The sequence below is a fragment of the Phascolarctos cinereus genome, unplaced genomic scaffold (assembly GCF_003287225.1).
Source record: "Phascolarctos cinereus isolate Bilbo 61053 unplaced genomic scaffold, phaCin_HiC Scaffold_1;HRSCAF=81, whole genome shotgun sequence".
Taxonomy (NCBI): domain Eukaryota; kingdom Metazoa; phylum Chordata; class Mammalia; order Diprotodontia; family Phascolarctidae; genus Phascolarctos; species Phascolarctos cinereus.
The window spans coordinates 52,549,056-52,693,234 of NW_027555514.1; the positions used below are offsets into that span (position 1 = coordinate 52,549,056).

The window sequence follows — 144,179 nt, forward strand, 5'->3', positions numbered from 1 at the left end:
TCTAAGACATCTCCAAAAGTCTCATGATGGAAAATGCTATCCATATCCAGAGAAAGAATTACGGAGTTACAATGCAGATTGAAGCATACTATTTGCTCTTTTTTTCTCTTCTGTATTGTTCTGTTTCCTCTTTCTTGTGGTTCCTTCTATTGGTTCTAATTCTTTCTTACAACATGACTAATGTAAAAATATGTTTAATAGATGTATGTGTAGAGCCTATATCAGATTGCACACTGTCTTGGGGAGGGGGAGAAAAATTTAAAACTCAAAAGAATATGGAAGTGATTGTTGAAACTAAAAATAAATTAATTAAAATAAAATGAGGAGGTTGGACTAAAAAAAAAATGGAGAGCTCATTACTTATTACAGCCCAGTCCACTATGCCTATTCCAGTCTCACTGGAAAACAAGTAAGGTATAAAAAGATCAGGAAAATAGGAAGGAGACAGGTTAGAAAGAACTTTAAATGCTAAACAAAAATTGTATATTTGATCCTGGATATAATAGGATACCACTGGTATCTATTGAACAGATAGATGATATGGTTAGACTGTGTTTTAAGAAGATGACTTTGATTGATGAGTGGAGGATTTGGCTAGAGCAGGGGAAAGACTTTGGAAAGGGAAATTGGTTAGCAGGCTGTTGCCATATTCCAGATGTGAAGTGATAAGGGTCTACAACAGGGTGAGGGCAGGAGCAGAGGAAAGAAGGGGGCATATGTGCATTTTTGTAAATGTTGCTACTCCTTTTAATATTCCTTGTATGACATCATTTCCAGATACTTCAATAGCCTAGTTACCAATCTCTAGATACCTTCTGCCATTTATTTTGTTAGGAAATATAATCTTAAATTTAAAAGGACATAGGAAGTAATTTTGTATCTGCCTCACAAATGTATAAGAAAAAATGAGAAACATTTTTATGTCAACTTTGCAAAAAGTTCTCAAAAATGACTAGGTCTACAAAGATTCTGACCTTGTCATCAAAACTTGCTTTCCACTACTCGTATCTCAGGAAGATGAAAGAAAACATTTAGAAGATGATACCAAAAAAATAAAGAATTAAGCAAAAATGACACATAAAATATGCAGGAGAAGAAACTTCAGAAGACAGCATGGCCTGTGTGTCCATGTACAATATAAGTTCACTGTTTTGTATATCAGCTGTTTTTTATTATTCTTACTTGAATTAATGAGAAATGAATTAATGAAAAAGCATATGTTAAGTGCTTACTATGTGCAAAGCACTGGGGGTGCAAGTGTAAGCAAGCACTATCAGTTCCTGCCTGGAAGGAACTTAAATTATAAGGTGGAAGATAGCATATAAAAAGCGAGCTAAAAAGGAGCTGGGGAATGCACTTGGTTGCATATGGAAGTGGCTGGGAACCATAGCCTGATTGTGAGCAAGAAGAGGCAAAAGGTCACCTATCAAGGCCTTGGCAGAGTCCAGTCTCCGATCCTCCAATGGAAGGATCGTCGTTGTTTATGCTTTTGGGAGAAGGAGCAAGAAGAGGAGGAGGAGGAGAAGGAAAAGAACGAAGAGGAGGAGAAGGAGAAGGAGAAGAAGGAGGAGAAGGAGAAGAAGGAGGAGAAGAAGGAGGAGAAGAAGGAGGAGGAGGAGCAGGAGGAGAAGAAGAAGAGGAAGAAAGAAGAAGAAGAGAAGGAGGAGGAGAAGGAGAAGGAGAAGTTCAGAAAGCATTTGCAAATACACTGGGAATTTCTTCATAATATGAAGAAAAAAAGAAAAGGGAAGAAGTTTAAGACACTACTGCTCAGTCCATTTCCTGGACCCAGGAATATTCCTGGAAACTCAGCATACTTAGTAACCAATTGATATTATTTATGATTCTGTCTAATTAGAATATGAAAATCCTGAAATCCTCTTCTCTTGCTTCCTCATGGAATGAAGGTGACTTAGAATTCATGAAGGCTATGACCAGCTCCAACAAGTCCTAGTAAACTGAAAGGGCCCAGCAATGGACCATGCCTGCATCTGGAGACCAGGCCAACTAAGTGAAGAGAGGCTCCTCTCAAACATTAGCTTCCAGAAATGGACTTAATTTACAATATGGGCTTATGAAGATTGCTGCTCCCTCACAGAGGGGCTCTGATCTGCATCAAGGGAAGCCCACGAAAATGAACTTATTGATCTTTGAAGTTAGAAGTCAGTATGAAACAATTCAGCCATATGAGTTCAGCCTTGCCCTCATTAATTGGTGTCGCTCTTTCTCCTCTTCTCTGTGTAATTTGTAACCTTCTGCCTAAAGACACAATATAAAGGGCTATCTGCCAGTGGCTAATTCCAGTGCCTAGTTTTGGGTGCATCTCCTTAGAATAAAATCTAACTTCCGTTTCCCTTAGGTGATTCCCAAATGCCAAATGTAGCTTTTAGCCACTTTTAGTTTAGGTCTTACTTAGCCTCTTAGTGATCTGATTTAATTTTTATTATATATAATATAATTATATCACATAAAATATAAATATAATAAAACATACATCTTTTAAATTAAATTTAAATTACATTAAAAATGCAAATAAAATAAGACTCTGGAATCTTGGAACTTTGTAGGCTTCAGTATCATCTATTTACAAGAGACAAGAGATGCTCTTTCAACGTTAATGTCTTCCCTCTGTGATTTTCTCCAACATATCCTATCCATATCTTGTTTGTACTTTTTCATTTGAACCCTGTCACCACCATTAGACTGTGAGCTCCTTGAGAGCAGGGCCTGTTCTTGGCTTTCGTTGAATCCCCAGTACTTAGCACCATTCCTGGAACATGGTAGGTACATAACATATGCATATCGGCTTGACTTGTGACCTGGTTTTAGAAAAGGATTCCTTCCATGTCCTAGGGCTAAAGACATTTTTACAAAAATTGATCATGGCTTAGGATATAAAAAGCCCTCAAATAAATGCAGAAAAGCAGAAATATTGTATATCACTGAGCAATATGTGATAAAAATTAAATTAATGACTTCTGAAAAAAAGTATTAAAAATCTTTTGGAAATTAAATAACCTTTTCCTAATGAATCAGTGGGTCAAAGGAAAAACCTTAGAACTGATAATTGTATTAAAGATAATGACAGCAATGAGACAACATACCAAAATTCTGGGGATGCAGCCAAAGCAATCCTTATGGGAAAATTCATATCTCTAAACACTTTCATTGACAAAAAGAGATGGAAGAGATCAATGAATTGGGAACATCACAAAAAATACTAGAAAGCCAAAAATTAAAAGAACAAAATTTTGCCTTTGTTTGTATCCCCAGCATTTAACAAGGTACCTGGTACATAGTGAATGCTTAATAAATACTTACAGACTGACTGACCTACTCTAACCCCTCCGATTCATTCTGACCCCTGAGATTAATTTTAGTAAACATTGACAGAACTGGAAACCATCCTGATAAGCTATACATTCACCCACAGGAAATACAGAATGTGAACATCACAGCATGATGGATCACTACTTCATGGTTAGGCACCTAAGTAAAAAACTACTTTAGCCAAAGGTTCAGCTAAGCCTGAAGCCAGGGGTGACACACAATACAGCTGATGTTGCAGCTCAGCAAAGGAATAGCTCGGACATGGAGCACAGGGGAGAAGCCCAGGGGATCAAACGTGCTTCAGCTGAAATGTTCACCTGCTTTAAAACGTATGATCAAGTAGTAAAGATGGAAAAGTGTCCTGGGGATTTCTTGCTGTCAGACTTTATTTTTTAGATCAGGTGCTCGATGGCGGGCCAATTCTTACTCCAACTCAGGGTTGGGGAGCATAGGCCCTTGAGGCCACATTTGGCCCTCGAGGTCCCCACCTGCAGCCCTTTGACTGGATCCAAACTTGTTCTGCGCATTAGAGGGCCACATGTGATCTTGAGGCCACAGGTTCCCCACCCTTGCTCTAATGAATTCTCCAGGTCTAGCTTCTTTCCACAGGACGAATTCAAACTGTTGACTTGTCTATCTTCACAAAGCAAAACTCTCAGTCATTCTGGTTTAGCCTGTTGGAAATCCCTCAAACACAACTTGCTTTTTTTCTCCAACAAATTGCGGGATTGAAAAAAGGAGCAAGCAGGTCTTAGGTACAACTCTCACCACTGACTATTTCGTTTCATTGAAAAAACAGGTAAAGTATAAGACTTTTGGTAATGGTCACCAGCTTCTCATTCACTTTGAAATCCATGCATAGGAGCTGTTCATAAACCAAGCAGTATCACTTCCCCATAAACCCCAGGTTGGATCCTAATTTGGGGGGAGGGCGAGTCTAATCTATAATTTCTTCAGAACAGAGAATTCTGTGTAAGAAAACTTCCTCAACTAACGCAAATCAGCAACTGCTTTCCATTTTACAGTCTTAGAGAATTTCCCTAAGAATATTGCCTGAGTTGCCCCAGAGTCAAGACCCAGATATTTGCTGAAGGCTGGATTTGAATCCAAGTCTTCCATATTCCAAGACCATTCCCTATCCACTATGCTGTGCAGCCTCTCCTGAATAATAATATAGCTGTTACTATCACAATGATTAGGAATAATCTTATGATAAATCTCAATTCCAAATAGTATGTAAGAGTTGGCTATGTCCTAGGCAACCCCACCTGTCTTTTGAAATTTGTATGTAACCAATGTTATGTCCCAATGGCATTTACAGTTATCACATACCCATTTTTCTCCTGATGGAGTCCATAAATCACCATTCTTAACAGCACATAAAAATAATTGCTGTTATTATTCTATTAAAGGTTTAGTTCCATGACTCACTGAGGTGTGGAGGTGATACTGGGTTCTTACAACCTATGCCCAGAAGAATTCAAACTCTAACAGGTCCTACCAAACTGGAAAGGCAGCAAGGACAGGCCTGGTAATAGATCATATGTGTGTTGTCACAGAATCACAGAATTTTAGAGTTGACTGGACACTTGGGCCAACCCATACTTACATAGGAATCTTCTTTACAACCTATTCCAACAAATGGTCATCTGGCTTTTGCTTGAATTTCTCTAGTGAGGAAGAACCAACTATTAAATGAGTCAACCAGTTTTACTTTTGAATAGCACCTGCAGAAAGTCCTTCCTTATAAGACACCTAAATTGACCTATCTGCAACTTTTACCCATCATTCCAACTGTGCCTTCTGGAGTCAAGAAAAATACGTTTGATGATTATAACCAGATTAATAATAGCACGTATATGGCACTTAAAGTTTGCAAAATGCTTTCAATGAATGATGAAAAACCATTTATTAAGTATTTATCATATACAAAGCACAACTGTGGGAGATAGGTATATTATTATCTCCAGTTAGCAAGTGGGGAAACTAAGGCAGCTGGGGCTTAAATGATGTACCCAGGGTCTAACAGCTAGTAAGTATTTGAGGTAAGATTTGAACGCTGGGCCTCTGGGGCCACTTCTATCCTCAAATTTTTTTCTTCTTCAAGCTAAGCTTTCCTATTTCCTTCAAGCTATCCTTACATAGCATGGTAAAAAGTGAGCAAAGTCACATGGGATTTAAACACAGGACCACACATACCAAAGCTAGAATCAGTCCCTTATACTATCATGGCTTCTATTCATTTCCAAGGACCAGCCTAGCCCAAATTTGAGGGGCTATGTTAGGGACTATTCTAACCTGCACTAATGACCTGCTGGTCCATCCCCAAAATGCTGAAGACCCCAATATATGCAGTACTAACAAAAAGCCCTTAATGAATATTAGACTGCTTACTGAACCTTTAGCCTGCCCTTGAGTCTGCTGACTGCCTCAGGAGAAATGAGTTAAATGAGAAACATAATCTGAGAGCAAATTAATGACATCTTTATTCTTTGTTTCGCCATGAAGCCTCTTATGAGCTAATAAATGTTCACCCTCTCTGGGAAGAACCCCTAGAATCCAGACAAAGCCATGAGAATGGATCCAAGAAATTTACAAAATCAGCATGGAATGAGTCAGACTTCTTCCCCATTTCTTATCTCCCTCCTTTGCTCACTCAGTGCATTGTAATGCTCAAGAGTGCTACAGCAAAGACCTAGCAAAGGAATTAACAGTTAACAATTTGCTGCCTCACCAGTTACTTGCCTCAAAGCCCAGGGAATCCCCAATTGATAAATGGTCAAAGGATATGAACAGGTAGTTTTCAGAGGAAGAAATCAAAGCTATCTATAGTCATATGAAAAAATGCTCTAAATCACTATTGATTAGAGAAATGAAAATCAAAACAACTCTGAGGTACCACACCACATTTATCAGATTGGCTAACATGACAAAACAAGAAAATGATAAACGTTGGAGAAGATGTGGGAAAATTGGAACACTAATGCACTGTTGGTGGAGTTGTGAATTGATCCAACCATTTCGGAGAGCAATTTGGAACTATGCCCAAAGGTCTATAAAACTGTGCATACCCTTTGACCCAGCAATAGTAGTTCTAGGGCTATATCCCAAAGAGATCATAAAAATGGGAAAAGGACTCACATGTACAAAAATATTTAAAGCAGCTCTTTCTGTGGTGGCAAAGAACTGGAATTTGAGGGGATCCCCATCAATTGTGGAATGGTTGAACAAGTTGTGGTATATGAATGTAACGAAATACTATTGTGCTATAAGAAATGGTGAGCAGGCAGACTTCAGAAAAACCTGGAAAGACTTGTATGGACTGATGCTGAGTGAAATGAGCAGAACCAGGAGAAATTTGTACACAGTAACAACCACATTGTGTGATGACTGACTTTGATAGACTTAGCTATTCTCAACAATGCAAGAATCTAAGACAACTCCAAAAGACTCACAATGGAAAAAGCTATTCACATCTGAATGCAGATAGAAGCATACTATTTGCTCTCCTTTTCTTTTGTTGTTTTGTTTTGTTTCTTCTTTCTCATGGTTCCTCCCGTTGGTTCTAATTCTTCTTTACATCATGACTAAGATGAAAATATGCTTAATACGAATGTATAAGTAGAGCATAAGATTGCATGCCAGCTTGGGGAAGGGGGAGGAGAGGGAGGGAAATTTAAAACTCAAAATCTTATGGAAGTGAATGTTGAAAACTAAAAAAAAATAAATAAATTGTTTTTAAAAGTAAAATAATAATAAAAAGAAACTAAAACCCCAGGGAAATAGGGGAAATTGTTTAAACATTACTGATACATGTCAGAGATAGATCTTTCTTTATATAAAAAAGGAAGAAGCTGGGAAGCCACATGTATTGCTATCTCCCCACCTCCCAACTAAAACATCAATTAAATGAAAACTAAAATCATATTAGGAAGGCAATCCCCAGCATTCAAATGGGTAAATGATTCCATTAAGCAACTAAATGCATTCAACTACTATGGGATACATTTTGTAGCTAGCTTATTCTAACAAGCCCATCAAGTTACAGCTCAACTCTGAACCTGTTTGCCTCAATTTCCTCATTTATAAAATGAGGATAATAACCTCCCATGGCTGATGTGAGGGTAAAATGAGATAATATGTATAACACTGCTTTGTAAGCCATAAAGTGCTACATAAATGCTATTATTATAATTATTATTGTTACTCAAAATCAGATGTTCTACAGGGCCTTACTAAGATTCTTTTATGACCAACAGAGTTAATTGCCTATGATACTTGCCCTTAGAATTTGTCAGACCAAAACTGCATTTTGCTGTTCCACAATGCAGAACTCAGGGGTTTTATCCAAGTATGTATCCAAATGCATAGGCATAAAGTCATAAGATCATTGAGTTACAGCTAGAAAAGGTGTTGGAAGAGGGTGTTGATGACATATTTATAAAGAGCGTTAAGGCTTACAAAGCTCTTTACAAGCATTCTCTCATTTTATTCTCATAACAACCCTGGGAGGTGGGTGCTAAGATTATCTTCATTTGACAGTTGAGGAAACTGAGGCAGACAAAGGTAAAATGACTTGGCCAGGGTAACAAAGCTAGTAAATGTCTGAGGACAGATTTGAACTCATGTCTTCCTAACTCAAGGTCCAGCTCTTTATACACTGTGCCACCTACCTTGGAGAACACTGAACTCAACCCCCTCATTTTACACATGAGGAAGTTGAAGCACAGAAGGTAAGTGATTTACCTAGGGTCACACGGCTAGTAAGCGTTTAAGGCAGGATTTGAATTCAGGTCATTCCTACTCCAAGTCCAGCACCTTACCTATTGTTTTACCTCACCACAAGCTCCTTTTTAAGGAAAAAGCTGACTCTGTCCACAAGCACCTTCTGTGGCCTGGCTCTGAGGTAGCCCTTGTCTGAGCAAAAATTGCAAGTCAACTTTTTGATCCATCACAATCAGAACTGTCAGTTTTGTCCCCCAATGCATTTAGGATCAGAAGTATAAGGGATGCCTTTTTAATTAATAACTCAATATCTGGTCTCTTTAAGGCACTTTTTTTAAAAGACTATATCTCTCTCTCCCAGACTGGAATTTCAGGGGCCACTCACAGCCTGATCTCAAACTGATTGGGGGGCAGCAAGGTGACACAGTGAATACAGCACCGACCCTGAACTTAGGAGGATCTGAGTTCAAACCTGGCCTCAGAGCAAATACTTGACACTAGCTGTGTGACCCTGGGCAAGTCACTTAACCCCAGTTGCCTAAAAATTTAAAAAAAAACTGATCAGTCCACATCTGTTTTATTGACCTAGATGGGACAATTCATCCCTCTTCAAGCAGTCTGAGGGCCTACTTTTAATTCTATTACAGCCAGAATTCTCTATCTCAAGTGACCAATCAACTCCAGCCTCCCTCATTTGCAGAGAATACAGATATGTGTCACCACACTTGGGCAAGAGGGCACTTCTCAGATAATTCAGCTGTGAATGGGTTAGTGGCAATCTAATCATTGCCAAAGGCTTAAACGAGAAATTTAATATTTGAAAGAGCCTGTCTAATAAACCCATCATTCATTTCTTTAAATTCCTAGACCTTTATCCTCAACATCATCAGAAATCAAGGTTATTTTAGTGCCCAATAGAAATTACTTCACTGATATTCTGGGTTAAGCTCCATAAAAGGTGAAGTGCTTCTTCAGAATATTGATACAAGAATATGTAAGCAATATTTTTGTACCTTCTATAGAACTGTGCTTGGAGGTGATTGTCTATTATATTATCTAAGGCCCCTGTATAAGAGTATTCTTCTTTGAATCCAGTTCCAAGAAAAGGTTTATCTCTGATAAAAGAAAACATGCAAGTTTGTCTGTAATCAAGAATGGTAACATACAAGTTCCTATCTTCAAATTCAATGCCAGGAAATTCAAGGCTAAATTCAGCATTCAGCTGTAGTAGTTAATTAATTTTAACAAGTAAAAACTGCCCTTTTTGACTGTTTATTTTTTTCTATATTAATATTTAAATCTTTTTGTGAAGCATATAATATACAATGTCAACAAGTAAATAATTTTTTAAAAATACCACACAGTGAATATGATTACTCAGTTCATGGATTGTTCCTTTCTTTTCTTTCCCTCCCCTCCATCTCTTCTAACACCTGATTTTTGTCTCCAGATCTCTTTCAATTAATGGGAAAGAGGCACTTTAAAACTGCAGACCAGTTCACAATTTGCCAACAGCTTATCTTCAGAAAGTTGGCAAATGACTTGTTTGGGACCCCAGCCTCATTTCCCAGGTGAACTACATTGTAAATGGGCCTTATCTTTGCCCATTCAATGTGTAACATAACTGAAAATGTCAAGGAACATTTACTGAGCTCTACAAGGGTTGCCACCTAAATTAATGGGGAGAATACATGTTGGGACAAAATCACAGATCCTTGAAATGCTGAAACATGAACTGAAATAATACTGAGTTATGAGTTTTACTATCTTGTGAGGGATAGGCTAGGAAATTGACTTCCAATTGTTTCTAAGGGACTCAGTACACAAGAAACATATCCCTCCAAGCAGTACTATAGTCAAGGGAGAGCTTGGCTGCCTGCAAGAAAGGAATCTCCCTTCCTAACCACTGTAATAACCATCAGCTACCTGTGGAGAAGATACTTCTGTGTTGTGGTGGGAGGAGAATCTCTTGCCACATGGTGTAAGGTAGGAAATACTTGGATATTTCAAAGAGCCATGATTTTGTTGGCATAATTATTCCTGGCACCAATGCCAGTTTCAAGCCCTGATCTTCAAAATTGCTGTGACCAAAAATTCATCTTTAAAAAGTCTGGGAAATAAAGTTAGGAGGGATAGTCATAATGTTAGATGACAGAGTCAGGGTCCAAAAAGACCCTGACAGGTTCGACTAGTAGGCTGGATACGAGATGAAATGTAGGGATAAATGTAGTCTTACATCTGAGTTAATGAAAATTAACTTCAGGCACTATGGTATAGTAGAGTGATTCTGGATTTGGAGTTGGAGGACCTGTATTTAAATTCCAGCTTTGCCACTTACTACCATTGTGACCTTAGGCAAGTGATCTCTCTGGGCCTCAGTTTCCTTATATCAAAATATGGAAGGAGGAAAGGCTGAGCTACATGGCTTCTGAGGTTACTTCCATGAATTTCATATGTACAAGATGGCAGGGGTATGATTAGAGAGTATTTACATGATAATTTTGTTGTATATTTGAAAGGAGTAGCAAGTTGTGCATAGCAGATTTGCAGTTTCATGTGCAATCATCTTTTTTATTATACTATGTTATGTAAATGCTTCTTTTGTTCCATAAATTAAAAATAAAAAAATTAAAAGTTAAAGAAAAACCGATTAAGTTTAAAAAATAAAAGAATGCTGAGAGTCTTAAAGGACTGCAATCTCAGTACTAGCTGACAGTGGCAATGATTGGCTGCATTAGGTTGAAAGTAAAAAGTCCAGGAGGGAGGCCAGGATTCTGCTCTACTCTACCCTACTTGGAACATATATGTAGGATATTGTGTTCAATTCTGGGCACCATGTTTTAAGAATCTGCAGAAATGTCCAGAGGAGGGGGACAGAGTGATGAAAGGTTTTGAGATCTTTTTTTTTTTTATTAAACTACATTGAAGGAAATGGGGATGTTTAGCTAGAAGAAGAGAAGATTTAGGAAGAATATGGTAGCTAACTTCAAGTACAATATTTGAACGGTTACCATGTGAAAAAAGTATCTGACTTAACATTGCTGGCTACAGAAGGAACTAGGAGTAATGCATAAATGTTGCAAAAAAAAGCAAATTTAGGCTTTCCATAAAGAAAACTGCCTAACACTTTGAGCTATCCAAAAGTGGGGGTAGTAAGCTCCATCTCCTTGGAGGCTTTCAAAGGAATTTCTTGTCAGGTGTATTGTACAGAGGAGTCGTTCAGATATGGTTCATAATAGATGGCCTTTAAATGCTCTTCCAACTGGGCATCTCTGATGGGTGATGTCACCTGCTCCAAGGCAGTTCTATCCATTTGTGGACAGCTTAAAGAAAGGAGAGGAAGAGAAGCTTCCCCAGTTTCTGCTGGAGCATACCAATGAGCAAATTATGTTTATGCCGCCAGTTCTGTTTTCAGCCTTACAATCTGTTACTGTTTTCCTGAGTTCCTATGTCCCCTGAGATGTTTGCTGTCATTTCCTATGTTGGCGTTTGCAGCTATATTGTTACTGTCAGGAAGAGGTTTAAAAAATTCATCTCTCCCCACCAATCTTGGTAAAAATCAAGGGTTGCTTTTACAGGTTGTGTGTGATAATTCAGGGTTTTTGGAATTCTCTTTATGTCAAACAAAGAGATATCTTTTTTTTTTTGCCCTGTTCATTAGCAATTTACATAAAGGACGGGCAGAAGGAAACATAGACGGACCTAAAGTTTATCTCACCAGCTTTATACTCAAAAAAGCAATCATCCAGGATGGCATCATCTCCAACAGGGAAGTCAGTAATTCATCCAATTTTGCCACCTCATTAGTAGAGCTTATAAAAGACTTGGTAAGAGAGAAGACAGAAATTACCATTTGAACCTGTTGAAATTTGGGTCATGACTCTCTTAACTTATTCCTTCAAATCTCCACACATGGGTCATTCTAAAGAGCAAATTATAGAAAGAAACTATCTGGAGGAATAATTCAAATCATCTTCAATTCTCACTACGTGATCATATTCACCTTGGCATTAACTAGCACAAAACCAACAAATTAATTACCCTGCAATTATGTTGATGAGAAGGTAAAAGGGGAGGTAAGGTTTTAATGGAAATTGCTTGGCTAAAATCAACTTTGTAAAGACTATTTCTGAATGTTATATTCATAGACATTCCAAACACTTAAATGGCTCATTAAAGGTGAAAAACAAATTAACAGAGGTACCTGAGGATAAAGGAAAGATAACTGAATTTAGAATCAGTGGAGCAAGCCTTAATCTTGGCTGCTACTGTCTATACTATTGCTTTCTCTCTCACGCTCAATTTGCAAAGTAGCTTGTTGGTTCAAATGATCTCTAACGCACCTTCTTTCTAGCTCCAAATCCTATAAGCCCAGTTACCAGTTTGTGTGTGTATCTTTCTTTTCTGTAGTGCTAAAGGTCTTTGATATTCTATTGTAAAAATCATCTAAATAAATAGAACTATGATCAGTTTTCAAACAGAATCCAAGCAAATTGGCCTCCCAAAAAAGTAGAGATTGTAGTAAAAGACACTTGTTTGAATATTGAAAAGGGGGGCACTTTCTGCAGGGCTTGGGTTTTTTGGGTGGGAATTTGTTGGAGTGGGGAAGGGGTAAATGTATGCAGCTTGGGTTTTTTGGGTGGGAATTTGTTGGAGTGGGGAAGGGGTAAATGTATGCAGACCAGGCAATGAATGATGAAGACAATTACATAAATCTCAGAGGAAAATTCATTCACTTGGCATCGCTTTGTTTGGAAAACACTTATTCCCTTGTTTTCCTGCTGGCACTGGTCGCACCATAATGGGGGAGGGGGAAGTGGGAGTAAGTTCAATGGCCAACTGAAGGCACCCAGTCAGAATAAGAGCAAATTGGAAGGCATCTCTCTTCGAGGCCTAGGACACTCTCTCTTTCTCTCTCTCTCTTCTCTCTCTCTCTCTCTCTCTCTCTCTCTCTCTCTCTCTCTCTCTCTCTCTCTCTCTCTCTCACTCCCCCTCCAAGCTCAGCCTGAGCAGAGAGGAATTAAAGCCCTCCTCATTCCTCTTGCACTCCCTTGGGAAAACTGCACGTAAATGTCTTACATTGTCCCTTACATTAATTGAAACGGGAGGCGGGGATTAAAGACTCTTCCTCCCCTCCTCTCCCCTCCCCAAAGCACCCAGCCGGCAGCACAGAACATAGGAGAACTCCGAGCTGCAGCCCATCCCCTTTAAGAGTTGTGGGCTTTGGTTGGCCCAGCTCCTGAAACCTGCGCTGTCCTAGATGTCTGAAGCCGATGGACTCCTGCTAGCGGGCCTGATAAAGTATTCCGGGCATCCTGGGCATTCCGGGCTGCGCTCTGGGCCAGGATAGGGCTGGGCTTCTGAAGCTCCAGAGCCCACGGTCCTGACTGACTATCGCAACCTGGGAGGGGCTAGATCCCGCCAACCCCCTTCCCCCCCACACACACTTCCTTCCCCATGGGTTGTAGCAGATGCACATCCGAAGAGGGCACTGGCGGCATCCCGGGCGGTCTGAGTTTTACCTGCAGAGACATGACTGCGGCGCTACTCTTCTAAGCACCAGGCTTGGGCTCCGGAGGCAGCTGCTGCTTACGCGGTCCTGGATGGACAGCTCTCCCCCATCCCCTCTGGCTTCCCAGCCTCTTCTTAAAGCCCCGAGGCCACCCTGAGAGGCACGGCCCCTGAGTCTCCCATTGGCCCGGAGGCTTGTGACTCGGTGCCCGAGGGAGCTGAGTGACATCAGCACCCGCCTCCCCCACCTGCTAAGACCACTAGGCACTGCCGTTACCTCAGCTATCCGCGCGTCTCTTGGGGTTGGGGGTGAGAGGGGAAGGAACCTCAGGCTGCCAGTTGTGCCAGTGGCAACAACAGAAAAGTTGTAGGGACCGCAAGAGAGAAGCTCAGCGAGGCTGTGAATGCCTCTCTATCCTTGGCTTCTGTCCTCCAACTTCTCCGGGGTTTGCGGGTTGGAAGACCAGGGGGACCATTCAAAGGGCACTGACCTCACTTGGGCTTTCTCCTTTTTTAAATTATCTTTTCACCCTAGGGGTTCCTCAAAATAGACGAAGAGTCAAGAGACCTGGGTTTAAACCCCAGTTCTGCCGCTTGCCACCCTGTGACCTTACACACAATAATTTCACTACTTTAAGCTTCAATTGCCTTATCTCCAAAATGAAGGAGTGGAGTGGGTCTAGGTGAGTGGTTCTCAACCTATTTGTGTCATGGACTCTTAGCAGTCTTGTGAAGCTTGAAGACCTTTTTCAGAATAATGTTTTTCCATAATTGAAGGGATTGCTAAATTTCAGTTAGAGACTGGGGGGGGGGAGATGCATTCTCCCCTCCCCCCATCCACAGACACCCTGAAGTCTGCTGGCAGACTTCTGACCCCACATTATGAACTTAGCACTAAATGGTCTCTGACTGGGCCCTCCCAACTCCAAACCTAAGACTTCAACTAGCTTTTGGAGGAGTCTAGTTAGAGTTGTTAGAAGAACCAAGCAGGTCAAACACCACCTCAAATTTTAAAACTGAAAGGTGAAGAAATATCTATGAAATACATCTGGATAATCTCAAACTTGCCAAGCCATTACATTAAACAAACCAGGACCAGAGTTGCTCATCACAAAAAGGCACATCATCAGTAGCCTGGCCCTTTGGTGATGAAACTTTTTTGGCCATGGCTACCATGAATCATGGGGAGATGCTTTTTAAATGGCCCTCAATCCAATATAGCTCCTTTCTGTTTCTGAAGTGAAGGTCAAAAAGTGGGAGGGAAGGACACAGAAGGTACTAAGAATCAGTTTTTAGATTACCAACAAATTTTAATTTGGCTATTTGTACTTTAAATGTGATATCCACTGTGGCCAATGAATGGACATATTGCTTGAGGGGCTTTTGACCAGCAAACCTGTCCCATGCTAAGGGACTTTTGAAAGAGGAATGAGAGAGTAAGAGAATTGGAAAGCCAAAGGAAGACCTTGGAATAAGAAAGAGAAAGTGATGAGGTGCAAAGTGGCCCTTCACCTTTCAGCTTTAAAATTTGAGGTGGTGTTTGATCTGCCTAGTTCTTGTTACAACTCTAGCTAGACTCCCCCAAAAGCTAGTTGAAGTCTCAGGTTCAGAGTTGGGAGGCCCCATTCAGAGACCATCTAGTCCTAAGTTCATAATGTGGGGTCAGAAGTCTGCCAGTAGCAAAGACTTTCTGAGGCTGAGATGGTGTGACAAAATTGTGGAGGAGACACAAGCAGGCACTGTGTTGCTACAACCAGTCAGGACTCCTCACACTGGAGCCAGTGATCCATCATCCCTCTAATCTATTCTTTTCTCTCTCCCCTAGCCTGATGCCCCCCCCCTTCTCTCTCTCTCTTTCTCTCTTTCTCTCTCTCTCTCTCTCTCTCTCTCTCTCTCTCTCTCTCTCTCTCTCTCTCTCTCTCTCTCTCTCTCTCTCTGTCTCTCGATGGAAGGCTAATCTTTGTTTCTGAGGTTTATTTATCTTATTGTTTTGTCTTTTATACCAGCAACTGTGATAAAAGCTGCTAACTACTGCACTGCTGATCTATATATGTTATTACTTGGAAAGCAATGGAAAGGGGAATTGTGGCTTTGTAAGGAAGGGAGAGAGATTTAAAGCTGTAAGCACTTTTTGCCAGGATTCCACTGACTGGGGGGATCAGAGCTGTAGAAGAAAATTGTTATTCATGGTTACGATTTCCCAGGTCAGAGACAGTTTTTTAAAAAGGTAGTATGAAATGGGCAGTATAAAAGCTTGATTTCTTCCTGAGTGTTTGAGTAACTTTGAATAAATATTCTTATGTGAGAAATCCTTTAAGCAATGAACCAACTAATCAATAAACGTGTCTTAAGCACCTACATGGCCAGGCATTGTGATAAGCACTGAGGATACAAAAGGAGACCAAAGACAGTCCCTGTACTCAAGGGGTTCACAATGAAATGAAGGAGACAATAAACAAACGAATATATACAAACAAGCTATATACAAGATAAAGAGGAAATAGTAAGAGAGGGAGGGCACTAGAATTGAGCTTCCCATGGAATATGGAATCTTGATAGGGACTTAAAGGAAGTCAGTAGGCGGAGATGAGGAGGAAGAGCATTCTTGGCATGCAGGACAGCCAGAGAATGCTGGAAACTGAAAGATGGTGTGTCTCAATCAAAGAATAGCAAAGAGGTCAGTGTCACTAGACCAAATATGATGTGTTGGGAAGTAAAGTGTAAGAAGACTGGAAAGATAAGAGGCGGATATTTATAAAGGATTTTGAACATCAAGCAGAGGATTTTATATTTGATCCTAGAGGGAATAGGGGGCCAATGAAATTTATTGAATGGGGAAGGGTGTCGTGGTCAGACCTATGCTTTAGGAATACAGAGACACTAGCTTGAAGGAGTGGGAGGATGGTGTTATACAGTAATAGGGAAAGTAGGGGAGGAATTTAGGAGGGGAAGGATAAACAATGATTTGGATGGTCTAACTGTCTGGCCATCACTGAGATAGGAACTCCACCATCTTTATTACCTGGGCTTGGTTCAAGAGAAAAACCATTCCTAGAGGGAAGGAGTTAAGTGAGTAGCTGAAGGAAGTCAAGCCCAAGGGAAGGAATAGCTCATCCAGTGGAAGGTTAGGGAGTGATCAGAGTAAATGGCAAACTCCTGTTCACCAGAACATCACCACTCCACTGCTAGATATGAGAAGTATTATGTAAACCTAAATAACTGCCATTTATTAATGTTAGCATGGGAGTACACTCTGGTATTATAAAAGTCTGACTTTTGTCCTGAGTGTTTGAATCATCTTCAATACATTAGGCTCCCAGCAAAGGGTTCTTTGCTTCTGCACTATAGCAAGAAAATCCTTGGCACAGATGTCTCTTTTTAATCAGCTGTTGTATACTGGGAAAGAATTGGGACTGAAGATTGAGTTCAGCTGAGGGTTCCTTTTTTCCACGCCAATTCCTTCCCATTTCCTTTCTCATTTAAAGATGGCATCCATTATATCTGTATTGTTCTTTCTCATTTGGAAAGACATGGAGATTGGCATGTCTTGATTCTGGACAAACCTGGAAATTTAACCACCATCAATTTGGAAGACTATTGGCCTGGAGGAGGGGACATTGTAAATAAAGAAATTGGTTGGAGAGGAGAGAGTGAAGGGAATCTTTTCCTGAGAGGCAGAGAGACTTCAAGACACCTTCCTGGTCTAAGGAAGGCAGTGAGGTAAATTCCAGCTTCGTCTAATCTTGGATTAGTACTGACTCCTGCAGGGAACTGAATTTGGGAATAGAAATTCCTGTAACACTTGAGAGAAGATGAACTTTTATGAGAGTCACTCCTTTTGAGTAGTTAAAGACTCTCATAGTTCAAAGACATCATCTAAGCCAGCTCATTTCTAGACAAGAATTCCTTCTCCAAGATTTTCAACAAGTTAGCATCTGGGATCAGCTGTCTGGACTTTTGATACTCAAGGCAGAACACCTACCTCTTGCTTATCTACTCCTACAATCCCTGAAGTCCTCTCTACACTGAAATCTAGTGAGAAACTAGAACTCAGTGATTTCTTCCACCTAAGAACTGAGAAAAAAAAATCCAGGCAATACAAAACAGGAGCCTCCAAACAAAACTAGGTTCTACATCTCCCAGTCTAACCAAGGGGTTCACATAGACTGTAGCCTGCAAGAGCACTTTTTTCCCATTGCAAAATCTCTAGGGTGGAGAGCCTGGAAGTGCTAGAGTGCTGAGGTAGTAGACATCCACAGCCATCATACCAGTACAGGCTCAAGGACTCTGAGCTTCTTGACAATTGTCTTTGAGACAACAGTTAGCCCTAAGGATTCAGCTCTAAACCTCAAAGATCTAAAGAGGCCTAATCTCAGGATGTGGAAGTCAGTTCAAGAACCCAGGGAATGGAGGGTAAGAGGTTCCCTGGTCAGTCAGCCCACCCAGAAGCTTATTAGGGGACATAACCTGGCCCTAGCACAAAGCCTTAATTCAGAAACTAAACCTGCAGAGATAAATACATTTAAGATGAAAACATCAACCAGTATGAAATCTAGAGATCCTCCAAAAGAAGAAAGCAGCTCCATAATAACTCTAACCATAGATTCAAAGGAAAAAATGGATTTTCCACAAGGACTCCGTGAATTCCCAGAAAAAATAAAAAGTAAAATAAAAGACCTCGAGGAAAGAATTGGAAGTAGAATAGATAACTTGGAAGAGAAAATGGTGGACCTTAGGCAAGATATGGAGTCCTTGAAAACAAGAACAGAAATCAATGACTCAGTAAGACAGCAAGAAATATTAGAACAAAATGAAAAGACTGAAAAACTTGAAGAAGAAAATGTTAGATATTTGGTAACAAAAACAACTGACTTGGAAAACTGGTCAAGAAGAGATAATACAAAAATTATTGGGCTCCCTGAAAACATTGATATAGTAAAAAGCTTGGACACTATATTTCAAGGAATCATAAAAGAGAATTGCACAGATTTATTAGAACCAGGAGGCAGAATAAATATAGAAAGAATCCATAGGTCACCTCCTCTAATAAATCCCCAAATAAAAACTCCCAGGAATGTCATAGTCAAAATTCAGAACTCCCATGTCAAAGAGAAAATATTACAAGAATCCAGAATGAAGCAGTTCAAGTACCACGGAATTACAGTGAGGATCACACAAGACCTGGCAGCTTCAAGTACAAATGAGAGGAAATCTTGGAATTCAGTATTTAGAAAGGTAAAAGACATGGGCTTACAACCAAGAATAAGCTAGCCTGCAAAACTTGGTATAATCCTACATGGGAAAAAATTGACATTTAACACAATAGAAGATTTTGAAGAATTTTTGATGGAAAGACCTGAGCTGAGTAGGAAGTTTGGAATACAAACACATGAGTTCAGAGAAATCTAGAAAGGAAATGATGAGAGGTGATTTCATGGAATCTTAGGTAGTATGACCTGATATAAAGTGAAATAAACAGAATCAGAAGAATTTAAGGCGTGACAACAAGGCAAAGAGAAACAACTTTTGAAACTCTAATTAAAGTCTCCACAAAAACCTGAAAATACTCTAGAGGTGTTACCCTCCTTTAGACAGAAGGAATAGACACAAGTTGGAAAACGCATATTTTTTTAGATGTGGCCATTTAGTGGATTTAATTGTTACAACCCTCCACCCTATTCCACTCCCCATACTACCCCACCTTTTTGTGTTCTTAATTGGGAGGAAGAAAGGGAGGTTAATGAAAGGTGAAGTTAGTAATATAATAATAATGTGATAATAGTAAAAATGATGTCTTTAAAGGGCCGCTGTAATATATTGTGTAAATTCACACAAGGTAAGTTCAACTACTATCAAGATAAGCAGAACCGCTTTGAAATGAAAATACAGAATTATATACTTAAAGAAAATGGTATTGAGTAGTTTCATATACCATTCTGTTATTTTTGCATGTTTTAAAATATGTATGGCAATTTCTCTATGGTTTTAAAACAGTAATAAAAGCAGTTATAATTTTTTAAAAAATGAAATTTAACCACCGTCACCTACCCTTCTCCCTTTCATAGTCAAACTCCTTGAAAAGATTGTCTGTACTCATTGCTTTTTTTTGCCTCACCTCCCACTTCTCTATCTCTAACAGTTCAGTTTCTGATCCCATCACTTCAGTGAAGTTTCTTTTGACAAGTTTAGCAATGCTATCCACCACCAATTATGATGCCCTTTTCTCAATCCTCTTTCTACTTGTCTTTGATTTTTTTTTACACTATTAGCTATCTCCTCCTTTAGACTCTCTTTTCATTTGACATTGCTCCATTGTTTCTCCTCCTACCTGTTTAACCACTGCTATTTAATTTGCTAATTATTACTTTACTCCAGCCTATCAAGTCTGACTGTTCTCTGAGGCTCTGCCCTGAGCCCTCCTCTCTCTATACACTCTCCCTGAGTAATTTCGTCAACTCCTGTGAGTAGTAATTATCCCTATACAGATTACTTCCATATCTACATATCCAGCTCTCATCTTTCTTCTGACTTCCACTCCCATATTACCCACTCTGTTACATATTCCCACCTGGATACCCCATGGCATCTTAAATTAAAAATACTGCTGAATCTCCTTCCTTTACATTTCTTTTCCCTTGGTTTCTTTGTGAACAGCTTTTTCTAGGAGTTAGCCAAAAAGGAGAAGAGACATAGGCTTATATCTTGAGGGGGCAGGGTCAAGGGAAGGCTAAAGGCCACCTAAACATGTTTGATGGCAGCAGTGAGGCAGTCAGTAGATAAGAAGCCATGAAAAATTGGGAGGGGGATGATCAATCAATGTGTCAAGATCCCAAAAGAGACAAAAGTGGTTTGGATTGAGGGTACAAGAAGAGAGGATTGGCCTCAGCAAAGAAAGTGTCCACCTCTTCACCATGGACTGGATAAAAGGAGAAGAGAACAGGGGAGTGATACTGAGGAGTCTGAGGTACAAAATCAAGCAGATAATATGGGGGGGGGGGTAGGTGAGCTCTAATTTTTCTAAAATAAGAAGTGAGCTACTCTCCTGGAGTAGGTGGGTGCAAAGCAATTGGTAGTGGTATAGGTGACTTAAGGAGAGAAGAGATTTGGAATAGGTGTGAGGGACATGATATCAAGTCAATCAGGAACCTAGGTGTGACCTAGGTGTACGTCTGAGGTGGAATGAAGAGGAAGGTCTGGAAAATTCAGAAGGCTGATGAACTGGGAGGCTATGGTATTTAAGAGGACATAGACATGTATATTAAAGCCTCTAAGTATAAGGTTGGAATGGAGATAAAGACTGATAGATAGCTAGTGGATAGAGTACCCTTACAGAGCAGTTGTAAGAACTGAGATAACCATAAAGTGCGATAGAAATGGAAGTGATCATTGTTTGAACACAAGTTATTTTTGCACAGATGGAGTTAGACCACTAGCCAAATGCCACCCACATATTGTGCAGTAATGCAGACAAAAATCTAAGATAAAGGGTAGTGCTCCTTTTCCACCACCACAACTATGAGAAGTACATGATCCTGTTCATGTTGTGCTGAAACTTCTCCAGAGGAACTGAGCACAGCTGGGAGGCAGGCTGGAGTTCTCACATGCAGAACTTCAGTCCTGCTGCTCTGCTTCCATCTGCTGGTAAAAGGACTCAGGAAAATGTGAGAAAATGATGCTGGTAAACATTTTCTCTTTCCTAGAGCCCAAAGGAAAACTGCTTCCCCTTACCCCACCCCCCCAGGACAATTTCTGCCTGGCCAATTAACCAACTCAGTGAACAGGAAGAGCAAAGATAAATGAAATCCACAGAGAGCTGTCACCCTCTCCCCAAATCTCAAGTCTGAATCATTCTCCTTCCCAACTGAATCATTTACCAAACTGGAGAAGCGGAATCCTGTAATTTAAAGAACTTGGGATTGGGAGAGTCGGGAAAATGTGGTTTTAGTGGAGTTTATGCTACTAATTTGTTTTATGACCTTGGAAAAGTCATTTCCCTTCCCTTGGCCTCCATTTTCTCATCAATAAAATGGGAGTGTTGAACTATATAGACTCTTTAGGGATCTTTTAAGGGCCCACATTCTAGAAGTCCATAAATAAATGAACTTGAATTAGATCTCCTTCTCTTTCCCCTGCTCCCTTGTATCCTCTTGTAGAGTATTCATGAGTAGTAACTTGGCCAAATATCCAGGAGGAACAGGAGAGCCAGACAGTTTGTAAAGCCTTTCAAATCCTATCCCCCTCCTGCTTTCCCACTCTTCTTATGCTTCACTCCCTTCCAAGAAATCTACCGTCCAGTGACAGGGGCCTTCTAGCAGTTCCTCAAACATGACCCTCCCATCTCCTGAGTCCTTGTCTTCTCACTGGCTGTCATCCTGGTCTGGAATGCTGTCCCTCCTCATGTTTGCCTCCTGGCTTCCCTGACTTCAAGACCCAGCTTATTGACTGATGGACTGAGGTCAGCCCCATGATGGAAAGTTGGCTGTTGTGTATATTGAATATCCACTTGTTATATTATGCAAGTTAAACACAATTAACATGTCTGCTGTATAGAAGAGTTGGCTTGTCTATGCCTTCTGTCATAAATCCTTCTAGCCAGGGAGCCTGCTCTGTTTATGGAGGCCATGTATTTATGTGCTGTATGTAATAACAATAGCTAGCATTTATATAGCACATTAAGGTTTACCAAGTATATATATGTTATCTCATTTCACAGTGACAACTCTGGGAGGTCCTATTATTATCCTCATTTTTCAGATGAAGAAACTTAGGCTGAGAGTGGGTAAGTGACTTGTCCAAGGTCACACAGTTGGTAATTTTCTGAGGCAAGATTCAAACTCAGATCCTCCCAATTCTATCCACTGTGCCACCTAACTACCATATTGGGAGCACCTTACATGCATATCAAGAAAAATGTCCAGAAATGACTTTAGCACTTTCCTGATCACTGCCCTTCCTTGAGGAAAGGTTATCACAGTGAAAGGAATGATTCAGGTATAGTACTCAGAGCCTCCTTGCATGTGGGCCCCAGAAAACTACTCCTAGTTTCAGGTACTTTGTAGATCAGCATTTACACAAAGCTATAGCTTTACTTTTATTAGCTATCCTCTTCCTCTTCCTTGCCTCCCTCCTCCTCCTACTAAACAATATTTGTAAAGTACCTTAATGGAGTGCTTTTATAGAGTATTTTGCATATATTATCTCATTTGAGCTTCACAACACTGTGAAGACAGGACTGAAAATTTGTTAATTCCAAAAGAAATACAATTTAACCAAATGGCATAGCAAAACAAGGGACAAGAAAGATTTCCTCTTTGCCCACAGGGGTATACCATCCACAAGTTCCTGTTACTAGTTGGGAAAGGACAAGGACAGAGAACTTAAGAGACCAGAAGACATATGTAGAGGGCTACACCCATAGGGAACAAAAGTGGCCACAGACTATGCATGAAAGGTTATGGGCACAGAACACACATGGGTGGGGCAACTCATGACATTTTCAAGACACCAATGCCCTCTTGCCTTATTAGGGGAGTATTTGTAGGATCACAGTTTGATGAGAATTTAGAGGTTATTGAAGGAAACAATTTAATGGTAACTGGCAAAATGCTAGATACATTCTAGCATTGCAACTTGAAAAGTAACAATTAACTGGGCAAAAATATTTATATCAAATATCTCTGATAGATATATCACACCAATAAGCATTTAATAAGCACCTACTCTGTGCCAGCTACTGTGCTAAATGCTTGACGGCAGCTAAGTGGCACAGTGGATAGAGCTCTGGCCCTGGAGTCAGGAGGACCTGAGCTCAAATCTGGTCTCAGACCAGACGCTTGACACTTACTGGCTGTGTGACCCGGGGCAAGTCACTTAACCCCAATTATCTCGACATTAAAAGAAAAAAAAAAGAGGGTACCTCCGTTGTAAATGGGAGGTAATCTCAAGGGGAAGGCAATAATAGCATTTTAAGGCTTTTTTAAAGTCCCAGCTAAACCTCTAAAACTCCACTTTCTACAGGAAGTCTTCCCTAACGCCTCTAAATTCCAGTGCCTTCTGCCTTTTAATCAGTTCTTATTTATCCTTGTATATATTTGTTTGCACGTAGTCTCTCTCCCCCATTAGGTAGTAAGCTTCTTGAGGGCAGAGGCTGTCGCCTCTTTTTGCGTCCCCAGCGCTTAGCCCAGTGCCCGGCACATAGTAGGGCGTCTTACAAATGTTTACTGAATTGAATATCTGATACCCAGACAACTAACCTAAATAGGTGTCAAAAGATGTCTAACAGCTCCCCAAAGAATTGCAAACCAATCTACGGGGTCAGAGACGGCCCCTGCCTTTAAGGGGCTAGAGCTGGCATCGCTAATTAACCCCTGGGCCCTTCAAATTCGGAGCCCCCGAGGCTTAGGCTGCAGCACAACCAAGTTGAGAATCACAGAACACATGAGAGGATGGCGGTCTCCTTGGTGATTGGCGCAGGTTTTCGTTACCATGGCAACCTACACTTCAGCACCCGGAAGGAAATTCCCCCGCCCATTCCTGTCTTTCGCTCTTTAGCCGTAAAATCCTTAAGACGGAGCACATCCGGCGCACACTTGGGTTTCTTATTGGCTGGAGGCCGGGAAGGGCGGGTCTTCATTCTCGCGCGAGAGCTTCGGTCTTGAGCTTTGCGAGTTCCTATCTCCTCTCCCTTCTCTTTCCGGAAGGGGCGGGCCGTGCGCATGCTCACTCTAAGGCGACCTGGAAGCTGACGCTAGTTTTGTGGGGAAACCTCCGGAGCTGGAAGAACCCTGGACTGATGTGAGGTGCGTGCCATGCCCCGTGAGAGGGAGGGGACTCTCGTTGTCTTTGAGGGCCGCGTGACTCAGGCCCGGGGTTCGTTCTCACCCGGCCCGGGGGCGGCATCGTGACCGAGGGCAGCAGCCCAGCGTAGGGCGAGCCCCCTGGCTGGCGGGCCTACCTGGCCCACCCGCGCTTCTCACGCCGACTAGGCATGCTGACCCGAACGGGCTTCTTCCCGGTAGGCCTTCATTTATTCGTTCAGCAAGCACTTACAAAGCTCCTTTTGCATGCGGGAGGGGGGAGAGGGACGAATCAGCGAGCATTTATTAAACACCTGTTGTGTGCTGGGCACAGTACCAAGCTAGAGGCATGGAAAGAAATGCAAAAGCAGTCACTGCCCTTACGAGAACTCGTATTCTAATAGAGGACGCAACATGGGAAAAACCTAATGTACAAACTATATAGCTTCATTATCGCTTTATATATAAACAAGATATATATGTGGCTTACATCTGTTACTTATCTATATACATGTACGTATATAGTTTGTATGGCTTTTTTCCATGTCTCTAGAGTGTGTGTGCGTGTATTTTGTGTATTTGTATCGACGGTAAGCCAAGAGGGAAGCTATTTGGATTAAGGAAGCTCGATCTCAGTCTTGTAGAAGGTGGGGTTTTGGTGGGCAGTGCACAAGAGGTCGCGACTCACAGTTTTAAGAAGTGCTGAAGGGGTCGCGAGTAGAAAAATTTTAAGCTACCCTGCACTAGAGAAAGACCAGTTATTCCTGGGGGAGAAGTGTCAAGGAAATAATCCAGGCAAATGGTTAACTATAAATTGGAGGAAGAGATTACTTTCACCTGGAGTGAGTTACGGTCAACTAAGGTTTCCAGAATTTTTGTTGTATCAGATTTAACCCCGGCCCTCCCAGGGTTCAGTTTTTCCCTAGAGCTATTCCCTACTTTGACTTGGCACGTGTTTGCCTTAATCTGACCAGTGGACGGAGGGTAGGTGCTGTGTACCATTTTATAGTTATTTTCCCAAAGTACAAAACTAAGGTAAGAAAAAGAAAGGGGGATGTGTGTGGCCCAAAAGGAAATAGAACGCAGATTTTTTGACTCCAGTCCTCTGCTCTTTCAGATATGCGGGTTATCTCTTAATATCTTGTTGGAAATCAGGGGGCCTGTGATAGACTTTACTTTGTGAAGAACACACACATATACATGTGTATATATGCATATACAGACTCACATATAAGTAGTAGAGCTGACCAGAATGTGGAACTTGTGGAAGAAATAAGGCACACAGGTGTCAGATGTCTTCCTCAGTCTAGAATAGTTTTTGATACAGTCTAATATCTTTCTGGTAGTCAGCAAGTAGTTATTAATCATCTTCTTTGTATCCAGTGCTAGGCTTTGGCAATACAAAGAGGCAAAAACAATCCCCTTCTCTCAGGAAATTAGTAGAAAGAAAAAGAAGAGGAGGAGTTAAATGTCTACTGCTTTTATTATAAGTACTTGGAGTAGTGTTAGATATTTATGCAGAGAAGCAAACATTTTTACTTTTGCTCATAAATTTGTAGTACGCTGCAGTTTATAATTTAGATTTCAAATGACATTTTCTGTGACTGATGATATTGATTGCAGTTTTTGTCACTGAAAGAATGATGATAGGTTTCAATGAAAGTAATACCATATTGCTTTAGAGGAGTCTTAAATTAGTGGAATGGCTATAAAAATAGGACTTTTAAAAATTTAGTAATTCCAGAATAAGACAACAAACAAGATGTATTTGCTGAAAACATTTATTTTAAATAAGGGCTCCCAATTAATGTTAACTTTCTTTAATAGTTTTGGTGTCAAAGAACATTCGAGATGGCTGCAGCATCAGGGAAGGGATCTATACGAAAAGCAAAATCATTTACTGTAAAGACATCGCTGAATAACCCATATGCTATTAACTGGAGTACTCTGGAAAGAGAAGATATGCACTTCATATTACAGACACTGGAAGACAGATTTAAACATGTTGGACTTCAAAAGATTGAGAATCCAAAGAAGAAAAAACGGCCTTTTTCAAAAAGACAAACCAAAGACAAAGGTACTGTTGATAATGAAGAAGTTCCAAAGAAAAAAGAAACGGAAATTAGCCAGAAAGTACCAGGATGGACTCCTGTACATATCAGGAAACAACTTGCTATTGGGATTAATGAAGTAACCAGAGCTTTAGAGAAAAATGAACTTCTTTTAGTCCTAGTGTGCAAATCTGTCAGACCCGCTATAATGACCTCCCACCTGATTCAATTGAGTGTCAGCAGAGCTGTACCAGCTTGCCAAGTTCCTCGCCTTAGTGAAAGCATTGCACCTGTTATTGGTTTAAAGTGTGTTCTAGCTCTGGGTTTCAAAAAAAACACCGAAGCCTTTGTTGATGAACTAAAAGCTATAATTCCCAGGGTACCTGGTTTACATGTGCCATGGCTTCAAGACAACACTAAAGATTCCCTGGAAGATACAGAAGGTGAAACTTTGGAAATGCAAGATCCAAGTGTTTTAGAAACCTCCTTTGAAGAGCTTACTACAAATAAGCGAAAACTTGTTGAATGTCAGCAAAATACTTCTGCTGTAACTTTACAGCCCCTAAAAATAAAGAAACTGATTCCAAATCCCAGTAAGATAAGGAAACCACCAAAAAATAAAAAAACTACTTTAAAATAATGTGTGAAACATAATTTGTAAAGCATTTTTCCATAATTAAAACAAATTTCAAAAAATGAATTACTTTTACATGTGTCCTTGCTATATTACTTGTTAAATGTTCCTTGTAAAAAAATGTAACTTTAGGGCACAAACATGTCTAGGTTTAAACCAATATTTAAATGCATCAGTTATTAAAAAACCTGAGTATAAAAACAAAAATTTATTAAAATAAATGTTCAAACTGATATAAATCCATTTAAGAGGCCAGTAAGATGCTGGTTTGTGAGAACATCTGTATTTCATCATACCTATCTTCCTATCAAAATCATTCTGCCACAGCAGACATTGTTCTTAATCATAGTGCAGATGAAATTGGATTACAGCTGCTTTCTTATCTAATGTATTCAGCTAAAGAAAACTGGACTACAAATGGTCTTCTAGAAACAATCCACTTAATCTTGAAATTTGGGGTATTAATTTATATTGAGTTTAGCTGATAAAGGGAATCAGTTGTCATAATTCATACTTCGTACATGAATGTCTTAAAGCGGTTGCCCATTTTCTCCATTACATTTCTTGAGGTGGATTCATTTTTGCTGACTTAGGCTTACATTTCATCAAGGACTTGTGGAAAAAAGAACATATACTCTACTCAGTGACAATTCTCTGGGAGACAATGGGTTCATATCACAACTCAGAGAAGGATGGGAAAGCTAGACTTCACATTGCCAGAGCTACTTTCTTGGCCTAATTCTAGTGATTTTACACAAAGTATGGCACCTTTGTATATTCTAGATGGGAGAAGGATTAATACTTTTAAATAGGAATTTTAGTTTAAAAATAAAGTGAAAGATTCCCAATGCCACAATCTTAAATACATTAAAAAAACATACTCCCCATGGTGTTAAGGAGATAATTTTTTTTTTAAAAGTTCCAAGAATGTTTTTGTTGCTGCAACTGTATCTCTGGAGCAGGGGTTCATAACCGTGGGCCTATACACTTACTTAAAAATGTTGCTAACTTTCAATGTAATTTATTTCCTTTGTAATCCTATACATTTTATTCTATATATTTAAAAATTCCAAGAAGGGGTCCCATAAGCTTTGTCACACTCCCAGAGGGGTCCATGACACAAAGGTTAAGAACACCCTGCTTTAAGGATTTTAAGAAGGGAGCTGATATGTATTTTCTTACTGTTGGTTTCTTTTCACTAGTGGAAAAAGTGAAATGTCCAATGACATTTGGATAAATGATGGCTGAATAAATTATGATATTAATGTAATGAAATACTATGCCAAAGAAATGACAAGTACAGAAAGAAATGAGGCAAATATTGGTGGCAGACTAATGTTCTGCAATTGTATTGGGAAAAAAGGACCACAAAACTAATTACACAGGTGAATGCAGAAGGGGACATATAAGTTGTTTATTTTTACAACTAAGACATAAATTTGAATTTTGATGTTCTACTTGGAGTTCTACTCTTCTTATCTGTATTTGTTGAGAGGGTTTATTAATAAATCTCAAAGGTGCTTTTTAGCTAGAAATAAGTTTTGGTTTTAATACAGCAGAGCATTTTGGAATGATGTGTTTTTAGGATAGTTTCTTAAATTTTATAAAATACATGGTAAGAACTATTTTTAGGCCTGGCTCTCATTGATTAACTGTGTAGCCATAGTAGGTCACTTAACCTCTTAGTCTCTGCATTAGTTGAAGGAATTGCATTAGATGCTGACTCTAGGTAGGTCCAAAGTTCCATGATTTCCAATCTAAATTTTTTTTAACTCAACATATGGGTAGTTTTACACAAAGTTTGTTTTGGCATGTTTACTGATAACATACTTAAATTGTACACAGGGATGGGATAGGCATGAATGTCCTACTGAAAAGAGTCAAGCAAGTGCTTTATTTTGAAATAGCATAAAGTTAAAAGAGGGTCAAAATATTGTAATTGAAATCAGTAAAAGTGGGATAGTTTCACCTTAAAACAAGTTAATGCCAAAATTTCAGAAAGTCAAATAGATTTTTTTAAAAGTCCTCAAAAAGAACATTTTTTTAGCTTATATTTTTAGGATCTCCAATAAAATCCTTTCCCTAAATTAAAATATTTTAAAGTCAAAGTGGTTGTTGGTCAAAACATTTTTTTTTTGTTGGTTGATTCTCTGGCTTTTTGAAGCCTTCTCTCCACCATGAATGAAGAGAACACCTTTCTCCCTGTTGTGAAAAGGTTTTACTGTAACTGTATATACCCTTGGAGGTAGTGTTTGAGAGAAATGCAATTCCAATGATACAAACTGTCCCAAAAAATTTTAGTGCAGAAATAATCTAATAGTTTTAAACTGCACTGAGACTTTTGGGACACCCTTTCTAATGACTTTAATAGTTTAAAATAGCACTAAAACTTTTGGGAACCCCCTGGCGGCTACTAAACTGTATATAAGCATCCCTGTGGGCCTGACTTAGAAAACCTCATTAACATTATGTATGCACTACTGTATTTTTATTTATTTTGTTAAATGTTTCCTAATTACATTTTAATCCAGTTCTGGCCACAGACAGGAGTGTTGCAGGTGTTTGACACCTCTACCTATACAGACCCAATAGTCCAATAAACCCCTCTAGTGGTAGGTTTAGAAATCACATGTTCTTGTCAGTTCTCAACTAGGATAAGAGCTGCAGGCCCCTTAGCTTGTTTTCATACTGTATTGGTACCAAGTGGAAAAGTTATTTATCACACAGTTGTAAATAATTGTGAAATGAAGAGTAGAAACTACACTTACTGTAAAGAAAGGTGAAAGAATGTAATTCTGTGGCATTTAAATCAAGGCCAATTTACAAGGCCTCATTTAGCAGCTCCCTCTCTTCTGAGTATTGGCAATATATATTATTATATACACATATATATTATACAGTGAAACCTTGCTTCAAACTCTGGATAAAAACACCATCAGTAACAAAATTATGAATACTTATTTACAAATAAGATATTTTCATTAGAATGAAAGATGTCATGATAAAGTTGGTATAAAGGAACTTGTGCAATTTTGCATAAGCAATGGAAACATTCAAACTATCAATGTCCTGATAGCATTAATAAATTCCACTGGGGTTTCTTTTAGTTTGGCATCCTTCCCTCACATTGCCTTGAGGAAAAACAAATCTAAAGCTGGACAGCAGCTGTAACATAGAGTAATGAGTGTATAATCTTTCAGACAGCACATGTAATGATTGTTCCAAACAGTTCAGTGCTACTGATTCAACCCACTGATCCTTCGAAGAGTAAAGTACAAATCTGTGTTTTTATTGACTTGGCAGCATTGCTTATTGGATAAAAAAAATGTACCAGAAAACCCAGTACATTTTTATACTGCTCCACACTTAACAATTACCAAGACTTCTCACTTGAGCTACAAAAGTATTGGCCTCCATAAATCTGCCCAAATAATATCCATGTGAAATGAATAAGCAAAAATATTCAGAATGAATCTGTCATTCTGTGACACTGACAAACATTACCACTTAATAAATAGAAATGCAGCAGTTTATCTGTGTATTAGCAAAGATTTTCTGACATTAATCCATCGCTGCAGATCAGTTTGTATAAAAACAGTTCATTTTCTACAGTGGAAAAATACCTTCTCTTTGTCAAGAGGCAGTCAAAGGTCTGAAAATAAGAGGAATGTGCTCTTTGTACCTTTCTTCCCCTACTCTCTCCCAGCAATGGACTGTAAAAGTTGGATGAATTTTTCGTTTGAAAATAGCCCAAAAAAAGTAAAATTGGTCAGGTATGGATTTTCTTCAGATTTTCAGATTTTATAGATCACTTTGATTTCACTTAAGTTGTGCTTTTATTCTTTGGAACAGTGGTTCCGGGATTTGTTAAATAGAAACATCAACTCAAATGATGACTGCAGAGTTCTAGAAATGAAAATGTCCTCCTACTGTAAAACAAGACCAACCTAAAGGAAGGGGAGAAATGGAGTAGTCAGAACAGAGAGTAACAGTAATAACATTCATACAGCACTTAACTATTCACTGGCTCTGTGCTAAGCATTTGCAATTATTATCTCAGCTATCCTCTCAACACCCTTGTTATCCCTGAGGCAGACAGAAGTTAAGTGACTTGCCCAGGGTCACAATGTTAGTAAACGTCTATTTGAACTTGGGTCTTCCTGACTCTAGGCTCAGCACACTATCTACTAGCCTACCCAAGCTGTACAAGTGTATGCAAGCAAACCAACATTTATAGCAGAAGGTGAAAGTATTTCATTTGTAAAGGTATGTAAAACTCAGTATTTAAAATATCTTCTAAAAAGAAGCCAAGAGAGCTTATTAACTTAAACTAATTGAAATGTATTCTAGTTTCCACTTACCTTTTCAGATTCTGTTCCTGGACATCGCCAGTTGTACAAATAATATTGCAAATTACCATCTCCTATACCAAACTTGAGTTTTTCTAGGAATGTTTTATTTTCCATCAAATCTAGTGCATTGAACACATCAAATCCTTTCTGCCAATTAAAAAAAAACATTTTTAAATTAACATTTTCAAAGTATTAGGGCTTAGTGTATCAAGATACAATATTGTAATAAGTTCCTTACTTGATACTGCCTGCAAATTTGGATTTGCATTTACAATTCTAAATACACAGTGATGTCCATAATAAGTGGATTTTCAAGTCTGAATTTTAAAAATGTTTTATTCAGAACTGTCAGTCTAGTTGAGTCATCATCGCTAATGCCTTAAATTATATTTGCTAAGAGGATACAGCAAGAATATCTAAGCCTAATGAGCCAGGAAAATTAGACCAGCAGACTGCTTTTTAGATCAAAATTGACATGGTAACATCATTTTTGAAAGCATGTGTTTTTAGGAGAATGTTGTCTAAATACTGCATTGGTCCCAATGTAGGTTGCCTTTCCCCTCCAAATCTGGTCTTTAGGAAAACCTTACTTTGGATTTTTTCAATGCACATCTACACGTACATACTTTTCTCTTTCAAGGACATCTCATTTTAGAGAGACAATCAAAGTGGCTCATATTTGGACCAATGTAGTTGCTCATTCTCGGGATTTCTAACTACTGAACTCTGGGTTCCGACCATCTGAAAAGGAATACAAAATTCCAACAATTTCATGTAGATTGGTGTATTGAACATAAATGTTAACGAGTTATACAACTCCTACCTTGGCCTGATAGAAGTCAAATTCTAGTTTTAAAAATTAAGTTTTAGGACATTAACCACTTGTAAATGGACTAAAAAATCGGTGACTTAGGGCTTGAATGAAATATTTAATTTTCCAGTTCAGTGTTGCTACGGGAATGACTTTCTGACACTGCAGCAACTGAAATCAGAACACAGCATGAGTGATGTTGATTGACTGGGCTCTTTTTAGCTCAATTTTTGTTTGGTTCAAGAAAGACAAAACTTTATTACCAAAGCTCAGAAAAACTCATGGAATTCTGTTTCAACACACTATCACCATAAACTTTTGCCACATTTACTTGTTCTATTACAATGCTTTGGACTTCTTGGTGGTTTTGTTTAGAAGACTATGTCTCCATATCTCACCTTGGCTGAAAGTGAACAATCACTGTCAGACCTGAGCATCCTACTTATCAGTACAGGAGACTGGATCTGCTCTGTTTCAGATGACTGGCCAGCCTGCCCCCCTACTCCTGGAGGATCATGACATTGGTGCCAGATTTAGTGAGGACACCCAATTGGCTTTTGTTCAGTTGCAGCTCAGAACTCTTAATTCAAGTTTTCCTTCAGCCTGAGGCTCCCCCAGTGGCAGAGATGAGGGGCATGTGCCTATTGTTTGAAGCAAGTTCCCAACAGTTATCCTAACTTCTGGCTTGAGAAGCTTAGAATGTTAACACAGAATATATCATCAGGTAAAGTTAGATTTTCCTTATTTGATCAGATATCTAACTGACACAAGGAGCTTCTTTTTACAAATCCTCTTAGTTTTCCAGCCTTGTTAATATCCCACTGCTTTCACTCTGTTGTGCTATTTCATAAGTCAGAGATAAATACTAATTATCCTGAGATTTTTCTTTCGAGGTAATTGTGATGTTTAGAAAGATACTGACCACTAGAGGTTCTGGGGAAACTCTTGTCAAAATATCGAGATGTTTTTAGTTTTACCATCTATGTAAGAAAGTTTTTGGCAAATACATTTTGAAGAAAAAGTTGCTTACCAATTTAGCTATAATGAGTGCATCATTCATTAGGTCCAGCAGTGGAGTCTCAGTATGAATGTTGTAGAAGGAATAAGCGGCTTTTAGGCTTTTGTGAACAGGGTGATGCATGACAGTGGAAGGTAGTGTGTAGAAGCTCAGGAAGTCAGTTAACACACCACTTGAGCACTAAAAAACAAAACAGATGTGAGCTGTGAACTGTGAACCCCCCCCATTCTCCCACTAATCTAACCATTTGAATTTGACCAGTGGTTTTGTCACATAAACCTGAGATATGAACCCCCATCATAGCCTCCTTCTACCTTGCCAGTCTGGCCTGGCTATGCCTTACAAGTAATCTTCCTCCTGCTGCCTCACCAGACTGGCCTGGCTATGCCTTACGAGTGATCTTCCTCCTGCTGCCTCTGATTACTTGGCGCTGGCTGTTTTCCACATTTGGAATGGCCATTCTTTCTCCCTTCTGTATCATAGAATTCCTTAATTCCTTCAAGACTCAGCTCCACGATGAAGTTCTTCACAAAATCTTTCCTGCTCTTTGAGGCAGGAACTGTTTTTGCTGTGTTGACTACACATTCCCATCCTCAGTAGAATAGCTAATAATAATAATCATTTACATAGCGCCTTAAGCTTTACAAAATGCTTAATGCATGTTAACTTATTTGATCCTTACAACAGTCCTGTGAGGTAGGTGCTATTATCCCTATTTTATGGATGAGGAAACTAAATCAGAGGTTAAGTGACTTACCCTGGGCCACACAGCTAGTAAGTGTTGAGGCTGTATTTGAGTTCAGGTTTTCCTGACTCCAGGTCCAGCACACTCTACTATGCTGCTTGACTGCCTATATAAGCAGGCAGGGACAGCTTTTTTTCTTTATATTTCCAGCATCTGGCACTTAAATATTTTATTGATTGTCCATGATCACACAGACATTAAGTACCTGAGGTAGCATTTGAACCCAGGTCTTTTGACTCCCAAGTCCTTGGGGATTGCCCCAGGCCGCCCTACCTGTGTGAAGTGGACTTATTTTGTTACCTGTTTTTTTCATGAATGTCCAGGTTTAATTTGCATTACATCTTTAGGATGAGACACTGGTAAAGGTCAGATTCATACAACACTACTTGCCAACTGGGATTAGGAGGGTCCACTGCACGTTTGGTAGGATGTGGGCTCGAATTCATTGCCAACTTAAACCTGCAATTTATATAGATTTCAGGGAGGTAAAGCTTTTGAAGTGAAAACTTCCTGGGAATGATTTCTGGAAGCAGTAACCAGGACTCCAAAGCAACACTGATGAAAGCAGCACACTAGCTACCAATGAGAACCGTCATTATATAGTTTAGCATGAGAACTATTTGGGGCAGCTAGGTGACACAGTGGATAGAGCACCGGCCCTGAAGTCAGGAGGACCTGAGTTCAAATCTGGCCTCAGACCAAACACTTGACACTTACTAGCTGTGTAACCTTGGGCAAGTCACTTAACCCCAATTGCCTAAAAAAGAAAAAAAAATGTACAAAAAAAAGAATAAGAGCTATTTAAGAGAGAACTTTTTATTTCCCCAGGTGTGTTAGGCAATGTAACACTGATCCATGCCTCTCCCTTGACCTTCCCTAATTTGTTTTGTTAGAGATTTTCCTTCGCTTTTTGTTAAATAAGCCTAAACATCAAGCTCAAGGAAAGCAAAATTCATAATTCTTCTTGTTTAACAGAGATATTTTACTGTTGTTCAGTGGTTTCAGTCATGTCGGCTTCTTTGTGATGCCATTTGGGGTTTTCTTGGCAAAGATATTGCAGTGGTTTGCCATTTCCTTCTCCAGCTCATTTTACAGATGAGGAAACTAAGGCAAACAGGGTGAGGTGACTTGCCCAGGCTCACACAGCTAGGAAGTCTCTGAGGCTGTGGATTTGAACTCTGGTTTTCCTGACTCCAGGCCTCGAACCCTATCTACTGCACCACCTATCTGCCCCATATTTTACTAGCAATTATTAAAAGATTCTTTGGTGTTAAGTATTATACCAGTGAATTTCTTGTATACCCTTAACATGTTTTATCATTATATGATTTTAGTCAGAAAAACATTCTATTAGGATTGGGAAACAGGTTTTTTTAAAAAAAAATGTTCCCAGAGGTTTCTTGTTTATATTTTGACTTAGAATTCCTAAGAATGACAAAAGCTATGAACTCATAAGTAAAAGTGCACATCTGAAAAATCCCTCCTTCCTGTTTTGTGCTTAATAGCAGATAAACATGCTATAAAATTACATTTTGAGTTTTCTCTTTGGTATAGATCTTGGAAGTGGAGAAAATATCAGTCTTAGGAAGTGAATCTCTTCTGTAAATAAGGAAAGAACAAATTCCTCCACCACCCAAACAAAACTACCTGCCCTACACTAAGAAGTGCTTGAGACGCCCATCCTCAAAAACATTGTTTTTGCCCTTTTAAGACCAAGAACCCAGCCATCTTCATGAATTCTAAGGACCAGTTCCACTAAATTTGGCTTCAGATTCTTAAGTTCTGTACATAGGTGATTACTGTTATTATTATTTTGGTTGTTGTTCTGGTATGGTTATAACTACTACCACAAAAGGAATTCATTTAGAGAGTATTTCCTAAGTGGTGGGGAAATAAATGCCCCAAACCCCAATTCAAAGATACATCATTTTCCTTCTATCTCTTGACTTGCCAATAAAATTCCAATAAAAAGATAAAACAGCAAGGAATTCATAAACCCTAGAAATATCTGGACATATTTACATTTTTTTTTGATGATTGGGAAATCTGAAGAATGAGGAAAAAACTTTGCTAATATTTTATACAGGAAACAGAATTAGGATCTCATTAACCCAGTTTAGAGAGCATTCTTTTTTCTTCTTCTTTACCATCTTTCAGCCTCTTTGGCTTACTAAACACTTCCCTGAAGTTTGGAAAGGAAAGCTATTAAATTCAAAGTATCCTGTCCTTTGATCTGATGAGGAAACTTCAGATTTAGAGAATATTAGAGGTGCAAAGAATCATCATGTACTTCATTTCCGTTGTTTTATAGGTAGAAAAAGGAGGTCAGAGAGGCGAAGTCACTTGCCTAAGATCACACTAATTAATGGCAGAACTAGGACTAGAAGTCAGATCTTTTAACTTCAAAGTCCAAGAAAGACTACTGGAAAGGGAAAGTTATTTTCCTTCATGCAGCCTACGTTTCAGCCCAACTCTTAAGTTCTTCCTTGCGTTCCTCAAGCCATTCTCATATCTTCCAAGTGTTTGCAAAAGCTGTCTTCCATGCTTGTCTTTATCTTGACTTTTCAGATTCATTACTGGAGCCCATTCAAGACTTAGTTCAGATGCAACTTCCTCGGTGAAGGCTTTTCCCTAATGACTCCAGTTATTAGTGAACTCACTGTTTCTAAACACCACTAAAAAATTTTGTCTAATCTCTCCTATCCCCTCTTCATTTCCTACCTTGTATTATATTTATATGTGTACTCTAATGCCCAGGTACAGTGTAATCTCACTGACAGCTCTACCAACCTTTGCTTATCCTACTATTCCTAGTGCCTTGCACTGGCAAGCCATCCTTATTAAATGAAATGGACAGGACTAGGAAATGCAGATTTAATGTAATTCTAGACCTAGAGTTATCTGGGAGCACTGATTACTTGAAAGACTTGCCCAGAAGACAGTACAAGCCAAAGTGATACTTGAATCCAGGTCTTCCTGCCTCTGAGGCTGGCTTTCTATCCACCACACCATACTATCTGTGACCAAATCTTTTAAAAATGCAGTGAGATTCAAGGAAGAAGAGAAAAAATGTGGAAGGCATGGGATCTTCCAAGAAATATGTTTCAAATATTTTGAAGTATGTGAAATTGGGGGAAATTGCTTAATCATTGATAGGACAACAGCTATAGATCCAAAAGGCAGTCAGCAGGAGAAAACAACAGGCTAGAATTAGCAAAGTTAAATTTAGTTAAAGTCCTTCATTTTCATTTTTAAAAAATTAACTGCAAAAGTAAAAGATTTGGAAGATGGCTAGAAAGCAGCAGCTCACACGAAAGATACCTAGCTTGCCTTGATGGATTAAAGTCACCAGATCCAAATCTGGTGGTGAATGTGATCACTGAGCCACTGCCATGGATCTCTGAAAGATGCTGGGGAACAGAGGAGGTGCTGAAGGGCTGCAGAAAGGCAAACATCTTGCTTTTCACAAGAGGGAAGAGAGTGGAGTCTACACATTATAATTGAAGCTTGACTTCAGTTCTTGGTTAAATTTTATAACATAACAGTGAATATCTAGAAAAGAAAGCATTGATCACAAAATACCACTGTAAAAAAAATACCACTGTAGAACAGGCCAGGCCACATTAACTTCCTTTCTTTTTTTTTTTTTTTTTTGACAGGAGTACTTGTCTAGTAAATCAGGAGGAGTTCTTAACCTGGAGTCCCTAGATGGGATCCACAGATTGATTTTCATGGGGTTCTTGAGCAAGGGGGAAAAATAACACCTCTATTTTCATTAGTCTCTGACTTCAACTTAGCATTTTCAATTGTTTAAAAATGTTATTCTAAGAATATGTCCACTGGTTTCACCAGACAGGCAAAAGGGTCTATGACATGAGAAAGGTTAAGAACTACTATAGATAAGTTTACCTGGATTTTAGCCAAGCTGTTCTTATGGACAGAATAGAGTGATATAGTCCATATAATAGTAATAATATTTAATAATAATAGTATTTAATAATATTAAATAATAATAATAGTAATAGCTAACATAGCACCTACTAGGTGCCAGGCACTGTGCTAAGTGCTTTATAAATATTTCATTTGGCCCTTCAACAATCCTGCAAGGTAGCTGCTATTATCCCTATTTTATAGATGAGGAAATGATGCAAAGTGAAATGAAATGACTTGCCCAAGGTCACAGAGCTAGTAAGTGTCTGAGGCCATGTTTGAACTCAGCACTCTATCCACTGTGTTGCCTAGCTGAGGCCAGGAACCACTTTTCATCTTCAGTCCCCAGTACCCTGCATATAGTAAGCACTTACTAAAAGCTTGTTCAAGTAATAGTCTAAAGAATTTACAAAAGATGTTCTTTTCATACAAATTTATATACAGTATAGGTATTTTGTATGTTCATACAAAGTCTTTAAAGTGATAAAAATGTATAGATGAATATTAGCAATTTCATGCTGAGGCAAACAGAGGTTAAGTGATTTGCTCAGGGTCACACAGATAATAAGTACTGGAGTACCTGCTATGTACTAGGTATCATGCTGTATGTTTTTATAAACATTTCATTTGATCTTGACAAGTACAAGATGAAGAGGTGTGTCTAGATAAGCTCATCTCAGAAAGATCTAGGGTTTTTAGTGACTTGCATTCCCAATCTATAGCAACCTGTGTGTGTATGTATATATGTATTTTTTCCCCAGCTGTATTTAACAGGCATGGTGTCCAATAGTATGGAGATAATGGTCTTGTTCAGTTCTCTGTACTATATTTTAAGAAGGGCACTGATGTGCAGTGGAACGTAACCAAGATGGTAAAGGACCTTGAGATGATGCTATATAAAATCAGGAAAAGGGGATGTTTAGCCTGGAGATGAATGCTGACATGAAAGCTGTCCTCCAGGACTTCAGGGCTGTCGTGTGGGAGGGCAGAATTAGAGAAGTAGTGGTTATAAGAACAATAGGGCACCTTTAGGCTTGATAAACTTCCTAACAATTAGAGCAATCCAAAAATGCAGTGGGTTCCTGAAAAGATAGTATGGGTTTCCTCTCCATGGAGGGCTCTTTTTTTTAGATTTGCATTGGACTAGATGTCCTCTGAGGTCCTGTTCCAACCCTGGGATTCTGAGACTTCAAGCCCCAGGAGTCTGTGATGTGGCAGCCAAAAATACTGATGGGATCTGAGGCTTCAATAACAGAATTATGACAGTAATGGTTTTATTGTCCTCAGCTCAGGTCGGACTCTGTATATCTTAACAAGGATGTTGACTGTATTGAGAGGAAGTTAACCAGGATCTAGAGGTGACGCAGACCTTAGGCAAGTCACTTAACCTCTGGCTTCAGTTTCTTCATTTGTAAACTAAGGGGATTGGATTGGATAACCTCTAAGCTTCCTTCTAGCTGAGGATAAGAGATTTAAAGTCATACAGGGATTGATTTAAAAGAACAGGGAAGTTCAGCCTGAAGAAGTCTTCATACTTATGGGGAACATGATACTTACCTTCAGATATCTGAAGGACAATTATAAGGAAGAGGTACTGACCAACATGTGGACCAAGTTCCAAGGAGGCAGATTTTACCTCAAGATAAGAAAAAACTTCCTCCCAATTGGAGCTGTCCAGTAATAGAATTGGCACAGAGGCATTGGGTTTCCCTATACCAGGAAGTCTTCACTGCAGATGTTGTGGAGGGTATTCTTGCTTTGGATGGGGGTTAGCTTACACAGTGCCCTTAAAGGTCCCTTCTAGCTCTGAGGCTTTAGGATGTTCAAACTTCTGCTAATCACCTTATCTTTACCTCTACTACAAATGTGTCGATAATATGATCCTGAGGCAGAAACCAATGGGCCACTTCCTCTTCATTCATCACTGGGGCAAGATGAAACTGCTTCAGATAGTTGTTAATTAATTCTTTCACAGCTTTGATATCTTTCCGCTCCATTGGTCTCAAACCCGAAGTCTTTGTGACCTTGTTATTGTGACAACAAAAAAGAAATGATCAAATGTTAAATTCAAGAGGGATAAAAGTAGGCGAGAGCACACACGGGGTAATCTGTTACATTCTAGGGCAGGATACACACAAAGCTGCCTTATTTATTATCTCCCTGTGGATAGCCTCTAGTCAGTAATCCCTATGACCCAGTTACTCAAATGTTAACACATATCCAAAGGGGATATTCCAAGCTGAATGAAACCAGATGCCAAGCATGTTAATAGTAGATTGGAAAAAGCCATATATCTAGCCATTAATTCAATTCTAGGACATCCCTCTAAATGTTCCTGTACTGCTACTCTGCTTTTGGGAGAAATTCACAGGCACTGACGGCTGAGCATTGTTCGAAGCAGAATGCCTCATAAGAGGCAGGACTGTGAGTCGTATAAAGAATCTAGAGGAAGGAAGAAAAATACATGATTTATTTTGGTTTCTTGGAAAATCCAAACTCACCCAACAGAAACAGAGGCACGGAATTTAGCCCATCTGCCCCTTAGGTCTATTGGTAGCCAATTATTTGAACAAGCTTCTGGGCCTACAGACTTTTATAGGGAGGAAAAGGGCTGAGAATGGCTGTCAGAGTAGGAATCACATTCCACAATGTCTGAGTTTCTAAGTAAGATACAAATAAGTCTCTCCACCTACCCCTCAACAGTTCCAATACCGTCTCTCCCTCTTCTCTTGAAAAATTCCAAAGACTTAGAATCTGAATTATTTTGGAATATCAAATAATATATTCAGGGTATTGTGTTGCAATCCAACCTTAACTCAATGGCATCTGAACTAGATAATAGCTTTGTTTGTATGTAAAACTAGATATAATAGTGATCAGCATAATTGTCATAAAAAGAATTTAATTCAGTAAGCATTAAGTGACTACTATGTGTCTGGCACAGAAGTTACACAGCACAATATGGCATGGCATATAGGTACTGAAATGGAGGGGGTGGTTGTGGTGGTATGTGATGTGGTCAGACCTGAGCTTAAGGAAAATCAGTTTGACAGCTGAGTAGAGGATGGGCTGGATTATAGAGAGGCTTGAGGCAGAGTGACCAGTCAAATATATCTTGCCAAAAGTTTTTAAAAAGCTTTCATTTCATAGGTAGAAAAAATCCATGTTAAGATTGTGCAAGCAGCTTGAACATCTTTATTCAAGATATTCTTTTCCTATCAGATCAATATCATCACAAAATCTACCCGTCGACATTCTTGAATAACCAGACTTCTACCAACTGCATTCGAAATGTGATGAGTTCTGTTGTAGAGAAAGTGATACTTGAACATCAGGGAAAATTGATTTGTCCTGGCAAGGGCAAATATTTTTCTAGAATACTCCCATCAGTAACTTTAAATGTATAGTGCTAGAAAGGTTTTTAATTAATAAGGCCATCATACTGTTTGCATAGTAGACATTTTTTGAGAACCTCCTAGGAGAATATGATGGGGTAACATCATCTAAGTATGATTCACTGTGCTTGTTTACTATAGAATATGAAGAGCAGGAGTTCAAACTCCCAAATATGGGATGAGTGAGGGAAGACTTAGCCTAGACAACAATTCCTAGGGGAAGGAGTGGGGGTTTTAGCACAGGAGCTGAAGAAAACTACACTGCATTAAGAAAAACCCAAAGTCCAGAATATAGTTTCCATGTATTCTTTCTTGATTAGGCCAAATCAGGAGTGCCAGATACCACGTTTTTTGAAAAGACGGAGAAACTGGAGCATGTCCAAAAGATAGAGGGTAAGAGGTCTTAGAGATCATGGTGCCAAGTAAGGGGATGTTTAGCCTAGAGAAAAGAACAAGACCTGAGTAGGGGGGTAGTGGGGGGGGAGGCATGGAGTGTGGAGGGATGGGGTAGTTGTTTTCAGCTGCCTTGGAGAAAAGGGATCAGACTTGTGCTGACTTTTTATTTTTGTTTTGTATCAGCAGTGTCTGACACATAACAGACACTTGGGCCTGCCTTCCACTCACTAGAGGTCTCCAAAGCTGGATGGCCACTTGTCAGGTATGTTATTGGGTGAACTCTTGTTCAGATACACATTAGTTCAGGTGGCTCTGAGGTCTCTTCCAACTCTGAGACCCAGTCTGTGGATGTGAAAACACTAGAAGATCATAATGGATAAGTATCTCCCTAGTGATGTGATAGCCGTAGGCATCTCGTGGCCTAAACTTCCTCCTTAATGACATCATGAAGTTGGACAGCCTCTGAAAGATCTCTAGACAAGTAAATTGTAAAGCATATCCAAGTTCAAAGAAGACACTTAGCTTAGTGGTAGAACTTTGTTCTGTAAAACACGATGTTCTACTATGGACTCTACCACTTAGCTTTTGTTCCTTCCACTCTCTCCAGTAGCTTCATTTCTTTTAAGAAAGTGCAGTGGTATGGAAAGAACACTAGACTTAACATCAGTTAGACAACCAATTCTGCTTTGAGCCCCCCTCAGGCCTGTCTCTTACGAGCTAGCTGTGTGACCTTTGCCAAGTTAATTGTTCTGAATTTGTTTCCCCCACCTGTAAAATGGGGGAGAACAAGACATATCTGATGGGATCAAATGAAATAATATTCTTGTGAATATAAGTTATTACATCTTCTGGTTACCACCATTGAATTTTTCCATTTCTTTAGCAGTCACCACATTTAAAATAAGAGTGCAGTCTTATCAACATTCCTTATCAAATGACAAGGCAAAAATCATTCTTAAAAAAATCTGTGTATATTTTTATTACAATTACAGAATTAAATAAAGTTTTAAAAAAGCTGCTGACAAATAGGAAGAATATTGTCATTGGCCAAATTATACTTCTTGAAATTTAGATGCCAGAACAAAAGGCAGAAATGTAAATAATGATAAAGCTGCTACTACGTTTGACTAGATAGAAAATGAATTGAACCCTTAGGATAGAGACTTTAAAATTCTGCCGAATACAGAATGTATAAAGGAGGTTAGTCCAGAGATGGAGGGTGTGATTCTGCCCGGCACATGCCTCCTGCCCTGGGGAGGGGGGAGGGCCAAAGCTTTGGGATGACACTTCTGTCTCCTGCTCATCACCTACTTCAGATTCCTATCTACTGTCTGTGAAGGAAACTACTCTGTGCTCTCATCCAATCAATAAGTCCAGATGATATTTCAGTTTTCAGAAGTCTGTGAAGATAAAAATGAAGCACAAGAAAAAGAATCTCCTAATGTAGATAGCTCAGAAAATGAGACCAATCAGACCAAGTTCCTTGAGGCAGTGTTGACATTCTGTTGGCTTTTCTTCTGCAGCTTTTCTTCTGAAAGCAAGTACTTTTTGTGTCTCACCATAGAGGATACTGACACCAGAAAACAATGTAGTGAAAGGATTGAACTGGATGGTGTCTAAGGTCTACAAGAGCTTGATCAATTCTATTTATATATATAGTTTTTATATTTATGAAAACTGTGATCTAGAGAGGTTAAGGGACTGTCACATGGGTGGGAATATAACCCACATCCTCTGACTCAAAAGCCAATGTCCATTGTACCATGCTGCCTTATGAGTCAATCCATATATAATTAAATCCTTACTATGTGCAGGACACTGTGGCTCTGGGGATAGAGACACAAAAATAAAACACTTCCTGTTCCAAAGGGGTTCCTATTCATTAGAAGAGATAAAATATACATGTAGATACACACACACACACACACACACACACACACACACACAATACCTAGAATGAAGACAAGATAGTTGCAGGGGAGAGGTACTAGTAGCTGAGGGGATCAGGAAAGCAAATATGAAGGACAACAAAGGTGAAAAATGAAGATCTACCAGGATTTCTGTAACTCAGCATCAGTGACATCAACATTATCTTTCAGGCTATTGTGTTAACCTTTTATTACCCTTAGTATATACCACACATAGAGATGGCACTAAAGAAGTCAACATTGGGAAGAACAGCTGGATTAGATCAAGTATGCCCAGAAGTGGTATGTGCTAGAGAAGACACCTTTCTTAGGGTATGGAGGGATGTCAAAGGCCTGATAAAGAGGGAAGGATATCCACTGTTTGGGAAAAATCATGGACCTTACTTATAAAAAGAGGCAATTGAAAAATGATAATCACCAACTCACATGCCTATTTTCCAATCTTTATAAAATCTTAAGAATTTATGTACACAAAGCATTAGAAATAATCAAGTTTTATAAATAATATTCTATAGTACACGATAATATTGGCTACACAATTGTCTGAATGACATAGCTGACCTAAGATGAAACAAAAGAATCTTGTCCCTCCATGTTTCTACTTCCAATCTCTCTCTCCCAACCATCCTCTTCTTTGCAGTCACATACTGCTCTAAACAAGGTCCTTGTTACCTCTTGTTTGTTCTACCAAAAAAGGCTCCTCATTGGTCTTTCTGCTTCACATCTTTCCTCCTCCTCTCCAATCCCTCTTCCATACCATACCATACCAAAATGATACCCCTAAAGCAGAAGTGTGACCCTATAACTCCCCTGCTCAAAAAGCTCAAGTTTCAGGGCAGCTAGGTGGCACAGTGGATAGAACACCAGCCCTGGATTCAGGAGGACCTGAGTTCAAATCCGGCCTCAGACATATAATACTAGCTGTGTGACTGTGGGCAAGTCACTTAACCCCACTGCCTAGCACCCCCAAAAAAAAACAACAACAAGAAAAAGCTCAAGTTTCTCCCTGTTGCTTCTACACTAAAATCTAAATAACTTGGCTCCAATGTGTCTTATTAATCTTATCACACGTTATTTCGTGTACTCTTCACTCCAACCATACATGACATTCTGTCTTTATACACAGGTTGTCCCCCATGCCTGGAATGCACTTCCTCTTCCCTTCCACTTTTTAGAATCCTTAGTTTCCAGCTAGAACACCATCTCCTATTTTTGGTGCCTCTCCTGATCTTTCTAGCTATTAACACCTCCCTTTTCCCACTCAATTCCCTTGTATTTTTCTGCATATACTTACATAGGTACATATCTCCCTCTTGAGGGATGTAAACTCCTTTAAGGACTATTTCATTTTCATCTTTTTATCTTCTTCATACTGTGGAGTGTTTCCTTCAATAGAGACTCAACACACCTGCACTGAAGTAATTCCGCCATTCTCTCCTTATTGTCTGTTTAGTCATTTGCAATTGTCATAATTGATCTTGTATTATTTCTGTACCTATTATTGTATTTTGTCCTGTACCCCAAGGAGAACGCAACCTCTTTGAGGGCAAATATTGTGCCATTTTCATCGTTATACCCCAGTTTCTATAGCAGAGAGTTTCCACATAGTAGGTACTTCTTTTGCTGAACTGAATTTGACCCAGGAGGGGCCAGCCAAGACAAGCTTTTAGAGCTTGGAACACAGATTTAGAGCTGAAAAAGACCTTACATGCTTTCTAGTCCAACACCTTTATTTAACAGGTGAGGAAACTGAGGCTCAGAGAGATTAAGTGACACAAAAACTGTCTTCTGATTCTACAGTCAGTGTTCTTCCCATAATAAGTGCCCAGAGATTCAATGGCTTATTTTTGAAGGCTGTTTCAGGTTCTAGTGGACAGCCTTCTCTAAGAATTAAAAAACACACTGGATCTGAAAAAGCTAGAAATGTAACTTGATGGTTATCTTCTTGGCAAGAATAAAGCAATGTTGGATCAATACCTATTAACAATAGCTGACACTTTAAACACATCTCATTTGATCCTTACAATCACCCTCAAAAGCAAATATTCTAAGTTTTATTATCACCATTTTGCAGATGAGAAAATTGAGTATTAAAGGACTGGCTTATAGTCATACATTTACTGTCAGAGTCGGGACTGGAACCTGCTGGACCTTTCACAACTCCAAGCCCAGTACTTTTCCTACTACCCCATACTGCTGTATTTTGATTCTAAAAGAATGGCCAAATGAAAAAGTATTTTAATGTGGACTCTTTATAACTTGCAAATAATGGCTTGAGGTGCTTTATTTAGTACATCAAGCATCATTTTATCTGCTCAGTTCTTATGAAATCCAAGTGTGTGTGACAGTCCTTCTCCTAGTTCTGGAGCACATACCAGGTGGAATTTACTTCCCTCCCGCTGAGATTCACTTTCATCTTTCTTCCTTGTTTTACCTCATGTAAGCCACTCTGTGCAACTGGTTAGTTCTGCTGGCGGCAGTGAAGAGATTAAGAGGTTGCTCCTACCTGTCTTAGCTCATCCTACTGTGCATATTACCAGTATGTGATAGGGACTTACTGTCTATTGAGTGTTACTGAATTAAGGTACAGCAAAAAGTCTGTCCAGGGTTGGGCTGCATTGGGGGAGGTGAGACTAGAGTTCAGTGATGTGTAGGTGAAGGGTTGTCTTGGAAGAGGCCATGTACACCAAGCCCCAGATCCAACTTAATATGGTGCTATTTTACCTGATAATATACAAATGCAAACATATAAGAAATAGCTCTCATAAATAGTATCCCTCAACAATGGTTAATCAAGTTCAGACTGGTCAAGATGAGAGAGTGAAAGAATTGAATAGGGCCAAACAAAAACAAGCAAAAAAACAAACAAACAAACAAACAAAAACAACCCACCATATGGAGAAAAACAGTTTTAAAGCCATTCAAGAAAATAAAAGCCAACCAAAAAAAATTAACAGTAAAGCAGAGTGCCAGTACAATTAAAAGCAAAACAAAACATGGAGTGACTGAACCAGCTAAAAGGCCTGAAACAACACTGATAGGAAAGCCAACTACACAGGATATTCCAAGAGACCTCCTCAAATGGACAAAGGACACAGTCAGAGAAATTAAGCCAGGATCAGCACTGCTAGGGAAGTCACAAGATCAAAGAAGAGAAGAGTTTGAAGACAGTAAAAGATCCTAAGAGTAGATCCCAAGAACGAAGATGCTAAGAATATGAGAAAATATCATAGAAAACCTGAAGAATCCACAGAAATAATTACATTCTTGTAGACTTACTACTTTAGAAAAAATAAATTGTTATTGATGCTAAACACCTCGAGCTACAGAGAATGAAAGGTTTAGTTGGATAAGACCTTAGAAGCCTTCTAGTCCACCTTCATTTTACAGATGAGGAAAGTGAGATCCACGAAGGTTAAGTGACTTGCGCAAGGTCAGAGAGGCAGTATTTGAACCTAGGTCCCCTGACCTAGAACCAACATCTTTTCCACTGTACCACACCCCAAATACAAATCTGACAACTTTGACACTAAGAATATAAATGGAGTAAACTCTCTAATGAGATGTAACGACCACAGAATGGATTAGAAAGCGTAACTCAACCATTTGTTGCTTTATTTCATTCTTTACCTTTATATCACTAGTGGCTGCCACATAGTAAGTATTTAAAAATGCTTATTGAGTATAGGAAAGACAATTAATTGAGAAAGATCTGAATGAAAGGGTGGTGAGAATTTTACCTTGCTACTGCCAAATCATGAAAAGCAGAAGTGGCACTAATGATAATGGACAAAATTGAGTCCAAACCGGAAAAGTTATTAGAAGGGATATATGAAGGTATTATTTCATGCTAAAAGATTCTTTAAAAGAAAAAAAAAGAGTTCGGGCAGCTAGGTGACGCAGTGGATAGAGTGCTGGCCCTGAAGTCAGGAGGACCTGAGTTCAAATTTGGCCTCAGAACAAACACCTGACACTTACTAGCTGTGTGACCCTGGGCAAATCACTTAACCCCAACTGCCTAAAAAAAAAAAGTCTCTCAACTTTTAAATTTTGTACCTGATAATAATAATGCTGAAGCTAAATAAAGTAAAACTTCATAGTCTTATACCAATAGCTAACTAAAAAATAATGAAAAATTTTAACAACCCACTATCAGACTGTGATCAATATGGAGGGAAATTATAGTCAGTAAGACAACAAGCATTTATTAGGCATTTATTACTTGCCAGGTACTACGCTAAATTCTGGGGATACTCAGAAAGGCAGATTGTATGTGTTTGTGTCCTCAAATGTAGATAGTCTCTTAATTAGTATACTTCCTAATAAGGGGAGAAAATACGCAAATATTTAGACATATACAATAAGAGCATATGAAGGTAATCTCCAAGGGGAAAGCATTAAGATTTGGTGGGGGAGGGAAAGATCAGAAAAGGCCACCTGTAGACAAATGAGATTTGAATTGAGTCTTGAAGGAAACTAGGGAAATGATGGTGTGGAGATGAGGGGGCAGAGCATTCCAGACATGGGGGCCCTTAATAGTGTTTCTTCCAGAATTCACAGAGTTTACACAAAAATGAATGTGCAGGACCCTAAGGAAGATATAGAAAGCAGATATTTCATATGCTACATTTGCTAAGCATGTAGTGAATCAAGTGTAGGCCCATGAGGATATTAAAAAAAGTTACTCATCCAACAATGATTCGGTGAAAAAGAAAATTAGCAGATTACATCAAAAGTAATAACAATAAAAATTCTACTTATGAAAATCTATGGGACACAGCTGAAGTATTCTCAGAGGTAAATTTTTAGCAGGGAATGCTTATATCAACAGGGGTACATCCTTAGAAAAACTCAGCAAATATAAAAGCAACAAGCCAACAGAAAACAGATATAACCAAGACTAGCAGGGCAAAACAACTGTAAATTAGAAAAAAATTTGTGTAGATAAATAAAGCCCAGAACTATTTAAAAAAAAAAAGACAAGTAAAAAGAATAAACAGTTAACAAGGCTAGTTTCTTAAGAAGCAAAGTCAAGTGTCCAAAATTTAAAAATGAGAAGAGATGACAGTGCAGGGGGGGAATCAAGAAAAATATCAGATTACTATATATAGTTGTGTGCTAATAATATAAAAATTAAAAACTAAACAATTCTATAAAAATATACAAAATATCAAAACAACTAGTAGATAACCTGAATGGACTAGTCTCAGAAAGAGAAATAAGATGGGCCATTAAAGAACTTCTTGGCCAAAAATACCAGACCCAGAACTTTTAACAAGTAGGTTTACAGCATACAGTCAGCCTAGACAGAAAAAGCATTTAAACTATCCAGTTCCTTCAGTCAGCAAGCATTTATTACATTTATTTACTCTCTGCCAGGCACTATGCTAAGTGCTGAGGATACAAAGAAAGGAAAAAACAAATACAAAAACAAAACCAACTAGTCTCCCCCCTCAAAGAATTCACATTTCTAATGGGGGAGATGAGGTAAATATAATTTTCATCCTTGTATTTTGGCTATACTTATGTGGACATGTTGATTTCCTCTACTCTGGACTTTCATTTCTGACTTTGTATCCTCTCTTCTTTGTAGGTTTTCAGGACCTCATTCTCTCCTGATTTTCCTCCTATCTTTCTGACTTCTCCTTCTCTGTTACCTCTGCTGTGATCTCCTCCAGGTCAGTATATACCCTCTAACCATAGATGTCTCTCAGGGTTCTGTTCTAGGCCCTCTTCTCTTCCATAATACTTCATTTGGTGATCTCACCAGCTCCCACAGATTTAACTGCCATCTTTATGCTGATGGTTGTCAAATCTACTTCCTACCTATCTCTGCCCACCTCCAGCCTTGACTCTCTAACTGCCTTTCAGACATCTCAAACTGAATGTCCAAAAGAGAACTTATTATCTTTCCTCCTAACCTTTCCCACCACCCCTACCTTCCTTATTACTATACAGGACAACTCTGCCCTCCCAGTCACTCAAACTTGTAAGCTATAGAAGTCAACCTGAATGCCTCACAATCTGTTACCTCCTCCCTAACCCCCATCCCAGCTGTTACCAAGGCCTCTCAATTTTACCTCTCCTGAATGTGCTCCTTTCCTTCTCTGGCACTGCCACTTTCTAGTGCAGGCCCTCAACACCTCACACCTGAATTATCACAATAACTTGCTGGTAGATCTTCCTGCCTTAAGTCTCTCTCCTCTCCATTCCATCCTCCATTCAGTCACTAAAGTGATTTTCCTAAAGATCATCTCCCTCTCTCTTTCTGCCTCCCACTTCCTCCAGAAGCAAATACACAATGTTTTGTTTGGCATTCAAAGCACTTTATAACCTGCCCCTCCTCCCTTCCTACTTTTCCTATCGTCTTACACCTTATTTCATGCCACATAGTCTTTGATCCAGCAACACTGACCTCTTGGTTATTTTATAAACAAGATACTCCATCTCTTGGCTCTGGGCGTTCTTTTCTGGCTGTCCTCTATGCCTGGAATGCTTTCCTCTTCTGCTCCAACTACTGACCTCCCAGGCTTCCTTTAAGTCCCCACTAAAATCCTACCTTCTACAGGAAGCCTTTCCCAACTCCTCTTAATTCCACTGCCTTACCTCTTAATTATTTCCTATTTATCCTGTACATATCTGTTTTACTGTTGTCTCCCTCATTAGATAGTAAGCTCCTTGAGGGCAGAGACTCTCCCTCTTTTGCTATCCCAAGCACTTAATGCCTTGCCTGGTACATAGAGTGCACAAAATAAATATTTGTAGATTGTACCCAAACTGAACAAAGACAAACCTGTAAAAGAAGACTGTTGACCAATATTATTAAAGAATGTTCACGCAAAAAATGCTAAAAATAAAAAAAAAACTGCTCACAGGCAGAATATATTAACATACTAAAAAGTTAAATGGAAGCAAGGATGGTTTACTACCAGAAAAACATAAACCATTCAAACAAGATGAAAACAAATGCTACATGAACATATTATCAGATACATAAAAAAGCTTTTGGGAAACCCTCAATAAAATATCATCATTTATATTAATTTTTTTAAATAAGCAAATAAATGTAGGATTACAAGGATATTGCCATCATTAGATAAAAATAATTTATTTGAAACCACCAAATAATATTTTGTACAATAGAGAAACACTAGAAATAGTCCCTTTAAAGGCAGATGTTTTATCACTAGTGCTGTTAAACACAACTTTAGAATTAGGAAATAGCATTAAGATATAAAATAGAAATTAAAAGAATAAGCATCAGCAAAGAGCTTAAATTATTTATTACAGATAAAGACTAGCTATTTAAAAAAAAACTTCAGTCAATAAATGACTTCTTATAGAAGATATGAAATAATCCCACCAAAATTATTTTCATTTCCTATACCTAACCAAAAAGAAAGGCAAATTGATAGAGAAATATATGATAACATAATGCACCCAAGATTTATGCATTAATTTATCAAGGCCTACAAAAGACCTATATAAAGAAAACTGATTTTGACAGAAATCAAATAACTAAAGAAACGTAAAGGGATATTCCTTGCTCAAGTTCACTGGGGCATAGTAGAAATGTCAGTACATCCCAAATTATCTTAGAATTTAAATGCATTATTAATAAAAATACTAAAAGCTTATCTCACCAGTTGTGATAGTCATAATAAAATTCATGTGGAAAAATAGGCAGGTAAAAATATACCAAAAAATTGTGAAAAAGAAAGCAGGAAAAGAGCATTCTAGCATTACCAGATCATAAAATGTCCTAATAAGGAAGTTATAATTATAAAAGAGTTACATACTAGATAAAAGATTAGAGAAATAAACACACACAACCCAAGAAGTGAACTGTTTGTGTCAGTCTATCAAGATTAGTATTTGATAAATCCACATTTTTAAAAATGGGGAATAAAATGAATTCAATAAAATCTGCTAGCTAGCTATGTTATTTTATAAGGAGTGTTTTGAGATCCACGTTAAACTAAATTCTACTAAATTCTAAACTGGATCAATGATTCACATACACATAGGAAAGCCATAAAAAACAAAAACGGAGCAGCTAGGTGGCGCAGTGTATCCCATTAAGAACTCGCAGGCATGAAACAAGTCCACCTTCTGGTTCAAAGATGATGAGAGTCTCACATTAGTGAGAGGGCTGAATCCCTCTGAACTACAAATCCCAGCATGCTGTACAGTCCTCAAACCCTCCTTACATAAATATTATTTTCCTCTTTTTAAAGAGTAGCAATCTCAGGGCAGCTAGGTGGTGCAGTGGATAGGACATCAGCCCTGAAGTCAGGAGGACCTGAGTTCAAATCCGACCTCAGACCAAACAGTTGACACTTACTAGCTGTGTGATCCTGGGCAAGTCACTTAACCCCAACTGCCTAAAAACAAACAAACAAACAAAAAACAGACAAAAAGTATTTGTCTCAACTCTATATGGAAAGGACAGATATTTTAATCAAACAAATATAATTATCAGAGACAAAATTGACAAGTTGGATTATGCAAAAATAAAAGCACAACCCTCACCAGCAGATTGGAAAAAAAAGAATTTTCTTTAAATGTATCAAAAGTCTGACATACAGAGGCTATACAAAAAAATTGATACATATTCATGACTACTAATACACATCCCCTAATGGAGCAATGATCAAGGGGCAAGAATAGACAATTTTAGAAGGACAAAATACAAACTTTTACTATGAGATGTTCAAATTCCTTAATGATTTGATAAATTCAAGCCCTTAAATATCACCCACCAAAAGGACAAAAATGTTGACAAGACTATGTAGAAACAGGCATTTTAAATAAAACATTGTGGGTGGGGATGTATGTATCAGACAAACTATTAGGAGAACGGCATAGCAATACGCAATATAAGTGAAATCAAAGACCGTGTATTTTGACCCACTGTTTTCATTACTAGGAAAAGACTACCTATCCATACAAAAATACTTAGAGTGGCACTATTTGAAAAAAATTTAAAAATTGGAATCAATCTATATGTCTGACAACTGAAGCTTGGCTGTATAAATTATTGTGCAGTAAGAAGATAAACAGTAAGCATACAAGGAAGTATGGAAAGGTCTATATGATGTCATGCAAAATTAGAGGATGATACATGGTTGCAAATAGACAGACTTGGAAGTGACCTATGACAAAATATTTGGGGCTTCCTTTGAATTTATCTGGTTCTACTTTACTAAATGCTAAGAGTTCTATGTAAGATTTTTATTCTTTATTTTGTAAGTTTTTTATTATCTATTTTAAAGGTTTTTAAGTTCATTAAAAACAGACCAAAGGCTGAGTTATATGATGGAGAGCAGGCTTGTCTGCCTGTAAGTAGTGCTGGAAACTGGAAGCTTACAGACAAAACTGACCAAGAACTGCTCTTGGGGGGGTTTGCTTCCTGCGGCTTTTTCCCTCTGCCTTGTCTATTCTCCTGTCCAATAGGATTTTGATGTTTTCTAAGCTTGTGTTATTCAAGTCACTTTGATCTCGGGGTGACTGTTCAAGAGAGTGATGAATGGCAATTAGGTCAAGGAAGAGGAAGGAAAATGGGGTGATCATAGGACTCTGAACTGTAACAGACCTTATCTAGTCCAACCCTCCTATCTGAGGCATGAGAAAAGGGAAGTAACCTGCCTCTGGACCGCTGTAAATAGCAAGGGCAGGGTGCATATCCAAGCAATTCCTATGGATCATCTAGTTCAACTTCCTTATTTTAGAGATGAACAAAGTAGAACCCTGAGAGATTTAGGGACTTTACCCAAAGTCACAGTGAGTGGTCAAGGTGAGAAAGAGCCCAAGAGTACTAACTCACAATCATGATACAAATGATACCATAATACAAACGGAAGTTATAGTTATCATTATTATTCATTAAAATCCTTTAACTTACTTATGTGAACAAAGGCAAGAGAAACTTTGTATGCATGATACTCTGCATTCTTTTCAGATCATGTTACGGTGGCTCTGGTTCTGGGTGCAGGAATAGAAATACCAAGCTGAGAGTTAAAATGGGCAAAAAAGGAGCAGCTAGGTGGCACAGTAGATAGAGTACCAGCCTTGAAGTCAGGAGGACCTGAGTTTGAATGTGGCCTCAGATCAAACACTTGACACTTACTAGCTATGTGACCATGGGCAAGTCACTTAAGGCCAATTGCCTAAAAAACAAACCAAAAAAAAAAAACCAAACTAAAATGGGCAAAAAGGCTGACTTAGTGGAAGGCAGGGATGGGTAAGACTTGGGCAGGAGTTACCTCCCATGCAAATATGTGAACTATAAGGCCCACTCAGTGATACTGATACTGGCAATAATTTTGTTAGCTTTATCTTTAAGAAGCAGCTTTATTTTAAGAATTTAATACCACAAGATGTTATCTCAAGGACAGAAGACTCAAAAGATGAAATGGATGGCCTCTGAAAGCTATTATACATTAATAGAAGGAAGAGACAGCCACAAGAAGACCACACAAATGCAGAAGCAGGCTAGACTGTCAGAATGACTAGAGGAAGAACCGAGAACAAATAAGCCAGGGCAGTTCGAACTGCTACAAGGTTATGGTGGTAACAACCGACTAGACACTTCTCACTCCCAAACCCAAACTGGCACATGAAGTACAAACCCCAGTGAAGAACAAGAGAAGTGGGACTTCCAGTTCGGATGTTACAGTGCTGAGTCGGGGGGGAAGGGGGGAGGAAAAGTGAGTCATCTTTCAGGATCACAGAAATGGGAGGAAAAGAGTTACTGAACAGGAGTTGCTAAACAGAACAGAAGTGGGGCGGATCAGCCCCACTGCCCCAGAACTAGGTAGTATCAATAAAGTACTTAGAAAATTCCAGGAATCCCTGTGTGTTACTTCTAAGACCTTGGTGGTCACAATGGAACTGAAGGTCTGGGACCACAACTGGTCACAAGAGTAACTGAGAACAAATGATACATTATGAGGGGGTTTTCCCTTTTTGCTTCCTGTAAAATGCCTTTATACCTTGTAGGATTAGGGTTTCCTTGTGACTCTCTTAGTAGACTAAAAATACCTAGTAAAATCACATCTTTACCCTCCTGGAGCTTACAGCCTAGTAGGGTACATAAGTAGCTACAAAGAAAAACAATGAAAAAATTATTAGATTAGTAATGAAGGTATGGCCTTTGTTAGTGGGTCCATCTGTTCACTTTGCTTGTGTCTTTCTCTTTCTGCTTCAAAGTCCCTTTGTCTCTACCTCAATTTTTGTCCTTTCAAGCCTCCATGTTTTTGCCCCGTCTCCCTTCCCTGGCCTTAGAGACTTTTTCCTTATCCCTGGCCTGGTTTCTTTTCCTCCTCAGTTCCTCTTTTGTCCTTCAACTCACTCAGAGACAGTGAATCATCATTTTTCATTCTACTACTTCCACTAATAGAATTAACTGAACTGAAAAGAAAGTATCCTTTCCCTTTGATATGCTAAGTGACAGACTTTCTATATCCTCCAACTACTTGGGTCTCGTCTCCTCTATTTAGTCATTCCCCCCCCTGAAGCTGGGGGTTCTGTTATCAGACAAACAAGATACTACCTGGTGTAGTGCAACGATTTGGGCTGGGTCTAAGATCTAGCTTTGTAACCTTAGGCCAGTCACTTCTTGCCTCCCTTGGGCCTCTGTTTCCAAGTCTATAAAATGGATATATAATATAATGGATATACAATAGAACTGTTGTAAGGAAAGGGCTCTATAAACTGTTAAAAAAAAAAAAAGGGCTACATGTGTGTGAATCACTGCCTCCCCAAAACCAAAGAAACTACAAAGAACAAAGATTCCTCACCATTTTCAAGGTGAAAATGGCTGCATTCTACACTTATTATCCAATAAAATCACAGTACTCAGTTACTTTGTAACAACCTAAAGCAAAGAACAGTTGTGTAAGAAACATAGTCAAGGACCAAAAACCAAAACAAAATGCCAGAACACAAAGCTGGGGCTAGCAACTCCTGGCTATAAAAGTGATTGTCAGTAGAGTAATTCTGAACAGTTTAATCCTAAGAACATTGCTATTTGATTTATGAGTGATATGGGTGACAAAATATCTCTTCCTACAGGCCTCTTATAAAAAAGGTTTATTTTTTATTCCAAGAAGTTAAAATAGCAAGAGCCTGGACTTGTCCACCCTTTTCCTTTTCCAATAGACAAATTCATACCCTGAAAGACTTGTATTTCCTGAGTTTGGTCCTGTCCAACCACAAACTGAATAATCAAGCCATTAAAAATCTCTGGTATTTCAAAATAAACTTGCCAACCTCTGCTAGCATGTGTGTCCTCTGTGGTCCTGTCGCTATGTCACCTTCACAAACATTCAGTATGTTTTTACACCCCTATAAATATTCCTTTTTCTAAGCTCAAAGCTTCATCGGTTTGAGCTCAGAAGAATTGCAAATTGTTCTTACTTACATCAGGAAGTCTGTATAGCTTCATTGTTCTCTGTAAAGTCATATTTCTACTCAAGTGAGAAAATTTCACTTCTACCAATTTTCTGGGATTTAGTGATCGATGCCAGTATCTGGAAACACAGTGCAATAAAGACTTTTAAATCTGATTTCTCATATCATTATAACATTATTCTTGTTGTCCAATGCTTCCTCTAAAGCTTTCGCTATGGTTTATTTAAGACCTAGTTCAGTTGCTCAACAGTATACCACTAAAATCTATAGACATAAGAAAGTTATTTTTCATTCACTTTTTACCTCTAAATTATTCCTAGTATCCATGAAGATACAGATATTGACTTTCCTTCCTTTCTTTCTTTTGTAAAAGTAAATCTTGAAGTTATTTATAGAAGGAATATCAATATTACCCCAGCTCAGTAAGATCTTTAACCCCAACACTGATCCTGTGAAAAGCAAAGGCAGTAATTATCAAAATGATTTGGGGGTGGATAAACACTAAGTCAATGGAACAGAATGGAGAAAACATTTAGAAACAAAGGTATGCAACAGTTTAGTGTTTGAAAAACCCATGACTATCATGCTGAAGAAAGCAATCAATACTGGAGAAAATTGCACAGCAGTTTTTTAGACTCACAACCCATACCACATAATTAGGTATTTCAAGGCTTTAGGGTTTCCAAGGTGTGAGTTTTCCCTTCACCCATTCAGACAGCAAATGCCTTCATAACCAGTTTCAGTTGCTATGCCTGAAAAGCCAATTCCCTCATGGCTAAGCTGATGATGAACCTCTGAACTTGGCTACATATGTCTTTAGATGAGAAATGCCTGGCCCTGTGCTCAAAGCCTTGATAGCATAATAGCAACTGCCAGTGGCTTATACTCCAATGACTCAGCCTTCAGGAACCCAGAGTCACCTCCCTCGTATGATGAGAGCTCAGAATAGGTCTTTATTTTGTCAGTGGTATATAACAATTGGATAAATTATAAAAACTCCAATGTGCTCAATGTAAAGACAACATTAAAACATCTGAAGAAAAAGGAAAGGCATATTGATGTCAAATTTGAAAGAAAAAGTCTTATTTACTGACTCAAGGAAGAAATTCTGGGAGATAAAGATGGATCTGGCTTGTAGAAATATAAGCAATATGTTCAAAATAAAAAGAAAAAACACTGAAAAAAATCCTCGTCAATTTTTTTTTGGTTTCTTTCAATCCTTTGATTTTGTGGTCGTAGGGAACTTCCTCTGCTGGTATAAATTTGAATCTGTTCTGCATCTTTAAGTCTTAAAGAATTGCTTGGGGGTAAATGCAAAGTTAAGTGACTTGCCCATGGTCTCACAGCCAGCATATTTCAGTAGTAGGACTGGAACACAGGTTACTCCGCTTCTAAGACTGACCCTCTTATAGACTATTCCATGCTACCTCTCTGTAATAGATATATCTGAGAAAAATCAGACACCTAGCACACAAATTTATAAGACTACTACCCATTCCCCAAGGCATTAATGAGTGGTTAAAGAGCCATTGTATGTTAAAGGAACAAAAATGCCTACTTGAAAGTAAGAGAATTGTTAACCAAAAAAAAGGTAGTTATCTTATACCCATCAAAATTGGTAAAAGCTGTTAAAAATACCATGCTGATGAGATTTTAAAGGAAGAGGTAACTGTGAACCTTTTAGGGAAGCAATCTGGCAGCCTGCAGTAAGAGCTGCTACTACTAAACCTATATTTTAAGGATGTTACTAAAAAGTAAAAATTATCTTCATAAAAATATCCATAGTAGCTTTACTTTAATTGAAAATCTCTAATCAGCCTCTATGTTCAATGATTAGGGAATATCTGAATGTAGTATGGCGTGTATGTGTATGTTAATGTACCACAACATACAATAACAACTATGAAGACTTCAAAGTGAACAAAACCATTAAGAATAAAATATGTTCTATATTTTAAAAAGCAACAGCCTGGTAAGTACACAAAGGGAAAAGAAAATTGACACAAGAGTTTATCTGTGTACATGTATTTTCTACTTAGCAATATTTTGGAGCTTATGGTTTCATGACTTATTTTTACTATTTATTTTGTTCATCTGATTGAGATTATTAAGTTTCCAACAGACTTTTTTTTACGGGGCATTTCTTTCCCAATGGAAGAACCTTACACTAGAAAATTTTTAAATATTTTCCCCAAGTTACATCTTTAAACAATAGTTACCCAAGAAAATAGGTACTGAAAATCAAGGTTTATTTTGGCTAGACATTATAAAGTCTAAACAGGTGAATTGTTTGTATTTTAAAATGTGCTCTCAAAATATTTTATTATTTTAAACTTTTTACTTTTCCTATTTTCTTGGTGACCCTCTGCAATCACTTTTCCATTTATGTACTTAGATTTTATTACTGGTTTTTAAAACATAGTTGTGAAATTAATGTGGCTTTGCTCTTATTTTATGTAAATGGAAACTGAATCCGTTAATGTCATAGTTTTAGCTCAACTACCTCCTCTTATTATAGGTGTAAATATGAGGTGAACCTAGGCACAACTTAATATGCCAGTAACTCATAGAGCCAACTTAGGATGGTGGCACTTTCCCCAAATTGCTGTAGCTACCATGGATGCTACTCCTACTGCTTCCTGTATTTTCCTTCTTTCACTCCTGCAAATCTCTGTATGGGATGAGAGGAAGAAGGATCTATGACTCATAAGTTGGTCACCTGGTGGTCCATGGCCAACTCTCTTTCAGACTCTCTCCAATTTGGCTTCTCCTGCCTAGGGGCACTTTTCCTTGAGGGGGCCTAGGGTCCTCTCTTCTCATCCTTCTACATAAAGTAAGTAGTAGTACTTGGGAATCTCTTCAGCTCCCATGGACTGAATTATTCTCTCTTTGCTGATGACTCTCAAATCTACCTATCCTGCCCTAACTTTTCTGCTAATTTCCATTTGCTGGTGGAAACAAGTTAGCTGTTTTCCATCCTTGTTTCCCTTAAGAGACCCCAAGTCTTGGTCAGGCACTTCAATCAGTTAGAGTCAAGCCAAGGAGCAATTATATACATGTCTCCCCCAACTTTGACTCCTCTGGCCTTTTTGTTTTCTCTGTTGTAACCCACAGAAAATAGGTCTGGGGTTCTGACTGGCAAAGGAGAAAAGTTAAAATTTTGAATTTTAAAAGCATGTGCCTTTTGATGCCAGTTCTTAAAACTCCCCATTACTAGTGTATCATGGTAAAATGTGGAGGTAGGGGTTCAGGGTCCAGTCAGAGAGACACCTTTTTAGCTAAGAACATAAGGCTCATAAGGTTGATCTATATTTTTAGGATGGGGGAAAAGGATTTGATTAAAAGGAGCCTTTTGTAATATATTTAAGTAGAGTTTAATTTTTAAAATTTCATTGTTTTAGTTTCTTTGATGAATAAAAATATTGTCCTTCATGATTGAGCAGTCAGTAAACATCTGCCTTAAAAAAGAAATGTCCCTTGATACTAATGGAATGTGCACCATACACCTGAGTCTTACTTGTTTATATATTTTAAGAGAGAGAGAGAGAAATTGAAGAGACAAATGTGGGGTGCAGCAAGGGAAGATGACTAGATAGGATCTTCCTGAAAGAATATCTTAAGGCTTCAGTAACAGCATATCTCACATCATATGCTTTCAGCACTATTTCCTCCTTCACTCTTGTTCTCACACAAACCCCTTTAACCACACAAGTGATCCCATTCCACCCCATTTCTTCCAACAGCCTTCTCCCTCTGTTATCTCCACTCTCTTACTTATCTTCAGTCTCTCACAGTCTGCTGGCTGCTCCCCTAGGGCCTACAAATATGCCCATGTCTCCCCCATCCTCAAAAAAACCACTTAATCTTTTGATCCCTGCTGTTTCCTACTTCTGTCCTTTGTGGCTAAACTCCTTAAGAAGCCATTGCCTTCTAGACAGGAGCCTCCACTTTCTCTCCTCTCACTTTCTTTTAACTCCTTTCTTTAAGTCAGATTTTGACTTTATTTCACCAAAACTGCCCTCTTCAAAGTTACTGATGATAAAGAGATCATTACCAATTTCCAAATCCCAGGACCTTTTCTCAATTCTCTTGCTTCTTGACCTCTCTAGTCCTTTAACACTGCTGATCACCCTCTTTCTCCTTGATATTCTCTCTAGGTTTTCTGGACACCATTCTTTGGGTTCTCCTCTTACCTTTCACACTACTGCTCGGTTTCCTATGCTGGATCCTCATCAAGTCACACTTTCTAACTGTTGTCCCATAGGGTTCTCTCCTGGGCCCTCTCCTCTTATGCTTTCATATTAAGTAGTAGTAGTTGGGAATCTCAGCACCTCTTATATTTTTAATTATCATTTCTCTAATTCTTAAATTTGCCTATCCTGCCCCAACCCTTCTGCTGACCTCCAGTCTTACATCTCCAGCTGTCTTTCAGATCTCTTGAACTAGATGTCTAGTAGACATCTTAAACTCAAAATGTCCAAAACTGAGCTCACCCTCTCTTCCCCTAAAGCCTTCCCTTCTCCTATCTTTCCTATTACTATAGAAGACACCATCCTCCCAGTCCATCAGGCTCCCAACCTAGAAGTCACCCTAAATTCCTCACAATCTCTCACCTCTCATATCCAATCTGTTGCCAAGGCCTGTAGATTTCACCTTTGCAGCTTCTCTTAAATACACCCTACTCTCTCCTCTGACACAGCCACTACCTTGATGGCCCCTCATCACCTCATGACTGGACTACTGCAATATCCACTGGTGGGTCTGCCTGCCTCACATCTCTCCCCACTCCAATCCATCCTACATTTGGCCACCAAGGTGGTTTTTCTCAAAGCACAGGTCTGATCATGTCACCTTCCTACTTAATAAACTCCAGTGGCTCTCTATCACCTTCAGGATCAAATGTACAATCCTCTGTTTGGTACTGAAAGGCCTTCATAACCTAGCTTCATGCTACCTTTCCAGTCTTCTTTCGTGTAATTAATTCTCTGCCATGTATTCTTTGATCCAGTGACACTGGCCTTTTTGCTGTTCCATGAACAAGATACTCAATTTCTCAGCTCTGGGCATTTTCTCTGGCTGTTCCCCATATTTGGAATGCTCACCTTCCTCATCTGTATCACCTGCTTTCCCTACTTCCTTCAGGTGCCAACTAAAATCACATCTTGTAAAGGAAACCAAACTGCTCTAAATTCTGTGCTTTCCCTCTTTTAGTTATTTCCTGATTATCCTGTACACAGATTGTAGGTTCCTTGAGGGTAGGGACTGTCTTTTACTTCTTTTTGTATCCCTAGTACTTAGCACAGTGCCTGGCACATAACAGGCACTTAATAAATGCTTACTAACTGACTAAGGTGTGAATAATGCTTATGTACTTTTCCTTTTTGGTAAATAAAGTTGTTAATGCCTCTTTTATCCACTGTTACCATGTATTCAGTATGGCTCTTGGAACTGCTTGCCAAACACAATAGAAAGGAGAAAATAGTAAAAGAAAAACACATCCCACATACATTTGCTTCTGAAAAATGGATGGGGACAAAGGAATGGCATGCTAATAAATATAATACTAAGTATGATGGCTTTAAAATGCCTAGACACTGCTTTTCCTGAGCACAGCAGACGTGTTCAGTTTGGAAATGGGAATGGAAACAGAGTGGTGGCTTAAATGACAAAAAAATGTTCTCCTTACCTGCAAGTAGCCACTGGCTTGGGAAGGACTACTCCTGCTGTATAAACAGCTTGAAAAATCCCCTCCAAGTTGACTCTTCTAGTTATTTCTCTAATCAGCACTGGTGCTACCCGTTTGGATCTCAACTTCTTATGAACACAGAGAAAATTTATTTCTACCATCTTCTTCACACTAAGAAACAAATTGTCAAAAGTTATGGACAACACAAGAAATTTTTTTTCCATAAACTTTTGTATTCTTTGGGGTTTTTTAAAGGGGATCAGGTGTATTAACTAAGGTTCTATCAATCTGGAATTTGTGACAATTCGGAAAACTTACCTTTTATGTGAAAGTAGCTTTGCCAAAACAGCACAAGACTGTTATGGGAAACCACTTTTCATTAATTTCAGTAGTAGCACCAAACTGTAACATATGATGGTAATTATAAACAAGCTCTTATTAGCAACACTACTAACTCTTTTTACTCAATGTACATAAAAATAAGGGGCAGCTAGGTGGCACAGTGGATAGAGCACTGGCCCTGGATTCAGGAGGACCTGAGTTCAAATGCATCCTCAGACACATAATACTTACTAGCTGTGTGACCCTGGGCGAGTCACTTAACCCCATTGCCTAGCCCCCCCCCAAAAAAAAATTTTTTAAAAATCAACGTACATAAAAATGATAAAGTTGAATTTCATTTTAAAAAACATTCTATAATTAATATACTTCTCTAACTTAGGATAGCAAATCACTTCTTTTTTAATAAGTATGGATTCATTAAGTTTTATAATACATTTGCATAAATTTGATTGCAAAGTATTTACAATTTAATAATGCTAATTTTACAAAATCTTAAAATTATTACAAACCCTTTACTACATATTCTTTTTGCCTGAATATAGTGTAATAAATGCCTTCAAGGCAAAGTCTTTAGGAAATCCTAAAATTTGTGATGGTGATATGGCCCAATTTGAATCATTTAAAGAATTTCAAAGACGCCAAGCTTTGGCAATTGAGAATCTTGGGTAACCCATTTCTCTTCAAGTTAAAGAAGATATCAGATAATAGTCTGAACCCTACCTGGTGCCCTAATTCTCAGGAAACTCGTCCCTGATTTGATGAAAACAATGGCTGGACTGTGTTTCCTTTCCACTTGGCTCAAAGACATTGTAGAATTAACCCTACTTTTACAGCCTAGCCTAGGACCTAGGGCAGGGGTGGGGAACCTTCAGCATTGAGGCTGTATTTGGCCTTCTATGTCCCTGGGTAGGGCTTTTTGACTGAGTCCAAGTTTTACAGAACAGATCCTTTTATTAAGGGGATTTGTTCTATGAAGTTTGGATTTAGTCACAGGACCTAGAGGGCCACATGATCTAGATTATCCTTCTAATGTTAATCAACATGTGACTGATAAAGCATGAAGACTTATTTAATAAGCATATCCTAAATGAAAGTTATCCTGCATGGCCATCCTCATGAGAAGCTAAACACTTAAGATACTAACCACCCAAGACATGTCCCAGAGTTTATCTTTGGGAATTGCTATCAGAACCTTACAAGAAAAATCATGGTTCTAATTTTACCCAGCTCAGTCACCCACCTCATCTATAAAATTTGTCTCTAAATAACTCTTGGCTACTTCTAAAAATCAAATCTATAATTATATGCCAGCATGAGGATATTTAAAAGAATAATTACAGCTAACATATAGCTCTTCAAATATTGGAAAACATGTTACATATAATAATTTCATCTGAACTTCACAGTTACTCTGGGATATAGGAACTATAGGTATTATAGGCTAGGGGCTATTTTTGTCTTTGAATCCTCAGTTCTTAGCTCACAGTATGTACTTAGTAAATACTTTTTGAAATGTACTGTATTATCACTATTTTAATAGCTCAGGAACTTGAGGCTCAGAAAAGCTCTAAGATTTGCAGGGCAAATTTTTTCTATCTCCTCAGTTTTATATTGTATACATCTTTGTTGTTTTGGGTTTTTTTTTGTTTTGGGGGGGTTTTTTTTGGGGGGGGGGCTGGGCAATGGGGTTAAGTGACTTGCCCTGGGTCACACAGCTAGTAAGTGGGAAGTGTCTGAGGCCGGATTTGACTCCAGGGCCGGCCCTCTATCCCCTGGGCCACCTAGCTGCCCCTACATCTTTGCTTTTTAAAATATGTTTCTTATAGCCAGTGGATTGTGGGGTTATTTTCCTATCCAATCTGTCACTCTTTTTCATTTTATTGTATTATTTAATCCATTCACATTTGAAGTTATGCAAGGTTTATATTTTCCTCCATCTGTCTATAAAATTATTTTTTCCAAGTTATGATTTTTTCCCATTCTTCTGCTATAAACACAATATTATGTTTCTTCAGTTAATTTACTTTAATCTTTTTTTTAAGGTCTAGTCTCTAAGACTTGCCCACAGTTGCACAGAGGCAGTATTTAAGTCCAGGTCTCTCCTGATTCCAAGTCTTTCCAAGAATGTGCCAAAATCCCTGAAACTAATTCCTCAAGAGGAGCTTTGAGCATTTTAAACAATGGCAGTGACAATGGAACACAGACCTTCCCCGGTGACTGCTCTGAACAGGACAACACTCATTTGGAAGCATGTTAACATTTTAGTCACCTTATTGTATAGGCAAGCCCTGTATGTTTAGTGGACTGGAAAACCTCACTCATAATGACAACAGTCAAGTTTTCCTGCCAATAGGGAGCAATGGAGCCCCTAGAATATAGTAAACTGGGACACCTACACTGGGCTCCCCCACATTGCTGATGGCTTGGGTGGCAATTCAGGAAGACAGCCAGCAGGGAAGAAGAAGAAACTATCAGTGGGTGTTTTAAAGAAAAGAAAAAAGACCTAAACATGGACACACATATTCCCTTAACTGAATAATGAAAATGCTTGAACACTACAAAACATCCAGGATTTCATCAATGCAGGTTTTCCTACTAGTACAGATCACAAACCCCCCCCCCCACCTTATTTTCTGAACTGCTGTGGCAAAAAAATCCATCATAAAAAAAACCCACAAAAAAACAAAGGAAACATTTAAATATCAAGAACCATCAGGGGTTCTGACCAACCTTTTGTGATAAGCACCTCTAAATTTAACTATTGGTCTTTGGATGAGAGTTTATCTCCAGGCTTGAGAGCCTACAATGAGGCAATGAAGTAGGAATTTAGTAAAGGACAAAGATACACGTATTTGGGGGTGGGAAGAAAAGGGAGAGCCCAAACCTACAATTTCATTGGTCTGGGGAACTCCAGGTCTGGAGATCCACTTCTCTACCAATACAGATCTGCAACTGTTCTCTTTACACCAAACTTGTGATTTCATCAATTTGCTCCTGGTAAGGAAACTCCCTCTTCAACTATGCAACTGATAGTCTTAGCTGCCCAGGGCACTAAGAGTTAAGTGACTTGCCCAGGGTCAGTTACAAAGCCAGTATGGATAAGAGGCAAGAATCCAGGTCTTGCTGATTTCAGACCAGTCTTCTATGCATTATTTCATGCCGCCTCTCAAAAGACTGGCTATATAAATACACACACACACACACACACACAAATATATACCTGTTTATATTTACACACGCTAAAATATTAAATTTCCACTATCTTCCTTCTAAGGCAAATTAAGTAGAACTGCTCTTCCTATTTCTACTCATATACCTGTGCAACATGTTGCCTTTCAGTACTTACAAGGCTATCCATAACACTCATTTTTACCTAATTTCATCTGCATAAAAATGCTTGGAGGAAGTGGGTAGGATACAGTAGATCCCGTACTTCCTAGCCCTTGATGTCAAAATTATCACAGTAAAGAGATCATTTTTGTGCAAGTACAAAAATACATATTTAAGATTTGATATATACCTGTCATAAATCCGAATGCTAGCCGGAATGGCACTTATGAACCCCACTAGTTTTTTGTTTGAAGAAACCCTAACTCCACAGTGCCACTGAGGCAGCCAGCCTGGAGGACGAAGAGCCCTAAAATCAGTTCAGAGACAAAGGAAAAGCAAATTAAGGTCTATGGATAGATTTAAAGGAAAAAAAAAAGAGGGGCCTTCCCTCTCAAAATGACAACTCATGTGCACAGCTCCCTGGAATAGCAAATGCAACTTGTTACTCACCATAAGAGGAACTCAGGGGAGTAATCAAACCTGAACATATTGTCATCATCTTCTACATAATTTTCATTTAACAATGTATACAGTTCCTTGAGCTGTGAGCGGAAGACAAAAGATGTGTTACATCTCTACCTTTCAAAGTCAGCTCACAACTGCTTTACTCAGGTAAATTGTTCAAAGTAATAACTGTTTTACTCACTACTTCAGGATTGCTCAAGTCTAAGGTGTCCCATGTGAAACCCTGGGGTAAAGAATATGGTTCTTGACGGATGTTGTCCTTATCTGGTTCAATTGCACCATGCGATGTAACTACTTCATCTGTTTAAAAAAGAGAGAGAAAGAAAAGTTTTCTTTACGGACCATTTTAGCCATTTAAAATTTTGGCCTAACTCTACTTAAAATATTTAATATTCTCCCCCATTAGATTTTAAGCTCCTTCTGAGTAGGGATTGTTTCATTCTTTAGATCTATATCTCCAGTGCCTGGCATGTAGTAAGTACTTAATAAATAATCTGTTGATGAATTGTTTGACCAACTAGTTATGTCTAGCCTGGAGAAGAAAAGATGTGTATATAGGAGTGAAGGAGGATGACAGCAGACACAACATCTATATCCAGATATTTGAAGGACTATCATATGTAAGAGGGATCAGACTTGCTTGTCTCCAAAGGGCACAAAGAATAACGTATAGGATTTTGTAGAAGCAGATTTAGGGTTGCTTTAACTAAAACATCAACAACAAAATTCCAACAATTAGAACTTTACTCAAGTGTTTACTAGAGGGTTGACTCCTTGAAGACAGGGCCTACCTTTTGTTGTTTTTTTGTATCCCCTGCACTTAGCACAGTACCTGGCACATAGCAGGCACTTAATAAATGTTTACTGATCATATGAACTGGTGGTATAATAGAGAAGATTCCTGTTCATATATGGTTTACTCTAGATGACCTCTGAGGCCCCTTACAACTATGTGATTTTATGATTAAGTGAACTCATAGTCTATTGAAATGTCAAAACCTACCATTAGGGAGCAGGTTTAGTAGCTCCTCAAATTTCATCCCAGGAAAATGCTCTGAAGCACTGTAACTGGTAATGCATGCCTGATATGAGATACCCAAAAAAGATTCTGACTTCCCATACTGCACTTTGGAAATGTGTCTTAAGAGATATAGCTCTATCCTCCATTAACTTAAAATGCCAAACATTACAACTATTATGAAGATTATCTCCCTTGTCATAACAAGGAAACATCAGATTGAGCACACCAGCTATACTTTCAGGCTCAAAACACACTGTCACCTGGCTATCAGATAAGAGAAGGCAAAGCTTATTTGTATGGCTTGTGCTCAGCAGTGGAGAAGGAGCAATACAAAAGTGATGTCTCCAAATCATCATGGCATACATTGTCTGCACACAGTGCCAGACTGAGTCTGGGTCTCTTGGCATCATCAGAGAATATGAGTCTGGGTCTCTCAGCAGCAGAGAATATCTTTCCCTAGGTAAAGTTATACATGTGTAATTCACAGGATTTAGAGCCAGAAGGGACCCGTGGAATTAAAATTTTTCCCGCCTCTCCACTTGATCTCCTCATGTAATGCTGGTGAGGAGGGGCTGGAGAGGTCAGCTCTTGTTGCTTCTACCTTTCTCATTCTCATCATCACAGCTTGATTTGAACTCTTACTGAACCTTTACCTTTGTTATTCCCCATCAACACAATACCCAGGCTCCAGAAGTGATTGCAATTGGATGATAAAGCTTTGACTGGCTGCTGGGCATCTCCAGCCCATACCCCTGAGCTCTGGTATTAAAAATTCCTCATTATCGTGTGTGTGTGTGTGTGTGTGTGTGTGTTAGGGATATACCTGTGGATTGCTATCGTAAGTCATCTCCTTTGGGACACAGCAGCCAGAGGCAACCCCACTCCTGTGTTACAAAAGTTTGAATCATACTTGACAGCCATGAATTAAACTGGCTACCTTTCCCTCCTGCCACCCTTATTCCCATCCCCAAAAAGCAGACCACATGCCAAATGAGGGACTCTGTTGACTTGAGCCAGCTGAGCCTAAAGCCATTATATTTCTATCCCCCAGAATGGCTTCAAATAGCCTAGTTGGTCCAATCTCTTGGGTTAGTCTCAGTGGTTCTAGAGGCTCCAGTACCACCTTAGGATTAGTGCCAAGTAGTGAGTGACCTAAATTTATACAAGAAGTTCCAAGGGAGCTAGGTATCTTCTGGGCAATACTGTCTTCACTATTAAGCAGAACCTTGGTGACTGACATGGTACCAAATGCAGCAAGCCAAATAGTGGTCAGCTAAAACCAACAGATTTAGACCAGAAAGGATGCCAGAACAAGAAAAAAAAGCTATCCTAATAAAGACTCAACTTTAGGTCAGTGTAATTTAATACTACCTGGAGAGGTGAAGGAGGGGGTTACCTTCTAGAATCTTCAAGAAAAAATGCAAGCAGATGGACCAATTCAAGCTGTTTAAAAATATTTTTGAAATCAGTCAGTTATCTTGGAATTATTTCCCATCATAGAATTACAGAGTTGGAAGGGACCTCAGTGACTACTGCCCAAGTCATACCTGAAAAATGCCCCCTGACAAAAGGTAGTCTTCCTGTCTCTGCTTGAAGACCTCTCCCCCAGTGCTGGGGAGCCCACTATGTCTGATAGAAACCCACTCTACTTCTATGCAGTTCCAATTGTAGAAAATTTTTCCTGACCTCAGGCCTAAATGTGCCTCTTTGGGACTTCTACCTGTTGCTCCAGTTCTGCTTTCTGGTGAAAAGGGAACAGTTTTGATCCTCCTTCTGTCCTTTCAAAGACTTAAAGGCAACTGGTAGATATGTCCATTCTGAGTCTTCTCTTCTCCAAGCTAAAGCTCCCCAGTTCTTTCACCAGGTCTTCATAAGGCATGGATTTTTTTTTTTACTATTTTAAATGCCCCCCAAGTTTTCAGTGTCCTTTTTAAAATGCGGCACTTAGAACTTAACACAGTACTCAAGGTGTGGTCTGATCTGGGTGGAGTACAGCAGGACCATCACTTCGCTATTCCTGGAAGTTAATATATTTTTTAATGCAATCAAAGATTACATTAGCTGTGGGGACTGTCATATCGCACACTGCTGACATACTGAGCTTGCAACCCACTAAACCCCACAGATCTTTTTCACATAAGTTGCCTTCCCTTCTAGGATGCCAACCAGACTAAGCATTTCATTCATCCCCAAACCTCTGCAACTCCCATAGTGACAACTAAAACAAAAGCAGCTCATTTATATTGTTGAAAAAACTCTTGCCTCACAAGGAGCTTATGAGGTGCCAAGAATGCACAAGCGCACACAGAACAAGCATCTAATGAACTCTACCAAATGAATCAGAGAGAGGCAGTTTTTCTTTTTTCATTTACACCATGATATTTCAGGACTATGGACACTTCTTCCTGACTGTATCACGATAAATTCTCTGAGGCTAAGTTACTATTACTGTAGCTCTCTTCTTTCCTCTTAAATCCTATGTCTCAACTCTAATGAACTCCCTTTCCACCTGGTTCAGCCACACACCAGCAGTGTCATACTTTAGACTTCAGTGTTCTCAACTTTTGGGCAACGAGGTGACACAGTGGATAGAGCTCCAGGCCTGGAGTCAAGGAAGACTCATCTTCCTGAGTTCAAATCCAGCCTCTGACACTTCCTAGCTATGTGATCCTGAGCAAAGTCATTTTAACCCTCTTTGCCTCAGTTTTCTCATCTGTCAAATGAGCTGGAGAAGGAAATGGCAAACCACTCCAGTATCTTTGCCAAGAAAACTCCAAATGGAGTCATGGAGAGTTAGACATGACTGAAAAATGGCTTAACAGAAATCCTGAATTTCAAAATTATCTCTAGTCACAACTTCCCATCATTTCACCTCTCCCACTTAGACTAAACTTATTCCACCTCTATTTAAAAAAAAAAACAAACCCCAAACCAAAAACAACACACAGCTTTGATGCTATTGTATTTTTAAAACCATCACCATTTCCCTTACCTCCAAATCCCCCTCATAAAAATTTGCAACACCCTCAAAAGATTTAGCGCTACTAGGGCTACACTGGTAGTCATCTAGTTCAATCTCTCATTTTCCAGTTGAGGAAACTAAGGCCCAGAGAAACGAAGTGACTGCCCAAAGTCTTTGCTAACCTTAAAAACATCACCTACAGCAAATGCTTTCCCTTCCTCATCAGTAGCTTTTCAACCCTTTGCACACTGTCTTCTGCCTTCACTACTCATTCTAAATATCTCCCTCAAAATCTGACCAGTCACCTAATCAGTAGCCACCTTTTTTCACTCCTACAACTGTCTATCCACTCTGTGGAACAGAATATTTTTGACCACACTCTCCCTTGGCTACCTTCTGACTACTCTTTTATTGCATTCTCATCTTCTTCCTGCCTCCTAAGGAGAGGTGTTCTCCAAGGCCTTGTTCTTGACAGTCTTCTTTCTCCCTCTGCTCTCTCCCTTGGTAATTTAATCAACCTTGATTTCAGTGACTACCACTATATAGATAACGCCTCATTTTCTATCATTGGTGCTGAGTTCATGTTTGAATTTCACACCCACATCTGTAGCTGATACATCTCTACAGACACCTCTAGCTGATATTTTATAAGAACCTCAAATTCAACCTGGCCACACTCTTTGGACTGTTCTGCCAGTAACACCATTCACCCAAGCTTCCATGTTTGAAATCTTCCATACTTGCCTCTCTATTACTTTATATGTTCACAAGTTACCAAGTTTCAACAATGTACTTTGCTTCACTACCTTTCCTTTCTAAATATCCTAACAAATAGTCACCTCCACTCTCCCCTTTCTCCAACCTATCATTTCCTCTGATTTGAAACTAATCTTTGAGCACAGATCTGGATCTCTGCTGCAGAGAGCACAACTCTGATGAGCTGGCTACACTGTTCGAATGCCAAATGTATGCTTGCCAAAAAGACTTTTATGGAGAGCTCACACAGGACAAGCACTCACGTGGTGGTCAGAAAAAGTGATACAATGATACTCTCAAGGTCTCTCTTATGAACTCTGCAATTTTGCAACATGGAACAGGACTGCCCAGCATAGTGTGCCCTCAGGGAAGGTGCTGTGCTCTATGAGCAAAGCAGAATTCAAGTAGTTCAAAAGAAACATGAGATGGGCGAATTTCAAGAATCCACTTCCGATGTTCACATGGACTATTTGTGTCTGACCTGTAGTAGAGCCTTCCAAACTTGTATTGGTCTGATCAGCCACAGTTAGACACACTGAAACTTGACTTTAACATAGTGATCTCATTTTGGTCCTCTTTGAGAATGAAAGACAACCACCAACCAGACTAATGTTTAAGATCAGATCTGGATCCTAGATTTGGAGCTTGAAGGGACCTTAGAGGTCATCATCATATCACTGTTCAAAAATCTGAATTGGCTCCTTATTACTCATTAAATGAAATTCAAACTCCTTTGCCTAGCATTCAAGTCTCTCTACAATATAACATCAGGCTGTATTTCCAGCCTCTCATATTACTCCCTTCCATGTACTCTTCCAGCCAAAGTGAACTACTCAGTCCCCCAAACATAACCAGTGCTTTCCCATCTGCATAGCTGTTACCTGTGATGTGCTATCCCCTCTTTGTGATGTGCTATCCCCTCTTTGCCTTTAGAATTTCTATCAAATTCAGATGCTACTTTTGTCATGAGGCCTTCCTTAATTCTTGTGGCTAACATCTTTCTTATTGGATCTCACATGGCATTATATTTTGTATCTCTCTGATGAACTTATCATGCAACACTATGTAATATAGGTATCTATGTAGTATCTTACCCCCCACCAGACTTATGAGCTCCACAAAGGCAGAGACTTTGTCGTAGCTAAATTTTGTCTCTCCTCTAGTGCCTAGCCCAATGGACTGCACATAGTTGGCATTTAATAAATGCTGGTTTAAAAAAACAAATGAAACAGTTGTACATTTGGATAAAAAGTATTACAGTACAAAAATGAATGTCTGTTACAAGAAATTTCGCAAGTCACATGGCTGAAATAAATGCTAACTATCTTAGCTTTACTTTTATTTAAGAAGAAAAACAACTTACGAAGCTTGGGTACAGGTTGTGTATCCCAAAACTGATATTTCCGTTTGTTAGCATCATCAATACTCTTGGCGGGGCCCTGACATGCAGAGAGAAGTTCCATCGCCCTTTGAATATCCTGAAGCTTCTGCATTGGAATGGCCGGATTCTGTGTAGACAAAAACACAGAGAAGCAATGAGTTCAGTGTGACAGGCACAAATGTATCCATTTATACTTCTAAAGATGGCATCTACCAGATGAAATGTACCTTACCTTTTAAGAGCACAAATCTACTGAGTGAATTCTGTATTTTAATGTGTTAGTTTTATTTACAATTGGCATATAAGCTGACATTAGCAGTTCCAGAATTTTGAATTCAACAATGACAATAAGCTATTTAATAAGCCTATGCAAATCAGCCTACTTTCTATTTCAGTTTGCTACTCATTTGCAAATTGGAAATATATATTGGGAGAAGTAAAAAAGGATTACTGTGGGAAAAGATACCATAACATTACAGTCTGTCAACCACTCCTGGTTCAGCAACTTGCAAAAGCAGTGTATCGGGGGTGAGAGATGAGGAGAGTGTGTATTCTGTTGAAAGCAACAGAAAGTATAAATCAACCAGCATTTCTTCTTTTTAAAAATATTTATTTATTTTTAGGTTTCAGCATTCACTTCCATAAGACTTTGGATTCCAAATTTCCTCCCCCTCCTTTCCCTCCCCCCATCCCAAGATGGTAAATATATATATACATATATTTTTTTTAACATATTTTCATATTAGTCATGTTGTAAAGAAGAATTAGAATCAATGGGAGGAATCACAAAAAAGAAGAAACAAAAAAAAAAGAGAGAGAGAGCGCAAATAGTATGCTTCAATCTGCAATCAGACTCCATAGTTCTTTCTCTGGATGTGGACTGTATTTTCCATCATGAGTCTTTTGGAGTTGTCTTACATCCTTGCATTGCCAAGGTCTATCAAAGTTAGTCACAGCACAATTCAAACAGCATTTCTTAAGAGCTTACCAGCTATCAGACATTGTGTTAGGAACTGGGGATATAAAGACAAAAAAGAAATAGTACCTGCCCTCAGGAAGCTTACATTCTATAGGGCAAAACACCACATACCCACATAAGGTTAGGGAGGAAAGATACTGGCAGTTGAGGGTATCAGGAATAGTTTCCTGTAGAAAGTGTTCCCAATACTTCAGTCTTGAAGAAAATAAAGGTTTCGTATTAGGCACAGAGAGGAGGAAATGTATTCTAGGCATAGAGAAATGGCTGTAAGCAACTGATGGCCATGATTCTCTTGTTTTCATCTTTATGTCCTTGGCATATGTGCTATATTTTAGCATTGTGTGTTGCTTAGTAAATTAATTATACTGAAACATGGCAGCTGGGTTAAAGTTTTGTTCAACTTGAAAGTGGAAGAAAAATATGAATAATTCTAAACTGATCGGGGGACTTTTTTTGTTTTTGTTTTTGTACCATGGGACTCTTTTGAGAGTCTGGGGAAGCCCAGGGAGATTCCTTCTCAGAAAAATGCTTTTAAATGCATAAAATAAAATACGTAGATTATAAAGGTAACTAATTATATCATTATTTTAAAAAAGAACTCACATACCCCAAATTAAGATCCCCTGTTCTAGACTAAGTAAGCTTCTTTATTACAACCTTAAAAGCAACTGGATATAACTTTTTTTTTTAAAAAGTCCTACTTGCTTATTCTTTTCCAGGGCTATAATTGGTAAATGTGTAACAACTAGCTCTCCAGTAAAAAACTGTGCACAACACACTTTTATTAACATTTTCTCCATCACTTTTTAAAGTAAAGCCAATCTATAAAACAATAAATCAAGCCCTAATCTTCAGTGTTTGCCAATTTCTGAACTGTAAATGCTCACACTGAAAATTCTGTTATCTCACCTGAATCTAACCTCCCTATTTCTCTCCAAAGAAACTCTCTAACAGCCAGAAAGTCAAGTAATTCCTTTCATATAAAGATCTTCCACAACTATCTCCTCCTCCCCCACTCCCAAAACACTGGGAAACATTCTTCCTTGCCAATCTAAAGCAAAATATACACCAAGTTTCAAAGTTCCTTAGTCTGAAAACATTCTCCATTGTTTTTTAAGTGTTTTCAAATTATGGTTAAAAAGAAAAAAATACTCCATTTCTCTGAGTTTAGATGCCACTAATCCTTGCTGAGCTCTATTCTAGAAGGTGTTAGAGGATAAAAACATTCCAATGTGTATGAGTGCCAATACTCCATAAATATCATACCTAGGAAGGGGTGGGAGCATTTATAAAGTTTGGGAATGAGCAACTTTAGATTTTTATGTTTGGATTTTTTTATTTCTAGTTAAGCAACTTTATTTATAAACTAGAGATGCCTTTGGTTCAATCTGACACACTGCACTTAATGAATTTTACTTAAAATGGACCAGCTGAAGTCACTGAGTTTCTTGGGGATTCTTGCTTATAAAATGACCCAAGACCACCCAGTACTAATTCTAACTGGAGTCTGGTCAAAAGCTAAACACTCCTATTTTTATCTCACAGCTCAGTTTGGAGATTATTGTTGCTTTTGTAAGATGCCTGTTTTATACTTTGATTAATGAGATCATATTCACAAGGGCCACATCTTACATATGCTAACTGAACAAATTATTTCAGCTCAAATAATATATTATGGCTTCCAATTACTTCTTTAGTATGAGGTCTTTGCTGAGCTTCATGCAAAAAGGTGACTTTTTAAACCATACAAAATGTTCAACCCACTGCAACACAATTTATGAGCTAGAAAAGAGTCAGGCCCACTTCAACAAAGCATGTCTAGGTAACACATCTGTCACTTTATCTTAAATGGAGCACTACCCAGCCTCATAAAGCGTACAGTGCTACTGCTCTGCATTTGTCTTGCCGCCATCTTGTTTGCCCCTGACTGGTGAAGTAAAACTCCCTTAAGCAAAATCTATCAAAGCTGTACTATTCTGAAATAAGTAAGAATCAACATCTTTGTCCCAAGAGTTGCTAATAATATCACAACTCTATAACAGAAGGCTGTTGGAAATTTATAATTTACCTTTAATTTAGTTCTATCATGTTGACTGACAAAAATTCACTAAACAAAAATTTATCATTCAAGAAACAAAATGCCATGTGTGCCCTGATCCTCACTGTCCAAAACATTTCTCAAGGTAGAATTCTAAGTTGAGTACAGGATTTAGATTGGTCAAGGAAGGTGGCAATAAGAATGACACATTAACGGGCAGCTAGGTGGTGCAGTGGATGGAGCACCAGCCCTGAACTCAGGAGGACCTGAGTTCAAATCCAGCCTCAGAAACAAAACATTCAGTAGCTATATGACCCTAGGCAAGTGACTTAATCCCACTGCCTAGCCAAAAAAAAAAAGTGTGAAATGTTTAGGACACACTCTTAAACCTATCCATCTTCCAATAGCACAAAAGCACTACCCAGGGGGGAAGTAATTACATTGTAAGCCGGGCATATGATCACCCCAGTTGTGATTTGCCAGATACTGTATTCTACTCTGTTACAGGCACCATGGCACAGTGGATAGAGAACTGGCCTCAAGGCAAGCTGACCTGGGTTCAAGTCTAGCTCACAAGGTGTATGGGCACTGTGACCCTAGCCAAGTCACTTTAAACCCCTTAGTGCTCTAGGAAACTCTCTAAGATGGATTCTTAAACCATTTTTTGTGTGTGTCACAGACACTCAGAACGGTGTTCTTAAATGCATAAAATGTATAGTACTATAAAGGAAACCAATTATATTGAAATAAAAATGTATTTTTTTCTCCACTCAAATCTTCTTATAGACTCCCTGTAATTTATCCACAGAACTCTTGGAGGTCCATTGACCTAAGGTTAAGAACCTTTGCTCTTAAGACTAGAAGTTGTCCATGACAAAACAGGAAAATGATAAATGTTGGAGAAGATGTGGGAAAATTGGAACACTAATACATTGTTGGTGGAGTTGTGAAATGATCCAACCATTTTGGAGAACAATTTGGAACTATGCCCAAAGGGCTACAAAAATGTGCATACCCTTGGATCCAGCAATAGCACTTCTAGGGCTATATCCCAAAGAGATCAAACAAATGGGAAAAGGACCCACATATACAAAAATATTCATAGCAGCTCTTTCTGTGGTGGCAAAGAATTGGAAATTGAGAGGATGCCCATCAATTGGGGAATGGCTGAGCAAGTTGTGGTATATGATTGTAATGGAATACTATTGTGCTATAAGAAATGATGAACAGGCTGACTTCAGAAAAACCTGGAAAGACTTGTATGGACTGAGGCCGAGTGAAGTGAGCAGAACCAAAAGGACTTTGTACACAATAACAGCCACGTCATGCGATGACTAACATTGTTAGACTGAACCCTTCTCAGCAGTACAAGGATCTAGGACATCTTCAGAGGTCTCGGGATGGAAAATGCTGTCCACATCCAAAGAAAGAACTACGGAGGTCAAATTGCTATCACTTATTTTTACCTTCTGTTGAGTTTTGTTTCATCTTTCTGATGGTTCCTCCTATTGGTTTTAATTTTTACTTACAACTTCGCTAATGTGAAAATATGTTTAATAGGAATGTAAATATAAAGCCTATATCAGATTGTGTGCCGTCCTGGAGAGGGTCAGGGGGAGGAAGGGGAAAAAAAACCTTCAACTCAAAAGCATATGGAAGTGATTGTTGATAAATCAAAATAAATTAATAAAATTAAAAAGAAAAAGACTAGAAGTTGTCTAGAAACTGCCAATCTCCACTGGTAGAGGGAGTTAACACTTGGGAGTTCCCTACAGTAATGAAATCACAGGTTGAGTCTATTCCTAGAAGGCAAGTAATTCACCATAACAGTATAAAGTTTATCCACTGGTGCCTATGAAGATTTCCCAGAATCAACTTAATAATACTCATCATTTTCTAAACTGAATCTGGAGGAGGTAGTAATTATTGCTGATATTTCTACGGAGGCTTAAAGACTGACAGACTGACATGGTTCTTTATAAATACTGTCTCACTCACGTTTCACCGCAGCCCTCTGAAGCAGGTTATGTAGCTAGTGAGGATTCAAATCCAGGTCTCGTCTCCCCCCAAGTTCACCACTGTCTACTACTCTAGAAGTAGCCCAGAATCGTGGAGCTGAGGGACGAGTGCATGTGTTCCAGAATCATACAACCTCCAGAAGCAAGAGCTACTATATGTCCATTTGTAACAGTGGAGAAGAGAAATGAACTTCCCTGAGAGTGGAAACCTGTAGCAAACGGCTCATTAATGTATTTTCAGCCAAATCAATCTGGAAGGAAGGAGACTTCAGAGGTGACCTAGTTCAACCCTCTTATTTAGAATGTCAGCCTGAGATTTAAAACCCATTGCTTAGATTAGGAGATTGAGGTCCAAAGAGGGGGAATGATTAAAATACATAGGTATACTAAGTGTCAGAGGAAGAATCTAAGTCTTCTGACTCCATATTGGAAGGAACAGATTAGGGGTGGCAGAAGGTTTCCAAGTGAGAGCCATAAATCTGAAGGATTGTGCAATGGGTAATTGAGTAAAATCCCAAAGCCCAAGGACATGATCTTTGGTGGCCAACAAAGGAAAGGCCATTTTTTTTTTTGGCCAGGATCACTGTTGGTAGGCTGAGGGTGAAAGAGATGCATATAGGTCTCTTGAAGACAGGAAGCCCAAGAAAAAAACATCATGGAAAGCCCTAGAAAAGGGTTATCCTAAGATCATAAGATTTAGAACTGAAAGCCAATCAGTCAACAAGCATTCATTGAGTGCTTACTATGTGCCAAACCCGGGCTAAGTTCTGGGGACACAAAGAAAGGTAAGTACAAAGGCCTTGCCTTCAGAGAGCCCATATTCTAGTGGAAGAGACAATATGCACACAACTCTGTATATACAAGATACGTACATGTAAATGGAGAGCAATCTTTGAAGACATGTTAAAGGAAAGGGACCTCAGAGGCAAGTTAGTCCAACGCCCTCACTTTACACATAAGGAAACCGAGGTCCAGAGAAGTTAGGTGTATTGCCCAAGGTTGCAAACCATGAGGTGGAGACGATTTGAACCTAAGTCTTTTGACTCCAAATCTAGCGCTCTTTCCCCTGCCCTCCCTGTTACGGAGGGCTTGGACACCTGAAGACATGGACTAGGGAAGCAAATTCTACAAGTACTGAGATGCAGAAAAGATCTTTGCACACCTGAATCCTGCATTGGCAAGCAATCTAGCAATTCCATTTGAGAGTTACAACAGAAAGCCATGAACTGCCCTCGTTTCGTCCTTTATAACCTTGTTGGGCTCTCACTGCTGCTCAGCCAATCTTTTCATTTAACTCTCTGTGACACCCTATGATGCACCCCAGAGCAGTTATTCTACAAAATTTTTCTTTCTTAAAGCCCTCAGACTCAATCTCACTTCCCATATGCATGGCAGACAAAACTGCCTTCCATGATGCTGAGAAAATCCAAGCTTTCCAACATGAGTTTTTTTAACCTATCACAATGTCTCTGAATCTGTATCCACACTTTTCTCTCCTATCACAGAATCACAGATGTCATGCTACCAGTGACTCAGCAGCCACCCAGGCCAAATCCCTGATTTTACAGATGAGAAAATTGAGGCCCAAGTGACCTATCTAAGGGAGGAAGTAAACTAACATTTATGAAGTGTGTACTATGTACTAGGCACTGTACTAAGTGATTCGGATACAAATACAAGCAAAGAGAAAGCTAGGCCCTGCCCTCTAGGAGCTTTGGTACTCAACGTACAAAAAGGGAGCGAAAAAGCAGGGATTTGGGGGCAGATGTAGAAAGGCAGAGTTTTGAAGTCTGAAAGTCAGGATCATCATCAAGAAGGGAATGAGGGCCAGCCACCCTGGACCCCCCACAAAACAGGCCTTCGTGAAGTACTCACCAATATGAGAGGGAAGCTGGTCTGGCAGAGGGATAGTCCAAGGGGAGAAGGCCCCAGGAGTAGTTGGATGTAAGTAAGCAAGGAAGCACCATGTGCCAAGGGAACTTCTCAGATGGGACACCAGCTGAGGTATCATTGTGAAGTCCAGAAGTTGGGATCAGAGCCAGGAGGAGAATGACAGGCAAAGACAAAGGTCACAGAATCATAGCCACAGTGCTGGAAGGGACCTCAGAGGCCAGTCAGTTCAACTCCCACCTTTTACAAGTGGGGAAACTGAGGCTCAGTGAGCTTAAGTGACTTGGCAAAGGTCACACAGGTATTAAATGTCAAAAGGCAGGATATAAAACCAATTCCTGACCTCCTCATGCCTTTTCCCATTGCCTTCAAGGAAAAAATTTCTTTATGGCAATGGAGAGAAAGATGAACTTGAAATGATGAGCCTGACATCAAAGGGCTGGAGTTAGAATCCTGACCCTGCCACTCACTACTTGTGGGATGTTAGGCAAATCACTTGACTTCTTTCAGACTAAGACTCCTCACCTAAAACATGAGGGGTTGGACTAGATGACTTCTAAAGTCCCTTCTACTCAGCTTCTATGACCCTATGAACCTGTTTCCTCATGCCTCCACCAAGCACTCGAAAGTGACTCCTCAGTAACTCCAAGTCCTTATTTGTAATGTGGAGACCTGCTGCAGGTCCTTTTTCATAGTACAGAACACAGGCCTCATCTCCTTACAACGAAAGCCATCTAAGAACAATATTCACAAGACCCGGCTGAGGACTCACTTAAGCATTAACAAAATCATTTCTATTTTTCTTGCCCTATATGTGCTCCTCTTTAATCCTGAAATTTTGGGTAATGTGATTTGACCTATGTGATGCGAACAGACTATTTATTGCCAGGGTTCTCTGTGGCAGCACCAGGACAGTATCCTTCATGACCCAGTTTTCCTGAGGCACTTGTCCACAAGCCATGGCAGCTGCAGTCTCTCCCGGCATGTGCATTCTGGGTACAGCCCTCTGCTCTTCACCAGACATCTGGCTGACACCAGCAATGAAGGCTTCTTCAGTGGCAACACCAGGGTAGTTTTCCACTTTGGAAGATTTAAAGGCTGGACACTGACAAATGGTCTGTTTCATGATGGGTGTGGATTTACCCCTGGCCGCGCCTGCCAAAATCTGCTGCCAGACGGGGATGTGCTTATTCAGGTAATTTGACAAGCATCCAGAAAAATTAAAGTGGAACTATCTTCTAAACTAAAAATAATTAAAAGATTAACCCTTAAAAATAAAACCAAAGACTTTCAAGCTATAACACTGAGACTTTCTTTCTTCTGAAAAATATTAACTTACAGAATTCTTTTTAAAAAGCCTTAAAGGAGAATACAAAGGCAGTGTGTGTGTGTGTGTGTGTGTGTTTGTATTTAATTCTTCAGGTCTGGATCCATTATTTCATTGGGATAGAGATCTCTTACACTACATATACACATACATACGTACATATATACAGACAGACAGATTAAGTATAGAAAACTTAGACAGATTAAGTATAGAAAACTTCTTCCACAGTTAGATGGTCAGCTCTTCTGTAACTTGGAGTCTCAGAGAGTTGCCCAGAGCACTGAGAGGTCAAATGACTTGTCTTTGGTCACATGGCTAGTAGTGACAGGTCAAGACTTGAGCCCAGCTGAGAGGCAGCATGGCAGAGTGGAGAGAGTGCTGAACTCTAGCCAGGTCAGGAAGACCTGCATTCAAATCCTGTCTCAGACGCTTACTAACTGTGTGACCCTGAACAAGCTGCCTCGGTCTTAGTCTTCAGCTAGAAAACAGATAATAATAGCACCTGTCACCAAGGGTTGTTGTGAGAAACAAATGATCGTTCTGCAGATCTTAAAGTACAATATTTATCAGTTGATGCAGATGTGCTAGGCATTGTGTTAGGCAATGAGGACCCAAAGACACAAATGAAACAGTCTCTAAGTAGCTTACAGTCGTGTGTGTACACGTATGTGTGCATGTGATAAATATGTGTGTATATATGTACGTATATGTTATGCTGTGGACTAATATTAATGTATGGAATGGCAGCCCACACATATATAAACATATATGTGTACAAGTATATTATATACATATGCATATTTGTATAATAACTTTTGCTGTTGTTCAGTCGTTTTTTAGTCATGTCCAATTCTTTTGTCACTCCATTTAGGGTCTTCTTGGTAAAGATCCTGGAATGGTTTGCCATTTCCTTCTCCAGCTCAGCTTACAGATGAAGAAACTGAGGCAAACAGGGTTAAGTGACTTGCCCAGGGTCCACACAGCTAGTAAGTGACCGAGGCTAGATTTGAACTCAGGAAGATGAGTCTTCCTGACTCCAGGTCCAGCACTCTGTGCCATCTAGTTGCTTGTATCTACAGTTGAGCTATTATTCCTGATTCCAAGATTGCCCTATGTCCACTACTCTATGCTGCCTTTCACAGATGTACACGTACTTATGTTATGTAGGTGTCCGAGACCATTAAGACTCCTCCACTTAACCACTACCATTCAACATGTGGCCATGACAAAAGCCCTAAACTAGGCTTCTGATTCTTCTCAGTTGTCAGGCAGCAAAAGTCACTGTCCTTGGAGAGTGAAAACCTCAAGAGTTAAAATAAATCAAAGCCCTTACTTTGGAAGGCTGTTGAATTTTAATCTCCTGGGAATCAGATGCTGAATCTGATTTTGTGCCTCCAGAATTCGGTTTCTCCTTTTTTCTCTTCTGTTTCTTCTTTTTCTTTTTGGCTCCTAAATCCCCTCCAGGACTTCTGTTGGAAAAGTCAAAGAAGATGAAATGAGAAAAGCCATTACTGTAAAAGCCTGAAGGGCATGAAATTAAACATTGAGGAAAAACTGTAAGTTCTAACTGTGGAAACTGAGGTTAGGAAGTAAGAAGAAAATAAAATTCAGCCAGGCTAATAAATTACTGGAAAACAAGCAAAGAGAGATGTATGACAATTCCACATTTACTCTTGCTGACTGATTGTCTGAATGTCATTCTGTGCAATCCGGATATACTATGTCCGTGCATGTTAACCAATTCCAAGCCTTGTTTTTCACTGCTCTACTAACCCAGTTTTTGTCAATTTTTCAAGAGCCTTTTAAGAAGAGGCTCCCATAGAAAGAAATTCCATTAGAAACATCTCTCTTGGGCACAACAAACCACTAATTTTAATGCACTAGAGCTAAAGAAATTAGCTTTCTCTGCTTTTGGAAAAAGAAAATAAAATTTCTGATAAAGATTTTCACTTACTAGTTTAATAATAATGATTTTTTAAACTTTTAATGGCAAGAACCATGTTAACTATACAGAGTCTTACATGTTTGATGCTCTAAAAGTAAAGGAAAGCAGGGGGGGGAAATCCAAAAGGAGTTTAAATTTTCCTTCTATGTGGCCTTACACTTCTGCAAAATTCCCAAAAGATGCATTAAAAGTCTGGGAGAAATTTTCATTGGGTTATTATATAACCATCCTACATTAAACACCAGCTGTGCCACTGGATCTGATATTTTCTAGGGTGGGAATGTGGTAAACTCTATTTTCCAGGGTTTAAAAAGACTATAGTGAGTGAAGTAAGTTAAGTGACACAACAGACTCTCATCATAATACAACTTGTTATTAAGGGAATTTGGAGAGAACGTGGGCCAAATCATGTGAACCCAAAACATGAAATTATAAACGCTTTAAGAGAAAAACTTGGCCTCTCATACGGCCTGAGTTCAAATCCTTCTTTTGCTAGTTGTTAGCTTGGGCAAATCACTTAACCTCTCTGGGTCTCAGTTTTCTCCTCTATAAAATAAGTAGGTTGGACTCAGTGACTTCCTAAGTCTCTTCAGTTCTTACTCAGTGATTTTATGAATCAAATAGTCAACAAGCTTTTACCAAGTGCCTATCACGTGCAACATACACATTAATTGCTGGGGATACAAAGATAAACAAGAAAATATCCCTGCCCTCAAGGAGCTACATTCAGTGACTAGAAGGGGGAGCCATATTAGCTCCATGCCTTCATGCATACTTCCTCTAGGGGCTCTTAGGCATTTGTAATTCATGGGATAAAACAACAGAATTTCAGTGTTCAAAACTCAAGATTCATTCCTATGTAAATTCAAAACTATGGAGACCAGGAAGGTACCTGTCATGTTTTATTTCTGGACGTAATTTAGTAGAACTGATTCTTACTGTAAGGTGAGTGTAAAAGGACATGAGAAAAATGACATTTCTTGTGTTATCTTTTTTTTTTAAAGTAATAGCTTCCTCTACTGTGATAAAAGCCTAAGCAGAGTAGACCCACATAGACTTGGTCCTAATCCTACCCTAAAGTAGAAATCAATGATGGTTTGAGAAGCATTAAGTAAGGCTTTGAGCCATTAGGACTCTATTTATCAAACTACCTCTCCCAGGACACTGAATGATAGATACCCTAGAGTCCTAAAAATATTCTTGCCTTATTGAAAGGGCATCATTCACCCAGGGAAAACTGCACAAGGCTTTAGACCACCATGGCCAGATGTGAATTGGCTTGTGCAGTTTTCCCTGGATGAATACTAACACTAATCACTTCAAATACCTGACTGGCAGATGGATTTAAACAGCCATCCCACCCACTCCATCCAGAACTGAGTTTCCATTGGAAACAGGACTTTTCCATGTGTTGGGGTTTGGGAGCATGAGTATATATAGGAATCTTCACAGCATCTCCATCTGACCCCTTGTCTTTCCACTCAGGAAGCTACCATCTGAGTTCAAGCCTTCATCACCTCTCACTTAAGTTAGTACAACAGCCTCCAAATGGCTCTCTATGCCTAGAGCATCTCTTTTCCTCCAACCCAGCTGGCATCCTTTGGCCAAAAGGCATTTTCTCAAGCACAGGTAGAACCATCTAACTGCTCTACTCAGTCAACTCCAACGACTTCCTCGTGTCTCCAGGATAAAATATAAAATCCTGTTTGACTTGGAAAGCCCTTTATAACTTGCCCCAGCCTTATTAGACATTACTTTCCCTCCCTGAAATATGAGCAAGCCATGCTGATCTTTCTGTTCCTCACACATGACACATCCCTCATCTTTTTCTGTGCCTTCACCATCCCGCATACATGACACTACATCCTTCTCACCTCTGCACTGCAGAGCCCCTCTCTACTTTTAAGGCACAGCTATAGCACCTCCTTTTCTACAAAACCTTCCCTTATCCCCTCAACTGCTAGGGCTCTCCTGAAGCTCTCTATGTATGTGACAACGTTAGGTAATGTGGGGACCACAGAAGACCATCAAGACAAGCATCTCTGCCCTGAACTAAAGAGGACTACGTTTTAACCCAGCATAACCCCTGTCCCCATCATTTGACAGTCACCTTCTAACTGCCAACAGCTCTAGCTCTTCCCTATGGCAAAATGAAGAGGCCGGATTTACACAACATAGTCCCCAAATCTTCAAAAATCCTGTAATTAGGCATGGAGTGGCTGGAGAGAAGAAAGCCTAGTGGGCTGTCTACAAATTCAAAGAGTAGGCACAAATCATTCTCTGTACAAGGCTGTGTGTGCTAGGGGGCAACAAGGTGGTACATTGGATAGAGCACCAGCCCTGGAGGCAGGAGGTCCTGAGTTCAAATCCAGCCTCAGATACATAACACTAGCTGTGTGACTGTGGGTGAGTCACTTAGCCATAATTGCCTCACAAAATAAACAAACAAACAAACAAAAACCAAGGCTATATGCTAGGCACATATGTGCCAGCCTCCACTTTAAGGAGTCTACAATGTAATAGATTATAAGCAGGCGGCCCTCACCTTCTGGATACGCTTGACATGGAAAACAGGAAGCACTTCAAGTTGTGGCAGAGGTCTAACAAATGAGCTAGTATGTCTGTTTTGTTTTGGAGTGGCAACTAACAGAGAGAAGTCAGTAGAGCCAGAAAGCCAATTTATACAATAATAACAACATTGCAAAGACAAATAATTTTGAAAGACTTAAGATTTCTGACCAATGCAATGACCAGCCATGACTCCAGAGGATGGAAGATGAAGCATGTTGCCCATCTCCTAATGGAGACGTATGTGATGGGCTCAAGCTGCAGAGTAAGACATGTATTTTTGAACATGAACAATATGGGAATGGTTTTTTTTTGCTTGACTATGCCTATTGGTTGCAGGTATTTGTTTTCTTTTAAATGAAGGTGGGGTAAGAGGGAAAAGAAAACAAATATTTGCCAACTGAAAAATAAATTAAAATATAAAATGAAGTATAAATATTTCCAGTGCTAAGATGACAGAGTGAGGAAGGAACCCTTTGAAGTCCTCCCAAATTCCCCTCCAGACAACTAGAGAACCACCTCAGAATTGGTCTAGGAGCAGGGAAGCAGCACTGGGATGGGAGAGGAGTAAGGTCCAAGAGCAGCAGCAGCTGGCCTCACAGCAGGGGGCCTGCAGCAAGGCTCCAAGCCTGGGGCAATTCACCAGGGAGGCCCCACCCTCCTACAAACCAGCATCCCCCTAGACAAGACAGCAGTCTGTGCAGCACAACAAGGCCCCATTCCCACAACTCCATCACCCTTCTTAGCACTAGCCACCAGCAAGGCCTTGTCCTCATTGCTGACCAGTAGTGAAGCCCTGCCCAGGGGCTAGCTAACATCAAGACCCCACCCCTGGGGCCTGCCAGCAGAGACCTGTCAAAATAGCCACCCAGCAGCAGGGCCCTCCCCCTGGGGCAGGCCAGCAACAAGATCCCTCCTCCAGGACCAGCCACCAGAAAGATTCTGTTACCATAGCCACCCAGCAGCAGGGCCCTCCCCCTGGGGCGGGCCAGCAACAAGATCCCTCCTCCAGGACCAGCCACCAGAAAGATTCTGTTACCATAGCCACCCAGCAGCAGGGCCCTCCCCCTGGGGCAGGCCAGCAACAAGATCCCTCCTCCAGGACCAGTCACCAGAAAGATTCTGTTACCATAGCCACCCAGCAGCAGGGCCCTCCCCCTGGGGCAGGCCAGCAACAAGATCCCTCCTCCAGGACCAGTCACCAGAAAGATTCTGTTACCATAGCCACCCAGCAGCAGGGCCCTCCCCCTGGGGCAGGCCAGCAACAAGATCCCTCCTCCAGGACCAGCCACCAGAAAGATTCTGTTACCATAGCCACCCAGCAGCAGGGCCCTCCCCCTGGGGCGGGCCAGCAACAAGATCCCTCCTCCAGGACCAGCCACCAGAAAGATTCTGTTACCATAGCCACCCAGCAGCAGGGCCCTCCCCCTGGGGCGGGCCAGCAACAAGATCCCTCCTCCAGGACCAGCCACCAGAAAGATTCTGTTACCATAGCCACCCAGCAGCAGGGCCCTCCCCCTGGGGCGGGCCAGCAACAAGATCCCTCCTCCAGGACCAGCCACCAGAAAGATTCTGTTACCATAGCCACCCAGCAGCAGGGCCCTCCCCCTGGGGCGGGCCAGCAACAAGATCCCTCCTCCAGGACCAGCCACCAGCAAGATTCTGTTACCATAGCCACCCAGTAGCAGGGTCCTCCCCCTGGGGCAGGCCAGCAGCTAATCCAGGGGAGATGAAAAGGGAGGCTCCACTCCCTAGTGCAAGTCAGAATGGAAGTCTACCCTCCAGTGAAAGCCAGCAGTAACACCCTGAGCCCAGCACAATAAGATTGGGACAGTGCAGAACCGCAACCCAACTCTCACATTAAAACACTACGTCACCATAAAAGGGGGGGGGGCAGAAAAAATGAGCAAAAAACAAAACAAAAACAAAAAAACTTGACAATAAACTCAGAAGAGGATACTAGTGTCAAAATAGCTACATGTGAAGCCTCAAAGAAAAATGTAATTTGGTCTCTGGCCCAAAAAGAATCCATATAAGAGCTTAAAAAGGATTTTTTAAAGCAAATTAGAGAAGTAGAAGAAAAACTGGGAAGAGAGTAATGCAAGAGAATCATTTAAAAAGAGTCACTACCATGGGAAAAGATATTTAAAAATTTACCTGGGAAAATAACTCCCTAAAAATAAAACTGGCAAAATGGAAATGGAAGTCCAAAAGCTTACTGAAGAAAACAATTTCCTAAAAATCAGAATTGAGCAAGTAGAAGCTAATGACTCTATTAGACATCAAGATACAATAAAACAAAATTTTTAAAAATAGAAAACATGAAATTGTAAAAAAACCCTGACCTGAAAAATAGATCCAGGAGGGACAATATAAGCATCATTGGACTACCTGAAAGTCATTTAAAAAAAAAAAAGGCCTGGACAACATCTTTCAAGAAATTGTCAAAGAAAACTGCCCTGATATATTAGAATCAGGGGAAAGAATCTACCAGTAACTGCCTGAAAGAAAGAGAGCCCAAAATGAAAACTCCCAGGAACATCATAGCCAAATTCCAGAGCTCACAAATCAAGGAAAAAGTACTGCAAGCAGCCAAAAAGAATCAATTTAAATACCGTGGAGCTACAATCAGGATTACATAGGATTTGGCAGCTTCCACATTAAAGAACTGCAGAGCTTGGAATATGATATACCGGAAGGCAAAGGAGTTAGGATTACAACCAAGAATCACCTACCCAGCAAAATTGAATATAATCCTGGGGGGGGGGGGAATGGACATTTAATGAAAGAGAGGACTTTCAAGCATTTCTAATTAAAAGACCAGAGCTCAATTAAAAATTTGGCCCCCAAATAAAAGACTCAAGGGCAACATAAAAAGGCAAAAAAGAAATAAGAAAGAAAACATAATAAATTCAATAAGGTAAACTGCTTATATTTCTGTATGTCAAGATAATATTTATAACTTAAGAACTTTATTATATAAGAGGAATTAGACGTAGTATACATAGACAGAGGGTGTGAATATAAGGTGACTTTGAAGGGATGATACAAAAAAAAAAATAAAGGTGTGAGAAAGAAAATTGCACTGGAAGAAGGGGGGAGATTAAATGGGGTACATTATCCCATATAAAAGAGGCCTGAAAGAGCTATTATAATGGAGGGGAAGATGAGGAATGGGGGTGGGCAAGGCTGAAACCTTAGTGTCATCAAAACTGGTTCAAAAAGGGAACAACATACACACTGAGCTGGATACAGAAATCTGTCTTACTCTATAAGGAAGTAAAAAGGGACAGGGACAATAGAAGGGGGACTGCTAAAACAGAGGGTAGATTGTGGAAGGCAGCGATCAGAAGTAAAACACTTGTGAGGAAGGAAAAGGTGAGTGGTAAGACAGAGAGCGGTAAGGGGAAAATAGCATGGAAATACAGTTAGTTATCATAACTATAAATGTGAATGGGATACAAATCACCCATAAAACAGAAGCAGACAGCAAAATACATTAAAAACCAGAATCCTACAATAAGTTGTTTACAAGAAACACACATGAAGCAGAGAAATATACACAAGATAAGGGTAAGGGGATGGAACAGAATTTATTATGCTTAAAAGCTGAAGCAAAGAAAGCAGGGGCTGCAATCATGATCTCAGAAAAAGCAAAAGCAAAAATAGATTTAATTAAAAGAGATAAGGAAGGAAACTGTATCTTGCTGAAAGGTACCATAGACAATGAGGTCATATCAATACTAAACACATATATACCAAATGGTATAGCATCTAAATTTCTGAAGGAGAAGTTGAACAAGTTACAGGAGGAAATAGATAATAAAACTATACTAGTGGAGGACCTCAGCTTTACCCTCTCAGAACTAGAAACAAGAAAGAAGTTAAGGAGGTAAATAAAATTCTGGAAAAAGTTCGATATGATAGATCTCTGAGAAAACTGAATGGGAACAGAAAGAAATACTGCCTCAACTGTATATGAAACCAAAAAGACCTTGCAACCAATTGCAGAAAAGCAGAAATAGCAAACATATGCTTTTCAGATCATAATGCAATGAAAATTACACTCAATAACAAACAATAGAAAGATTAAACATTAATTGGAAGTTAAATAATCTAATCCTAAAAAATAAGTAGATCAAAGAACAAATCATAGATTTATAATTTCATTAAGAAAAACAAGACAACCTATGAGATGCTGCCAAAGCAGTACTTAGGGGAAAATTTATATCTCTAATTGCTTACATCAATAAATAGAGAAAAAGCAGTTCAATGAATTGGGCATGCAACTAAAAAAAACCAGAATAAAAAATCACCAATTAAACACCAAATTGGAAATCCTGAAAAATCAAAGGAGAGATTAAAACCAAGTTACTAGTATCAAAAATGAAAGGGGTAACTTCACCACCAATGAAGAGGATATTAAGACAACTGTTTGGAGCTATTTTGCCCAAGTATATGCCAATAAATTTCACAATCTAAATGAAATGGATGAATAGCTACAAAAATGCAAATAACCTGGGGCAGCTAGGTGGCACAGAGTATCAGCCCTGGAGTCAGGAGGACCCGAGTTCATATTCAGCCTCAGATACTTGACACTTACTAGCTGTGTGTCCCTGAGCAAGTCACTTAACCCTGACTGCCTCACCAAAAAGCAAAAAGAAAACCCAAATTAACAAAAGAAAAAATAAAATACTTAAATAACCCAATCTTTAAGAAATTGAACAAGCCATCAATGAACTTCCTAAGAAAAGATCCCCAGGAACAGATAGACAAGTGAATTCTACCAAACATTCAAAGAAAAATTAATCCCAATACTATATAAACTATTTGGAAAAGTAGGCAAAGGAATTCAATGAAATTCTTTTTATGACACAAATATGGTGCTGATATCTAAATCAGGAAGACCCAAAACAGAAAGAAAATTTTAGACCAATTTCCCTAACGAATATTGATGCAAAAATTTTAAATAAAATACTAGCAAAGAGATTACAGCAATATGTCACAAGCATTATACACTATGACCAGGTGAGATTTATACCAGAAATGCAGGGCTAGTTCAATGTTGGGAAAACTATCAGCATAATTGATCATATCAATAACAAGACCAACAAAAATCATATGATTATCTCAATAGATGCAGAAAAAGCCTTTGACAAAATATAGCACCCAATCCTATTAAAAACACTAGAGAACATAGGAATAAATGGAGCTTACCTTAAAATGGTAAGTAATATTTATCTAAAAACATCAGTAAGCATTAGATAAACTAAAAGCCTTCCCAATACAATCAGAGGTGAAGCAATGATGCCCATTATCACCTCTATGATTCAACATGGTACTAGAAATGTTAGCTATAGCAATAAGAGAAGAAAAAGAAATTAAAGGAATTAGAATTGACAGTAAGAAAAAAACTATCACTTTTTGCATATTATACTTAGAAAATCTTAGAGAATCAACAGAAAAATTACTTGAAATTATTAACAACTTTAATACAGTTGCAGGATACAAAATAAACCCATGTAAATCACCAGCATTTCTATATATTAGCAACAAAGTCCAGCAGCAAGAGATAGAAGGAGAAATTCCATTTAAAAAAACTGTAGACAGTGTAAAATTGTTGGGAGTCTACCTGCCAAGACAAACTCAGGAGCTATATGAACACAACTATAAAACACTTTTCACACAAATAAAGTCAGATCTAAATAACTGGAAAAATATTAATTACTCATGGGGAAGCTGAGCCAATATAATAAAAATGACAATTCTACCAAAATTAACCTATTTATTTGTTTGTTTGTTTGTTTTTGGCTAGGCAATGGGGTTAAGTGACTTGCCCAGGGTCACACAGCTAGTAAGTGTTATGTGTCTGAGGCCGCATTTGAAGTCAGGTCCTCCTGAATCCAGGGCTGGTGCTCTATCCACTGCACCACCTCGCTACCCCTAACCTATTTATTCATATCAAAAAATTATTTGATGGAGCTAGAAAAAATAATAAAATTCATCTGGAAGAATAAAAGCTCAAGGACATCAAGGGAAATCAATGAAAAAAAAAATTCGAAAGAAGGCAGTCTAGCCCTACCAGATCTCAAATTGTATTATAAAGTGGTAATTATCAAAACAATCTGGTACTGGTTAAGAAATAGTACATGTAAAGAAGGCAAAAATGAACTGAATTTAATCTGTAATTCTTTAGACTTTCTAGATCTCTGTACAATAAAAGTTTAATTCACCAGAATGATCAGGGTACTCAGAAACAGTTTTTTTGGGTGGGTTTTTTTTTTTGGTTATTTGAGTGTAGAGTGGTACACAGCTCTTGATGCTTCAAACCTTTTTCAAAAATGTTTCTAAAAGTCTTTGGCCCACTTGCCCTCTAAGCAATGTAAATATAATTTAATCTCTTTTAAAAATGGTTTTAATTTTTATAGGACCTCAGGGGCGCCATTCTACACATAAATTCTCACTGGATACTACTGTAAATGAAGAAAAACATTCTAAGTGAGGGTTAGTTTTTTTTAAGGTTCTGATCAATTGAGATTCCAGTTTAACAAAATTTTACGGTATATATCGATCTATGACTGGCTGTTTCTCTCACACCAACATTCAAACGAGTATGGCACAATCATGGACTCAGTGAACACAGGGCTGAGTAGCTGAGGCATGTTTTACCTCTGTCATGGATGATCTGTCATCCATCACCTGGAATGCATGGGAGCTTGCCCATAGTAGGGGTCCACAGTTTATTAACTGATTTTTATTTTCTAGCAACATTGAGAACAGGAATGAGGCAAAGCTCAGAGGGAATGTCTGCCAGCTGGGTTCCCCTTCCACCATGAAGGCACTCAGCCCTGAAAGGAGCTTAGCTAATAAGGCCGCCTGGCAAAGCTTCAAAATATTTCCTGACCCAGGCCTTTGTGCTGGCTGTGTACCCGTGGCTCAAATGCCCTCCCCTTCACCTCTGCCTTTTGGACTCCTCAGTCATCTCAAGCATTACCTCTCTAGGTGGAGCCTTTCCTGATTCCCCAAGCTGCTAGGGTCCTCCATCGCCCCAAACATTATGTATATATTGTTTATACTGATACATGTATAAATCAAACGAACACGTAAAGCACTTTGCAAACCAGCTATTAAAATATTTTCATTATTATATTGTCTTCATGAGAATCTAACCCCTCCCCCCAAAGGCAAGGACTGTTCTTTTATCCCCAGTGCCTAGCATATGGGGATAAAAAAAACCTGTTGATTGATCAGCTGGGGACTCAAGCTCTCTCTTTGAACTTTCCCCGGAACTAGTGAACCTACCTGACTCTGGTCATCAGAAGAGCAGATAATAGGCCCCAGAAACTTGGACACTAGCCATGGACACTTATGGCTAGCTTTTTATCTTAATAAATAAATCTTTAAGAAAAGAAGTTCCCCTTTTCCCTTCCCAAGATCTCTTGTGAAAGCCATTCACAGAAAGAACCCTCACCATCGCTATGGCAGCAGGTAACTGCCTAACAGTTAGATCTGCCCAAGGATGGGTTGGGCTTCCTTGGGAACTTGGTAGGATTCCCCCTCCTTGGAGCACCTCACTCAGATGCTAGATGACCTCTTGGCAAGTGTGGAAATTCTTTGCCATTAGGTAAAGTGCTTTACCTAATGTGATTCTGTGCTGGAGAATCAATCTCAGAAATGCTGCTTCTAAGGTTTATCCAAAACTAAAACTTGAACCAATAAAGCCACTTCTGTCTAGGAATTTAGCCTTCAAAAATAAACACAGCTAACAAAAATGCTGAGCCATTAGTAAACTCAGACTGGAGAAGGCAAGATGGTACAGTGGATTGCATTATTAATTTGGAACCAGAGGACCTGGATTCAAATCCAGACTCTGTTACTACCTATATGACCTTGGACAAGTCACTTAACTTCTGTTTCCACATCTGTAACTGAGGAGATTGGACTAGAGAGTCACTAAAGACCGACATTAAACCTATGATCCTGGGGAAAAAGACGCCGTCATCACATCAGCCAGCCAAACAAAACCAAGACGAATAATCTTGTGTGGGGCAGCTAGGTGGCGCAGTGGATAGAGCACCGGCCCTGAAGTCAGGAGGACCTGAGTTCAAATCTGCCCTCAGACCAAACACGGACACTTACTAAGCTGTGTGACCCGGGGTAAGTCACTTAACCCCAACAGCCTAAAAACAAAAAAAAAGAATAACCTTGTGTGTCAGAGCCAAGCAAACATCTTGCCCTCACTCCAGGGGAGATCAGCAAGAAGCCATGAGCAGATGCAACTGATGCCTCTTTGTTCAAGGAGAAAGACGCTGGCCAATCCTGGATGCAGATTCTGAAGAACTGAACTGCTTAGATTTCACAGGTTCTAACCAGAGACACTGAATCGCTTCTCACAGTGAGGCCTTTATTTAGTCACTCAACAAACATTTATGAAACATTTAGGTAGACTACACTGCATGAGGTGATAAGGCAGATGCCGGAATAAATAAAAGGTTTAGATGTTTACAATCTATTAGAGGCAATAAAACACATATACAGATCATTAACTTTATTATTATTGTTGTTATAACAGTAGGTGTGTTTTATCAGTCCTAATAGATTAAAAACTCCTTTACAGAAAAACTTCAGCATTATAATAAACCTTTGTGTCAAGATTTAAAGTCTATCAAGTACTTTACAAGCATTATCTTATCTGCTTTTATAAATTAAAATATGCTAAGTGCCTAAGAGAAGTACAGCAGCCAGCTAACCAGAGGAGGCAGAGACCCACCTAGCCGGTTCCTCAGAAGACACCACCTGCAGGCGGTGGTGTTTGAACTGGATCATCAACACTGGAAAATGGGGGAAGATTGGAGGAGAAGCACATTAGCATCAAGACATCACTGAATATGCATTAAAAGATCCCAACATCCAAGTTACAAACAAACAAAATTCAATTTTTCTCCCTGGCAACCACTTAAGACGTCATTATGGATGGTTATTTGATCACCCAACAAGCTATTACCAACTTCCAACATGGAATCACAGGTCTAGAGCCAGGTCCTTCACCTCCCTAGTTCAATCCCAGCAGATGAGCAAAGTGAAGGCCAGAGAATTGGCAATGCCCCACCCAAGAGCACACAGGTAGTTAAGAGGCAGAGCTGGGATTTGAACCCAAGGATCCAGCATGGCAAAGCAGAAAGAGTCTTGGATTTGGAATCAGTGGACTTGGGTTTAAATCTCAGCTCTATTACCTGTATGACCTTGAGAAGAGTATTTAACCTCTCAGTTTCATCATCTGTAAAATGAGGGGCTTGGACTAGATGACCTTTAAGGTCTTGTTCAGCTACAATGATCCCATAACTCCTATTCAGCATTCTTTGAAATCAACCTGAAATAAGCCATTATTATTATTATTATTATTATTATTATTATTATTATTATTATTATTATTACCTAAAATATAACAATGTGGCTAGGAAAAGGAGTCCAAGTATACTGTTGTCCATAAATATTAAAAGAAACTTGTAATTTTGGCAAGGTGAATGAGAATGCCTCTGTATAAGTGAGTATCCTTTCAAACAGTGTTGCATTCTTCTCCCTTTTGTAGCAAAGAGGGGGGCTAGTCATGCCTGTGCTTCCTGTCTTGAGTGTTTCCACCAGTAGCAGAACTTCTGCTTGGGTTGTTCTTGGACAGCACGAACTGCACAGTCTACATTTCTCCCTAGAATACTCTGGACCACTGCTTTTGCCCCCACAGAAAGACAGGAAACATTCAGTGAAATTTGGGATCTTAGTTTCCAAAATATTTGCTCTTTAATGAGCTAATCTGAACTATTCAAGCATCAAGCAAAAGAAAATAAAAAGTACTAGAGATTTTCCCATCAAAATAACAAGAAGAGGCCCTCAGGACACTAGTCTAAGAGGGGGAAAAGAACCTACATGTATATAGTAGCTTTTTGTGGTGGCAAAGAATAGGAAATTGAGGGGATATCCATCAGTTGGGGAATGGCTGAACAAGTTGTGTTATTCCAATGTAATGGAATACTGTAGGAAATGATGAACAGGTGGATTTTAGAAAAACCTGGAAAGACTTACATGAACTGATGCAAAGTGAAGTAAGAACCAGGAGAATATTGTACAGAGTTAACAGCAACATTGTGCAATGATCAACTATGACTGACTTAGCTCTTTTCAGCAAGACAATTCCAAAAGACTCATGATGGAAAATACTATCCATATCCAAAGAAAGAACTGATAGAGTCTGAATGCAGATTAGAGCATTACTATTTTCACTTTATTTTTTGTAGTTTTTTCCTTTTACAACATGACTAATATGGAAATGTTTTACATGATTGAACATATATAACCTATATCAAACTGCTTACCATATTAGGGAGGAGGGAGGGGAAGGAGGGAGAAAACTTGAAACTCAAAATTTTATTTAAAAAATGAATGTTAAATAAAACTGTCCTTAAGCAGAATTGGAAAAAATTTAAATACTATTTTTAAAAAATGAGAATCACAGGTAAGTGGTACCAATATATCCAGAATTATGGGATACAACAGAATAGGGGTATGAAGAACTTGTGTAAATAGACTGCCCCAAAGGGAACAAAGACAGTTCAAGAATTTTAAATTGTTATAAATAGTTAAACAAGTATCATGTCATTCAAGTCAGTAAGGATGTATTAAGTGCCTACTATGTGCCAGGCACTATGCTCAGTGCCAGAAAATCTCTTGCTAAAGATGAAAGCAATGTCGATAATTTCTCTTTCTGTAAACCAAAATTTAGGAACACCCTATCATGGAAGTCATTTTTGCTAAAGATTATCTCATTTTCTCCAAACCCCTGGAGTGCCTACTTGATATAAGAACTAGAAAGAGCTTTTTAAATGTTTCAATTATAATAAAACTTCAATAAAGATAATTTAACGGGAAGGGGGTGAGAGGTTCAGTTTTGCCAAGTAAACCTTTTTTTATAGGTAGTCTAAATTAAGAGTATAAACCAGATTGCAGGGGAAAATGCTTAAAATATTGAAGAAAGCAATTTCTAGCCCTTCTGCCTCTTCAGACACATGCTTACATACAAATAATGAGCATACTAATTACAAATCATTTCATCTATTAGGAAGGCAGCTCTGGAAGGACACAAATTGTCCACAACCTGGAGCAAAAAGGCCTAGAGATTTTGTTTCCTATCTACTCTGAGACCATTGGTAAGCAAGGGAGCTTTAAAAATTCATGGAAATATTCTGGGACCCTGGAGAGGTACCACAGGCCTGGAGTCAGCTCAGCAGCTCTGGTTTTTAAGAAGGGGGCACAAAGGTAGATTGCTTAAACTACAGGCTGGTGATGCTGCAATTTCCAGAATGCTTTTGTTAAAGGAACTGGCTGAGGGAACTGAGAAAAGGCCACCCTGGGTGAGCAGAGTCACAGTCATAGATTTCAATTTAAAAGGAACCCTAGAAGCTTTCTAGTTGGACTCCCTCACTTTCTACTCTGAGGAACTGGGGCCCAGAGAGCTTAAGAAAATTGCCCATCGTTACATAGGAAGTAAATCCTCTGATTCCAAAGAAAGTCCTCTTTTCCAATAAGACAAACCTCATTTCCTTCCAACTAAACTGATACCGTTTGGAGGAATGATAAACATAGTATACCTGAGTTACAATGTGGTATTTGGGAAAGTCTCCTAAAATGCTTAGGGAAAAGAGAGAGGTATGGGCTAGGTCATAGTATGGTTAGTAGATTTTTAATTGGCTTGGAGTACATACCCCAAGAATGGTGATTAATGGATCAGCATCTAGCAATATCAAGAAACACCTCTATTATCCCTGGCCTCGTTTTCTCAACATTTTTAGCAATGACTTAGAGAAAGGCATAGATCAATCTATCAATCAGTAAGTATTTATTAAGCACCTTCTGTGTGTAAAAGGCATGCTCATACAACTTTTCACTGCCAGGAAGTTGGGAGTGATAGCTAACATGTAGGATGAAAGAATGGGAATCCCAGGTGTTGGCAGAGTAAATGGCTGGCCAAATCGTCATGGAATAAGATGGAGCTTATTCTCTCTTATTAGCTTTGCCATACGAAGAAGATGGGGTGCTCCAAATGGCACTGTTCATAGGATCATAATTTTGAGCAAGAAGAGATGTTGGAGATTTAGGCCCCTAAGAAGGTATCAAGTTCAACTCCTCATTTTACAGATGAGGAAGCAAAGAGGTTAAATGATTTCATCCAGACTCACTCAAGACCCTGAATGCTTTGAATGTGGGTAACCCAACTTCCTGGGACAATGCTCCAGCCATTGCAAGGCAGTACTCCCAGGGCTCCACACCAAGGTTATTGTTATTGTTATGTGACTGACCTGCTACTGTGCCTAGGGTCCCAGAGGAAGTCTCAAAGGCACCCATCAAACCCTATCTTCCTAATATCCTAGGAGGTGGCTTCCCTGAAAATAAAAGGCCCTTAACACCTTTAGATCTCTCTCAAACTGATAAAGGCAAACCAAAAAAATCTACCAGAAATGAATGAAAAGGGGGAAACCCTTTTGATGTTTGTAACAGTATTAGGAACCACACTGCAAGAAATGATTAGCTTGTGGCAGGGAAGTCTCTTCAATGCCAACCATGATGAACAAAGCTGTCTATCAGGAAGCCAGGGCCTCCCCAAAGCAGGGATCTCCCCATCTGCCCTCTAGCTGTCACCAGGAACAGAAACATTCAAAGGTGGACCACATTTCAAAGACCAGCTGATCTACTTCCCTTTGGAACTCTCCCAGTGAGCTAACTGGTGGGGGAGTAAAAATTCCAACCCCATTATATCTAGTCAGTCCCAGACCATGCTTCACAAATACCCATCTAGCCAAGCACCAGAATACCACAGCCCACCCAGCATGGGCATCTTGCCATCTCTGACCTGAACCTTCAGACCTTCTTCAACCTTTCACTCTGGGACCAATAGTTTGGTGAAGCACATGAACTCCCTATCAGAATAATGTTTTTAAATAATTGAAGGAAATGCTAAATTTTAGACGAGGCAGGGGCTCTTAACCCAGGGTCTGTGAATTTTAAAAAAATTATTTTGATAAATGTATTTCAACACAATTCATTTCCTTTGTAATTTCATGCATTTGATTGTCTTCATTTTAAAACATTATTCTAAGGCTCATAGGCTTCACCAGATTGCCAGAGGGGCTCATGACATAAAAAAAAAAAAGGTTAAGAATCCTTAAGTTAGAGATTAGTAAAAATTAGTATGTATATTTTTTCCCAGAAAAGCTCACAGACCTTCCCCCACCAAGACACTAAGGGATCTGTGGACTCTCAGTTTAAAAACTCCTGGCCTGGACCAACACTCTGCTCCTTGGTTATTACCAGGCCCCTGAATGTGTTGCATCCCCCTCTTAAAATATAAGCTCCTTAAGGGCAGGGATAGTTTCACTTTTGTATTTCTATCCTCAAAGTACCAATCTACCTCCCCCATGGTAGACAGTGCTAATTGTGTGTTTGCTTGATCTACTCACTGTATTTGGATGGTTCAGTGACTTCATTATTACTGGTTGTCCCTCCAATGCATTCAGACCACAAAACCACCACAGTGTCTCATCTCGTATAGATAATTAGACTAGCCACATGTAGGTGCCTTTGGTTCTTCTGGCTGGTTCCTCCTAGAGTCTCCATTTTAAGGAGGATGCCCAGGCCAGGTATGTTTTCACTCCTCTGTTTTCATTATTCTTTAGTCTGTACTCCTGACTCTCCACACTTTCTCTACTATGCCATAGAAACCTCTTCAACCTGAAAGGTCCCTCCACTCCTGGACTTCACACATGGGGTGTGGTACTGATAAGGATGGGATCTAGACCCCAAAAAGGAAAAACCCTGGACTTTCCTACATAGCCAAATCTCTTGGCATTCGCCTGAGGCCATAATCCCATCAACTGGCCTTTCATCCTGGCTATACCCAATCTCCCCATTCTCTGTTACCCTTAACCTAGCCTAGCCCTCCACTGTCTTAACTCCCAACCACTTCCTACCCTTAATCCTAGCTAGGCTCCATTCTCCCTTGGCCACATAGTCCAGATCCCTGGCATTCTATTACCTCACTGTCCCCACAAACTACTTGGCTACTCCTAGATTCCTCCACAGTCTTTCTGTATATAAAGTCCATCTTGTCTCCATTAAGATGCTCAGATTCTTAAAATCTAGCCAATAGCTCACTAACATTCAGACTCCCTTAAGAGTTTATCCAATATGATAGATGTTCTAATCAACTTTGTCTTTGGCTGAAAGAAGGCTTGGGTTGAATTCTTTTGGACAGCACCTACATGTTGTGATTTTGGAGTCCCAGCACCCCTAAACCTCAACATTTTAGTGGCACGTACGGGAAAACTGCCTAACCCCAAGTTCTTCTCCAGCCAAGACTGGAAGGTACATAAGCCTCCCTTCCCCCTCCCCCCCTTCTTGCTCTGCAGTTGGGGTCACTCTCCCAGCACCAAGGCTAGTCTTCCTCTCCCCATCCCCAGCTTCCTACCCCTCCCATAGTACCTACCACAGAGCCTGGCATGGTAAGGTGAACACTAGCCTGGGAGCCTTAAAGCCCTTTCTCAGCTTACTAGTCACATGACTTCACTTCTTTCAGCTTTAGTATCTTTACCTGTAAAATGGGAATGATAATAATGCTTTACAATGTCTACCTAACAACGCTGTGGTATGCTTTGTAAACCTTAAAGCCCTACATAAAATCAAGCTATTTTAGGCAGAGGACTCAACAAATATTTATTGTTGGATTTGCCCAGTGTGTGGGACAGCGACTCTAAACCAATTAAACTCAGACTTCTCAAGGTGGAAGCAAAGGTTACTTTTTATTACAATCTCGAGAGAAGGGGTGTCTGCTTCCCCGGTACACTTCCAGAAGGAGAGAGGCGAGGCACAGAAAGCAAAATGAGATTATATGCCCTAAGGGGGGGGACTCCACCCACCACTATCCCTTACTCCCATTGGCTGGGAAGGTGGGCTTACATTCTAGGCAAGAAAATTCAAAGACAAAGAATAAGGAAACAGGGTATAGCCAATCCAAACGTATATGTGCTTATTAAGCAGTGGTGTGGTGATCAGGAGGAGGTTTAGGGCTGAATTCCCAAGAGTTAGGTAATTCCTAGGAAACCGAAATTTACTGCAATTTCCCCTCCCTAACCCCCTTCCCCTTTATCCCAGAGACAAGAAAAGGTGGGAAGCTTTTGAAAAGGCAAGCAGTTCAGGTTGGGGGCAGGGCTATTCTTTCTGCTAAGCATTTAAGAAAAAAAAACCAGGGTCTGAGCGGGGGAGGGTTTTGAAAGCAACAATCAAGAAATATTAACAAGAACTACTGATCCCCCGAGGAGGCTTCACTTCTGAGAGATCATCTCTCACATCAGTTTTGAAATTCTAAGTGTAAAAACAATCGTGCTTTCATTCTTTTGCCTCTGACACATCAGTAAATACCCACAGATCAGGGCTTTTTAAAGGAAGACACTGTAGGAACTACCAGAACTAAAAACATTACCTTGTCTAGTGCCTTCTCTCCCTCTCACCATAGAGCTTGCTTTGTATGTATTTGTTTGCATGTTGTTCCCTATTAGATTGTAAGCTCCTTGAGGGCAGGTATCTCTTTGAATCTCTTTTAGTAGCCCCAGTGCTACCAAAACACCGCGCCTGACACATTGATTCTTAGGGAAAAGACCTTCCTAGTTTATACCAGGGCTTGGGCACAGTAGTTAGGCATAAACTAAGATATCAGATTTCCCTAAATCAGTTCTGTCTTTGGTTTTTTGGTTTTTTTTTTTTAAAGCAGAGAGCTTTAGTTACCGCAGAAGCCTAGGATGGGTGTGACCCAGTGAATGAAACAAAAGCCAGGAGCCGGGAAGTTTGAATCCCAATTCTGTAGTTCATTCCATTTGTGGCCCCGATCAGAGAGCTTGCTGGTTTCCTGACCTATAAAATGAGGTTAACTCTTCTCCTCATCACCACCACTCCCACGCTCCCCCAACCCCAGCGACATACATGCTAATAAAAAATACCACTGAAATGAAATAAAATTCACCACAAGGCAAGCTAGAAACATGAAGTGTAGATGCAAGTATAAAACAGGAGCAGAACGGCCTCTGGGTTAGGTTGCAAGTCCCTAAGTCAAAGTAACCAGAAAAACCAGGTTAAAACAACCCCTCCCTGAGGCACAGCAAGGTGGCACAGGGACTCAGGAGGACCTGAGTTCAAATCCGGCCTCAGACACTTGACACTTACTAGCTGTGTGACCCTGGGCAAGTCACTTAACCCCAACTGCCTAAAAAAATAAAAAATTAAAAAACCCTCCCTGAGCTGTTTGTCCCCAAACATGTAATCTATTGAAAAGAATAAGTTATAGTTTTAGCAGAAGGTTTTTGTTTTTATCACTTTGCAACCAGAGGACGAAAAGGAAAAGCAGCAGCAGTGCTGGCACCTTTGGAGGCTTTGCTTATAGCTAGAAGTCTTCTCTCCAAAGGGGTTACCTTTAATGACAAGAACCCTGATCCCCAACTCGGCCACATTAATTTTTTACAAATGATTTAGCTCTTTGGCACCTTGAACTCCAGCAAAGCCAGCCAAAGAAGAAGAGCAGCTGCCAGTGGAAGGGGACTCTCCCTGACTTAGGCAAATGCAACAAGTCTAGACCGGACTCTTAAGAACGGAAAGCATGGATGGGATGCTGGCCCTGGAGTCAGGAAAACCTAGTTTAAAATCCCACTTCAGACTCTTGCTGTGTGACTAATGGGGTGATGGGACCTGGACCCCTAAAAGGAAAAAGCAACTGAGTCACTGAATTTTCCCATTCATTTCAGTAGCCCAGATCACTGGGCCTCTGCCCCAGGCACCTGGCCCATCCCAGCCCACCTAGATCACCTAATTAGCTTATTCACATTCCTTTCACTATTGCTCTTGGCCCACCCCAGACTACTAGCACATTACCCACCACTCCTTAATCCCATCTGTATTACCTAATTAACCACTACTGGATGGTCCTTTCACTGTTCGGCACCTGGTCTACCCCATACTTACCACTCCTTAATCCCATCCTGATCATTTCACAGTTCTTTTTGTATATAAGCATCAGTCAGATTTGAGTGCCAGAATTCATTTCAGGTGGATGCTGCCCACCCAGTACCTCGACATCTCTGGGTTCCCAGCAACCCCAAACCACATTATAACCCTTGGGAATCCAAAACCTCTCTAAGTCTCAGATTTCTCATCTACAAAATGAGAGATACCACTCCCACTTAAGAGTACACTTAGAGTTGTGGGGCTCGAACAAATGTGTACAAAGTGTTCTGCAAAGCTTAAAGAGCTCTATAAATGTTGGTTGTTACTATTACTGTTATTATTATTAAAGGTTTCTGAGCTCCTACCCTTTTGCCCCATAGCCAGGTATTCCTTAAAAACCAGAGTGGTCAACCCACGGCCCTAGGGCCACATGTGGCACATTAGAACATGATCTGAGAACCAGGAAGTAACCAGGGAAGGACAAAATTACCACTACAAGACATATCAATTACATCATTTAAATTAAATCAATTGAACTCAGGTCTTCCTGACTCTAGGCCTGGCACTCTATTCACTTTGCCACCTAGCTACTCCTACCATTGAACATAGAAATCTAAGTCACTGTGTGGCTGGCAGGGATCTTTATGTGTGGTTTAGTGGCATCATTTCTATTTGAGTTTGACATCACTGGTCTAGAAGGAGGAATTCTTAATCTTTTTTGTATCATGGATCCCTTTGGCAATTGCCTTTGGTGAAGCCTATAGGAACCCTTCTCTCCTAACTCCAGGATTCTGGGACTCATTAATAAAAGTGTTTTGTCTCCCTCGTCAGAACCCATGGACAGCAGAACTTTGTCACTACCACTCACTTGGCCTCCACAGACCATCTTGTGGTCTTTTTGGAGTGGGGTTGGGTTTTTTTTGAGCTGCTTCAACTCTTATGGCTTCTCCCTTTCTGTTTCAGAGGTTGCAAAAGGGAGGGAGGCAGGCCAATCCAACACTATGCCCCCATGGAGCAGGTCTGTCAGTGCACATTCCTTGAACAGACTGGAACGGCAATGAACCATGTCAGGATTGAATAGGATGAAGAAAACAGTCTGAATTGTATTTTGGAAACTGTGCAGTGCCTTTGATGTCCCCAAGCTCTTCCCTGAAATGAAGGTTTATCTTTTTGACATCAGGGTTTTTCTAGTGCCACTCTATAGCTTCAGGGAGGGAAGGGAATAACCATTTATACATATTGCCTACTACTTGCCAGTCATTGAGCTAAGCACCTTTACAAACATCTCTTTGGATAACCAAAAGAACTCTTTGAGAAAGATGTTCTTATGGGGCAGCTAGGTGGCACAGTGGATAGAGCACCGGCCCTGGATTCAGGAGGATGTGAGTTCAAATGCGGCCTCAGACACATAACACTTACTTAGCTGTGCGACCCTAGCTAAGCAAGTCACTTAATCCCACTGCCTAGCCAAAAAAAAAAAAAAGAAAAAAGAGAAAGATGTTCTTATTATCCCCATTTTACCCCTGACTCCTAACCTGGTTCTCTGTCCCAGGCATTCTTAACCTGGGTTTCGTGACCTTTCTTTTTCTTCATATTTTAATAACTATTTCCATATAATTAGCTTCTTTTAAAGTCCTATGTATTTTATTTTATGCATTTAGGAACATTATTTTTTTTTTGGTTGGGCAATGCCCCCATTAAGTGACTTGCCCAGAGTCACATAGCTAGTGTTATGTGTCTGAGGCCGGTTTTGAACTCAGGTCCTCCTGAATCCAGGGCCGGTGCTCTATCCACTGTGCTACCTAGCTGCCCCCAAAAACATCATTCTGAGAAGGGTTCTAAAGGCTTCACCAAAGGCAGTTGCCAAAGGGGTCCATGACACAAGAAAGATTAAGAATTCCTGCTCCTCTAGACCAGTGACGTCAAAGTCAAATAGAGGTGCCACTAAGCCACACATAAAGATCCCTGCCAGCCACACAGTGACTTATAAAACTATGTATTAACATTAACTATGTTCAATGGTAGGAGTAGCCAGGTGGCAAAGTGGATAGAGTGCCAGGCCCAGAGTCAGGAAGACCCGAGTTCAAATCTAGCCTCAGACACTTACTAGCTGTGTGACCCTAGACAAGTTACTTAACCCTGTTTGCCTCAGTTTCCTCATTTGTAAAATGAGCTAGAGAAGGAATTGGCAAATCACTCCAGTATCTTTGCCAAGCAAATCCCAAATGGGGTTCCAAAGAGCTGGATATGGCTGAACAACAAATGTTCTATTGTATTTTTATTTTGCTAGCTATTTCCTAATTACATTTTAATCTGGTTGGCCGCCCCTCAGCAGTGTTCTGCTTGCTCCAGACCACCTAGCTGCTTAGCTCATATTACCTCTCCAACCCTCTGTACCATTGCCTCCCCCCTCCCCCCCAATACATTGCTTGTCTTTTAACCAAGTCCAAATATTTACTTGCTCTGAACCAGTCCTTATTGGTAACTGTGTGCACCACAGCATGAAGCGCCCAAGATAGAAGGGGGCCTGTGTATTTTTTAGAAAAGGAAACAGGGTCAGAGAAAGATGAAGTGGCTTGCCCAAATCTCCTCCCATCTAGGACTTGATGCCACATCTCCTGACTCTCAGCCAATGTTCTTTCCACTGCAGGGTTCTAGCTCACCAAATGTTCTAAGGTAAATGGCAGAGGGGTATTTTAAGAAGAAAAACAAGTGTATCTTCTCAGTCTGTTCTGACTGATGTGGCCACCTTTTCTCCCAGGTTACTCATTGACTAATCATGCTTAGTTGGCTTTCTTTTCTCTGGGCAGTATTGATCTGAATGGAATAAAACACCTCATGGGGAAACTCCATGTCATAGGGCCTCATTCTAGGGGAACCACTTAAAAACAAAACTTTGTTCATTTCATCAATGGCATGATCCATTGCCAAGATTTTTTTTCCCTTGCGTTCTCTGAAACTAATTTCTAGCTCCCAGCTATGTCCTTCGAAGATTTTAACCCTTTCACTGTTACTACGCATACTCCCATGGCCTAGAGCTTTAGATCAGCAATGATTTCAAGATGCCAAGGCATATGCTATAGAGAAAGAAACTTAGATGTAGAGCCAAAAGACTGGGCCTTGAGTGCCAGTTCTGACACTGACTAGCTATGGGACGTTGAGCAAGTCACTCAGTTTGCCTGGACGTGAAAGAAGACTAATTACTACCTGTTATGGGGCTATTGAGGCCATCTAATAAGGTCATGACACTTCCTTTCCCAGCCTCCAAAAAACAACGTGCAGGGGGAGTCATAAAGGGTAGGGGACAGGGTGGTTTTGGCATTATGTTTGCATTTTAGCTAAAAAATGGCTTAGAATAATATCTCAGGATGAAGAAAACCACCCATACTGAAAGATGAGAATATGAAGTTTTGGTTTGGAAGAATATTTCCTGTAGGAATATGAGTATTATTTGACAGGCAGAACAGAGTAGTAGATAGAAGACCAGCTCTAAAGTCAAAAAACATCTGGGCTCCAGCTCTGCTTCTGACACACATTGCCTAAAGGACCCTAGACAAGTCAACTAATCTCTCAGTGCCCCCAGGTAATTTTCCAAGGCTATAAATTATAGATTCAGGGAATTTTTACACTAGGAGCCCCTACTTTATTTTTTTGAATGAACAAAGCATTTATTATTCAGTTACTATTTGCAGTGTTGTTATTTAGTTCTTCAGTCATGTCTCTTTATGACAGCACGCCAGGCCCTTCTATCCTCCACTATCTCTTAATGTCTGACCAACCTCATGTTCTTTGTTTTCATGACACTATATCTCCATCTCATCTTCGGCCATCCCCTTTTACTTTTGCCTTAAATATTTCCCAACATCATGGTCTTTTCCAATGAGTCAAATCTTCTCATTATGTGGCCAAAATATTTAAGCTTCAACCTCAGTAGCTGACCTTCCAGTGAGCAGACTGAATCAGGAGTCCCCTACTTTTATGAAATTACATCACCCTTCAAAAAATTATTATTCAAAAATAATTTTCTAAATCCTAACCAATTCAGCTAGCTAGTCCAGCTCTGGAAACAGTTGGTTCGTTGTGAGTTAGAATGAGCCAGCACCAGCACTCTATCTCCATTACCGTCCATGTAAATGCTGACCCATCACTGGCATTTTCAAAATGTATTTCTGGAATTTAGGGGCTTCTAAGTGAAGGGGCTGTTAATCCTTCCTCCTACCCTTCAAGACTTACCCATTTAAATTTGTTAAGCTGTTAACAGATCAAATTTCAGCCTGAGAAGCTTGATACTCTCCTTTGAATTTGTGTGTAGCTAGGTACATCTGCTGAGCCAACCAAATTCTTAAATTTTCCTATGGATTCCCCATAGCTGACTTAAAGACAGTCTTGTTAATACTAACACATCATCCAGGGAGCCCAAAGTGATTATCTACATATATACATACACACGTATGTATGTATATATATACATACACACATCAATATATACTTATACATATAAATCACATATACAAATAAATCCACACATATAAATCATGTATATAGTATTACATGTATACTTGTCTGCACATTATTTTCACCTTTTTAAGAATCCAAGTCTTATACCTGTGCCAAATTACAAAGCTAAGAAAAATGTTTATGGTTGATTTACAAGCTTCTTGTAGCTACAAGGAGTACTGCTCAACCGTTCACACCCTTGTATCAAAGTGCCCCAGGGAACACTTTGTTGCTTATAGGCCACTGTGAATTTATTTTACCAGTGTTTTTACTCAAATGTTTACTGTTTCTAGTCTCAGAAAACTTCCGTTAGCTGCTTCTCTTTCCAGCCCTCCAAAAAAAACTTTTCAAGAGAAAGCTGAGTACACTGAACTCCCAGGGTATAAGAAACACACTCTGTTTAGGAAATTAGCCCCCAAGGGCAAGGCCAAGAAGAAATCATAGCAGTGTTTGTGACTCGGTCTGGTTTCCACTGCCTCGGCTGGTAAGTTAGTTTCATTCTTTGCCTTTTCAGATCAATCAGTAAAGTAAGCACTTGTTGATCTCTTACTCCAGGCTAGAATCTAGATCTTCTCATTGTGGTACAGGAGAAAGAGCACCAGCTGTGCAGTCTGAGAGGAGTTGGATTCAAATTCTGCCTAGAATGACTGAGTGGCCCACCCTAGGCTACAATTTATTTTGCCGTAAAAAGACCGGGAGGGGTAGAGTACCTGACCTCAGAGATCTCTTTTAGCGCTAGATCAATAATCTTATCTTTCTAGGTTAATTTCACATTGTATTCTAAACTTCAGCCAAACTAGCCTGTTTACTACCTTACCTAATCCCAACATCCCACCCACCTTCCCTGCCTCCCATCCCCCTGCTTGACTCTGGGACTTTGAAGTTTTATTCTGAGAAAGCTCTCCTCCTCTGGCAGTTTCTTGGAACTTCAAGGCTGAGTCCCATATGTCATCTCCTCCTGGAGGCCTTTCCTGAGGATAGCTCCAGTTATTAATGTACACACACACACACACACACACACACACACACACCCTTCCTATGAATTTATTGTATATATACCTCATATTTACTTGTCTGTGAATGTTAAATTCCCACAGTTGAATGTAAACTTCATAAAGTTGAGAATGTTTTGTTTTTGTCTTTATATCCTCAGCGACTGGCCCACAGGAGGGAATCAATAAACCATTTATCAACTGATCCGCTAACAAAGGGAACTCAAATATAAATGAGGCAATCCTGCCCTCAAGGAGCCTGCATTTCACAAATAAGTAAAAATAGGATCCATACAAACCCAATAAATGCACAGGTATAGGGGTGGGAGCCACTAATAACTAGGACCATCAGGAGATAGCTGTTGAGATGACCTTTAAAAGGAGCCAAGTGTTCCAAGAAGAACTGATGACAAAGGAGGCCAGGAGGCAAAGGTATGGTGGCTAGAAATAAAATAAGTATGGGGGACTGCAAGTAGGTCAGTTTGACTACAGCCCTAACAGAAACAGGGAAGTTAGAAAGGGGCCTGGTTTGGGGGTGAAGATCATGATCTCCATTTTAGAGTATAAAGCATGATATTATGCCATAGAAAAGAAACAGATAATGAAAGTAATAAAACACTTTGCAAATGGAAAAGGTGGAAATGGTCAATGATGATCAATTCTTTAAAAACTTCCATCTTATGGAAGCTTGACTTCTTAATGATTTTAGAAACATTTTTCTCTTCAGCAGGAAGTAGAACACAGCAGGGTATTTGTAACCAACAAAAATAAAAGTGAATTGAGGACTCTGGTACCTATAATGTGATATATTCTTTTCTATAAATCATGGAAGACCTAGGGAATCACCTGACTACTTAGAACACTGCCGATGGGGTTGTCAACACTTAGGGTATTCAGGGCCCAGTATTAGGTAAAAACCTCTTTCGAGTGAACCCAACTCATGCCTTTTCTGTGGCCATCCAGGTAGGGGCTAGGCCGAAGGATAGCTCAGTACAGTCTGGGGGGAAAGGACTGGCTAATCAAATTAGACATTTAAGTTATTGGAAAACAGTTTTTAAGCAACCCTCAAGGACTTTAGAAGCACCTATGTCAAGGCAGTGTACAAAGACCATGGGTATTTTGGTTACCAATCATTTCTAAAAACAAGCAACACTTTGCTAGCCTAATTCTAACAATCATAAACTTAAATACAAGCTGGAAGGGAAACCTCAAAGGCCATAGCCCACACAGGAACAACAATCCCTATTTCAATGTACCAGGCAAAGGGCAACACAATTTTTGCTTGAAAGGGGAACTGAGTGATACAGTGGATCAACTGTAGTCTCAAGAGTCTCAATAGAAGACCCAAGTTCAAATCCTGACATATGTTTGTGTGTGACCCTGGGTAAATCATTAATCTCACTTGCCCTCAGTTTTCTCAACTGCAAAATGGGAATAACAGCAGCCCCCACCTCTCAGGGTTGTTGTGAGGATCAGAGATAATGCATACAAAATGCTCTGCAAACCTTAAGGAGCTATATAAAGGCTAGTGATGAGGATGAAAATGGTGACGACGATGATGATGATTGCACAGCCTCTAAAGAAAGCCCATCCCACTTTGGGAGAACACTAATTGTTAGAAATTGTTTTATTCTATCAAGTCTAAATCTGCCTCCACCCATAGACTCCTCCAAAAACAAACAGAACAAATGCAATCTTACTTCCAAATGACAACCTTCCAGGTCTGAGAGGACAGCCCACATACCATTTCCCAAAAATCTTAAGCTAATCAAACATCTCTGGGTCCCTTCAACCTAATCTATCAACAAACATTTATTAAGTACCTACCGTGTTCCAGGCATAGGGGATAAAAGGACTAAAATGAAACAAAATATGCCTGAAAGAGTTTACATTCCAACAAAAAAATCTGGGAAGAAAAGCATTAACATGGGGGGAGGGGATTAGGTAGGAGGTGGTACTTTTGAAGGAAACTAAGGATTCCAAAGTGGAGCTATGGAAATAATTGCATTTCTGCTGGGCAAAGACACACAGGAGAGATGGCATCTTTCATGTAAGCTGCAGCAAGAGGGTCCCTTTGGCTCCACTTAAAAGTACACAAAGGGGAATCACGTATAATAAGGCTGAAACAACGGCTTGAGAAAGGCACCTATTTGATCACAGAGGTAACAAGGAGCCACTGGAGTTTGAGAAAGGGAATGTCATGGTTAGGCCTGTGCTTTAGAAATACCACTTTTGCAGCCAAATGGAGAACAGACCAGGAAAGGGAGACACTGGAGTTAGGAAGACCTATCAAGAGACTGTTTTCCAAGGCCCAGGTGAGAGATGACGAGGGAGCTGGTGGCCCTGTGAGTGGCAATGTAAACACTGTCATGAAAGAAGGAAAAAGGAGATTTGGCACCTGCTAAGGTTTGTAGGCTAAGCAAGAGTGAGAAAAGTTTGTTGCAATCCTAGGTGATACTGTTTGACAAAAACGGGGAAATTAGGAATAGGGGTAATTGTTGAGAAAGGATACTAAATTGAGTTATGGGCATCTTTGCCTCCTGGCTTCCTTCCAGTCTCTGCTCAAATCCTATCTTCTGCATGAAGCCTTTCCCAGTCCTCCTTAATCTTAGGCAGTCCCTCTGAGACTCTCTCCAGCTTCGGCAGTCTCTTGTTTGTATAGAGCTGCGCTAACGTCAGACTGTGAGCTCCTTGAAAACAGGCCGTTTTTTTTAGCCTCCTTTGTAACCCCAACACTTGGCACCATACTTGACACATAGTAGGTGCTTAACAAAGGCTTGCTAATTTGACAGGTTGGGTTTTCAATACTGTTCAAAATGTCCAACAGGGAGGTGGTGATGTGGGATTGGCACTCAAGACAGACTAGGGCTGAGTAAAAAGGATATGGGCTAGAGATGATAATGGGACTCATGGGAGCTAATGAAGTCACCAAGAGAGTATGAGGAGAGAAGAGGGCCCAAGACAAAACCTTGGGGCATACCCTGTCAGTCGGACAAACTGCATTTATTAAGTGCCTACTGTGTGCCAAGTGATATACTAAGGACCCAGCTGGGGGATGAAATATGAATGATGATCCATCCAAGAAGACTGAGGAGTTCTCAGGTAGACAGAGAACCAAGAGAAAGAAGTGACATGAAAACCCAGAGAAGAAAGAGTATCCAGGAGAGAGGGATCACCATTGGTAAATGCTGCATTTGAGGTCAAGAAGAATGAGCATTGAGGAAAAAAAGACATCTGATCTGACAATTAAGAGAGTTTGGGAACTTCGGCAGAGAGCTGTTTTAGCTGAGTGATGAGGTCAAAAGCCAGTTTGCAAAGGGCTGAGTGAGGTTCACTAATTCAGACTGGCTTGTTGCCAAGCTAGCTTTAATTAGTAAGATTTTATTGGAAATGCTACCACAGTATTTAGATGGGCCAAAGCTATGTAAAACCACATTTTCTGTGGAAAACAAGGCCCCTGAAATAGTTCAATTCAAGTATTTTATAACTCTACAGTGGGTTTCAACATACTGGAGAAAGCCATATTGTTCACTGGAAAACATCCTATAAATACTTCATAATTCATTCATGTACTCTAGGCCTCAGCCACAAATTGAAAAAAAAACATTTTTAGTTATCTCACAGAAAGTCTATAAAAATAGGAAAAAAGCAACATCTGTGGCATATAAATTTAAAATTTCCATTGCATATTTTCTACTAATTTAAGGCACTACTTTCATATGCCATAAAGTATCTGAGAATAAAGCTCAGGAGGTGAATGAATATTTTCAGGCCACAGGGGTTCCATTTAGTAAATGACTTCTTTGCCCTAGCCCACTAGCCTCAGAGAGCTCACCTCAGGAAGGTGAACAATTTACTTCTTATTATACCCAAAGGCTCACCGTTGCTTTCTGGAGCTGATGGAGAGTGATGAAAGTATGTGTAAAAGATTGTTTCATATTTTAGCATCATACCTCAAGCCACCTTGAAAGAAAATCTTAAATTTTTACTGAAAAATATTGTATGTATTACAGCCAGATGAATGAAAACTACTCCCTCAAATGAGATATTTTCCACTTAAACTCTTATAGGGGAAGAAGCCACGGATGTCACAGCTTGATATAGGAAAACACAGAATGGGAGTTAGGAAGACCTGGGTTCAAATCTAGACCTAGATATTTACTAGCCCCATAACCCTGGGCAATTCACTTAATCTCTTTCAGCCTGTTAAATGTGGCATCTGTAGGCATCAACTGAGATAACAAGTAAAGCTTTGTAAACCTTAAAGCCCTACACAAATGCTAGCTATTATTATTAGCTGGGCGATCATAAATATTACTTTACTTCTTCAAATTGCAAATGGGGATAACAACATCATTAATACATAACACCTTCACAGGACTGGTTGTAGGTCTCAAATGAAATAATAAGATTGCATGGTTAGAGTAGGAAGGCAATTTAAATACCATCTAAGCCAACCCTCTCATTTTATAAATGAGGAAACTAAGTCCCAGAGCAGTTCAGTGCTTTGCCCAGAATGACAGAATAGGAGGCAGTGGTGGAATTTGAATCCAGGCCCTCTGACTTCAAATCTAGCATTCTTTGCACTATGCAAAATAAATTGCTATATATTACTATCTTGGATCTGATGCTTTACCAGCTGACTAAACGTGGTCGACTCAGTTCACAGCCTCAGTTTCTTCAACTGCAAAATAGGAGTTAAAAATAATTCTTGGGCTATGTTCTAGCTCATAGGATCAGGAAGAAAATGTTAGGCAAACCTTAAGCACTAAATAAATCAACGTGCTCAAGGTCACCTAGTCAGATACCATTATTTTGGGAGTGAGGAAACTGAGGCCCAGGGACTTTCATACTCCCTTCCCAAAATGGTACAATTAGAATAGAAACTTAGAATTTTACCCAACATCTCACACATTAATATGCCAGCAACTAATTATCTCAATTCCAATTTTTTTTCCACTGGTGACTGATATGGCTACCTTAACTGGTGTCAGTTAAAAGTTGTTAGTCTCCTGGGCATTCTTTTTTATTAACCAGTGACGTACATTAAAAGAACCTGCCTGAAGAACTACTCTGAATATTTAACAGATTGCTCTGAGACCCTCCTCCAGCCCACTGCAATGATTCCAGAACTGGGGTGGAGTTAGGGGGAGTGAGCAGGGAAGGAAGCAACGAAGTAATTTATCGATCGGCCCACAGATTGGTAATTCTTGGCACCCCTGATGCCAAGTGTTGTATAAGCAGAAAGGAAGACCTAGGTAAACAGTCCTAAAGCAGACAAATACTCTGCCGAAAATATCAAATAAAGCACAGCCAAGAGATGAACAGAAGAATATTAGAAAGGAGGCCACAAGTGAGCAAGAGAGAGAATCAAAACCCTCTCTAGTGAGGTAGTTATTGCCAAAGCATTAGGGCAGCCCACAGCATTTACTTTAGGTTACCACAACTTATTGTTTTCATATGGCTATTTATTTGTAGGTAGCCATCATAAGCAAATTCTCATTACTTCATAATCGAAACCAGGCTCAGGATCACTATAGCATTTCCTTCCTTGTCTTGGAAACAAAAATGTTATGGACTTCCTAACAGCTATGTTAGAGCCCACCTTGCCACACACAAAACCCAATGAAGAGGAGAGATACACTTGTCCATTTCCCCTTAATTTTTCATTTTGTATTTTATAGACATCTCAGTGCTCAGTCCTCACTCTTGTCTAAGCAAACCTCAGAGACAGTAAAACGGCATGTGGGTTCCCCCCTTTCCTCCCCCCCCACTTGAAAACATCAAACATTTTCAGAAGCCTATGTAGCAGGGGAATCAGAAAACCACCTCTGACTAAGACTTCTGGAGCATGTTTTTCAAGCTGACCCACTTCCACATTAGTCATATTGGTTCACAATATCTCACTTCTAGGTGCAACAGTAATTGTTCCCTGCCTGTACAATTCTCTGAACGCAGCAGGCTTCCAGCGAAATGCAATACATTTAATACTGCCACCCCCACCCTCATCTCACCCCCTATCTTCGAGTCAAATTGCTCCATCAGCCAGCCTCAGAAAACAGACCTGTTCAGAGATCCGGTGCCTAACCTGAAACAATTTGGTCTCTCATAGGAAAAGAGAAGAGGAAATCATATTTGCAGGGCGATAGGAGGAAAGTTAAAGCAAAAAAGCAGAGCTCTGATCAAGTATGAAATACTTTACACCCCTTGACTTTTGAGATCAAATATAAGCTTCGTAAGCAGGATATGGTGAAGTCTGTGGGAGATGCCCACAAGACTGAAGACCATCTTTTTAAAGAGAGCTGAAATTAGGTGAGAAGGGCCTACTCGAAATACATATGCACAGGCAGGCTCCACAAATGCAAGCCTGTACTGTTCAAAAGACAAGCTCAGGGCGTCCTAGGAAGAAAGGCAGAATGGAAAATTGAAAGATTGAAGCATTTTCTGGGAGGGAAATGCTTAGCATTCATGCAGTGCTTTCTTTGTAACCACAGCACTTAATTCAGAGCCTGTCACACAGCGCTTCATTCAATGCTTGACTGACTGATTGACCCCTGGTTCAAGGACTTAGCCCAGGAAAAGGACAGCATCTTTCCCCATGCCCCTTGGGGCTGTTGCTCCTGGGTTGGGGTACTTCACCACTGTCAAAGAAGGCAGAACTTTCTATAGCCCACCTCCGGCCAAAAGCGCCTTTTAAAAAAACAATAAGACGCCCATGTTTGGGGGTGTGGGGCATGAGAATAGGGGAAAGAAGAGAGGAAGAGTATGTGGACGATCCATTACAAATAAGGCATTTGCAGCAGAACAGAAGATGGGGGCTGACCACAAAGGAAATGCGATTGATTTCATATGCGATTGATTCATACTCATATTCTCTCTCATTCTCTCTCTCTCTCTCTCATCTCTCTCTCTCTCTCTCTCTCTCTCTCTCTCTCTCTCTCTCTCTCTCTCTCTCTCTCTCTCTCTCTCTCTCTCTCTCTCTCTCTCTCTCTCTCTCTCTCTCCCCTTTCTGTCTCTATCTTTCTTTTTTGCCTTCGTTTCCCACGGATGGAATCACATGCTGAGAACTGCAGCAAGCAACCTCCCCCACCTTCCCGGGGGATAGATAAAGACGCCCAGCCGGACACCCCTCCCCTCCCCGGGGGCAGGAAAGAAACCCGGACCTGAGCCCCACCGGCCCTGGGGCAGCCAGAGGCAGCTTCTATTCCGGAGCCCATGCAGGAAAGAAAGGCTCGGCCGTCAGCTGGGTGACAGCGGCGTGTCTTCCATCCGCACCCCACCCCATGCATGCACACACACATGCACATACTCACACATGCATCTCTACACACGCCTCCAGGAGCCGAGGATTGGCTTGCATGGGGGTGAAAGCCAGGCAGCTCCGGGAGGGCCAGCTGGGCACAATAGCCCCGGGGCCAGCCCAGCGCACCAGGCAAACAAATGCACACTTAGACAGCTGCCCTCCCCCGCCGCCGACACGTTCGCAGCGCGCTGGCGGCGGCCACGGTCACAGCCACGGCCCGGCCCGGGGGCCCGAGGTGGGACCCCCCCACACACCCCGCTGCAGCAGAGACTGCGGAGGAGGTGGGGGTGGGGCCCGGGCCGGGAGGCAGACACACGCGCGCACACACGCACACGCGCGCACACACACACACACACACACACACACACACACACACACACATACACACACACGCACACACATCCGCCAGCCCGAGCCTCGGCCAAGCTGGGCACGGGCAGGTCTGGCGGCAGCCCCGGGCCCGCGCCCCGCCCGGCCCCCTACCCGCGGGCGTGCTCCGTCTCCTCCTCATTGTCTCCGTCGATCCCGCAGGTGTCTTGGTCGTCGAGCTCCAGGCTCTGCTGGCTGGCGGCCGACTCGCTGTCCTCCGCCATCGCGGCGAGCGAGCGAGCGACAGGGCGAGGGCGAGCGGAGCCGAGGAGAGCAGAGAGTGACAAGGCGGCGGCGGCGGGAGCACCGCCCGTGGGAGTGTGAGCGAAGCCCGGGCGCGGGCGCCCGAAGCCGCCAGGAGCTCCCTCTAGCTGCCGTCCTCCTCCCCTCCTCCCCCTCCCTCTCCCCCTCCCCCTTCCCCCTCCTCCGAATTTGGGGAGAGATCGAGAGAAAGCGCGCGCACACGCGGCCCCCGAGCCCGGCCCGGGCACCCGGGGTCTGGGGGGGCCAGTCCGCAAGGTCTGGGGGACGCGGAGGAGCGAGGAGCCTCGGCCAGGAGCCCGGAGCCCGGAGCCGGCCCAACACGCAGGGAGCACCCCCAGGCAACTCCCCCTCCCTCTCGGTTTCCCGTCTGAAAAATGAGGCGAGGGGGTGGGCTAATGATAAGCGTCGCAATTCGATTTAAAAGGCCCCGAAGCACAGGCCTCCCAATCCAGCTGTGTTCCAGAAGGAGCTGAAGCTCTCACCACAATCTGAACCAACATTTATTAGGCGCCAACTGTACTAGGCGCTGAGGTCCAAGGGTAAGGAATGAAGCGATTCCCCGAGCTTACCTTCTAATTGAGAGACAAGAAGTGCCCCCCACACACATCATAAAAGTGTGGCATTTTATAAAATCCCTCAAAATGCAGTGCACGAAGACTTGTGGGACAGCCTGAATAAAGTGAATAAATACTAATATAAACAAAGTAGTTAAATACCAGGTAGTTTAGGAGAGAGGGCAGAAGCAGAGGCCATGTGAAGTTAGTGTCAGAAACAGAACTTAAATCCAGGGCTTTCTGATTCCAATTTCAGCACTACCTTACCGCTGCTAGTACCTTGCCTCCGAGATGACTTTCCATTTACATGTATGTATACCAATATATCTTGTTGGTATATACATATACATATAGATACATATATATACACACACACCAGTATATACACAGTTATTTCAGGGTTTCTCCCATTAGGATGTGAGCTCTTTAAGGGCAGGGACCATGTTTTTGCCTTTAGTAGTATCCTAGGTGCTTAGTGAAGTCCCTGCCACCTAGTTAAGTGCTTATTAAGGCTTGTTGACGGACTGTCTACCATGCCGATCTCTAAACTCTCGATGATCTGTGATTCTAAGACTCTGGAAGAGAATCAGCAGGGTTCTCTTTCTCCTCCTAGTGGTGTTGGGAAGTATGATTGACTTAGGGTGCCTGATTCTCAGTGGCTTGGGGCAAAAATCAGCAGTGGGGATCCTGTTAGGGCCGGACAACTTCCATAAGAAAGAAAGCAAAGTTCTGTTAATAAAGAGTGGATGGTGCAATATAAAACAAACTCTGGGGGACTGAGGTTCAAATCCCAGATTTCCCACTTAGGTTCTGGTCTTAGAGCTGTGGGACCTTGGGGAAGGCGCCTTCCATCCCTGGGCCTGTTTCGTCATATGTAAAATGAAGAGATTGAACTAGATGATCTTGAAGGTTTCTTCTTGTCTTAAATCGCTTGCCAAAAAACTAGAATTTTCAGGAATGGCAACCCCTTATCCCTCTCCTTGAACAGGCCTCCAAGAAAGCATGAATTATAATCACTATTACATCATTATTACATGAGCCTCCTGTCCTCACCAAGAAGAAATTAGTAACTGTCTTAGAAAGCTGGAGGTGGGAGTCTGGAGTTCAGAATCTCCATTGCCCATTTGCTACTTCAACCTTTATACACCATGTTTCCTTGGGCTGTGACCAGCAATGTCCATAGGCCCTTCCAGGCCATGAGATTGCTGTGTGATTGTTTGCTGGAAGGCAAAGGGGTGTAGGCCACAGCTGGCTGGGCTGTGGGGAGGAGGAAAATGAGACTGAGGGAAGGAAGGCTTGCTAAAAATTTTTATATTGACCTTTCCTGTCTGAGTGATTGGGAACATTTCTACTCTGCAGGTACTTTTGAAAGGGTCCAGTAAGAGAGCTTTAAAATAGGATTGAGATAGAGGTGGGTAGAGAAGAAAATTAGAGAGGTAATTTCCAAACCTTGAACATGGTCAGCCACTTATGACCTCTGGATGTGGAACCAAGCAAAGGTTTCTAAAAGAAGTGCCAAACGGTGACAAAACATGGAAGAAAATGTGATCTCTCTTTCACAGTTGCAACTGATGCAGAAAATTACTCTTATGGCCTTCATATTCCAGTCTGAAGACAGAAGCCATTATTGTTCAGGAAAACTTATCTGGGGTTTATCTCTTTGACGTAAATACCTGCATAGCTCTGATTCAGTAGAATAATAAACCAGCAGCATCAGACCTTCTTGTGAGGCCATCAGGATTTCCTTCCTCCCTTCCTCTTTCTCTTCTCTCTCTCTCTCTCTCTCTCTCTCTCTCTCTCTCTCTCTCCTCTCTCTCTCTCTCTCTCTTTCTCTCTCTCTTTCTCTCTCTCTCCCTCCCTTCCTTCCTTTCTTTCTTTCTTTCCCATACCTCTGATTTCACTAGTGGAAGAAACTTGAAGTGAGGAAACACTAGTTACCAATGCAGGACAGCAGGACTACTTAGAGTCTTAGACTTACAGGGTTACCTGGGGATACTGAGAAGTGAAGTGACTTGGCAAGGACAGCCTTCAACCCAGGTCTTTTTATATTAGATACCAGCACCACAGTGAATTTGAAGAAACATGCACAGCCGCTCAACCTATTTTTAAAAATATTTTTGTCAACTTGTTTTGTTTTTATATTGCCTAAATTTCACCCTGAATCTCACCCTTTCCTCCCTATATTTTGGGGTTCTTAAAAAAAAGATAAAAATGCACCGGGCAAAGTGAATCCAGTAGATAAGATTTGTCTGAATTTCCATAAAGCTTTGGCTAAAGATTCCTCAAAAAGACACTGAGAAATTAAATAACCTTAGGGGACAAATGTTTGAAAAATTAAAAACCAGTTAAGAGCTAGAATACAATGAACCGTAGTGAACATATGCTCCCCAGAATGAAAAGAAAATCAACCCAGTAGCTCTGGGGTTGGCATTACGTAATATATTTATCATGTTAGTCATCGGAAAGGTGAAAAAGTTTGCTGATGGCTCTAGTGTCTTATAACACATATATAGTGGAAGCAGACTTTACCGCTATTTATTTACTCACATTATATTTACCCTATTTCTCACAAGGTTATTGTTGTTGTCTTCTTCTTCCTCTCCTTCCTGTCTTCCTCCCTTTTTCCTCCTCTTCCTACTCCTTTTTCTCCTTTCTTCCCTGGTTTTTCTTTGCTAGGTTTGTGATGCTGTAACAAAGTGGGATTTCCTTGGATTTCAGATTCAGTGTTTTCGTGGGGGAGTAAGTATAGACAGAAGGAAAAACACTTGTATCTTCCCTGCTGACTGACTCATACCCCATTAGCAATGGAGATTGGTCTGGTTTTTTTGAGATTATTTTACACAGCCATGCTCGAAGCCATAAGGAATCAGAAAGTTGTGCTTATAATTCTTCTGAGAGACCTTGCCAACTCAAAATATTAGCAATAACATCAGCAGTCTTTGATAAAGACTTTGATAAAGACAATCTTCTTGATAAAGACTTCTGCATCCTGAGATCTGTGAGCTTGTAACACATATGCAAAAAAAAAAATGCCCCCAAAAAACACCATGTGCCATTCCTTTCAAATACAAAATAAGGGAAATTGGAGATAATTTCATAGAATACAAATGAATTTGAAGTGATAAACTTTGTCCTTTTATTTTTAAAAGCCAACATGATTCTATGATGTATTAGCAGCATGCTACGAAATGGCTGTAAGGTCATCCTTCCATTCTGCTTGACGTTGACACCCATTAGGTTCTTCTGTCTTATTTTGATCTCTGAATGTTAAGAATATGGAGAAATTGGAGGGAGTCTAGAAAGAAGCGATGAAATGAGGTTGAAAATAGAACTCAGAAGGAAAGGTCGAAGAAGCTCATCCAATTTTGCCTGGACAACAGAATGCTGAGGGGAGACAAATATTTTCAAGATCAAGATGGTGGATGTTGACCTATTGTTCTCCATTTCCATCGTGGCCAGGAGAAATGAGCTCATAATGTAGGGAATTTGCTTAGCAGTTGGTGTAGGTCACTTAGGAAAGAGAAATAACTATTATATCTTAAATGTGTTAAACATTAGAACAAGCTGCTTACTAAAAGAAGTTCCTTTAAAACTAGACTGACAGGGTCAGTTAGGTGGCACAGTGGATAAAGTGCTAGCCCTAGAGTCAGGAGGACCTAAGTTGGACTATAACCTCAGACTTTTACTAGCAGTATGACCCTGGGCAAGTTACTTAACCCTGATTGCCTCCACAAAAACAAAAACAACAACAACAACAGCAACAACAACAAACCCTGAACTGACAACCAGCTGGTTTTGATTATTACAATGCAAACCTACCTGAAATAGGGAGCTATAATAAATTACCTCCAGAAATCTTTTCCAGCTACAAAATTCTAGGAAGTCTGTTGACACGAACATGAACATTCATATGAAGTGTGTGCTTTTCTAAGTACTTTCATATATAACGCCCTTTTTTCAAATTGACATCCCTTTATTATATGTATTTTTTCCTTACATAAAATTTAATGTGTCCAGAAAACATATGAGCATGTTTCTTCTGAAAGTCATACAAAGAAACTGGACTATTGATATTTCTTTAAAATACACAGTAAAAATGTATGACATTGTAACACTTAAATTATCTTTTGCATTATCAGTGTTGCCCCTATTATAATGTCCTTTTCAATCCCCACCACCGCCATAGGAGAGAGAACCATTTCACAAATTTGATAACAGAGGAGCAGATGTGGTTTGTCTAAAATTATTCAAGCAATGATAGAGCTGGCATTGTTAGCACCTGAAAATAATAATGTCTATATATTACTTCAATGTTTACAAAGCGCTTTATGTGTGTATATGTTATTTGATTTGAACCTCATAACAAGTCTGGGAGGTAGGTAATACTTTTCATCATTACTTTTCCTATTTACAGATAAAGAAACAAAGATTCAGGGAATTTAGGTGACTTGTCCAGAGTCACAAAGCAACTTATCATTAGAGCAGGAGTTCTTAACAACAACAACAACTAGCATTTAGATAATGCTTGAAGGTTTGCAAAGCACTTTACATGTATTATTTCATTTATTCCTCACAACAACCCTGTGAGGCTGGGGCTATTTATTATTAATCCCCATTTTACAAATGAGGTAGCTGAGGCTGATTTGCCCAGGTTCACAAAGCCAGGCAGTGTCTGAGGCTGGATTTGAATTCAGGTCTTCCTGACTTCTCAACCTGGGATCTGCATACTTAAAAAAAAAATTAAACTATATTTCAATATAATTTGTTTCTTTTACAATGACATTTTTTTTATTTTGTGCATTTAGTAACATTATTCTGAGAAAGGAGATGTCCATAGGCTCTATCAGAAAGCCAAAGGAGTCCATAACACACAAAAAAGCTTTCATTAGAGGCAGGTTTGAGCCCAAATATTCCCTGACCCATAGTTGAACATTTCATCCATTACACCTTCTTGTCTCCTAGTCTAGGGTTCTTTCTAGTACAAATCTGACAGAGTGGGAAGACATTTTCTTAGTCTGCACTAGATAACAGTGTAACTGAAGACTTTTTAATGATATTCCTTCAAAACAACTAATATTCCCTGGCTTGGCTGATTTCTTACTTAATAAGATAATAATAATACTCCACAATTAGTCAGTCAATTAGCATGTATTGGGCTATTATTATGTGCCAGGTACTATCTTCCTGATTCTAGGACTGGTACCCCAGATCCTACATTGTGTTTCTACTAAAATAAGAAGAAACTTGCTTGAATGAATACTATGAAATACTGTTGATTGCTATTTTAAAGAAAAGAGAACCCCTAAGTTCCCATTCCAGGTTTTAAAGCTTACTAAGTAACTAGTTCCTGGTTCTTGCTTGGGATTTGGAAAATAGTTCAAGTGAAAATTTAATGATAATTGATAACAGCTGGCATCTTTCTGAGCTAAGAGATGCACTCACAGTTCTACTTTGTTGGTGTGTTTAGAAATGGTTTTAAATATATCTTCTTAGTGAAAATCATGACTTGAAAAGTCAGAGGCAATTATGGGGAAGGAGGGGATGTTTTTTCCACACAGCACTATTCAAACATCAGCTAAAATAAGACTGATATCCTTCAGCAAGATCATCTTAATTAAGAAGACCCCCAAACCATCTGAACAATGAGTTTAAATAGTGCATGCAGTTTAATAGACTAACCAACCAACAGTAGGAAAGTTGTTGGTTTTCAATCTGTAACTTTTCCATTTGTAAGAGATGAATAGTAGGACAAAGAAATCCTATTTGGGCTTCTTATTTTGTGACCTACAATAAAATCCATTTCTCTCCTCTCCTCTTTCAATTATTCATTTGATAAACACACAAAACCAGATTCAACTCCTAAATAACTAGGAAACTGACCTATTTACAGACTTGGTCCATCAACCCTGACATAAGGTTCTGCCACATTCCTGATTTTGCAGGTGTGCTTCATTGTAGTAAAAGAAGAGAATGAAAGGGGCAGCTAGGTGGCACAGTGGATAGAGCCTCGGCCCTGAAGCCAGGAGGACCTGAGTTCAAATCCGGCCTCAGACCAAACACTTGACAATTACTAGCTGTATGACCCTGGGCAAGTCACCTAACCCCAACTGCCCAAAAAGAAAAGAGTAGAATGAAGCTCATAAGTTTGCATTTCTATGGTGCTTTACTTCAGGAAGAAGTAGAACCTCTTGCGTGAAGAGGGGATCTACTCATATGGCTAAGTGTCAGTCTGTCAGTGAAATAATAGATAAGAGGAAAACGTGGGAATGAAGCACAAGCTAAGGAAAGGGGTAGGAGGTGAAAGGTCAAGAAAACTGTCAATTGGAGGAGACAAAGGAAATAAGGCCAGTAGGGAAAAAAAATCACCTAGCTTGTAAGAGCACCACTTGTGATCCCATACAACCAAAGTGAATATAAATGAATCACTTATAAAAACCAGAACATTTGATAGTTATACAATATCTCAATGTCAAAATAAGATTATCAACACAAATAAGTTGCCTTTTTTTTCTTGAGCCAAATTGGACTATGGAGTGACCTAAACTTAGTCCTTTCATATCTTTTTGCTAGGGCTAATTGTTGTTATTCAGTTGCTCAGTCGTGTCTGTGTATTTGAGACCCCATGGGCTCTAGCACACCAGGCCCTTCTGTCCTCCACTGTCTCCCAAAGTCTGTCCAGGCTCATCTTTGTTGCTTCCATGACATTCTCTATCCATTTCATCCTTTGCTATCCCTGTCTCCTTTTGCCTTCAATCTTTACCAACATCAGGGTCTTTTCCAATGAGTCCTGTTTTCTCATTACGTGGCCAAATTATTTAAGCTTCAGCTTCAGTATTTGACCTTCCAATGGCTAGCCTGAATTAATTTCTTTAAGTATTGATTGATTTGATCTTGTTGTACGAGGGACTCTCAGAAATCAGGGAGTAATTAATGAGCACAAGCCTATATGTTGTCATCATTCTTCATAGATGAATGTGATGCAAGATGTGATGGTGACTGCTCTCCAGGCATGTCCAGTATAACCCAAAGAGACTCCTGCAGGACCCACTGTAGTGCCCATCACCAAATTCCTCAAAGGATGTATGGATGATCCCTTGGTTTGGAATCACAGGTCTTGTTTGCTTAGCCTGTCATTGGTAGCAAGCACCTGGCCCCAGCCCCATGTTCTTGAAACCTTTTATTTGTTTTAAGGTCTCCCCAATGAGCATTTCTGCATGCTACATTACTCTGGGTCAGCAGACGTCTTTCTCACTGTCGCCATTTCGTCTCTATGTCCAGGCTCTGCTAGCCTGCTGTATATTCTCCACACCCATCTAAGAAAGTGGACTCTGAAGCAGCCAACATTGAATTAGGGTTGGTTATTCTGCTGGGCCATTTAAAAGCATGTGTATTATGCAGGACAATAATAAATGGGATTTCCACATTAGGGCCGGGTCTGCAATCCCAGGGAAGGTTTGAAATCACCACCACTCTGAAAATCCTCAGCTTGAGGTCACCTTGGCAACACACCACCTACCAAACTCACACAAGAAATGCAGGACTCTTTGGTTCATTTTTCTATTTCTTGGTCAATCAGTGTATCGCTGGAGCGTGCCCTCCTCAAGCAGAGTAAATAACTTTATAGATGAACAGTGTGCCTTTTAACAGCCTGCTATATTGTCAGAGGCCTTGTTACCAGCGATGGGACTATAGGAAAGTCAGGGCGATATGATCCACATTGGTTAAAGTTTGTGTCTCTCTGGCCCTTTCTTGAGAGGGAGAGAAAAGGAGTGATTAGAGAAAAATGGAAGGGAAGTCTCAAAAGGAAGAAGGAAAGAGTGGGTGTTGGGGCAGGGGAAAGGACACTTGAGGGCACATCTTATTTTTCTATTTGTCTTTGTGTCCAGTCCCCAGTGCCTAGGATGATGCCTTACACATAGTAGGCATTTAATAAAAGCTTGTTGAAGTAGATTGGAAAGTAGCTTATGCCCTTTTAAATGACTTTTCATTTGCATGCTTCCACAGTCAAATCAGCAGGAGCAAGAAGACAGGAGATCTTGACTTATTGCCTAAGGATCTTAAATTATGTTTATTGCTTTCTGAAATAAGAGTTTGTTTCCCAGAAGACCAGAAGAGTCTAATATCCAATTCCAGACCTCTTATTGTGTCCTTGAGCATGGCTGCATAAAACAGATGAATGTCTTGATTAATGCAAAAGGTATAAGTGGGTTAAGTAATAGAGCAGACATCAATCTAACATGGTCATCTGAATGCAAAGTTTATTTACAGGTAAGTTTTTAAGGCCCCGTGTATGAGGAGCAAATTAGGATATCAATGCCATCTCCAAATTCAACTCATCATCTTATCTGATAAATTAGTTCTCCTTCTCAATGCCCTCATTTCTTCCACTCTTACAGACTAAGAGATAATCTTGGAATAATCTTTGCCTCTTCCATAGCCTTCATCATCTATATTTGGGCTCTTTAAGTTCTATCAGTTTCCTCTTTCAGAACATTTCTCAAATTTGCCTGTTCTCCATTCTTTCTGTCACCATCCTATTCCAAACATTGCAGCTTCTCCAAAGAAGAGACATGAGTGACCTGAGAGGTCATTGTTATTGGCAATGAGGGAATCTGTTTTCTGGAGACTTAGTACATTGCTTAGAATCCCATTTTAGCAAAAATGAGACAGTGACATTGAAAAGGACCTGTATGCCAACACAATATTATCTAATGGTAGTGATGAGGTCTAGAGGTTAGGGGTGCGGGAGCCCCAAGATCATGACACATGGGTCCTGTCTGAAAGAATTCAACTCAAGTCTTCTTTCAGCCAAAGACAAGGTTTATTAAAGATCCGCCACATTGTCCAGACTCTTAAGGAATCTGAGTATCTGTGGCTAGATTGTAAAAATCTCAGCAATGGCTAGATTGTAAGAATCAGAGCCCTTTAATGGAGACAAGATGGACCTTATATAGAGAAAGACTGTGGGAGGAATCTAGAAGTGGCCAAGTAGTTTGGGGTGACTGGAAGAAGGGTCTAAGGAAGATCTGAATGGGAGTGGCCAGTAAACTGGGGTGAACAGGACTCCTGGGACCTGGACAATGGAGCCCAGCTAGAAATAAGGGTGGGAAATGGCTGGGGGCCATAGGGAAAGGTAACAGAGATTGGGTGTAGCCACTGTGAAAGGCCAGTTGATGAGATTGTAGCCTCAGGCAAAAGCCAGCGATTTGGCCATGTGGGAAAGTCCAGGGTTTTTCCTTTTGGGGGTCTAGCTCCCATCTTCATCAGTAGCACCATATATTCTGTCATTATTGACAGAATTCAGAAGAATTGTAGTGTTTAGAGTTTGAAGAAACCTTAGAGATTTGCATCTTTTGGCTCATTTTTTTCTTTGCCAATCTGGTGAAGCCTGTGTTTTAAATGCATAAAAATAATGTTTTACATGCATAAAATACAAAGAAAACAAATTATATTTAAAAAAAAACAAATTCATTGACCCCTTGATAATCTAATTTTTTTTAACAGATAAGGAAACTGAGGTCCAGAGAAGTTATGCAAATAGTAAGTAGTCCAACTAGGATTGGATTTTGTAGCTTTCTCCCCCCCCCCCAATTATGGGAGGACTCTGGACAATACAGAAAAATGTTAATGGGATGAGATATTTGGGACATCGTTCCTTTAAAAAAAATTGAAAGTGGCTTCCCAATTTACAAATGACAAGAGAGCAGTTATTCCCTTATAGTTTCAGGGGGCAAGGTAATGTCAGTCTGACCTTTCAGGATTGAGAACAGAATATCTCCTAGCTTCTCCCCTTCTGCCCTTCCCTTCCCATTCTGACATAAAGGTATAGCTTCATAAGTGTGCTTTCAAGTGCCGTGAAAATTATTGTACTATTTGAATACAAATAGTCTGGCTCAGGAATCCCATCCTAGCCTCTCTTCCCACTTTCTAGTTGATGTGGGAGGTGGCATGATGCACTTGAAAGTATACAACATTTAGAGTACCAGCTCCACCACTTATTCATCAGCTCCTATGGATTCAATCATCATCTTCGATGATTCCCAGATTTATATAATCCATCCTTTGTTTCTCTTCTGAACTCTAGCTCCATATGACTGACTCTCTTGACCATTTTGAACTGGGTCTCCTGTGAGCATCTCTAAATCAACTTGTCTAAACAGAGCTAATTATTTTCTCCTGGTCTGAACTTCCCTATTATTATTGAGGGCATCACCACCCTTCTGCTCACCAAGGCTGGCAACTTTGGTGTCATTTTAGACTCCTCATTCTCATCCATTCCACAATTTCAACCTATTGCCAAATTTTATCGTTTTTTAACTTCAGGACATCTTTAGCACATGCCTTCTACTCATCACACCCATGGCTACCATCCTAGTTCAGGCCCTCATGACCTCTTGACCGGTCAACTGTAATAGGCTTCTAATTGATCCTTCTGCCTCAGTCTCTCTCTTCTCCAGTCCATCATATAGAGATGCCAAAGCAATTTTCCTAAAATATAGCTCTGACCATGTCATTCTTCTCCCCCTAAAAATGCCAGTAGCTTCCTATTACCCCCAGGATCAAAGATAAAATCCTCTATTTGGCTTCACAACTTGGCCCCTTCCTTACTTTCCAGTCTTCTTACACTTTACTGCTTTGTGGCTATGATGCGGTTTAGAGGTTCAGGGGTTCTGTGACCCCAAAATTGCAACACACAGGTCCTGCCTGAGAAAATTCAACTCAAGCCTTCTTTCAAACAAAGACAAGGTTTATTAGCACATTTGCCGTTTAAGGAAGACTCTTAAGGAGTCTGAACATTAGTAAGCAGTGGCTAGATTTTAGGAATCTGAGCATCTTAATGGAGACAAGGTGGACCTTACATACAGAAATACTGTGGGAGGGACCTAGGAGTGGTCAGTAAACTGGGGTGAACAGAACTCCTGGGGACCTGGACCTCATGGCTAAGAGAGAATGGAGCCTAGCTAGGATTAAGGGTGGGAAATGACCGAGGGCCATAGGGAGGTAAGACAATGGAGGGGAGATTGGGTGTAGTCACAATGAAAATCCAGTTGATGGGATTATAGCCTAAGCAACCCGCAGAGATTTGGCTTGGTGGGAAAGTCCAGGGTTTTTCCTTTCTGGAGTTTAGATCCCATCCTCATCAGCTGTATTCAAATACACTGATCTACTTGCAGTTCCTTCCATACCAAATGCCATCTGTGTCCATGTGTCTCTACTTCTTAAAATCCCTGGCTTCCTTCAACACTCAGAACCTTTCCTGGTTTTCTCTCCTCCTCCCTCCCCCCAGCTGCTAAAGCCTTTTCCTTTAAGGTTATCATTCATTTACACTGAAGGTATCTTTTTTCTACGTATTATTTTATGAGTCTCCCCCAAGAGAATGGGAGCTCCTTGAGGCTAGGGACTGTTTTTGCCTTTCTTTGTATTTCTCAGTGCTCAATGGCTAGCTTAGAGAAAGTGCTTCTTTGACCTTTGACCTTTCTGAGCTCATTTCCTTACCTGTAAAAAGAGAAAGGTGGACTAGATGACCCTCAGGGTCCCTTGTATCTCCAATCTATAACTAGAGAAGGAAGTCTAGGGCATTGCTCCAGGGTACTGACCTTCAAACAGAAGACTCAGTTCCTTCTCTCAGACATATGATGAGTCTGATCCTTCTGTTGTGTCCTGGAAATATATTTAGTGAACTTTGCTTGGATCCCTGGGAGGAATCAATGTGTTTGGGCAGATATTTCTGGATTCTACAATTGGACTAAACCTTTTTTGAAAATAATAATGAAAAATGTGTCATTAACTATGTAATGTTTGCTCATTTGACTAGTCAACTAGCATTTATTAAAAGCTTGCTATGTGCCGGGCGCTGTGCTAAGCGCTGGAAATACATTTACAAGCAATAAAGACGTCTCTGCCCTCCAGAAGCTTACATTGTAATGGGGGGAGCCAGCACATAAAAGGGAGCTGAAGTGGGGGGGGGAAGCAGAATTGAGCACTATTCCTTTCTTTGCGAGTATTATTGCACTGATATTCCCCTGCCTTACAGAAACTACAAATCCTCCTTTTCTCTACCTTGTTGCCAAGTTATTAGTCTAGTCAGTGGCTATGGACCTTCCTAGCAAGTAAAAGCAGCCAGGAGCTAAGAATTAACTGTACTGCAGTTATCAATATTCTCTTAGTACAAAACAAAATTTAACAATACATTGAATTATTTGCAAGAATTAGAATGTAGATTGTAAACTCCTTGAGGGTGGGCTCTGTTTCTGATGGGGTATGGGCCCTGGGGAACCCCCCCCCCAACTTTTCTAGAACTTTCCCTCTTGGCCAACTATCTGGCGTTTGCCTAAGGTATCCACCCCTCCCGGTTAATCCTTTCATTGAAGCTGTTACCTCTAACCTAGCCCAGCCCTTCATGGTCTGGATGGCCCCAGGTCACTTTCCACCCTTAATTCCTTCTAGACCCCTTCTCCCAGTCACTCCAGATACCTGGCCACTCCTTGACTACTATATATAAGTGTCCATTTTGCCCCATTAAATTGTTCAGATTCCTTAGGAGTCTGGCCTAGTTATACTCTCATTACAAAGGCTCAGATTCTTAAAATCTGGCCAATAGGGCAGATTCTTAAAATTTTGCCCACCTTGTCGGTGTTCTAATAAACCTTATTTATCTCTGGCTGAAAGGAGGCTTGAGTCAAATTCATTTGAGGCAGGACTGCCCTTGAATTTTGGGTTCCCAGCACTCCTAGACCTCAATACACACTCTTCTGTCTTCTGATACTTTGACTCTTCTGCTGCTGACCCTCATCACTTCACACCTAGACTACTACTGTTAGCTGCAGGTGGGTCTGCCTGCCTCAAGTCTCTCCAAGCTCCAATCCACCCTCCATTTGGCTACGAAAGTGACTTTCCTATAGTGCACTATTCCCTACTCAATAAATTCCAGTGGCTTCCTATTGCTTCCACCATCAATGACAAAATCTTCTGTTGAGTGTTAAAAGCCCCTCATGACCTCTCCTACTTTACTACTCTTCTTACACTTTATTCCCTACCACATACACTTCAGCCCAGTGACACTGGCCTTCTAGCTGTTTCACAAACAAAATACTCCATCTCTCAGCTTTATGCATTTTCTCTGACTGTCTGCCATACCTAGAATGCTCTCTTTCCTCGTTTCCACCTACGGGTTTTCCTGGCTGCCTTTAAGTTCCAACTAAAATCTCATCTTCCACAGGAAGCCTTTCCCAATCTACCTTAATTCTAGTGCCTTCCTTTAGATAATTTGTTTACACCTTCACTTGATCTTCAATATTTGCATGTTTAACTTTCATGACTTTAAGCATTTGCATGATTTTATTTATTTATTTTATTTTATTTATTCTAACTTTTGGGTTGGCAATGGCACACATTCACAGCTATCCTCAGTAGAGAAATAAAAGAGAGGTGTCATGTGGGCAAGATTGTGAAGTAATTAGTATCCTATCAAGCACTTCACTGGTCTTGTTGATCTTACTGTAGTAAAGAGCTTCCACTGCATTCGTTGTACCTTTTCATTATTTGCCTTCAAAACTCAAGTTTTGTGCTGCAGTTGTGTCCCCAAAGCTTAGTGAAAGTCCTTTGGGCTCTCAGCCTAAGAGTGAAAAGTCAGTGGTATAGCTTAGTGAGAAAATAAAGGTATCAGATAAATTTTGTGCCAGATCAAATGTCTGCAGCTGCTGTTACTGAGAGTTTAGTGTTAACCAACTGAAGATTCACTATATCTGCAAAAAAGGAGAAAAGTGTTCATAGAAGTCTTGGTGAATCCACTCCAGAAAGTACTACAGTAATCTCTCAAGTGCAGATGAGGGAAAAATGCCCTCACACCACCATCTGACATAGTGGAAGGCAAGAGTCATGTTAAAAACTGTTTCAGTTTTAAAGTTTTTCTTACTGTACAGTATTTATGATACTCTTGATTTGGTATATTATGAAAAGTGAGTATTGTCTGAAATCAACAGGGTTTTTTTTGTTTGTTTTTGTTTTTACTGAGATGTGAGCACAAAAGGTCACAGAATCCTAGAGAAATACTAGTGTTTTGCATTTTCCTAATCTTATTTTGTGTACTGCATTTTATGGGTTATTTCATGGTCAACTGTGTTAGGAAAAGTGCATATCATCAGAATTAACGTTTTGTTATAAAGAATTGTATGATGTATAACCTATATCAGATTGCTTGCCCTCTTGGGGAAAGGGAAGGAAATGCAGGGAGGGAGAAAAAAATTTGAACTCAAAATCATATAAAAGTCAATGTTGAAAACTAAAAACTAAATTAAAATAAAAAAGAATTATATGCAGAAAAAGTGTATTTTCAGCAATTTCTCGTGCAAGATTATAGTTTTTGGTGGTTATAGGAAACTAACCTCCAGTTTCCCTTGGATTGACCACCTCGACATTCCCATGTTTTAGCTTGGGGCTGTTTTCTAGGAAGGTTAGCCCAAACAGTTGAGGATTGCTTCCATTTATTTACTCTGTGTCTTCCCTATTAGATTATCAGCTCCTTGAGCACAGGGACCATCTTTTGCCTCTTTCTATCCCGGGGGCTTAGCATAGTGCTTGGCATATGGTAGTCACTTAGGAAATGTTTATTGACTGACTGACCATTATCTTATCATTTTAGATGACAGCAACAACCAGGGGCTGCTTTCTGACATGCTGGATCACAGCCACCAACCCATGGAGGTTGCCCTTCTAGAAGGCTCTGATAGCAGAACCTAAGCGTTAGCAGGTCCCACCAAGCTGGAAAGGCTTTGAGCCTGAGAATGGGCTATGTGCTCATCATAAATTTCGAGACTTGTCATCATGTTGGTCATGGGATCATGAGCTTTTTGGCCACAGTCACTCTCAAAAACAGAGAGCTAAGTTGTAAAGGGATTGTAATGCATTTCAGTGGAGGGACTGCCCACCCCAATAAAATCACAAATCCTTGAAATATCGAAGTATGGCTATGAAAAATCAGAGGGGGAACAAAACAAAAAGCACAATGATGTAATTGAGCTAGAAACTTCATTTTCTTTTCTCTGTGGTTCTTATTTCCTTTAGGAAAACAAATAAAAGCCAAGAACAGATTTAATTATTTTTTTCTGGCAACTTGTTTTATACTGGTTGGGTTTTTAAAAAGAATCAATTTCTTTAAAAAAGCTTTGAAGGCTAAGGAAACCATGAATCGAGGGCAGGGACCATGCTTTTGCCTTTCTTTGTTTCCCAAGTGTTTAGCACAGTGCCTGGAACATGGTAAGCACTTAGCAAATGATTGTTGACTGAAAATTCTGCACTGGTCCCTCATCTATTCTACCTGTTACTCTTCTCAGAATCATAAGCTGAAGAGAAAAAGAGCATCTAAAAGGCAGGGGTTGGGCAGGTCTCAAAGGGGTGTAGAGGCCAGCTAGTCCAAACTCTTCTGTACAGAGGAGGAAAGTGTGACCCGGAGCCATAAGGTGATTTGCCCATGGTCACTCTGATGCTATGTAGGAGAACAAAGATTTGAACCCATATCCCTGACTCCAAATCCTATGCTCTTTCCACTTGCCTTAATATGTCCCAAAAAAGCTTATTTCTTTTGGGCAGAGTCAAAAGAACATTTGTGAAGGAATACCTGTGAAGCTCATAGTTATTTGGTAGACAGAACAGTATTCTACACTAAAAGATAAGCAACCATTCCAATTATAGGCTATTTCTGTCACTGTTTCTAAAGACACAAAAATCCAGTTCTTAATTTTCTGGTGCAGACAGTATTTTTTCCTTCTCTCCAGTGATATTAATTAATAATATTAAGAACATTAGATTTAGAGTCAAGGGACCAGCCTGGGTTTAAATTCCAGCTTTTTATTAATTAATAAAATCATCATCAACAATAATATACTTTACCATACTCTTAGGTTTCCAAATGATTGTCATAGGTATTATGCCTTTTTAGCCTTGTGAGTATAGGTAGGGCAGGTATTAATAGTCCTATTTCACACATTAGGAAACTGAGTTCCAGAGTGATGGCTGAAATTCATGCTAGAATACTCTTAGGACTACCAATTCAATTCTCCAACTCTTGGCTCCAGCTATAAAATGAGAGGTCTGGACTACATGACATCTAAGGGAATTCTGAGGTCAAACATTCCTTGGTTCTCTGCCTATACATGAGTATTTGGTGTGGCATGTGCTTTGAGTTGTTTGTGAGGATAAATTCATGTTGATCCATCCACCCTCTCAATGGTTTTCCATTTCACTAATAGAATGCATTTTTGAAAAAGCTGGCCAGGGGTTAGGAATGCAGTCTGTGGCTATGAAATAGATCAAAGGTTTATTGGACCTAAAGAGAATTCAACCCATGACTGAGATCATTAGATCTGAAAAGGACCTTAGGAATTATCTAGGCTAATCGTCTCATTTTACAGATGAGAAAACAAAGGCCCAGAGGGTTTGTCACAGCATCATAGTATAACAGAGGTTTGGCTCATGGCTGCATGTCCTAAGATGACATTGTCAACAGGGAAGTACAATTAAGCTGCTTTTGGGAGGCTGGGGAACTAGAGGAGCATGTGTGAACATGCTGGGTTGGTCTGCTATGTATTTAGGGATGACCTTTCAGCTGCATCAATGAAACTTTCAGTATCTTTACAGCAATCAGACTCAGCATTGGGTCATTGTTGTACATTTGTGTCTGAGGATGAAGGTGTCTTCTTCACTCATATCATGGGGTAAGGTGGAAAAAAAGCTTTACGGCCTATCTCTTCCCACCTTCCCCCAGGCCATCTGACCTTGAAACAAAAAAGAGTTCTCAACCTTTTTGTTTGCTTTGATCCATTCTAGGTTAAGGGAGTAGAGTTTCTGATCTGGCTGGGGAAACTGAGCCATAATGATCTAGGAATCCAAGAATCAAGGCTGGGTGTTGCAGCCAATGGAAAACTCCTATTGTGTGGAATGCCAACCCAGAATGTTCACACATACTCCAGTCCTTTATTCCCCCAAAACAGTTTCCTAGGTCTTCCACATGTAGGACACCACCTTAGGTTGTCTGGGCATGCACCCCCAACCCCCATTACAATAGATGTATAGTTGGACTGGACCTTAGAACTCATGTGGTCCAAGGATTCTTTTTTTTTTTAAACTTTTTTTAAAACTTTTTTTTGCTAGGCAATGAGGTTAAATAACTTGCCCAGGGTCACAAAGCCAGTAAGTGTCAAGGGTCTGAGGTAGGATTTGAACTCAGGACCTCCTGACCCCAGGGCCTGTGCTCTATCCTCTGTACCATCTAGCTGCCCCCCAAGGATTCTTAGAATGTTTTGTCTCATGGGCTCCTTTGGCAGCAGTCCAGTGAAACCTGTGGACGCTTCAGAATAATGTTCTAAATGCCTAAAAGAAAATACATAGGATTGCAAAAGAAACCAATGGTATTGAAATAATTTTTAAAATATATATTTTTGAAAAGTTCATGTATCCCAAGTTAAGAACCCTTTGATCCAGTCCAACCTCATCATCTTACAGATGAGGAAACTGAGGCCTGGAAAGTGAAATGATTTATCCCAGTTTTATGGGGTCCAAGATTTGGACCTAGGCTCTCTCACTCCAAATCCAGTACTTTTCCTGCAGTGTCTAGGGTCACACAATTTTCTGGGTTTGTCTTTGTGTCCACCTCTTAACCCAGCATCTTGCATATAACAGATGCTTAATAAATACTTGTTAAATTGGATAATTTGTCAAGGTTTGTTCTTTTTCATAAGTTAAATACTTCCTACAATCCTATTTCTTTAGGAAGCTTTTTCTTTATAGGTCATGCAAAAATATAAACCCCTAAGCCTGTCCAGGTCCATTACTGGCAATTTCATATGATTGGATTATAAACTAATTGTCTTAGATGCTATGTTTTTATGTTTTGATGTGTTTCTTCCTTTTGTACAACACTTCCTTGCACAATAGAAATTCTGGTGTTTGACACCAGAGTAGAGTCTATATTCTCAGGGCATCTTTGATAAACATTATAGCAGACACAATCCATATATAGTAAACTGACCTGTCTTTTCATATTAGCAAGACGAGAGAGAGAAAGAGAGAGAGAGAGAGAGAGAGAGAGAGAGAGAGAGAGAGAGAGAGAGAGAGAGAGAGAGCGAGAGAGAGAGAGAGCTGGAAAGGCCCCAGCCCATGAAGATAAATTATTGGCTGGCCTTGAAACAAATGCAAAAGCATCAGGGACCAGCTAAGAATCTCAGGGGACCCCCTATCACAGGGCCTCCTGTCTCAGTCACACTGAGCTTAGAGTAACATAATGTCAGCACATTAAAAACAAATTCTTTGCTTCCATTCTGGGTTTTCTGTATCCTTTCAAATAGCATGCATTTCATTGTTGAATTAAATTTTATTATTCAATTAATAAGAATTTATTTTCTCTTCCTATTTCCTCCCTTTCTCTCCTTGGAAAATTAAATGAAACAGAAATGAAACCCTTATATCAAATATGCATGGTCAAGCAAATCAAATTCCCACATTGGCCATGTCCAAAAACGCATGCCTCATTCTGCATATTTGGTTCATCACCTCTCTGATAGGATGAGGGTAGCAGCCTTCATTACTGCTTATCTGGAATCAATAAAATGTATTTCTTGCATTCTGAAGCTATGACTCAGTAAAATGACTGCTAAGAGGGAGCTAATATTTTTCCAGTGCTTATTTTCTTACCTAGAAATTTTATTATTTTTTAAACATTTTTATTTAAAGTTTTGAGTTCCAAATTCTAGCCCTCACTCCGCCCCCACTTCCTCCTTCCTGAGATGGTAAGCAACCAGATATAGGTTATACATGTGCAATTATGTAAAACATTTCATATTAGTCATTTTGTACAAGAAGACTCAAAAAAAAAGAAAAAAAGAAGTGAAAATAGCATGCTTCAGTCTGTATTCAACCAATATCAGTTCTTTCTCTGGAGGTGGGTAGCATGCTTAATCATTAGTCCCTTGGGATTATCTTGGATCATTGTATTGCTGAGAATAGTTAAGGTATTCACATTTCTTCACTGAACAATATTGCTGTTACTGTGTAAAATGTTTTGTTCACTATGCATCAGTTCATGTAAGTCTTTCCAGGCTTTTCTGAAATCATCCTGCTTGTCATTTCTTATAGCACAATAATATTCCATCACAATCATATACCACATTACTACATATACCACATATATGGGTTTAGCCATTCCCCAATTGATGGGCATTCCTTTGACTTCCAATTCTTAGTCACCACAAAAAGAACTTCTATAAATACTTTTGCACAAATAGGTCCTTTTCCTTTTTTTTTGGGGGGGGGGATGTCTTTGGGATATAGACCTAGCAGTAATATAGCTAGATCAAAGGGTATGCACAATTTTATAGCCCTTTGGGCATAGTTCCAAATTACTTTCCAGAATGGTTGGATCAGGGCAGCTAGATGGCACAGTGGATAGAGCACCAGCCCTGAAGTCAGGAGGACCTGAGTTCAAATCCGGCCTCAGACCAAACACCTCACACTTACTAACTGTGTGACCTTGGGCAAGTCACTTAACCCCAATTGCCTAAAAAAGAAACAAAAATAAGAAAATAATAACGGAATGATTGGATCAGTTCACAACTCCACCAACAGTGCATTAGTGTCCCAGTTTTCCCACATCCCTTCCAACATCCAACATTTTCCTTTTTTGTCATATTAGCCAATCTGCTGTTGTTGCTTTTTTTTTTTTGAGGGGCAGGAGCTAGGCAATGGGGTCAAGTGACTTGCCCAGGGTCACACAGCTAGTGAGTGTTATGTGTCTGAGGCCGATTTTGAACTCAGGTCCTCCTGACTCCAGGGCTGTTGCTCTATCTACTGCGCCATCTAGCTGCCCCTATATTAGTCAATCTGATAGGTGTGAGGTGTTACCTCCGATTTGTTTCAATTTGCATTTCTCTAATCAATAGTGATTTAGAGCATGTTTCATGTGACTATAGATAGCTTTGATTTCTTTTAGGCATTTTATGTTTGAACAAGTGAATAATAGCTTGTATTTTTTACATTGTCTTTTGATTACAAAGGTCTATATAGGGGTTCTCTTTTTTGAACCTCACATAAACCTGCAAAGTGGTTAGGGAGAATACTTTATTTTATATTCCAAAGGAATTACTCCCATATGCCAAAGGAGGCAGCTATAGTGTGGTGGCTAGAATGCTGAGCTTGGATGCAGGAAGAGCTGTGTTCAGATGCAGCCTGTAATACTTACTAGGCATGTGGCTTCTGTCACCTCGATGGAGGAAGCTCCTCACAGTGCTGAAATCACATTCTGTTGTGTATTTATGAGGGTACAAGTGTAGAAACTAGGAGTCAGAAAGGTTAGATGGTCTTTTCATCCTCCTTCCCAAGGTTGTTGCTGCTACAACCCTGAAGAATAAATTATTCTCTACTGGCTTGTTGAGGCTATCCAATTCCTGGTAGAGCCACTGAATTTTAAAACTTGAGTGGGAAAAGCAGGATGGTATAGTTGAAAGAACAGTGAATTGCAGTCAAAAAAGACTTGTGTTCAAATCCTTGGACACTCACTAACTGTGTGACCCTGATCAAGTCCCTTAACTCTCTCTGTGCTTTAGTTTCCTCATCTGGAGTGGGACTTGACAACTTTATAAGGTCAATTCCAACTCTGAATCTATGATCTCATAATCCTGTGGGCAATTGAAGATCTAATAAGAGGATGTCATTATTTAATTTGCAGTAAGAAATCATGGCACTTTGAAGCCTTCAGCTCCAGGGAATGTGGTGTGACAACAGTATGTCCTGACTCCTCAGACCCTACTAAGCCTCTATGCCTCTCAAAATCCTTCCAAGCTAGCAAAAATATTCCTTTCTTCCACTGGAAGATCTATATCAATTGACGCAAAGTGAAAATAACAATTATAGCAACGAAGGGGAAAGAATGACAATTAAAAAACCCCTCCACAACTGAAACTGAATGTTATGAAATTGTAATGACCAATTGGACCCACAAGAGATAATAGCAGGCATTGCTTGCAGAGGTGAGGGACTACCGCTGTGGAATCCTGCGTATAATATCACGCTTTTTAGATGTGTTGTTGGATTTATTATTGCTTTTCTCTTCTTTCTTTTTAAGTTTGATTTAAAGGATGATTCTCTGGGAAGGGAAGTCTTGGGGAATACATTGGGAAATGTAGGTGATATGAAGACGGATAATGCCAACTCCAATTTATTTTTTAAAAAGAATATATTCCTTTCTTATCTCGATCGATCAGGTTTGTCCACAGGTCAGTCTGCTAAAAGTTGGGTTAGAGCTTGAAAAATGTAACTTTTTCAGGAGCAGCTAGGTGGCACAGTGGATAGAGTACTGGCCCTGGAGTCGGGAGGACCTGAGCTCAAATATGGCCTCAGATATGATACTCACTAGCTGTGTGACCTTGGGTAAGTCACTTAACCCCAATTGCCAAGGCAAAAAAAGAGAAAGAAATATAACTTTTTCTTTATTAAGATTTCTATATAAGCAATTTCAGAAAGTATTAGAAATGGAAGGGGAAAGATAATTTTCTCATTTCTCAAAACAACAAAAAACTAATGTCAACACATTGGAGAAATACTACTATCCTTAGGATTTTCAAGGAGTAAACTGACCAGTAGAGAAAAGAGTCATCTGTATGTCTAAGAGCTAAGTACTAACGGTATGGGTCACAGATTGTTGGGTCAGGAAGGGACCTTAAAGATCCCTTGGATTAATCTTGGTTTGCAGGTGAAGAAAACAAAGCCCAGTGAAGTACCTGAAATCACATGATGTGCTCAAAATAACAGAATCTAGACTGGCGCTCAGGTTCTCTGACTTCTGTTCCTGCGCTTCGTAGGAGATAGTACCATGAAATCAGGTTTATGCCAATGATTGAGGAATGGCTGAGCTCCCTGTGGAGTCTGAATGCAATGGACCAAAGAATCATAGACCAGTTTTGTAACTGGCATAAGAGATCACCTGCTCCGACACTCTCATTTACAGATGAGGAAACTGAAGCCCCAGAGAGATTATTGGATTGCCAAAGGTCACACTGGCAGTAAGTACCAGAGATGGGATTCAAACCCAGATCCAATCTTAATAAGAAAAGAAAAATATGAGGAATTCAGAGAAATTGTGGGAGGTGTGTAGAAGCTAATGCAAAGTGAAATAAGAAGAGCCAGGACCACGGACAACAACCACAATGGTGGAAACACAAAGACCCCTAACATCAAGCTGCAGGCTGAGTAATTGGAATGACTGTCTTGGCCCCAGAGAAGACATGAGTAAATAATTAATTCTGTCCTTTGGTGGAGGCGGGGATGAATATAGGTGTGGATGGTTGTATGTATCGTCGCATATGGTAACTGCATTGGTTTTATTTAATGATTTGTTTTTATTGTTGTTGCTACAAGAGAGGATTCATTTAGCTGGGAGTCAGAAATTACTGTGATGAAAGAGCAACAGATGTCGGTATATTTTTAAGAGAGGTTCATCACTGACGGCTTGAAGTTTATTGACACAGAATCAGTTATGCAAGCATCTATTTCATCTTGAGCTAAGATAGACAGACAGACAGACAGAGAGATAGATAGATAGATAGATAGATAGATAGATAGATAGATAGATAGATAGATAGATAAGGATAAACCCTATGATTTAATTAACACAGGCACTCTCAGATGGGAAAACTCCACTTACCAATTCAGGTCAACACATTCTCAAACACTTATAGATTCAAAGAGTTCCCTAGATCAGTGAGAGGATAAATGAATTATCCAAGGTTACACTGCCAGAATGTGTCAGATATAGGACTTGAACCCAGATCTTCCCAGCTCCATTGGCAGCTTTCTAGCCCAGGAGTTCTTAACCTGGAGTCCATGAACTTTTTTTCCTAAATTTTGATAAGTATTTGCATAAAATTACTTTCCTTTTTAGTCCTACTATTTTACTGAAAACCTTTTTCTGAGAAGGGGTCCATAGGTTTCACCAGATAGTGACAAAGGAGTCCATGATAGAAAAAAAAAGGGGTAGGAACTCTTGCTCTACCCACTAGGTAACACTGCTTCTCATCTCATATGTCTTTCTACAGAAATACACATGACCAAGGTAAGCTTCACAAAATGCCTGTAAATAAACTTTTTTTTTAGGCAATTGGGGTTAAGTGACTTTCCCAGGGTCACACAGCTAATAAGTGTCAAGTGTTTGGTCTGAGGCTAGATTTGAACCCAGGTCCTCCTGACTTCAGGGCTGATGCTCTATCTACTGCACCACCTAGCTGCCCCCTGTAAATAAACTTTTAAGATAATTCAGTTCTTTATTTTTGGGGAAAGTGACCCTAAACGTCCTTGTCGTGAAGAAACCTTGGGACTCTGGAAACTTTGAGTTGAGGGGCGAGGTGAAGCAAGGTAAGGCCAGATTGCAGTTGAGTGCAGCTGTCGAGACCTGTGGAAGAAGAGCTCCGCCTAGTAGCTCCCCATTTTATTTTATTTGCTTTTATATATTTATTTTTTTAATGTATACCTTTATTTTTAGTTTTCAACATTCCCTTCCACAAGTTTTTGAGTTCCAAATTTTCACCCTATCTCCCCCATCCCCCCACCCCAAGATGTCATGCATTCTGAATATCCCTTCCCCTAGTCTGTCCTCTCTTCTATCTCTCTCCCCTTCTCTTATCCCCTTCCCCTTCTATTTTCCTGTAGGGCAGGATAGACTTCTGTATCCCATTTCCTATATTTATTTCCTAGTAGCATGTGAAAACATTTTTAAAAAACATATGTTTTTAAAACTTTAGGTTTCAAATTTTCTCTCTTCCTCCCTCCCCATCCACCCTCATTGAAAAGGCAAGCAACTCAATATAAGTTGTACATGTGCAGTTATACAAAACATGTCCATAGTAGACATGTTGTGAAAAACTAACTCTATTTCCCTTAATCCTATCCTGCCCTCCCATTTATTCTATTCTTTCTTTTGATCCTGTCTCTCCTCAGAAAGTATTTACTTCTGATTAACCCCTTTCCCAATCTGCCCTCCTCTCTATCATCCCCCTGCTCTCTTGTCCCCTTTCCCCCCTATTTTCCTGTAGGGTAAGACAGATTTCCATACCCAGTAGAATGTGTATGTTATTCCCTCCTTAAGCCAAATCCTATGAGAATAAAGATTCACTTATTCCCTCTCACCTTCCCCTGTTTCCCCTTCCACTGTAAGAGGCTTTTCTGTTGGTTTTTTTTTTGTGAGATAATTTACCCCATTCTACCTCTCCCTTTCTTCTTCTCCGAGTATAATCTTCCCTCATCCCTTAATTTTATTCTCCAGATATGACCCCTTAATCTTCAGCTCACCCTGTGCCCTCTATCTATCTATCTATCTACATATCCATGCATATAATTTTTTTCCTCCAACTACCCTGATATTGACAAAGGTCTCATGGTAGCTCCCCATTTTAACAAATGATTCTTGTTAACTAGTTGCTAAAGTCAATTGTTTCTATGCTACTGAAACATTGTCAAGTGTTGTCAGAGTCCTTTACATTTCAGGGAGCATTTTCCCACCCTACTCCTTTCCCTGCTTCTATGTACTATAATACTACAGAGCATAATGTTATATATTATAAGCACTATATTAAAGATACATTAGGCAAAGAAATTAATTTGCCACTGAAACAATGGCCATTTTAGAAAATGTTCCCTATTTATTTTTCACTTTGCTAGAGAAAAAAAAATCCCATTTATATTATTTTGAAGGACAAGTATGGCTTTATGCCATTGATGTTATGAGTTTCCTCAAGGAAGAGAGCTTTGAAATATGTTCTAAATGAAAGAAAACTGACTTCAATTTGACCAGGAAGCAATAGCCTTCTCCAGAACTGGCCACAGTTTGAAGGGCAGAGGTGAAACAAGGATAGTCTAGTCAGTATTTACCTGTTCGAAGGAGAAAGGATTCATGGCTGGTGATGGAGTATAGTATGCTATAGCGGGAGAATCTGGTAATCAAATTCAGTCGTGTCCAATTCTTTGCGACCCAGTTGGGGTTTTCTTGGCAAAGATGCTGGAGTGATTTTGCCATTTCCTTCTCCATCTCATGGGACAAATGAGGCAATTGAGGCAAACAGTATTAAGCGACTTGGCTAGGGTCACATAGCTAGTAAGTGTCTGAGGTCAGATTTGAACTAAGGAAGGTGAGGGCCCTGGGCTTAAATCCTTGCTTGACTGCTTACTAAATTTGGGACCTTGGGTAAATCATTTACATTCCTTGATCCTCAGCTTTCTCAACATGTAAAATAAGAGGGTGGGTCTAGAAAATCCCTTCCAGCCCTAAAATCCTACGATTCTAAATGATGAGATCAAGGACAATTTGATAAAAAAAAAAGACCTTAAAATATAATGTGGAATTTTACTGCAGAAGTGGTAGCAAAGATGTCGTCAAAGCAACAAGTTACGCAGCTGGCATTTAACCACACTATTTTGGACCAATCAGTGAGAGATAAAGACTGGGATAATGCATTGAATGGGATTTCAAGGATGGTTCTAAATTAGACCATGGAACCATCCACTGGGGAGAGTCGGGAAATTTGTGGAAACATCCAAAGAACAGCAGCAGGCCCTTGGACCAGCAGAGGCCCTAAACTAGGCCACAGAGCCATCCATTGGAGAGAAGGGGAATGAATCTGTGGCAAAGCATAAATGGCAGTAGCGGCCAACAGGGCCAATGGACATGAGGCAGAGAGGAAAGAATAGAATCCTACTCACAGATTCCATGCCTGAGGACGTGGCTAGTGGATAAATCAAAGCTTAAGAGAAAAAATATGTTGATGCTGAAATGTAGTTTCCAATTAAATAAAATGAAACAAGACTGCTCTTTAAATCAAGGTCTGAACAGCATCCTTTGAAGTGTTTCATGTTTCTGTTTCCCAACTGAATCACTAAGTAGTCTAAGATCAGAGAATCACAGGGCTATGGATTTAAAGCTGGAAGGAGCCCTGGAGGTTACTGAGTCCAAGCCCCTCATTTTACAGATGAGGAAACTGAGGCACAGAAGAGTGAAGTGACAAGCTCGAGGCCATGAAGTTGCTAAATGTCTGAGGCAGGATTCAAACCCAGGTCTTTTTGAGTCCAAGAAGGGTACCATACGGATCTGATCCCTGACCTCTTAGAGATGCCAACATAACTGGGAAAACAAGATATAAACCATGAAACATTCAATTAAAATCAACAATAGAAAATGGTAAGAAATCAACAGCCAAAATGAGCAGGATAGACAATGAAGGGCTGGGGGAAGGGGAGGGGCTGGGGAAGATGAAGATGAAGACAAATAAGGATGTTGTAAAGGGAGTAGAGGTGGGACTTGATCTGGGTCCTGAAATATGGTTAGGTTCAGAAGATCATAGAGTCACAGTTGAAAGAAATTTTCCACTTCAATATCCTCTTTTTGTTTTAAAAAGCTCAGGTCCAGAAGGCTGTGACTTGCCCAAGCCCAAGTTCTTTGACTACAAATCCAAATTTAGTCTCTAAAGCGAAGCCGCCTGCTATGATAGAATTGAGATGGGCAATGGGAAGCCAAAGGATATTCAAGTGATGATTGACAATAGGAGTGATCAGTCATAATAATAATGATAAGCAGAGCTAGTATTTCTATAGCACCTACTATGTGCCAGGCTACATGCTAATCACTTTACAAAAATTATTTCACTGGATCCTCACAACAACCCTGGGAGATAGATGCTGTTATTATCCCTGTTTTACGATGAAGAAACTGAGGCAGACAGAGGTTAAATGATTTGTCCCAGACAGCACAATTAGCAAGTATCTGAAGCTGGATTTGAATTGGCCCAGCGCTCTATGGGATGAGGTACTGAGAATACCAAGACAAAATGAGAATCACATGATTTAGAGTTGAGACTGAGTTTAATGGATTGTAAGGGACAGTGAGGAAAGCAGCTTTGCTGAATCAGGAACCCAGGATTCCTCCTGAATTATGACGTCTACATAGGCTGAGATGGTAACTTTCTGTTTTCTTTGTATTTCGTCCAGCACTTAGTGCTGTTATTTGCACATTTTCAATTGTTCAGTTGTGTGTGACTCTTCTTTACCCCATTTGGGTTTTTTTTTGGGGGGGGCAGAGATACTGGAATGGCTGTAATTTCATTCTCCAGTTCATTTTACAGAGGAGGAAACTGAGGCAAACAGGATTAAGTGACTTACCCAAGGTCACACAGCTAATAAGTGTCTGAGGCCAGATTTGCACTTAGGTCTTCCTGACTCCGGGCCTGGCACTCTATCCACTGTGCCACCTAACTGTCCCTATTTGTACATAGCAGAGGCTTAATATATGTCCGCTAAAGTTGAATTTGAATGGTGAATAACTTGGGAAGTATTTTTTTAAATTTAACTTTCAATTCCATGAAGCCCAAATACTGCCTTTTTGAAGTCAGAAAGAGATTTAATATTCATATGAAAAGTTCAAATACATTACATGTCTCCATGTACTTTTTCACATTTTTTTAATAACCCAAAGGATTTCTTGTAGAACGAAGATCCCAAGTTAAAGAATGCCAACTATCCTTCTTGACAACTTCACTAACAATTTTCTCAAAAGAATTTATTAGGGTGGGGGAGGGGGGAGAAGCACATATATTCTGTTTGGTTTTCATAGCAGCATCTTTTGGAGATCAACGTAGACTTTGGCTCTTTGATCTGCATTTCAGCTGAAAACCTACAAACACTGTATTTTTCAAGACAGAATAACTGATGAAAGGCTCAGCGTTGCAAGTACATGAAGCCTTTTAGCAAACACTTAGAAAACCAGGCTTGCTCTGGTGAGACTGACATTAAAATATTCAGAGAGTGTGATAGGATGAACTGTCCTCTAAATGCTCCTGACTGTACATGGCTCAAGGGCTCCCTAGACGTCCATTCCCACAGATAAGATGTCATTGCTCTTCTCTTGCCCCTGAGCAAAAACTGTGACATTTAGAGGGAGTTGCAGTTTTGACTAAGAATTCCAGGAATCAGGAAAGAAATGGGGGAGCTGGCTTCCTTTTGAGGGCACATCTGTTTAAAGCTGCTCTCTCCAGAGACCTCCAATATTGACTAAGAAGGACCAGTAAGTCTATGTATCTTGTCTACAGCTGTTTAGGGAGTGGGCAGCCTCTGGCTTACTCTTTGTCTTCTGTTTGTCCTTGAATCTGGCCACCATGTTAGTCAGCTAGGGGGTATAATTGATAGGGTCCTAGAAGGGCCATCAGGAAGGCCAGAGTTTGAATCCAGTGCAGACCCATATTGGCTATGTGACCTTGGGCAAATCATATAACCTCTCTCAGTTTTTTCATCTGTAAAATGGGAATAATAGCAACACCTAGTGTACAGGGTTGTTGGAAGGATCCTATGACAAAATATAAAAACATAAAAATGTAATTTATAAAAACATATTTTGCA

The 144,179-nt window shown here is 40.0% G+C and overlaps 3 protein-coding genes across 6 annotated transcripts in view; 1 reads left to right on the plus strand and 2 right to left on the minus strand.

Annotated features, from left to right (window-relative positions):
- The window catches only part of ACBD7 (acyl-CoA binding domain containing 7), a 17,300-nt gene extending 3,551 nt beyond the window's left edge, over positions 1-13,749 (minus strand). Inside the window, exon 1 of the mRNA XM_020987512.1 lies at positions 13,578-13,749. Within this exon, the coding sequence (XP_020843171.1) occupies positions 13,578-13,589 (12 nt within the window). The 5' untranslated portion in view covers positions 13,590-13,749. The remainder of the gene's footprint in view (positions 1-13,577) is intronic.
- Positions 13,750-24,371: 10,622 nt separating this feature from the next.
- RPP38 (ribonuclease P/MRP subunit p38) lies at positions 24,372-27,113 on the plus strand. The gene is made up of 2 exons (XM_020987501.2): positions 24,372-24,580; positions 26,190-27,113. The coding sequence occupies exons 1-2, from the start codon at positions 24,554-24,556 to the stop codon at positions 27,051-27,053; spliced, it is 891 nt and encodes a 296-aa protein (XP_020843160.1). The 5' UTR covers positions 24,372-24,553; the 3' UTR covers positions 27,054-27,113.
- On the minus strand, positions 26,126-115,272 carry NMT2 (N-myristoyltransferase 2). 4 transcript variants are annotated; one of them, XM_020987496.2, is made up of 12 exons: positions 115,054-115,272; positions 81,565-81,700; positions 71,962-72,106; positions 66,041-66,159; positions 65,845-65,936; positions 65,585-65,701; positions 61,723-61,893; positions 56,047-56,155; positions 39,757-39,927; positions 33,241-33,408; positions 31,409-31,546; positions 26,126-30,994 (listed from the first exon to the last, which is right to left on the minus strand). In XM_020987496.2, the coding sequence occupies exons 1-12, from the start codon at positions 115,161-115,163 to the stop codon at positions 30,974-30,976; spliced, it is 1,497 nt and encodes a 498-aa protein (XP_020843155.1). In that variant the 5' UTR covers positions 115,164-115,272; the 3' UTR covers positions 26,126-30,973. The 4 variants fall into 4 exon arrangements, with proteins under 4 accessions (XP_020843155.1, XP_020843156.1, XP_020843158.1 ...); XM_020987497.2 differs by lacking the exon at positions 115,054-115,272 and adding an exon at positions 114,581-114,837; XM_020987499.2 differs by lacking the exon at positions 115,054-115,272 and adding an exon at positions 114,431-114,517.
- Positions 115,273-144,179: the final 28,907 nt, after the last annotated feature.

Excerpts from the sequence above, each read along its gene's own strand:
- RPP38 (XM_020987501.2), top strand. The coding sequence starts at position 24,554 with ATGCTGACCCGAACGGGCTTCTTCCCG. Across the intron at positions 24,581-26,189 it reads CCCGAACGGGCTTCTTCCCG|TTTTGGTGTCAAAGAACATT; the intron begins GTAGGCCTTCAT and ends TTTCTTTAATAG.
- NMT2 (XM_020987496.2), bottom strand. The coding sequence starts at position 115,163 with ATGGCGGAGGACAGCGAGTCGGCCGCCAGCCAGCAGAGCCTGGAGCTC. Across the intron at positions 66,160-71,961 it reads ACAACCTGTACCCAAGCTTC|ATGAAGTAGTTACATCGCAT; the intron begins GTAAGTTGTTTT and ends TTTTTTAAACAG. Across the intron at positions 33,409-39,756 it reads TCGACACATTTGTAGTAGAG|TGCTCAAGTGGTGTGTTAAC; the intron begins GTAAAGATAAGG and ends TTTGTTTTTTAG.